The 144,179-nt window shown below is 40.2% G+C and overlaps 5 protein-coding genes and 1 pseudogene across 18 annotated transcripts in view; 4 read left to right on the top strand and 2 right to left on the bottom strand.

Annotated features, from left to right (window-relative positions):
- The window catches only part of LOC131241021 (probable terpene synthase 2), a 5,614-nt gene extending 2,342 nt beyond the window's left edge, over positions 1-3,272 (top strand). Inside the window, exons 3-5 of the mRNA XM_058239639.1 lie at positions 665-803; positions 1,325-1,573; positions 2,713-3,272. Of these exons, the coding sequence (XP_058095622.1) occupies positions 665-803; positions 1,325-1,573; positions 2,713-2,811 (487 nt within the window). The 3' untranslated portion in view covers positions 2,812-3,272. The remainder of the gene's footprint in view (positions 1-664; positions 804-1,324; positions 1,574-2,712) is intronic.
- Positions 1-26,019, top strand: part of LOC131241030 (putative pinene synthase) — a 29,424-nt gene extending 3,405 nt beyond the window's left edge. Inside the window, exon 2 of the mRNA XM_058239651.1 lies at positions 25,582-26,019. Within this exon, the coding sequence (XP_058095634.1) occupies positions 25,582-25,851 (270 nt within the window). The 3' untranslated portion in view covers positions 25,852-26,019. The remainder of the gene's footprint in view (positions 1-25,581) is intronic.
- A 110-nt stretch (positions 26,020-26,129) lies between these two features.
- On the top strand, positions 26,130-31,008 carry LOC131244242 ((-)-germacrene D synthase-like; annotated as a pseudogene).
- On the top strand, positions 29,284-30,941 carry LOC131244234 (sesquiterpene synthase 2-like). The gene is made up of 2 exons (XM_058243876.1): positions 29,284-29,532; positions 30,642-30,941. The coding sequence occupies exons 1-2, from the start codon at positions 29,284-29,286 to the stop codon at positions 30,939-30,941; spliced, it is 549 nt and encodes a 182-aa protein (XP_058099859.1).
- A 6,073-nt stretch (positions 31,009-37,081) lies between the features above and the next one.
- Positions 37,082-56,347, bottom strand: LOC131241001 (PRA1 family protein H). 4 transcript variants are annotated; one of them, XM_058239612.1, is made up of 5 exons: positions 55,837-56,347; positions 52,584-52,720; positions 38,845-38,919; positions 38,638-38,758; positions 37,082-37,129 (listed from the first exon to the last, which is right to left on the bottom strand). In XM_058239612.1, the coding sequence occupies exons 1-4, from the start codon at positions 56,274-56,276 to the stop codon at positions 38,658-38,660; spliced, it is 753 nt and encodes a 250-aa protein (XP_058095595.1). In that variant the 5' UTR covers positions 56,277-56,347; the 3' UTR covers positions 37,082-37,129; positions 38,638-38,657. The 4 variants fall into 4 exon arrangements, with proteins under 4 accessions (XP_058095595.1, XP_058095604.1, XP_058095589.1 ...); XM_058239621.1 differs by lacking the exon at positions 37,082-37,129 and adding an exon at positions 38,152-38,258; XM_058239606.1 differs by lacking the exon at positions 37,082-37,129 and having other exon boundaries at positions 38,495-38,758; positions 55,837-56,346.
- A 4,687-nt stretch (positions 56,348-61,034) lies between these two features.
- On the bottom strand, positions 61,035-117,231 carry LOC131240952 (uncharacterized). 11 transcript variants are annotated; one of them, XM_058239526.1, is made up of 21 exons: positions 116,876-117,230; positions 109,259-109,315; positions 107,783-107,810; positions 107,583-107,705; positions 104,111-104,222; positions 103,892-103,929; positions 103,717-103,770; positions 84,034-84,102; positions 83,829-83,945; positions 83,659-83,727; positions 73,578-73,657; positions 73,264-73,392; positions 72,855-73,137; positions 72,669-72,758; positions 72,397-72,561; positions 72,155-72,282; positions 71,879-72,017; positions 63,315-63,439; positions 62,025-62,212; positions 61,892-61,931; positions 61,035-61,575 (listed from the first exon to the last, which is right to left on the bottom strand). In XM_058239526.1, the coding sequence occupies exons 1-21, from the start codon at positions 116,968-116,970 to the stop codon at positions 61,386-61,388; spliced, it is 2,319 nt and encodes a 772-aa protein (XP_058095509.1). In that variant the 5' UTR covers positions 116,971-117,230; the 3' UTR covers positions 61,035-61,385. The 11 variants fall into 11 exon arrangements, 9 of the variants coding, with proteins under 9 accessions (XP_058095509.1, XP_058095500.1, XP_058095552.1 ...); XM_058239517.1 differs by having other exon boundaries at positions 61,047-61,575; positions 72,669-72,761; positions 116,876-117,229; XM_058239551.1 differs by having other exon boundaries at positions 61,486-61,575; positions 62,030-62,212; positions 72,669-72,761; positions 116,876-117,227.
- Between the last annotated feature and the right edge of the window lie 26,948 nt (positions 117,232-144,179).

The following is a 144,179-nucleotide window of genomic DNA, read 5'->3' as shown; positions in this document are numbered from 1 at the left end:
TTTCTAATTCAACAAACCTATGCATGTGGCATATCTCTGCAACGAGATCATGTCTGTGAAGCTGGGATGAATGGAATACTAGCCAAGAATCAAGGGGGCCACAATGTAACCAATGAACGGATGAGAAAGGAGAAGGCCAAAGAAACAAATTTCCCAATATCTTCCTTCATTTGTTCAATCTGGCCCATCTAATGTCCGGACTGCATTTCTATGGAATTAGCAATTCTCCTTTGCTTATGTACTCCAAAGAAGTGATATAGTCGATTATTCAGTGTATAATCTGGAAGCCTTCTATCTGAAATTTCAATACACTACCTAATGTAGGAGTATTTTTACACCGGGCTCGAGTGGATTTGCCTGTGGGATGCAGGGGCACACTCAATGCGGATGGCTAGTGTGAGATAGGGCTATCCGTGTAAAGCGAGTGGCTCGTGTGAAGTGGAACCCACATGAAATGGGGATCATGGGGGGTTTGGCCGAGGTCCTAACCCATGGGAAGTGGGGCCTATACTATGAGATAAATGGATTGATTTGCCATGCTCTATCAATTTTAATTGTCCTGCATCACTATAGACTATACACTGTGAAATGGTGTATGTTTGCATGCAATTGGTTACCATGCAAACACTACCTAGGTTTAATGACAGGGACTATTGACTTTCAGGTGGGAAGTTGAGGCCGCAGAAGGGCTCCCAGAGTACATGAAGGCTTGCTATCTTGCGCTACTGAATACCGTCAATGAAATAGAGGGTCAGATGATGCCGGATGAAAAACATTACCGTACAAACTGGATAAAAAGTGAAGTATGACATCCAACTCTAATTTATGATATTTCTTACAGAGGAACACGTACTATCCAGGTACAAGGTCAGGCCCAGATGAGTCCATGCCAGGCCTGAAATATGGGAATCATTATCCCCATTGTTTTTTATGGTGTGGTCCACTTGAACTTTGGATATGACTTGTTTTTTCGGTCATGCCCTAAAATGATCTAGCCAAATGGATGGACGGTGTGGATATAATAAATAAATCATAGCGAGCCCCACAGAACTTGATGACATCAATACACCACCAAATATCGGTCCACTTTTTGGTCATCTAATCCATCCAATGGTTCAAACTGGCCCATAAAACCATTATGCAAATCATATGTTTAAGATTTTCATATGGGGGTGATGGTTCCTTCCTAATGTATCCCCCTTCTACCTGGGGCCCCCTAGATTTCACCCGCATGTACAACTGCATGTTCCTCATATATTCTCATCATTATTTTATTTTTTTTGAATTTTCTCAAGGAGTTTTTGGTTTGATATGGCATTTTCAGATGAAGGTGCTGGTCCAGGCCTACTTGGATGAAGCAAGATGGATGAGCAGTAAATACATGCCTACATTAAAAGAGCATCTTGATGTCTCACTAGTTAGCGCCGGTTACATATTTGTCTTTGGCGTTGCTTGTGTTGGCATGGGAGAAGAGGCCACTAAAAAGGTTTTCGATTGGATGACTGCCCATCCGAAATTCGTTATGGATTTATCGGTTATAGCCCGGATCGGAGATGACATTGCAGGCCACGAGGTAATAATACATGAAAACTTGTTTTTCCTATTAACACATGTTAGAATTTTGTGTGAGTCGGGTAGTAACCCGTTTCACATTTTTCCTGGCTGGAAATATGCGTGGGGACTCCCCACTAATAAATGGATTAACAACTCATCTGAGTTAACCGATGTGACTCAAAACCTAGTTCGCGCCATGAGGCAGCATTGAAAGTATTCCCAACTCAGGTGAGTCAATGGGTTGAGTCGTGACTCAGACTCGGGGTAAAAATGATTTGGACCGAGAAGCGCGATTCTTCAATATTCCATGCCACAGGGGGTGATAATTGAAGATTTTAGGCAGCATGCGCCAACTTCATACATATGGGCTCGAGCTCATATCTCAATGCCACACATAGCATGTTTTAACATTGAGGTTTAGGGTTTCGTGCTAAATTTAGACAAGAAAACCATGGTGCATGTTGTTTAGAAGTGGAATAGTGCGAGAATATATAACATTGTTTGTAAACTATATGTGGAATTGCAGAGGACCGTGCTATGCATCGAGTATAGAAATTAAATAACTTGAATAAAAAGCGTACTTGATTGAGAAGACATAACCATATGAGATGGCTAGTATCTTCTTCACCTTACACTCTTAGAGAAGCACCATGATGAGATGAAAAGCTTCAACTGTATGTAGGCAGAGGGACCTAACCTTGTTTATATAATCTACAAGGTTGATGAGTTTGGAACCCATCGAACCTCCTCTCTCTAAGGCTCCACGTGGATTTGGTAATCCTAGTCCAACTTGAACAGTGTGTGTGACACAGTTATAATGCACTACCCCTTACAAGAATTTGAATGAATAATAATTGAGTGGGGTTCACTGATACTCCCGATCACACTATCCAACCCTTAATGCAATCTAGGTTGTTGATCAATAAAGCCCACCTTATAAAAATTTTACATTGTTATCCTTGGATCATGCATAAACTCATTACAAATGCCATACATGTAAGTAAATCCTAACCTTTGATACCACTTACAAGTTGTATCTGGAACCGTACTTTTCCATCTTGCTCTGTACTTTTTTCTGGTGTGATAAAGAAGATGATGTGAAAAAAAAAAAACATAGTAAATGATCTCACCACTCGTTTTTGTTGGTGATACTTGAAGTTCGAGCAAGAAAGGGATCATGTTGCTTCAACCGTTGAGTGCTACATGAAGGAGCATGGCGTATCAAAGAAAGAAGCATGTATCAGTCTTCAAGAATGATTACAAACGTGTGGAAGGACTTGAACGAGGCATTCCTTAGACCGACAGTTATCCCGTCGTCACTTCTTCTTCGAGGCCTCAACCTTGCACGTGTGATGGAAGACCTGTACGTACATGGAGATGGATATACTCATTCCAACAAAGAGACTAAAAAGAATGTCATGGCACTGTTTGTTGATCCCATCCCCATTCCAATGTGAAAATGGGAGTGCCACTGTCATTCATTTTCTCATTGCTTAAATAAGGCTCTACAATCACCTAAGCTGTACTCTCACCTGTTCCATGGTGCTGTTTGGTTAACTGAAAAATAAAGTCTGAAAATTAATTTAGGTGCTGAATTTTAGTATTTATTGAAAAATCTGTTTGATAATTTGTTGGAAAAAAGTACAAATATCTTATATTAAGCATATTAATACTTTTTTTTTTTCCATGAAAATCTGTTTGGCAAGCGCAAATAATAATTGTCTGAAAATTGACAATATATCACATTTGTCTCTATTGTCTTAATTTCTATCTTCCTTAAAAAATAAGACAAAACCTATTATTATCATGCAACAATCTAGTGGAATGAATGGGCCACACATATATAAATTTTTATCTGGTAGGTAGCAGGAGACAAAATTAATTATTACCATGCTAACAATCCCTTCGAATAAATTTTTATTTGATTGGTGTTCCAAGCTACCAAAATTTTCTCATCCATCGATCAACAATTGCCAAGTTGGCCATAGGCTGCTTTTTGGGTCTCATGCCTTAAAATAAGCTAGGAAAATTTATAGACCTTGTGGATAAAACATATACATCATGGTGGGGCTATAAAACACTATCAGGTACAATCCATTAGCACAAAAATGAGACATGCAAATCTCAAGTGGACCACACCACAAAAAAACTTTGGTAATTGAACACCCACAGTTAAAAACCTCTTGGGGCCACAAATTTTTGGATGAAGCTGATATTTATGTTTTCCCTTCATACATGTCTGCGTGACCAAATCGATAGGTTGGATGGCAAATAAACATTACAGTGGGCCCTATGAAAATTTCAACGGTAGGTATTTGATATCACAGCTTTTTCTCTGTTGTGTGGTTCACATGAGATTTGAATTTAACTCATTTTTTAAGATCATAGTTTAAAATAATTATGTAAAATGGATGGATGACATGGGTAAAACACATACATCATGGTGGGGCCTATGGAGCACCGTTGGCTACTGGCACATATGTGGGGGTAACACATGTGGGTGTTACCGCCGGAGCACCTGGATGATTTGTACATCCCTTTTTCCAGCCCATTTTAGTAAGTGGTCCCAAAAATTAAGTAGATCAAATCTCGGGTGGACCATACTAATGGAAATAGTTGTGATTGAACTCCCACCATTAAAAACTTACTAAAGTCCACCATAAGCATATCCATAATGTTTATTTTATATCCAACCAGTTGATAAGGTCAACCCAACGTGAATGAAGAGAAAATACAAAGATCAACTTAATCCAAAACTCGTGGCCTAAAAAAGCTTTTAAAAGGTCATTCACCACTTTTTACAGTGGTGTGGTCCACAAGATATCTGGATCTACTTCAGTTTTGGGATAATGTCCTGAAATAAGCTGAAAAAATGGATGGCGGCGTGGATATACAATACATTCATTAAGGTCGGCCTCACACGTTAAGGGTAACACCCATTCGGTGTTACTAGAGTAGCAGCTAATCCACTCCCACATCTGCAATCCATGTCATGTCACACGGATTTGCTGCTACAGCATATAGCGGGAAGTTTCTGCACTCGAAACCTAGGTGGGTCCCACTGTGAAAAAATACCACTATCCATTGATGTAGTAATAAACTCGGTAAGACCGAGGTCGAATCCACAGGGACTGATACCTGTACGTTATCTGAAACCAAGTAGAACTAGAACTAGACTAAGATGTGATCTAAACCAAATAGAATTTAAGGAATAATTGTGGAAGAATTATCTAAGATTTTAAGGAATTCAGAGGAAGGAAACTAGGGATTCAGGGGATCCACTTGTAGAGATCAGGGAGATCGTATGCCAGGATGGAAATTTACTGAACTGCCATTGATATAGGTTTCAAGAGATGAAAGGTGTATGAATTAGAATGGATTCCATCACCAAACCATGCCCAGAAGACAAAGCAAACAACAGAATTAAACTAATTACCAACCAATCAACATGCTATGAAGGACGGTACTGTCATCCTACCATGCCCATGGGACAATGATGAACAACAGGGCTTCCTGACTTCATAAATATAAAAAGAGGAAAGAAATATTCAAAGCCATTGCAAGCCCATTGTAATTTCAGTCACAACATGCCATAAAAAAACTAAAAATATTCCCATAAAATTAAATCAAGAATAATCTCTTCAATCTTAATCAAAGGGCACCAGCAACATCTCTCCCATCAGGCTACAAGCTTCACCCCTTAGCCCTAGCTAAGAGGTTTAGCCGAGCATGATATGGGTTAAATTCCAACTAAAAAGAAGAAGAATGAAAAAAACATTAAAGGAAAGAAAAAAAGAAAACCTCTTTCTTCCAATTCTCCTTCTGTTTTCTCCAGCCACGTCTAGCAGGAATCCCACCTGCTGCTTCTCTAAAAACGTGCAGCTGACCCTCCTTTCGTGCACAGCAGCTGCACTCCTCCCGTGCACAGCAGCTACACTGTACTCTCTGCCAACGTCCAGCAGCAACAGACCTCTGCTCGTTCCGGCCTCCAAACCGAGCCTTTCCACGCTGCCGTCCGTCTCAGCAAAACCACTTTCTTCCAGCAGCCTTAGCAAGAAAAAAAACTGCTGCTCTCGGAGAAAAAACTGCTGCTCTTTCTCCAGCCGTGAATAACATGAATCCCCCTCTTTCCAACCGAGCCTCCTCCCTTTTTATCTTTCTTCTCACCTCCCTTCTGTGGAGTCCTGGCAGGACTCAGCTGCGGAAGCTGGGACTCCTTGTATGTAGAGCAGGAGGTCCGTGCGAAAGGCCGGAGATCGCGGACGAGTTGGTTGCGGAGACGCACAGCCAAACTCGGAGTCTTCTCCTCTTCTTCTTCTTTGCTTTCCTTCCAAAAGGACAACGTCCTCTGGGAGCTTTCTGGCCCACCTACATGATGAACGGCTCGGATCAGCCGTCCGACCGCCCCCAAGGGCGTACAACTCGCCGTGAAAGTCGGACGGCGTCCGGTTGCGAAAACAGGGTCATGTTATTGACGCTGTGACGATGGTGGGCCCCATTTCAATATCTTCTTGGAAAATCCGATCCGTCCACTGCGTTCTACTCGAAAAATCAGGTGGGAAGCACTACTTTTGGTCCTCATTTCATGTGGCCCACGTTATCTTTCAAGTCACCGTTAATCATCCGTTTTAATAGCTGAAATCCACTCTCCATTATCTTCCGAGATTACGCCACCTAGGCGATGTTCACGCCCACCCTCTTGATACAATGGACGGTTCGGATCATCACTCCAGGTGTCGAGTGGGCCCCACTGAGGAGGACCGGTAGACGACAGGCTGGTGCGTTTTTGAAGAGGACGCGGGTCAGCGGTGGCTGACCCTTTTGTAGGAATTCGGTGCACCGCAAGAGTGCACCGTCTATGCACTCGCATGCTCCTTGTGGGGTCCATCATGATGTATATATGAAATCCGCTCTGTCCATCCATTCTGTCACATCATTTAGACCGTGAAGACCGGAGATGAAGCAGATCCAAACAACAGGTGGGCCCAGAATCATGATTCCGAGGGATGATCTATCCATTAGGCCACTTCCACCAGGATACAACGGCCGAAATTCTGCATGTACGGTTAATTTATGTTCTTCAGGCCGTGTATGAAATTTCGGGACAAACGGATGGTGAGAAACCTATGATCTTGCATTCTGGCCGACTTTTGGGCCACTTGAGCTTCAATTTCTCGATTTTTTCCGGATCTCGGCTGTGTAAAATCGTCGATCCCAATCCCCAGGAGTCCGTCCCATGCTTTAGTGTCATCAGATCGGTAAATCCATGCTTTTTAGTGTCCTTTCCCAGTCCAAGCTCATGAAGACGCCCTGCATCACAAATACAATTAAATTAGGCTATTAAACGGTGTCATGCTTGTAAATCCATACAATAAATGGGTCTGATATGCAATATTTGACCCTCAACACAACCCCCAACCAGCATTTTGCTAGTCCCGAGCAAAGTATGCGAAAAATAAGTTGAGAATTACAGGAGAATTTCTATGAACTCGAGTGATTTTGGAAAACAATCTAGATATTCAGAATTCAACAATTCATGAATGTTGGGCTTTACTCTCTCCTAGACTCAAACACACGGCAAACTTCATTCAAAGTATTAGTCCCTTAATTAGAAATAATCCTAAACATTGAGTTCCACAGATGTAAAGTGTAATCCCAACTTTCAACATTAATATTCAATTCTTTATTTCAGGATATCGTTGGTGATTAACAAGAGAATTCATAATAACCAAAGCTTGCCTCAAAGATCATCTTTTCATTCCTTTTTTTTTTTTTTTTTTTTTTAACTGAGAAAATCAAGAAGGGGAATGAAGTCCACACTTATAGGGAGCAAACCTATAGTGAAGATTCTTTGCCTAACCTTTTTCAACGGTATCTCTTCCTTTTAATTGATCTTGACGGACAATTGTTCAAGTTGGTTCCTTCTATGCTTACTGATCCCCAAATTAACCCTTCAGTTTTAAACTGAAATCTTGATGTGTAAGCGAGATGTGACATGTGAAATCATGACTCAATCAATGTTTACAACTTCTAATCATGGATTAATAATTAAACTTAACTGTGGCATCTAACGAGCAACTGCATCCAAGAGCAGTAAATCACCAACATTCCATATCCTGTGATTCTAAATCAAAGATGGTTGTCAAATCACTTTGAGTTCACCAGAAAGTCCAGAAAAAATTTAAAAATTTTCACACTTTTTGTTCAAGATGAAAAAAAAAACACTGATTAGGTAACCTAATCTCCCACCCCCAACTTAAAAGCTACATTGTCCTCAAGGTATATGTGTATGGAATGCGCATAGGACAACAAAAGTAAAGAAAAAGTGAAGGGAAGATAGAACCTGGATGATGAATCGTGAGAGACTTTCCAAGAGATCGCAGCATGGAATCCAGTCAGCACGAGAGAGAAAATAACACAAAACTAACAAAAATAAAATCCTACCTATACCACTTTCGCAGGTGCTCTCGATTGCATTTAGCGCATGCAACAAGCCTTTAAACCCCTAGGTTACCCCTAGTGGACGAGTTGTAGTCTCGTGAGGGTTTGCAGTAATGTTACCCACAAACATTGAACTTGCTAGGAAAATGAAATAAGTTGAAAAGCTGGGTTGCCTCCCAGGAGCGCTAAGTTTAACGTCTTCAGCCAGACCAAAGCAACTACCATAATCCTATGAAAGCGATAAACCTACCTATACCTCCATCAGACTAAGAGATCAGTCCTGGTAAACAGGATCAGTCAGAGGCATGGACATGTCCTCTGAATCAAATTTCTCGACAAATGGCTTTAAACGATGCCCATTTACTTTAAACTCCTTGCCATTGTCGGGATCTCTTATCTCGACGGCCCCATGAGGATAAGCGATGACAACAAAGGCCGGTCCAACGAGATCGAAGCTTACCTAAAGAGATGTAATCGAGAATTATACAAAAGGACTTTCGGAACTGGCGTGAATGATTTTCGTAGAATATGTTGATCATGAAACGCCTTCATCTGTCCTTGTAAATTCTCGAATTCTCGTATGCGTCGTTAGGATTTCTTCAAGTTCATTCAATTGAAGTTTGCGTAGCGAGCAGCTTGTCAGATTGAAATTAAGATTTTTGATCGCCCAGATGCCTTATGTTCCAGCTCCACAGGCAAGTGACAAGCTTTCCCATAGACAAGTCTAAAGGGAGACATTCCAATAGGAGTTTTGAAGGCAGTACGGTATGCCCATAAGGCATCGATCAATCGGATTGACCAATCCTTACGATCAGGGTTAACCGTTTTCTCCAAAATGTGTTTAATCTCCCTATTAGAAATCTCGGCTTGTCCACTTGTCTGTGGATGGTATGGGGTGCTCACCTTATGAGAGATACCGTATTTCTTCATTAAGCTCTCGAATGGTCTATTACAAAAGTGTGAGCCCCCATCACTAATGATGGCTCGAAGCGTTTCGAATCGAGAAAGGATGTTCTCTTTTAAGAATTTAATGACCGTGCGATGGTCATTCTTTCGACACGGAATCGCTTCAACCCATTTAGTGACATAATCCACGGCGAGCAAAATATACTGATTTCCAAACGATTGGGGGAATGGTCCCATGAAATCGATGCCCCAATCAAATGCTTCAATGATAAGGATGGGATTCAAAGGCATCATATTTCGACGGACAATGCTCCCAATTTCGACAACGCTCACAAGCTTTGCAAAACTCATGAGTGTCCCCGAACATAGTGGGCCAATAAAGCCACATCAGAATCTTGGCCGTGGTCTTTTTAGCGGAAAAGTGACCACCACAGCCTGAGAGTGACAGAAGGAGATAACATTCAGATGCTCATCGTCTGTACACATCTCCTTAGAATTTGGTCGCAATATTTAAATAAGTAAGGATCATCCGGAAAAGTTGCGCACCTCGGTGAAAAATTTCTTCTTATCTTCGCAGTCCACTGTGTCTGTATGTCACCTGCAGCAAGATATTTAGCATTATCAGCGAACCAAGGTGAATGGGAGACTCTGAACAATTGTTCATCAGGGAACATGTCATTGATATGTGTCGTTTCAAGGGAATCAAAGGTATTAAGGCGAGAAAGGTGATCGGCCACTGCGTTCTCTACTCCCTTTTATCTTTAATTTCCAAATCAAATTCTTGGAGTAGAAGGATCCATCTTATCAAGCGGGGCTTAGAATCATTCTTAGAAAGAAGATACTTCAGTGCCGCATGATCTGTATATATAATGATCTTGGATCCGATCAGGTAGGACCTAAATTTGTCCAAGGCGAATACTACGGCTAAGAGTTCCTTTTCCGTAGTCGAGTAGTTCACTTGGGCAGGATTTAGAGTCCTACTTGCGTAGTGAATGACGTAGGGCTTCTTGTCTTTTCTCGGCCTAGGACCGCCCCAAGAGCATAATCGAAGCGTCGCACATAAGCTCAAAAGGAAGGTTCCAGTCGGGTGCGCATGATAGGTGCGTGGTTAATGTGCCTTTAAGCTTGGTGAAAGCTTCCTGGCATTGCTCACTCCATAAGGAACATCCTTTTGAAGAAGATTACATAATGGACGAGAGAGGAGACTAAAGTCCTTTATGAATCGCCTGTAAAACCCTGCGTGTCCTAAGAAGGATCGCACGTCTCTAATGTTCTTGGGTGGAGGTAGGTTAGAGATAAGATCGATTTTTGCCTTATCTACCTCGATTCCCTTGGACGAGATGATATGCCCAAGGACAATTCCCTTCTGAACCATGAAATGGCACTTCTCCCAATTAAGTACCAAGTTCTTCTCTTCACATCTTTTCAGCACACATTTAAGACTTTCCAAGCACTTACTGAAAGATGGACCGTAAACAGAGAAATCGTCCATAAAGACCTCTAGATATTGCCCCACTATGTCAAAAAAAACACTAAGCATACATCGCTGAAAAGTGGCGGGGGCATTACATAGTCCGAATGGCATCCTTCGATAGGCAAAGGTGCCGTAGGGACATGTAAATGTGGTCTTTTCCTGGTCTTCGGGGCTATCTCTATCTGGTTGTAGCTGAATACCCGTCAAGAAAATAGTAATAGGAATGACCAGCTAACCTTTCCAGGATCTCGATCAATGAATGGTAAAGGGAAGTGGTCTTTCCTCGTGACGTTATTAACTTTCCGTAGTCAATGCACATTCTCCAACCAAGAGTGACTCTAGTTGGCACGAGTTCATTATTAGCATTGGCTACGATGGTGATTCCGGACTTCTTAGGGACCACTTGAGTTGGACTCACCCATTGACTATCAGATATAGGGTATATAATACCCACATCCAATAGTTTAAGAACCTCGGCCTTAACCACTTCCTTCATGTTGGGATTTAGTCTACGTTGTGGTTGCCGAGCGGTTTTTGCATTATCCTCAAGGTATATGTGATGAGTACAAATCGAGGGATCGATTCCTTTGAGGTCCGCTATCGTCCATCCCAGGGCTCCTTTATGCTCAATGAGAGTAGATATAAGCATACTCTCCTGTTCTTTCTCCAGGTGGGCAGAGATCACCACCGGGTATGTCTCATCTTGACCCAAATATGCATATTTCAAATCAGAGGGCAAAGGTTTTAGGTCAAGCTTCGGCGGCTTGAGGTTAGACGGTAGAGGCACTACATCAGTTTGTGGTAATTCTTCAAATTGTGGCCTCCATCGGTTAACTTCAAGTACCGGTGCAGTATCAAGCAAGGCGCAAGTCTCCCTGATCATGTCATCATCAAAATCATGGGAGTGGGCCAGGCACGTCTCTAGATGGTCGGAGGATAAGGTCAATGAAATTGTTTGCGGCATCTGTGATTGCAACATTCACACAACTGAAAACTGTCCTACAATACCTGCCTTTCGAGGAGTGTTGAATGAACAAGCCAATGCCGTAAATAACTATCAAAGACCTTTTACTGGACCTAACTCCAACACATACAATCCGTCAAACTTGTTCACTCCCCAAGTATAGGGTTGTGATGTAGTAATAAACTCGGTAAGACCGAGGTCGAATCCACAGGGACTAATACCTGTACGTTATCTGAAACCAACAGGGCTTGAGGTTAGACGGTAGAGGGCACTACATCACCGAGTTTATACTACATCACAACACATACTGGGGACAATGATGAACAACAGGGCTTCCTGACTTCATAAATATAAAAAGAGGAAAGAAATATTCAAAGCCATTGCAAGCCCATTGTAATTTCAGTCACAACATGCCATAAAAAAACTAAAAATATTCCCATAAAATTAAATCAAGAATAATCTCTTCAATCTTAATCAAAGGGCACCAGCAACATCTCTCCCATCAGGCTACAAGCTTCACCCCTTAGCCCTAGCTAAGAGGTTTAGCCGAGCATGATATGGGTTAAATTCCAACTAAAAAGAAGAAGAATGAAAAAAACATTAAAGGAAAGAAAAAAAAGAAAACCTCTTTCTTCCAATTCTCCTTCTGTTTTCTCCAGCCACGTCTAGCAGGAATCCCACCTGCTGCTTCTCTAAAAACGTGCAGCTGACCCTCCTTTCGTGCACAGCAGCTGCACTCCTCCCGTGCACAGCAGCTACACTGTACTCTCTGCCAACGTCCAGCAGCAACAGACCTCTGCTCGTTCCGGCCTCCAAACCGAGCCTTTCCACGCTGCCGTCCGTCTCAGCAAAACCACTTTCTTCCAGCAGCCTTAGCAAGAAAAAAAACTGCTGCTCTCGGAGAAAAAACTGCTGCTCTTTCTCCAGCCGTGAATAACATGAATCCCCCTCTTTCCAACCGAGCCTCCTCCCTTTTTATCTTTCTTCTCACCTCCCTTCTGTGGAGTCCTGGCAGGACTCAGCTGCGGAAGCTGGGACTCCTTGTATGTAGAGCAGGAGGTCCGTGCGAAAGGCCGGAGATCGCGGACGAGTTGGTTGCGGAGACGCACAGCAGCCAAACTCGGAGTCTTCTCCTCTTCTTCTTCTTTGCTTTCCTTCCAAAAGGACAACGTCCTCTGGGAGCTTTCTGGCCCACCTACATGATGAACGGCTCGGATCAGCCGTCCGACCGCCCCCAAGGGCGTACAACTCGCCGTGAAAGTCGGACGGCGTCCGGTTGCGAAAACAGGGTCATGTTATTGACGCTGTGACGATGGTGGGCCCCATTTCAATATCTTCTTGGAAAATCCGATCCGTCCACTGCGTTCTACTCGAAAAATCAGGTGGGAAGCACTACTTTTGGTCCTCATTTCATGTGGCCCACGTTATCTTTCAAGTCACCGTTAATCATCCGTTTTAACAGCTGAAATCCACTCTCCATTATCTTCCGAGATTACGCCACCTAGGCGATGTTCACGCCCACCCTCTTGATACAATGGATGGTTCGGATCATCACTTCAGGTGTCGAGTGGGCCCCACTGAGGAGGACCGGCGGACGACAGCGAAAACGCTGTTGCGTTTTTGAAGAGGACGCGGGTCAGCGGTGGCTGACCCTTTTGTAGGAATTCGGTGCACCGCAGGAGTGCACCGTCTATGCACTCGCATGCTCCTTGTGGGGTCCATCATGATGTATATATGAAATCCGCTCCGTCCATCCATTCTGTCACATCATTTAGACCGTGGAGACCGGAGATGAAGCAGATCCAAACAACAGGTGGGCCCAGAATCATGATTCCGAGGGATGATCTATCCATTAGGCCACTTCCACCAGGATACAACGGCCGAAATTCTGCATGTACGGTTAATTTATGTTCTTCAGGCCGTGTATGAAATTTCGGGACAAACGGATGGTGAGAAACCTATGATCTTGCATTCTGGCCGACTTTTGGGCCACTTGAGCTTCAATTTCTCGATTTTTTCCGGATCTCGGCTGTGTAAAATCGTCGATCCCAATCCCCAGGAGTCCGTCCCATGCTTTAGTGTCATCAGATCGGTAAATCCATGCTTTTTAGTGTCCTTTCCCAGTCCAAGCTCATGAAGACGCCCTGCATCACAAATACAATTAAATTAGGCTATTAAACGGTGTCATGCTTGTAAATCCATACAATAAATGGGTCTGATATGCAATATTTGACCCTCAACATCCATCTATTTCTTCAAGCTCATTCTATAATAGAAGACACAAGATTAGGGGATTCAGAACTCAAAGGAGCTACACGAGAGGAAACAGTGGAGATTGAACGACCACTGTTGAGACCTTTGTAGGGCCACACGAGTTTCATATCAGGCTAAGTTTTTGGGTTTTCAGTTCATCCCAGTGGGAATGACCTTATGAAGGGTTTGGATGGCATATAAACATCAAGGTGGAGGGAGATTTCAATGGTAAAAATTTCTTTCCCTATTGTTAACATCAGGGTGGACTCCGCAAAGATTTCAACAGTAAAAATTACCCAGCGTAGCTTTTGAGCTCAGAAACTTTCCAAAGATAGGCTCTAGCACACAATCTGTGCTCAAATCGAAAAATTAATTAAAATAACTTCTAATTATGATGTCGTAAAGGCATTGGTCTCATATTCCGAGCCATTATTATTTTAGCCATCTGGGCACTTTTTACATTTTTGGATGATGACATTTGTCACGCTCCGAAATTCGGGTACAGAGTGTGCACCCTTAGACTCGAGTTTCAGTTCATAATTCGTACGCAAAGTGTATTAATTTAATTCCTTAATCAATTTAATAAGAGATGATAATTATATTCAGTGTAAGTTCCACCATAATCTCAATCATACATACATAACACTTAGCACCAATCAACTATGAATATATGAATCTTGACAACCCTTAAAATAAAATAAACCTTAAAAATCATTCATTTATTATAACATCGTATTATAATTATGTTTATTCCATACTAACATTGTTTCAATGAAATAAATCTAAATAATTTCTTAAAATCTCAAAATCAATACCGATATGCATTTTACGTTAATCAAACTATGCTAGCAAGTAATCAGAAATGGTTTAATGCCACCACTTCATCTTTAGATAAGTATGGTCATATTTTACATGGATCGTGTTCAGGTATGGTGCATCCTTTCGGTACTTGCCCAACACAATATTCGAAATATCGATACTATCGGCTGATATTATCGTTATCGCACTCCTGGGAGACGATACACTTGCGATAACCCCCGGAAGATACCAAAAAACCCAAAATCCAGATATCGGCATATATATCGTTGATATCGCACGATATTTCGATGATATAATGTGATTTCCTCTCCATTATTGTTGGACATCGACGTCATCATCCAAAAAAATCAGGAAAAAAAATTAGAGGGTGGATTTCGGTACCTGTAGAAGAGATCGCCATGATCGGAAGCTTCCATTTGGTGGGCCATTTGAATTGAAGCGTCATTCCTAGGTTATCGCAAATAAAATCTCCGATTTTGGAGAGAAATCCGGAGACATCGTCGCCGATACGATGAGATTTGGGAGAAATTTTAGGGTTCCCGGCTTCTGGAACCCTTTCTGCTTAAAAACTAAAGGTTGTTCGACTCTTTTTTTTATCGAAATCGAGTACCGTGCACACCACCGAGCTATGTGTTGACGTCACCAAGTTTTGTGGGTCCTATCATGAGGTATATGTTATATCTAGACCGTTCGTCCATTTGTCGAGCTCTTCATAAGGCTTGAGCCGAAAAATAAGACAGATCCAAAGATCAACTGGACCACACTGCAAACAACAGTGGTAAATTGAACGTCTACCATTGAAACCCTTTTAGGGGTCATGGAAGTTTTGAATCAATATGATATTTATTTTTTCTCTTCATCAAGGTCTGTGTGACCTAATTAACAGATTGGATGGAAAATAAACATTATGGTGGGCCCTACGAATGTATTAATGGTGAGAATCAGTCCCCCACTGCTATTTGTGGTGTGGTCCACTTGAGCTTTGGATATGACTCATTTTTGGGTTCATGATCTAAAATGATCTCTCCAAATGCATGAACGGTGTAGATATAATAAATACATTATTGTAGGGCCATGTAACTTTGAAATGTTTGTACAACTTGAGCTCGAGGAGGTCAGCGCCGTACACTGATTTCCTACCAAAGCCTTCCGCAGGAAGTTCCTGCGCTTGAAACCTTAGTGGGGCCTACTATGATGTTTGTGAGGAATCCACTCCATCCATCTGTTTGGTGAGATCATTTTAGGACATGGAATAAAAAATGAGTAGGATCTAATACTCAAGTGTGCCAAAAATGTGAGGATTGAACATCCACACTTGAAATATTCGTGGGGCCACATAAGTTTTGAATTAGACTAATATTTGTATTTTCAATTCATCCGTGTAGGAAGAACGTTATGAACGGTATGGATGGCATGTTAACATCATTGTCGACCCAGGGAGGTTTCAACGGTAGGAATTTTCCTACCCACCTTTTCCTTTAGTGCGGCCCACTTTAGTCTTGGATCCTGTTCGTTTTTGCTCTCAAGTGCTAAAATGATCTCAAAAAATGAATGGACGAGATGGATTTCTTACAAACATCACGGTTGGCCCCACCTAGGTTTTAAGCGAAGGAATTTGGCAGGAAATCTGCGTACGATCAGCGCCCCACCCCCAGTGTGGTGGGAAGTGGATCCCCTAGTGAGCAGTGTACTTTATAAACTTTGTGGGCTCACTATAATTCATGTATTTTATCCACTCCGTCCATCCATTTTACCAGATAAATTTATGATTTGAAAGAAGAGAAAAAACTATTATTAGCTTGATCCAAAACTTTTGTGGCCCACTAATGGTCAATCACCATTGTTTCCTATGGTATGGTCTACCTAATTATTGGATCTTTTTTATTTTTTTAGATAATGTCCCGAAATGATATGGAAAAACGGATGGTCGGGGTTGATACTGAGTATAGTTGTCTTAGTTCAATCGGACAACGCATAGCTAGGACCCTATACAAAAGAAATCTATTATGTACACTTCTTTTTTGAAACTTTATGATTTAAAAGTGTGTATTAAGAGCCTTTTTAACATGCCCAAAGTTTCATTAAAAAATTCAACCAATTTCCAAATGTTTCCCCATGTTTCCCAAAAAGTGTGATAAACTATGTATACAAACGATATATCCCGTGCGATAATCGATATGTATCTGTATCCCAAGTGTGCGATACATTGTGCAATACCGATATTTCGAACACTGACACCACATCATCTGTTAATGGCTCCTCTGTTCAGTTTTTTCATCAATAAAAAGGTAAGTTGGTCAGGCTTAGTGAAATAACTCAGCATGGTTCATAATCATAGCAATTAAAATAACATAAAAATGGATGTACAATGATATCGATGCAAATAATGTATGAATACATCAGATGGGATGATCGTCCATCTGCTTAAGTTAGAGGTCGTCAACCCGCATCCACCCATTGGGTAGGCTTTCACCTTTCGGTAGGCTTGAGTATAGTCCGCATCTAGTAATGCTCTACTAGAATCGACATTTCTTCCAGGGAGGGCCCTTAGGATCGACCATGTATTATGTAAATGTAATGAATGATAGATGATATATAAATGCATATTTTTCATATTTAGCATAGTTGTCTTGATCAGAATATTCACATATGAATTTAGCATACAATTATTATAACAAAATACTCAAATCAGTATATTAATCAATCAAATAATCACAAACGATTTATTTTAATTTTAATGAATCATGAAACAAGTTGGGTTACTCACCTGAGTCTGGTAGTGTAGAATCCACAAGGTAATTAGGTTGGTTTGAATTCAGAGATCCTATCAGTTATATCAATAACATTATTATTCATCTAGTTATTTTACATGGTGGGGCCTACCTTTGATATACATCGTAAGTGGCCAAACCCTAAATGATCAAATAATTAAAATTATATGTTTATGTAAATTTAATTATTAAGATTTAGATTTTCTTTTTAAGATCCTAAAATTGAATATTAAATAATTAATTGGGGTGGCCCACCGGATGATTGGATCATCCAGATTCTTAAGATATTACCATGTTTTACCTCTACACATTAGATGGATGGTGTGAATCTAACCACACATACACCAATGGCCCATCTCAACTTTCTACGCCAAATGATACCAACACTTGCCCAAAATCTGAGATTTCTTTATTAAACACTTTAAGATCTGGTTAATGTGGCTTATCTGATGGTCAGATTGATCAGAAAATTATGGCCCTTGTATATTTTGGCCTTAGGGATCATATGATCCGTACAGATCTATCTTAGCACAATTAGATTCCATATATTCAATTTATTCATATAATATTACTAACCAGATCTGAAATCATAAAAACATCACTTTATTAAAATTGACTCTACACACCTATACAATAATCGTGTGAATGATCCACACTATCCATTGTATAGATCAAGAAGAAATTAACAACATAATAAAAAATTAAAAAGATCTAACGATTAGAACTTACCTGATCAAGCCTTTTTAGAATTTTCTCTCCCTTATTCTCCAGAGCTTCCTATTTTTCTATTAAGCAGAAACCTCTATCTTTTTTTTTTTAAAAAAAAGAAACTTCTCTTGATAAGATTGGATGAGCACATCTTCCCTAATCCTGAATTTGAAATTTTTTATAACATTTGATAAAAAAAATTATTATTACCACTCCAAGAATCGATCCGTAGACCTCTCTCTCAATTAAGAGTATCTCTACCAACTCAACTATTGACTTGCTTTTATTTTTTATTTAAAAATAAAATATTTAAATATTTATTTTAATTTTTTTAATGCACCAAAATTTACGGTTGTTACAGTATTCCCCTAAGGCGGTAGTGGAAGTGCGAGGGCCTTTTGAGAATGGGGTGTGGACCCCACTAAATCAACGATTTGGGCCACTCTTTAGCCGATTTAATCCTTTCACTTTACTCTGACAATCGTGAACCCACAGTAGTGTTATTTTAAACAAAATTTTGAAGCTGTATGTACCTCACAACTGCATAAACGTTGTATATCAATTTCAGACTATTTTCTGTTGGGATTTGGTCTATAGAATCACACAGATCTAGATCTAGGATAGCAATCCAATGACACCAAGCACACATAAGAGAACAAAAAGATTTAACGTGGAAAACCCTTACGGGAAAAAACCACGGCACAAAGCGATAGAAATTCACTATAAAAGCATAAATTACAAAGAGAGAGGACTTACCCGATTCGAACAACCTCGAATCTCACCCTTACTACACTCTTTGATAACTCTAGAACCCTTTAGAATACCTTTAGGAAGACTTGGAATACTTTAGAATAGTCCTAGGGACCCCTATTTATAGTTTAGGAAACTCCACTTACGCACCTCCTTTGGAAAAGTCTGGAAACCGCCTTAAATTTACGCAGTTTGCGCAGGATCTGCGTAACCTTGACTAGTCGAAGGAGGGCCTCGACTGGTTAAGCAACCCGCTCGACCAGTCGAGCCTGACCCTCGACTGGTCGAGCCTGACGGACACCCAAAAACTGAGCTCGCCGGACTTTGAGTCGAGTGGGCCTCGACCGGTCGAGTCATGCTCTCGACTAGTCAAGCGTCCCCCAAAAAAATTATGTCAGATTTAAGACATACTTCTTACAATAATCTTTATCATGTCTTCAATCTTCAATCGTGTAGCTTCTTGACCTCTTCTCTTATCTCTGCATCATATCATAGCTTCTCTTACACACTCCGTCCTTCTTTTCCGCCATTGCCAAGCACAGAGAAGTTGTACAGAACTGGAACTTCTCTTCAGGAACATTCTAGGTAAGCATGTCTGCCGAATCAGAATCCACGTGCCCAACCACCTTTGCTCCTGTCTTCTCAAAAGGAAAGACATAGTCCTCTCACCATCTCACCGCTATCCAATATTGTTTGCAGGGATACTTGCTTACAACATTGATAGCCTGTGAAATAACCGGTCTAATTCAGACTATGACATATACTACCAACTGCATTTGAATAAGGCTCATAAGATATCATGCTTTTCCCCATATATTTTGGGACATGTCTTGAGAAAAACTTGAGGAGAGACGCGTAGGAAACGCTCTCCGGATTTACTTGGTCCATCACATACTTGATCAATACCTACACAAGATATTCTACCTGAGATAAGCAATGCTTACTCCTTTTTCAGTCTCAATGCCGAGAACCATCCTTGTAGCCCCTCGATCCTTCATCCTGAATGTCTCACGTAACCGAGTCTTCAGTACATTGATTTCAGATATGTCATAATTGGCAATCTATATGTCATCAACATACAATACCTGACCCACCATGAAGGAATCAAACCATTGCCTAGGCGACAGGTCGTAGCACGACCTCCTGCAAACTTTTTTCTCAGCCCCTTTAACTTCGAACCGTTCTGGTTGCTTCATGTAAATTTGCTCTTCTAATTTCCCTTATAGAAGTGTAGACTCCACATCCATCCTTTCAGCTCAAGATCGTATTGGCCAACCAGCGCCAATCACGGATCTAATATACACCTGTTATATTGTCGGCGTGAATATCTTTAAGAAGCTGATCCCTTCTCTCTGAGCATAACCCTTCGCCACCAACCTCGGTCTGTATATATGTTGTATCCTCCTGACGATCCACTTGCATTCAACCACTTCCCGGCCCATTGGAAGCTCCACCAGCTCCCATGTGTCGGTCTGGTACAATGAGTCTATTACATCACCCATAATCACCTTCCACTTCTCAGTACCATGCTCACCTAGAGCCATCTGAAGATGAATCCCCTGCAATATTGGAATTGTCTATGTACCTCGCCGATATCCCGTGATTATGCCTTGTGATTCTTCACACAGGTGGCTGCTCCGCCTGCTATGTATCCCTGTCCATGTGTCATATCCTTCCTACCCTGCCCGCTTATGTGGCCATGCCCAGCATGCTACACATGTGCAGAAGTGGAATCTGCTACTGCCATTGTAGCTCCACCTTTTGAAGTGCTCTCGATCAACCTGTAAACATAATTGAGTCATTGCGCTTTCATGATTATCCGTACTCCCTTAGATACTTTAAGATCACAATGAATACCTGTGTACTTGCATCATTTTACCTCAAGTATACCAAGAGAAATCAGATTCTACTTCAAATCAGGAACGTGTCTAACATCAGTCAAGGTATGCTCCACCCCATCAAATATCCTGATGCGCACCGTACCAATAGCTACAACATTACAGGCATTGTCATTGCCCATAAATACCTGTCTACCATCACAATCCCTGTAGCTGGTGAACCAACTCCAATGAGGAGTTATGTGAAAAGATGCCCCTATGTCTAGAATCCACTCGTCCTTACGATCATTGTATGACTGTCTGATCGTAAACACAGACAAAATATTACCATCATATCCACTCGATCCATCTGACATGGCAGCATTAGCCTCCCTTTACGAAGCCTCAGAATCTTCTCTCTTAAATTTAAGATTTGTACAATCTTTCTTCACATGTCTTTCTATCCCACAGTTCCAATAATTTACTTTTCCCTTGCCCTTGGATTTGGATCTAGAACCTGAAGAACCTATACTTTGTTCAGAATTTCTACCCCTTGTAATCAGTGCATCATAAGATATCCTCATGTTAACGTTAAGCTTTCTCATAGCCTTCCCTTGAAGGGTTGAGATAACAGTGTCGACACTTAAGGTTTTATTTGTGCTGCACATAGTGTCCTTGAATGACTCATACGACACCGGAAGAGAATTCAACAACATACATGCTTGTTCTTCATCTTTCATCACTTCCTCCATATCCAGTAATTTTCAAACCAATTTATTAAAGTTGCTGATGTAAGCCTCTAGATCTCCACCCTCTGCTATCTTGAAGTTATACCACTGTCGCTTCAAGTATAGGTGATTTTCAGAGAATTTTTTCGCATAGACATCCTCTAACTTCACCTATAACTTAGCCACAGTTTTCTCCCTCATGACGTTGTAGAGAACCTCATTTATGAGATATAAACGGATCGATGATAAGGCCTTCTTATCAAGAGTATTCCTTTCATCATCAATCATGGTAGACTTTCGCTCCTCAAGAGCACCATCTTCGCCTTGCTTGATTAAGGAACTCAACATCTTAATCTTCTATAACTCAAAATTATTTTTCCCTGAGTACTTCTCAATGTCATACCTGGTACTTCCCATTATTGTTAATCCTGCATATTCGAATCTGTGCCCCAACGATTGCTTTGATACCACTTGTTTAGATTTGGTTTGCGGAATCACATAGATCTAGATCTAGGATAGCAATCCAATGACACCAAGCACACATAAGAGAACGTAAAGATTTAACGTGGAAAACCCTTGTGGGAAAAAAATCACAATACAAAATGACAGAAATTCACTATGAAAGCATAAATTACAAAGAGAGAGGACTTACTCAATTCGAACAACCTCGAATCGCACCCTTGTTACACCCTTTGATAACTCTAGAACCATTTAGAATACCTTTAGGAAGCCTTAGAATACTTTAGAATAGTCATCGGGACTTCTATTTATAGTTTATGAAACTCCACTTACACACCTCTTTTGGAAAAGTCCGGAAACCGCCTCAAATTTATGCACTCTGCGCAGGATCTGCGTAACCTCGACTAGTCGAAGGAGGGCCTTGACTGGTCAAGCAACCCGCTCGACCGGTCGAGCCTGACCCTCGACTGGTCGAGCCCGACGGACACCCAACAACCGAGCTCGTTGGACTTTGAGTCGAGCGGGCCTCGATTGGTCGAGTGGACCCTTGACCGGTCGAGCCATGCTCTCGACCAGTTGAGCGTCCCCCGAAAAAATTATATCAGATTTAAGACATACTTCTGAGAACATATTCATCGGTGTAGTCTATCCATGATGAGTTCTGCCCTCAAACTTAGCTTGATGGCCTGAAATTGAAATCTCTTTCATGTGGACGGCTTGGATCTGCTAAAAGACTATCCAATGGGCTCCACGTAGGGTCTCATATGGGGTTCAATAGGTGAGTCTCTTGGGTGGGAAAGGCAATTTGGTATTTTGTCCTTTCTTCTTTCTTGGTTTTTCTTCATGGGAAGGGACGACAACGAAGAGCTGAAGCTCTCGACAACAATCCAGTGGGCCACAATGTGGGATTGGTTCAAAAGTTGAGTCCCTTGCCATAGGAGGCCACTTGACCTTCTTAGGTGTTTTTTTTCTTTCTTTTGGAGTGGATCACGCTAAGAGTCGAAGCTTCTTTGACTATCAGTAATTGTATGGACAGACACCACACTATCCCAATGTTGTGGGGTTCCGTTCCCTTCAAAGTTGTTTCCTTTTTTTTCTTTTTTTCTTTTTTATACGTTGGGTGAATGATTGGAGATTCTAGAATGGAATTGGATTTGGTGTTTGTATGAATGGTGGAGAGTGTGGTAGTCCTGTATAAAGAGTTGAGGTTTGTTTATTTATTTTTATTTTTATTTGTAAAAGGCCAGACGGTGAGAATCACTGATACAAAATGGATCGTTGATAGACACCGATCCGCATTGACTAGCGGCAATCCATAATGTGCATCATCAATCTACATTAAATGCCCCATTATTCACAGCATTATATATATGCTTTCTAATTGTTAACCTCTTTTAATCCCATCCTTTCACCTTGTTAATCTTGTTATAGAAAGTAATCTCTTTTATCGTGGCTTCCAATGTTGCTTGTCATGACGTTGCTTTCATGATTTCTATTTTTCATTTAAATTTGTTTAATCTGAGTCTTATAGGAAGGGATGGAGAGATTGTTGTAAATCTCCAAGAACTCCATCCCTTTGAGACTACAGACACTCATGCATGAGAATTAGCGGCCATTTTACGACAGGTTCAAGCCATTCTTCAAGAATTTTGAGAGGCCCGACAATTTTACATTATAACGACACAATGACTTCATGCTTATCAAGTTTTTTAGTAACAACTTAGACAATTGCGAGAAGATATTAACCGCGTTCAAGCCATCGTAGATGCTCACTGCATGGATTACCATAATGGCCAACACTGTCCAACACCTCGCTATGCTCATACACAAATGGAGACGTTAAATCAGAAGAGATGGTCGCTTTATAGAACTGGAAGATCGTCTTCATGAAGTCAGATTTGCGCTCTAAGAAACCCGACATGTAGCACTATTTTTTATCGAATTAGTGGAAAGGTTTGAAGATCTCTTAAACAGGGGACAAGATCTATGTGAGTTTACTTGCCCGTTATGAATATGATCAAAACCGTTTTGTAAAGGGAGCAATCATTGCGGATGGTTGTGGACTTGGCTGACTGCACCTCTCGAGATGATGCCTTTCACTTTATACTTTTATAACTATCTTTTTGTATATGAAGTCACCACACTTTGTATTTTGTTCCTAGAATCGCCAATAGTAACTGTAGGTTGTCGATACACACTGTTACTATCGGCAATCCACAGTTACTATTGGTGTTCCACCATGTAACACGAACGCGCACTTGCATTTAATGTGCCCTTCGAGTATGAAACAATTAACCATAGAAAACTAAGCCCCTTCATGCAATTAATTAATGAGGATCGATTTTCAACATCACCATTTAAGGAAAAAAAAATCAAGCTTGGAGAATAAAACCACATTCATACAATGAATTAATAGGGATCAATTTTCAATGTCGCCCTTTGAGAAAAGAAAAATCAAGCTCAGAGAACAAAGCTCCCTTCATGCAATGAATTAATGAGGATCAATTTTTAGTGCCACCTTTTAAGAAATGGAAAAATCAAGTATGGAGAACCAAGCCCCTTTCATGCAATGAATTAATGAGAATTGATTTTCAATGTTAATCTTCAATAAAAGAAAAAAATCAAGATTGGAGAATGAAGCTCATTTAAGCAATGTATTAATGAGGATAAATTTTCACGGTCACCCTTTGAAAAAAGAAAAATTAAGCATGAGAACTAAGCCCCCTTCATGCGGTTAACGGTCGATTTAATGTGGAGCGATTTCTAGTGTCCTCTTTCTTGCTTATATATGCTTTGTGATCACAACCCTTCATAATCACATCCTTTTAGTTTTATAATCTTCTTGTAGAAAGTACTCTCTTGTTATGGCCTTCAAAGTTGCTCGTTGTGCCATTGCTATTATTCACTCCATCCCTTTGAAAATTCAGACACTTATCCGTAAAAAGGTAGTGTCGACCGTTTTACAATTGGTTCGAGCCATTCTTCTAAGAGGCCCGACACTTTTACATCTTAATAACAGAACTACTTCATTCTAATCAAGTTCTTGAAGAGCAGTTTAGACAAGTGCGAGAAAACCTTCACGACAACCAAATCATCATAGATGCCTTCCGCATTGCTTATCATATTGCCCAACAATCTGCCCTAAAGCTCTTTATACTCAAAGATAAATTTGAACGTCAAATTAGAAGAGAAGGTTACCTTGGATAGTTGGAATGCCGTCTTAATGATATCAAAATTCAATTTCATGAAGCCCGACAAGTAACACTATTAAATGTCAAATTAATGGAAGATGTCGAACATCTCTTAATCAAGGGACAAACACTCCTTGCAAGAATACTTGCCCACTATGAACATGAAGTGGTCCAAATAAGATGGTGCGGCCGAGGTGGTGTGGATTAGGTGCGGCCGGCCTCACCCAAGATGGTGCACCCTTACTATGGGGCCCAACTTGATGTATATATTCTACATCCATGTCATCCATTCGTTTTGCTTGATCATTTTAGATTAGGTGGACCATACCATAGGAAATAGGAAATAGTGGTGATTGACTATTAATGGGCCACAAGTTTTGGATCAAGCTAATATTTTTTTTCGTCATCCAAGTTTCTGTGACCTTACCAACAGGTTGGATGGAAAATAAACATTACAGTGGGCCTTATGAAGTTTTCAATGGTGGGAGTTTAATCTCGACTGTGTGGTCCACTTGACTATTGGATCTTCCCTATTTTTGGGTTCGTGCCCTACAATGATCTGGAAAAATGGATGGATGGAGTGGATAAAACTCATACATCACGATGGGCCCTACAGAGCCCTATCTGGACGGATTATGGTCCAGGTGCATGTGTAAATGCATGCACGTAGCACCATGTAGTGACGCAAAATTCCCAAAACAGAAAGTGTACTAACATTTTTGAGTCTGGGGATGGAATGGAAACAGAAGGTGTATGCATGGACTAAACAGGTTGAAATTCTCAAGGAAGAAGTGAGCAGGATGCTGGTAAACGCTAAGGGGTCGGTGCAAGAAATGGATCTGATCGATGATATCCAACGGCTTGCAATAGCGTATCACTTTGAAAAGGAGATCGACGAGGCATTACACCGTATGTATGATGAATATACAAATGTTCATTATGATGATTTATACGTAGTTGCCCTACGATTCCGACTGCTAAGGCAAGGCGGCTACAATGTGTCTTCCGGTACATGAATTTCCCTCCCACCCTCTCTCTCTATCCTCTCTCTTCCCTCGCTCCCTATGTGTGTAAGCTTATTTATGTAAGAAACAACACATGATGTTTATGTTGTTGATGTCTCAAATCTTTTCAGCAATAGGGTTTGAAGATGCTATCGACAGACCATTCAATGCTATCGAGAGCTATTTGATACAATCAATAGTTGCTCGATACCATCGAAAAAATTCAAAAATCTTACGATTTGTTGCTGGACACTTTAAGTGTCTTGTTCGATCTCATTGGAAGGGGTTCGATGCCATGTTTCCGCAGTCCCCCAGCAGTTCAGGACCATTCATCTTGTAGAAGATTATACCATAGATGGGATGCATAGGAAATGAAATATCCTCGAGGATATTTCATTTCCCATGCATCCCATCTATGGTATAATCTTTTACATCACATGCATGCTCTCATGCACAAACACCATCTGAGACCATTTATAGATGATGAAATGAAAATTTGAACGGTGAAGCAGATGTTTTCAATAAGTTCAAAGGTGAGGATGGAAACTTCAAAGCAACCCTTAGCAGTGATGTGAAGGGTCTTTTAAGCTTATATGAAGGTGGATACTTAAGAATACAAGGATAAGATATATTGGATGAGGCTATTGTTTTCACTAGTGGTCGCCTTAAGAGCATCGTGGCCCACCATCATGATCATCCTCTTGATGCAAAGGTACGGAGGGCCTTAGAGCTTCCCTTACACAAGCGCATTCCAAGGCTGGAGGCAAGGTACTTTATCTCGCTCTATCAAGAAGACAAGTCTCACAATGACGTGTTGCTAGAGCTTGCAATTTTGGATTTTAATCTTCTACAGTCATTGCACCAAAGAGAGTTGAGGGATCTCTCAAGGTAAGTTTCATTATCTTTCTAGTTATGTGTTTGGATGGCTTAAGTGAACTAAGATCAAAATGGAGTAGGTATTATCTTATTTGGTAATGACGTTGAATCAAGAATTACAGTTTTTTATTTTTATTTATTTGAGACTGTATGGCCGCCAATTTTCGAGGCAAACCAAAGCTTATAGATTTGAAAAGCTAGTCAAATAACTGCTTGCCTTATAAAATTATAGATAGGTATGATTATACTGTATTTCACAAAAAGAAAAAAAAAATGCCATTAGGATAATCTAAGTAAAATGAGAGGGGGACTTGAGGCCTTTGGCCCCAAGATGTTTCAATGGTGGAGTTCAATTCCCACTGTTTCATGTCTTTGGGCCCATCAGAGCTTTGGATCAGCCTCATTTTTTAGCATATGCCCTAAAATAGAATTTTTTAAAAAATAGATGGATGTGATGGATTTATTACTAACATCCTATAGCCCACGAATGTTTGAACGGTGGGTATTTAATTCCCATTATTACCTGTTAGTTTAGCCCACATGAGCTTTGAATCGACCTCGATCGTTTTCGGGATCATGTCCTGACATGAAATGGCAAAATAGATAAACCATGTGAATTTCTCACTAATATCAAGGTGGACCTCACCATATAGCATGGCTGGCGCTATGATTTTTCTATAAGCTGGAAGGGTAAAATCATCATATTATATATAGAAATATGAAGCGCAATATTGATTTTTTACAAGAAAACAGTCAATTCTATATTTTGAAAACTAAAGGCACTGAAACAAGAATAGCCCAAAAGCAAACACTTTTTTATCCCTGTAAGGAATGCATGTTTATTATTTCTTTATTCAATTTGATTATTGCAACTCAACTCAATTGAGCATCCAAACGCAGGGTGTGTGTATATATATATATATATATATATATATTAATGTGATGATGTTTGGTGTAGGTGGTGGAAAGATCTTGGACTTGCAACCAAATACCCTTTTGCAAGAGATAGATTGGTGGAGGCCTACTATTGGATTTTGGGAGTGTACTTTGAACCTCAATATAGCCGTGCTAGAGTCATACTAACAAAAATATTCAAAATTACATCGATAATCGATGACACCTACGATGCCTACGCTACATTGGATGAAGTTGAAGTATTCACTGATGCAATCTACAGGTTCGATAATGATTTTTAAAAAAGTTAGAAGAGTTCCTTGTTTGGATGTTTTCTAATTCAACACACCTATGCATGTGGCATATCTCTGCAACGAGACCATGTGTGTGAAGCTGGGATGAATGGAATATTAGCCAAGAATCACGTGGGCCACAATGTACGAAACCAATGAACGGATGAGAAAGGAGAAGGCCAAAGAAACAAATTACCCAATATCTTCCTTCATTTGTTCAATCTGGCCCACCTGATGTCTGGACTGCATTTCTATGGAACTAGCAATTCTCCTTTGCTTATGTACTCCAAAGAAGTGATATAGTCCATTATTCAGTGTATAATCTGGAAGCCTTTTATTTGAAATTTCAATACACTATCTAATGTAGGAGCATTTTCACACCAGGCTTGAGTAGAATTGCCTATAGAATGCAGGGGCACACTCAGTGCGGGTGGCTAGTGTGAGACGGGGCCATCCATGTCAAGCGACTGGCTCATGTGAAGTAGAACCCACGTGAAATGGGGATTGGGGGGTTTGGCCAAGGTCCTAAACCATGGGAAGTGGGGCCTATACTATGAGATAAATGGATTGATTTGTCATGCTCTATCAATTCAAGTTTTCAGAGCAATTGATTAATTGTCCTACATCACTATGGACTATACACTGTGAAATGATGTATGTTTGCATGCAATTGGTTACCCGCAAACACCATCGACGTTACATGACAGGGACTATTGACTTTCAGGTGGGAAGTTGAGGCCGCAGAAGGGCTCCTAGAGTACATGAAGGCTTGCTATCTTGCGCTACTGAATACCGTCAATGAAATAGAGGGTCAGATGATGCCGGATGAAAAACATTACCGTACAAACTAGATAAAAAGTGAAGTATGACATCCAACTCTAATTTATGAAATTTCTTACAGAGGAAGACTATCCAGGCACAAGGTCAGGCCCAGATGAGTCCATGCCAGGCCTGAAATATGGGAATCATTATCCCTACTGTTTTTTTATGGTGTGGTCCACTTGAACTTTGGATATGACTCATTTTTTCGCTCATGCCTAAAATGATCTAGCCAAATGGATGGACGGTGTGGATATAATAAATAAATCACAGTGAGCCCCACAGAACTTGATGACATCAATACACTACCAAATATCGGTCCACTTTTTGGTCATCTAATCCATCCAATGGTTCAAACTGGCCCATAAAACCATTATGCAAATCATATGTTTAAGATTTTCATATGGGGGTGATGGTTCCTTCCTAATGTATCCCCCTTCTACCTGGGGCCCCCTAGATTTCACCCACATGTACAACTGCATGTTCCTCGTATATTCTCATCATTATTTTATTTTTTTTTGAATTTTCTCAAGGAGTTTTTGGTTTGATATGGCATTTTCAGATGAAGGTGCTGGTCCAGGCCTACTTGGATGAAGCAAGATGGATGAACAGTAAATACATGCCTACATTAAAAGAGCATCTTGATGTCTCACTAGTTAGCGCTGGCTACATTTTTGTCTTTGGCGTTGCTTGTGTTGGCATGGGAGAAGAGGCAACTAAAAAAGTTTTCGATTGGATGACTGCCCATCCGAAATTCGTTATGGATTTATCGGTTATAGCCCGAATCGGAGATGACATTGCAAGCCACGAAGTAATAATACATGAAAACTTGTTTTTCTCATTAACACATGCTAGAATTTTGAGTGAATCCGGTAGTAACCCGTTTCACATTTTTCCTAACCGGAAATATGCGCCGGGGACTCCCCGCCGATCAATGGATCAACAACTCATCTGAGTCGGCCGCTGTGACTCAAAACTTAGTTCGCTGCCATGAGCCAGCATTGAAAGTATTCCCAACTCGGGCGAGTCAATGGGCTGAGTCGTGACTCAGACTTGGGGCAAAAATGATTTGGACTGAGAAGCGTGAGTCTTCAATATTCCATGCCACAGTGGGTGATAATTGAAGATTTTAGGCAGCACCAACTTCATACATATGGGCTCGAGCTCATATCTCAATGCCACGCATAGCGTGTTTTAACATTGAGGTTTAGGGTTTCGTTCTAAATTTAGACAAGAAAACCATGGTGCATGTGTTTAGAAGTGGAATAGTGCGAGAATAATTTTGTTTGTAAACTATATGTGGAATTGTAGAGGACCGTGCTATACATCGAGTATGGAAATTAAATAACTTGAATAAAAAGCGTACTTAATTAAGAAGACATAACCGGATGAGATGGCTAGAATCTAGAATCTTCTTCACCTTACACTCTTAGAGAAGCACCGTGATGAGATGAAAAGCTTTAACTTGTTAATATAATCTACAAGGTTGATAAGTTTGGAACCCATTGAACCTCCTCTCTAAGGCTCCACACAGATTTGGTAATCCTAGTCCAACTTGAACACTGTATGTGACACAGTTGTAATGTACTACCCCTTCATGATTTTGAATGAATCATAACTGAGTGGGGTTCACTGGTACTCACGATCACACTATCTAACCCTTAATGCAATATAGACCGTTGATCAATAAAGCCCACTTTATAAAATTCTTACATTGTTATCCTTGGATCATGCATAAACTCATTACGAATGCCATACATGTAAGTAGATCCTAACCTTTGATACCACTTATATGTTGTATCTGGAACCGTACATTTCCATCTTGCTCTGTGCTTTTTTCTGGTGTGATAAAGAAGATGATGTGAAAAAAATACAATAGTAAATGATCTCACCACTCGTTTTTGTTGGTGATACTTGAAGTTCGAGCAAGAAAGGGATCATGTTGCTTCAACCGTTGAGTGCTACATGAAGGAGCATGGCGTATCAAAGAAAGAAGCATTTATCAGTCTTCAAGAAATGATTACAAACGTGTGGAAGGACTTGAACGAGGCATTCCTTAGACCGACAGTTATCCCGTCGTCACTTCTTCTTCGAGGCCTCAACCTTGCACGTGTGATGGAAGACCTGTACGTACATGGAGATGGATATACTCATTCCAACAGAGAGACTAAAAAGAATGTCATGGCGCTGCTTGTTGATTCCATCCCCATTCCAGTGTGAAAATGGGAGTGTGCCACTGTCATTCATCTTCTCATTGCTTAAATAAGGCTGTACAATCACCGAAGGCTGTACTATGATGCTGTTTGGTTAACCGAAAAATAAAGTTTGAAAATTAATTTGAGTGCTGATTTTTAGTATTTACTGAAAAATCTATTTGGTAATTTGTTGGAAAAAAGTACAAATATCTTATATTAAGCATATTAGTAATTTTTTTCATGAAGATCTGTTTGGTAATTAAGCGCAAATAATAATTGTCTGAAAATTGACAATTTGTCTCTATTGTCTTAATTTCTATCTTCCTTAAAAAATAAGACAACCTGTTATTATCATCCAACAATCTAGTGGAATGAATGGGCCACACGGATATAAATTTTTATATATCTGGTAGGTAGAGCAGGAGACAAAATTAATTATTACCATGCTAACAATCCCTTCGAATAAATGGGTCACACATATATAAAATTTTATTTGATTGGTGTTCCAAGCTACCAAAATTTTCTCATCCATCCATCAACAATTGCCAAGTTGGCCATAGGCTGCTTTTTGGGTCTCATGCCTTAAACTAAGCTAGCAAAATTTATAGACGGTGTGGATAAAACATATACATCGTGGTGGGGCTATAAAACACTATCATGTACAATCCATGAGCACAAAAATGAGACATCCAAATCTCAAGTGGACCACACCACAAAAAACTATGGTAATTGAACACCCATAGTTAAAAACTTCCTGAGGCCACAAATATTTTGGATGAAGCTGATATTCATGTTTTCCCTTCGTACATGTCTGTGTGACCAAATCAATAGCTTGGATGGCAAATAAACATTACAGTGGGCCCTATGAAAATTTTATATGTATTGGATATCACAGCTTTTTTCCTGTTGTGTGGTTCACATGAGATTTGAATTTGACTAATTTTTTTTTGATCATAGCTTAAAATAATTATGCAAAATGGATGGACGACATGGGTAAAACACATACATCATGGTGGGGCCCACAGAGCACCATTGGCTACTGGCACATATGTGGGGGTAACACATGTGGGTGTTACCGCTGGAGCACCTTGATGATTTGTATATCCACTTTTCCAGCCCATTTTAGCAAGTGGTCCCAAATATTAATTAGATCAAATCTCAGGTGGACCATACTAATGGAAATGGTTATGATTGAACACACACAGTTAAAAACTTCCTAAAGTCCACCATAAGCATATCCATAATGTTTATTTTCTATCCAACCAGTTGGCAAGGATAACCCGACATGAATGAAGAGAAAATACAAAGATCAACTTAATTCAAAACTTGTGGCCTAAAAAAGCTTTTAAAAGGTCATTCACCACTTTTTACAGTGGTGTGGTCCACAAGATATCTGGATCTACTTAATTTTTGGATAATGCTCTGAAATAAGCTGAAAAAAATGGATGGCCGGCATGGATATACAATACATTCATTAAGGTCGGCCTCACACGTTAAGGGTAACACCCATTCGGTGTTACTAGAGTAACAGCTAATCGGCTCCCACATCCGCAATCCATGTCAAGTCACGCGGATTTCCTGCTACAGCAAATAGCGGGAAGTTTCTGCACTCGAAACCTAGGTGGGTCCCACTGTGAAAAAATACCACCATCCATCCATTTTTTCGAGCTCATTCTATAACAGAAGACACAAAATTAGGGGATTCAGGACTCAAGTGAGCTACACGATAGGAAACAGTGGAGATTGAACGACCACTGTTAAGACATTTGTAAGGCCACAGGAGTTTCATATCAGGCTAAGTTTTTTGGGTTTTCAGTTCATCCCAGTGGGAATGACCTTATGAAGGGTTTGGATGGCATATAAACATCAAGGTGGAGGGAGATTTCAACGGCAAAAATTTCTTTCCCAATTTTTTCCTTAACATCAGGGTGGACTCCGCAAAGATTTCAACAGTAAAAATTGCCCAGCATAGCTTTCGATCTCAGAAACTTTCCAAAGATAAGCTGTAGCACACAATCTGTGTTCAAATCGAAAAATTAATTAAAGTAACTTTTAATTACGATGCCATAAAAGTATTTATCTCAAATTATGAGCCATTATTATTTTAGCCATTCGGTCACTTTGTACATTTTTGGAGGACAGCCATCCCCTATGGTGGTAGCGGAAGTGGTGAAGGCCTTTTGAGAATGGGGTGTGGATCCCACTAAACCAATGATTTGGGCCACTCTTTAGCTGATTTAATCCGTTCACTTTAATTTGACAATTGCGAACCCACAGTAGTATCATTTCAAACAAAATTTTGAAGCTGTATGTAGCTCACAACTGCATAAACATTGTACGTTAATTTCAGACTATTTCCATTGGTGTGATCTATCCATAATGAGTTGTACCCTCAAACTTAGTCTAATAGCTGATATTAAAATCCCTTTAATGTGGACGGCTTGGATCTACTAAAAGACTATCCAGTGGGCCCCACGTAGGGTCTCATGTGGGGTTCAATAAGTGAGTCTCTTGGGTCGGAAAGGTAATTTGGTCTTTTATCCTTTCTTCTTTCTTCGTTTTTCTTCACAGGAAGGGACAGCAACAAAGAGCCCAAGCTCTCGACAACAATCCAATGGGCCGCAATGTGGGATTGGTTCAACAGTTGGAGCCCTTGCCACAGGAGGCCACTTGGCCTTCTTAGGTGTTTTTCTTCTTCTTCTTCTTCTTCTTCTTCTGGAGTGGACCACACCAAGAGTCAAAGCTTCTTTAACTATTAGTAATTGTATGGATAGACACCACACTATCCTAGTGGCGTGGGGTTCCGTTCCCTTCAAAGTCGTTTCTTTTTTCTTTTTCTTTTTTTTAAAAATTTTTTTAATGTTGGGCGAATGATTGGAGATTCTAGAATGGAATTGGATTTGGTGTTTGTATGAATGGTAGAGAGTGTAGTAGTCCTATATGAAAAGTTGAGGTTTATTTATTTATTTTTATTTTTTTTTTTTGTAAAAGGCTAGACAGTGAGAATCACTGATACACAATGGATTGTTGATAAAAACCGATCCGCATTGACTAGCGGCACACAATGGATCGTTGATAGACACCAATCTGCATTGACTAGCGGCACACAATGGATCATTGATAGACACAGATCCGCATTGACTAGCGGCGATCCATAATGTGTGTCCTCAATCTACATTAAATGCCCCATTATTCACCACATTATATGCTTTTTAACTATTAACCTCTTTTAATCCCATCCTTTTAGCTTGTTAATCTTGTTATAGAAAGTAATCTCTTTTATCGTGGCTTCCGATGCTGCTCGTCATGACATTACTTTCATGATTTCTATTTTTCATTTAAATTTGTTTAATCTGAGTCTTGTATGAAGGGATGGAGAGATTGTTGTAAATCTCGAAAAACTCAATCCCTTTGAGACTACAGACACTCATACGTGAGAATTAGTGGTCGTTTTACGACAGGTTTGAGCCATTCTTCAAGAATTTTGAGAGGCCCGACAATTTTACATTATAACAACATAACGATTTCATGCTCATCAAGTTTTTCAGGAACAACTTAGACTATTGCGAAAAGACATTAACCGCATTCAAGCCATCGTAGATGCTCGCCGCATGGATTACAATAATGGCCGACACTGTCCAACACCTCACTATGCTCATACACAGATGGAGATGTCAAATCAGAAGAGATGGTCGCTTTATAGAACTGGAAGATCGTCTTCATGAAGTCAGATTTGTGCTCCAAGAAACCCGACATGTAGCACTATTTTTGGTCGAATTAGTGGAAAAGTCTGAAGATCTCTTAAACAGGGGACAAGAGCTCTATGCGAGTTTACTTGCCCATTATAAATATGATCAAAATAGTTTCGTGGAGGGAGCAATCATTGCGGACGATTGTGGACTTGGCTGACTGCACCTCTCGAGATAATGTCTTTTGTTTTATACTCTTATAACTATATTTTTGTATATGTAGTCACCACACTTTGTTTTTTATGCCTTGAATCGCCGATAGTAATTATCGGTTGTCGATACACTCTACAATCCACAATTACTATTGGTGATCTACCACGTAACACGGACACACACTTGCATTTAATGTGCCCTTTTGAGTACGAAAAAATGAACCATAGAAAACTAAGCCCCTTCATGCAATTAATTAATGAGAATCAATTTTCAACATCACCATTTAAGAAAAAAAAATCAAGCCTGGAGAATGAAACCCTGTTTATGCAATGAATTAATAGGGATCAATTTTCAATGTCACCCTTTAAGAAAGGAAAAATCAAGCTCGGAGAACAAAACTCCCATCATACAATGAATTAATGAGAATCAATTTTCAGTGCCACCCTTTAAGAAATGAAAAAATCAAGCATGGAGAACCAAGCCCCTTTCATGCAATGAATTAATGGGAATTGATTTTCAATGTAAATCTTTGATAAAATAAAAAAATCAAGCTTGGAGAATGAAGCTCATTTAAGCAATGTATTAATGAGGATCAATTTTCAAGGTCACCCTTTGAAAAAAGAAAAAAATTTAAGCATGGAGAACTATGCCCCCTTCATGCAGTTAACGGTCGATTTAATGTGGTGCAATTTCCAGTGCCTTCTTTCCTACTTATATATGCTTTGTGATCACAACCCTTCATACTTACATCCTTCTAGTTTTATAATCTTCTTGCAGAAAGTATTCTCTTGTTATGGCTTTCAAAGTTGTTCGTTGTGTCATTGCTATTATTCACTCCATCCCTTTGAAAATTTAGACACTTATCTGCAAAAAGTGTCCACCGTTTTACAATTGGTTCGAGCCATTCTTCTAAGAGGCCCGACAGTTTTACATCTTGATAACAAAACGACTTCATTCTTATCAAGTGTTTTTTTTTTTTTTTTTGTTATTACACACCCATTCTTATTAAGTTCTTGAAAAGCAGTTTAGACAAGTGCGAGAAAACCTTCACGACAACCAAATCATCATAAATGCCTTCCGCATTGCTTACCATATTACCTAACAATCTGCCCTAAAGCTCTCTATACTTAGATAAATTTGAACTTCAAATCAGAAGAGAAGGTTGCCTTGGATAACTGGAATGTCGTCTTCATGATATCAAAATTCAGCTTCGCGAATCCCGACAAGTAACACTATTAAAGGTCAAATTAATGGAAGACATTGAACATCTCTTAATCAGGGACAAGCAATCTTTGCGAGAATACCTTCCCACTATGAACATGAAGAGGTCCAAACAAGATGGCGCGGCACAGAGGGTGTGAATTAGGTGCACCCGGCCTCACCCAAGATGGTGCACCCTTACTATGGGGCCCACCTTGATGTATATATTCTACATCCATGTCGTCCATTCATTTTGCCTAATCATTTCAGGTCAGGTGGACCATACCATAGGAAATAGTGGTGATTGACGCCACAAGTTTTGGATCAAGCTGATATTTTTTTCCATCATCCAAGTTTCTGTGACCTGACCAACAGGTTGGATGGCAAATAAACATCACGGTGAGCCCTATGAAGTTTTTAATGGTAGGGCGTTCAATCACCACTGTTTCCTATAGTAGGCCACCTGAGATTTGGTTCTTAACTTTCGGGCTCATGTCCTAAGATGATCTGGTGAAACGGATGGATGGCATGCATATAGAATACACACATCAAGGTGGGACCCACGGTAAGGACCACACATATTTCAACTCGAGTCTAGACTCAATCCAAACTCATCACGGATCGAATCATCGGGCCAACACAAGCTAGCGTGGTGAGCTCGAAGGCTAAGCTGAGCTGAGCTTGAAGTGGGGGGTGGAAGAAAAGCAGAACCCAGAAACCATAGTTTAATAACTAGTTGAATTGAGTCAGAAACTAGACTGAATTGACTCGGTTTGAGTTGACTCAATGAGAAACTCATTTTCATCGTTTTTATTTTTCTTTTCATTTTTTTAATGCGAGTCGAGTCTCTCCGAGGGGAAAAGGATGTGCAAGCAACGCACACCAAGAGCTTGTGTGCACACATCTCCCACCACCACCCAATAATGTTGGGGAAGAAGGGAAGTTTGAAAATGCTTGTTAGACATTTATAAAGAAATGAAAATATCCAAACTATAGTAAGTAAAACCAGAGGTCGAATTCACTGGAACTTCCCTCTTGTGCACCCAGTTTGTACATGTGGGCCCCCACAGTTGGTATATGATCCAAACCATTGATCTGATGTCCCCTCGTCCTGCATGGATTATGCCCAAAAGAAATCTCCACAATTCGTCACTTCTAACCTTTCAATTGCTGGCGCACAAATACATGGTTAGGCAATGCACAATCAAGCCACATTTCAATGGAGGAAAGACCAAAGATTCAACAGCTACGTTCTGCCAATTTGGGAGATTAGAGGGCCATGGTCTATCCATGATGGGTGCTGTCATTTAAATGGCTTGGATAACCAACCAAGCTGCACACATTAATAACTATTTATTATAAATTAATAATTGATTATTATTATTATTATTATTTTAAATGTGGGAATAAAATCATTTATTTCAACTTTTAAATGAAAATTTTGCTAAAACCCCATTATTTAAAAATAAAATCATGGAAAATTAAAAACAGCCTAGATTTTCCAAATATCAGATATCATCACGGTAACATTGTTTGATCGAATTATTACGGTAATATTGCAAGATTTACAAATTGTTGTAATAAAATGGTGAAATGCTGCAGCATGCGGAATGAGAACATGGCAAAGACCGCTGTTACCTTATATGTGAATCCCTATTGCAGTTCTGGATCCTAATTAGGATGGCCCATGGATTAAAAAAATGACAGACCTGACTACTCCTTGCTATCACTTTACATCTCCAGTCACTGTCAACAAGGACAATGGTATTAATTTGTGGGCCATCCATGGTAGGATGAACTGGATGGATGATCCTGATCCACAAATACCACTGCCCCATATACAGTGGATTGGGTCTCTGTCATATTGAGGCTGTATTATTTCCCTTCATCCACTTCAATCTTGAGAAATTATCCATTCCTCTGCTGGGCAAGTGTATAAATTCCACCCCAGTAGGGCCCACTGTGCTCACCACAAAAATCCAAGATTGGAAGAGACTGGCCACCCAATCTTTGGCCTTTTCTTTAACTGATAACATACGTTGCTGCAACTCTTTTCCACTGTCTTCTCATTGGCCCATGATCAAATGGTCAGGATCTTTCAATCTGTGAGACTAAGCACCCCCATCGACAGACTAAGCACCCCCATCGACAGCAGGGCCATCAGAACAACATTTTGGGTCCCTGAGCCACCGGCTCTACTTGAGTGGACTCAGGGACCTCAAGACAACATAGGTCCTAAGCTGCAAGAATAGATAAATCCTCCACAATTTATATCTTTTTATTGGAACTTCAGACCAAGGGTGACTAAAAATAAATAATAATAAATAAATAAATAACCACTGTGTAAGTTTAAGGTCATTTTCATCATTTTTTTTTTTAAGAATGGGAACTTGGTTTTCAATAGGTTGAAAAAAAAAAGGGACCACATTGCTCAACACCATTTAAAATAGTGTGAATTGCTAGAGGAAGCTCTGCGGTCCAGGAACAAGATCAACTTGAAATTCGCAAATGGAACTTCTTGCTCTATCATTGCATCATCTATGTATGCGTCTCAGAGATGAAACCATTTATAATAATTGTGTAAATGCCAACAAACAAAAGGAAAGATGATTCACATACTAATATCACTGGTGTGAAATTCAGGTCCTGTATTTGTTTTTCTGAAATCTTTTAGATCCATCTGCTCGGGCCAGTAGCTTAGAAGGAGTCAACTTCCGAAGTGAAGCATGCAAAATCATCACTGTTAAGGAGTAGGGACAACATTAATGTGACTAACAAGACAAGAACAGAAAAGAAATGACATGGAGGGAGGAATAGAAGAATAACCTCCATAACTGACTGCAATGGCGCAAAAGAGAGCTATCTGAACACTGCAACTGTAGAACACAACGGCAATTGCTGCTGGATGACAAGTTGGAATTAAAAAAAAAAAAAAAACATATGTTACTACAGCATTTCACTAGATATAACAGATGTTTAGAGATACTCCGAAAGTTTACATGTTAAGCAAAACACACATCTAATAGCAAGAGGTTTGCTAGCCCAACATGCACCTTCACAACGGCGCACACATGGCACATCTGAGTGTGCATAAGGTGTGGCCACTGTGCATATGACCTGGTGTAAAAATCAGGCCTGCCTACTCATCAAGTGGGCCACAGATTTACATCAAATGTGGACAGTTAGCTTTATATATATATATATATATATATATATATATATATATATATATATATATATATATATATATATATATATATTTGTTGTTTCTCTAGAGGGGTAGCCATCTGATGAGTTGACCCTAATGTTTTGTGCCCCGGGTCTTCCATGTGGTGTGGCCCACCTCCTGTCCTGCTCGGGTGTCCCATACAGGTGCCTCTAATGGCTATGTGCTAAAGTTTACAGTTTTTGTTGCCTCTGTTGAGAGGAAGTCAACATACCCATCCCAAGAACCATCCAATGCATAAATTTTCCTAATGGAAGTTATTTGAGATCAAAGTACTACCAGCAAAAATGTAATATTCTTAATTCTGCAATTAGTTTTGGAGGAATCATACAATGCTCCGGCTGAATGTTTGTGCATGCTGTTTGGGCTTTCAATACAAGTGAGGCACATGGCATAGAGATTCAAATCATTGATATGATGAGTCACAATATGAATGGCTTGTGCACAAAAAATCTGGGGAGAAGGAAAAATCCTCACGCTTCAATAGGTGGCCTAACAAATAGACAATTCATCATCATCATCATCAAAGCCTTATCCCAACTAATTGGGGCGCACAGATAGACAATTAAGAATATACATAGCTGTAAATGGGACAGGCTGGTTCATTGGGCTTTTAAGCCAGGCTTGGGCTGGATATTAGGCCTAAGGGCCAGGGCCGGGCCTACAATTTAAGCCTGTTCATTAATCTGAGCAGGCTCAAGCTTTGTCCAAGAGCCCATTGGCCAGGTCCATTAAGGGTTTCGAGCAAGGTTTAAAGTACTGTCCGAAACTGGCATGTATAGCCTGATAGTACATGCCGGCATCGCCCATGAACAAGATGGGTGTGTTGGCTCCATTTCAGCCCAAAATAGCCCAATACGGGACAATGTAACGGTACTGGTGGTGAATGATATGTTATGTAACACATCCATTTAAACCTTGGTTTCAAGGGCCTTTTAGTAATATATCATGCATGATGGGGTACACCTAATGAACAAACGGATTGTCCATGAAAGTGGGGGGCCAGGCTCAGACTGGCTATAATCATCTCAGATCAGGCTCGGGACTGTTTGTTTTGTCCCATCATGGGCCTGGTGGGGCTTGGGCCTAGGCTTTACTTTGCAGGCTAGACCAAGACAACTAGGCACAGCCCATTGACAACCCTTTACATTCAACCAAAAAATGGAGCTATACATATATTTATTTATATATGCATTGAGGAAGTAAAAAATGGAATGATCTTCCATAGCTAGGATCTACTGATCTGGGGGATTTTCAGTTTGTGGGCCAGCCAAGGTGAGGTCTATCATAATGAAAGATATATTCTATACTTGAAGCATGGTGGGGCATTGTGCAGATGATGGGCATGGATTGGATGATTCCTGGGTCAACTGGGGAGCTCATTCAACATTGGAACAGTGGTGGTCAAGGCGTGAAACAGAAAGATTCTATAGAAGGTGTCTCTGCTAGCTGGTCCATGGATGTCGAAAGAATGGAATAACAGGATGTTAAACAATATATCAAATCTCACAGAAGAAGTGCTCTTCAAGGCTAAATGATGATCGTCTCATGGGCCTCATGCTCAAATCTCTTTTCTAGGTTTAATGAGGAGAGATCGAGAGTTTTTGGGCATGTCTTAACCCAATGGAGTGGATGGTCTCTCATCATCTTCTAGTTTTCGTAATTTTCATTTGCCTTTTGGCAGTTAATTATCATTACCCTGCCAAAAAAAAGGGCAAGGTCCCTCATATCAACAGTTGATATCATTGTATGCACCACTAGTACAGACTGAAAACTTTAAAATACTATTCAAACTCTTTACTTGAGTATTGTATAATAACTCTTTAGTTTTGAAACCTTGACATGATACATGTATTACTTTAATTGTCATGGCAAGCAGGCACGTGTTATTACGCCTCCCAGCACCTAGCCAAGAGTTGCTACTGTACCCACCAACAAATCGAAATACACAACTACCAGCAACAAGAGAATGTGTACATCCAGGGTTTATACAAGCATAGTTGTAATGAATATTGTTGCAAGAAACCGTGGTGGTGGAAAACAATGCTGCCTCCAAGTCTGGGAGATATCTCCATTGAACTTATAGTGAGGAACCAAACATGCATGAACCTGCAAGTGTATATGTTGTCTTTCTGCTCAATGCTGCCTTGAGAAATGACTGTGAATTGATCCTTGAGAACACATTTGGGTCAAAACTGTCTTTTGATCTGGATGCTGTAAAACATATGACGTGCAAATGTTTGCCTCTCCATGAACATATGTTATCCAGGTGGAAAATGTCTGATCCGAAAGCTCAAATATAGACGAATGTGATTGTTCACAACGAAATAATATCATCAGCAGCCCACCCAGAAGAGAAGTCTCCATAGAAGATGGCAGTTGGCTTTCACCATTTGTGGCTAAAGTTGTTAGCAGGACTATGGCAAGAATGATGTTCGAGCTCCTTTTAAATACATCATTGAGTGTAGGTCTCATCCTCTACAACTGTGTTTAAGAGAAATTGTGTGGTTTTGGCTTCCAAGGTTCAAGGCTAATGTCCACAAGCCATCGATTTTGATGAAAGGAGAATGCTTGATGCTCGGCATCTGATACTCCAATTCTTCAACTTCATCACGGAGAGCTAGGTGTCTATACAAGTAGAGGATTCCTTATCCTGCACCTAGGCAAAAGATGCCCACTGACCCTTTGATTAGTTCATGTAAGTGGTGAACCTAGTAGAAAAAGGGTGTCAACTGCAGATGTAAGTGGATGTGTGGGTTTCACTTTTTTTTTTTTTTGAACAGTTGATGTGCGGGTTTCATCATCACTATGAACATAGATATTACCCTACACTTGTGAACGGGGATTACAAGAACTTGGAAAGGAATACCCACACGTAGGCAAGAAGCTTCATTTTTAACTCTCAGGTGTGACCTCCTCCTAATGAGGATATTTGAGGAACATAGCTTGGTGCAAGTATACTTGTGGAAGATGCTGGACAGCTAGAATCTGGGATGGAGTTCTTTCAGATTGTTTACTGGAAGGGAAAGTTAAAAGGTTGACTCTTGATGGTGTTCTGATACAATCTAGTAGTTGGATCAATAGGATCTTCATACCCGAATGCAAAAAATGGATGAAGAGTACACCCCACAAGAATGTTGGAGAAAAGAGGGAGAATCAACTTTTATTGAAATTAAACTTCTTCACTTACAAATACTTTAAACTCACAGAACTCAGAAAATTGGAATAACTCTCCCTCCTAGAAGAACCCTTTTTATAGAACCTAAAAGACACCCTAACATCCCTATGAATCTTTAATTGAGATTTTCCAACTTTAGATTGATTATAATCTAATAGATACTAAACAAAAAACAACACTTATCCACAGAGATTTGACCATATTTTAATGGCCTAAAAAATAGAAAAACTAAGGGGGTGTTTGATTTCCTATTTACTTGTGTAAATAGAGGTAAATAAATGTAAATAAATCATCATTATTTACAGTATGAAATACAGCCCGCCGCCCATGTCACATTCACACTTGATTGACTTGGCAGTGATACCGAGGTGGAAATTTTTTTGTAAAAGATGGGCCCACCGCGATGTATATGTCTGATCCATGCTATCCATCCGTTGTAACGGCTCATTTTAGTGCATGAGCCCAAAATTGAGGTACATCAAAAGCGCAAGTGGACCACATCACGAGAAACGTGGGGAGTTAAACAGCTACCATTGAAAACTTCTTGCAAGCCACAGAAGTTTTGGATCAAACTGATATTTGTGTTCTCCCTCCATCCATGTCTGTGTGACCATATTAACAGGTTGGATCACAGATACACATCACTGCTAGACCCATAGATGGTCTCCCTTTCAACGGTGGACATCTTTAACCCCCCTTTCCTGTTGTGTGGTCCAATTGAACTTATAATCTACCTAAACTTTTTAGTTCATACCCTAAAAAAATGATATGATAAAATGGATGAACGGTGTGGATTAGACACATACATCACGATGCGACCCATGGATTTCATCCATGCATGCTTGTTAGTTTTTTAAAAAGGCATCCCGAAAATGGAGGTGCAATTGCAAGGAGGATTTACTCTTTTTCAAACAGGATGAAATGATGATTATTACCTACACCCCCTAAGTTTAGCAAATAATGCCCAAAATCATCAGAGAATCAACAACCATATCAAATCAGCCCCATATCTTCCAGAAATTGTAAATGGTACTCCTTGACTTTTAGCCCCAAACAGCCCAAAATTCACCACATGGTGGGCCTTGGACCTGCATGATTCCCCCTCTGTTGAGTTAGATGCTTCATACAAATAGTAGAGGTTTGGATCCAATCTTTTCAATTTGTTGCTTGTGATCCTTGAAATAGGGCTTGTTGTTCTTCCATTTCACCAAATACAACTTGTATTGGCCTCATTGAGTGTCAATGGTCTTCATGTGCAACACTTCTTCAACTTCTTCCTTCTTTTTCTTAGAAACTGTTTGTTTATATCAGCAAAAACTTCACCATGCACATTAGGCACCTTGCCTTGGTGCTCGAAGAAACCTTCCACGTTGAAAATTGATGAGATATCTAACTCATATGGCAACATGATTTCATAAGTGTTGTCAGCCAACTTCCTCTTAACTTGGCATGGCCCAATCTTCTTAGACTTAAGCTTGTTATAAGTTCCCCTTAGAAACCTTCCTTCACAAAGATAAACCATAACCAGTTCAACTTCTTCATATATCTTTCTTCGGCGATGTTCACTTGTAACTTCTTGGTACTTGTCATAGTTCTCTTCAATCTTCTTATTCATCTATGCTTGCAAGTCATGGATGTACCTGGCAGAAGCACCAATATCTTCATCCACTTGATCTTGCACTAGTTAAGAAACTAGTTCAAGTATATGATGTAGTCCATGTGAACTTTCTCCCATTTATACTATCAAATGGGAATTTCTGTTGTATAATCTACTGAGTAATTGTAGACAAGTGCTTCTTGGGGTAGAGCCAAGTCCAAATGAGATATGTTGTTGCCTAAGGTACTCCTCAAGAGGTTACCAAGGCTCCTATAGGCCATCCATTTGAGGGTGATATGCATTAGAAAACTGAAGCTTAGTCCTCAGACACTCCATAAAGTGCGCCAAAAGTGCCCATAAACTTCAAATCATAGCCCAAAGTTATTGCTTTCAGTACCTTGTGAAGTCCCAATGTTCAGTTCTTGTTTGTGACTCTGTGTTTTGGTGTGCCTTCACATAGGTAAAGTCCTTAAAACAGTGTAAAGTGTTTCATGGAAATTAGATGAGTTGTAAAGGCTTTACCTCTCAATGGCGGGGTTTTTTAAGAGTTAATTGGTACCTACCAACTTATTACTACTACCTAAACCCCCTCAACACTTTACATGTAAAGACTTTCCTAGTACCCAAATACGACAACCTGAAAGTGTAAAGTGTTTCATAGCAATTAGGTGAGTAGTAAAGTCTTTACCTCCCAATGGCTGGATTTTTGAAAAGTTTATCAGTTCTTACCAACTTATTGCTACTACTCAATGATGCATGACAATTGACCACTTGCTCTAAAAGCTTGAATTGATAGTGGTGAGTCATTCCCTTCATCTCATAGCCCAGGCCCCACATCGCATGGGTTAGGACCTTGGCCGAACCCCCTCGTGGGCCCACTCACATGGGTTCCGCTTCACATGAGCCACCCGCCTCACACAGGACACCCACCCCGAGTGTGTCCCCACATCCCACAGGCTACCCCACTCGAGCCTAGTGTGGAAATGCCCCTGCATTAATCACCACGGTGAGGAGTCTCAAATACGAGACCTCCCGCTCTGATACCACTTTGATGCAGGACAATTGACCACTTGCTCTAAAAGCTCAAACTGATAGAGAGTGGCGAATCAATCTCTTTATCTCATAGCACAGGCCCCACATTGCATGGGTTAGGACCTCGGCCGAACCCCCTCGTGGGCCCTACTTCACATGGGTTCCGCTTCACACGAGCCACCCGCCTCACACGAGCCACCCACCCTGAGTGTGTCCCTGCATCCCACGGGCGACCCCAATCAAGCCTAGTGTGAAAATGCCCCTGCATTGCACAAACCCCCTCAACATTGTACATGTAAAGACTTTTCTAGTACCCAAATATGAGTACGACCATATGAAACTCTGTACCACTGAAGTTTATGAGATTTTACTTACATCCAAACAGCCCTTAATAGTTGGGATGGGCGTCAATACTAGGTGGGACCACGTTGGGAGGTGAGTGGCACGTTGGGAGGTGAGTGGCAACGATATAAGCCTCTCGCATGTAATCTAGGATATTCTAGTTAGTTAATGAAGGAATATCATATCTGGTTTCATTTGTGTGAGTATATCTACGTTCCGGTAATTGCCAAAGGAAACTATCTGATTCCTGCTGAGTAACTCATGAAATCCAACGTGCTCACTGGAACATCGTTGGTCCATTGCTTGAGGCTCTCGCAGGATCATAAATGTGCGCTGTTTATCGCTGCCACTTCCATTAGCATTTCCACCTCTTTTTCTGCCATCCGTTACTGGCCATTTCGTGGACATCAATTGGACAATTGAAATGAAAGAAGTTTGTGACCTAGATTCAACAAAAGATGTTTACTATTCCTTAGTATGATTCAATCAGTTTGATTTTAGGTCTACACCCCAACTGCAGTGGGCCTCACTATTGGGACTGTTTGAATTTAGTTACAGCCTACATGTACGCTACTTGTAAGATGGTTGGGTGCCTACCTAATGTCACAACCCAAGTGCTTCCTCAAAGCATCAATCATGCAACACCCATTCACAATCCCATCATGAACGAGCCAACCTATATCTCAAGTGCAAACACCAACAAGGTGTCCCATATCAGTTACGTATCGGCCGTTATGGCCGATACGTAACGGTAACGGTGGGGTCCGTTATGTGATACGGGGGCGTAACGGGCAATGCCCCGATTTTGCTACCGTTACGGACCCGTTACGGGCGTAATGGCCGTTACTGACCCGTAACGGCTAGCCTGTAACGGTCATTTTTTTTTTGCCTTTTTAAGCTCTGTTTTTTCATATTTTTTTTTTTGAAACCATTTGCTTCCAAATGCTCACTCAATCCTTCTACTACTATTTTCGACCAACCTTGGCTTGGTATTTGAGATAAAAACACATTATATTACGAACTTTCTTGAATCGAAGCTTGGTGGGCCATTTTTCAGAAATTCGTCAAAAATAGGTATTTTAACTTTTTATTGTATGTTTTGCTGTTTTAATCATATAATATGATGTGTTAATCATAGTAGAACATGTTAATGTGCATTTTACAGATTTGTGGTGTCATTTTATATTTTTTTATATTTTTTTCTATTTACGCAATAATTATAGCCCTTTTTTTAAAAATTCAAAAAATAATTTTTTGATGCATGTTTTCCTGTTTTAATCAGACAATATGATGTGTTAATCATAGTAAAACATGTTAATGTGCATTTTATAGATTTGTGGTATCATTTTATATTTTTTTCTATTTTTTCTATTTACGCAACAATTATGGCCCTTTTTAAAAAAATTCGAGGAATCATTTTTTAATATATGTTTTGCTGTTTTAATCATACAATATGATGTTTTAATCATAGTAGAACATGTTAACGTGCATTTTACAGATTTGTAGTGAAATTTTATATTTTTTTTTATTTTCGAATTAGTGACTTTATGTTTTTATTTGCTTATATTGGACAGGTTTTGGAGCTTCTTAGGGTTTAGTCAGAACATAAAGTCATCTTTATTGACATATGTCATACACTCATACTCATAGTCATATCTAATCTATATCTAATTATCTAGTATCTACCTAAACCTAAAGAAATGTCTGGGTCTGGCCAACAACAAGTGAGTAAGGATATTAGATGACAACATTGTGAGAGGGTTGGTGGTACTAGGCATCAAATGAGGTGCAAGTATTGTAATAGAATAGTGACTGATGGAATTACCCGTCTCAAACAACATGTGGCACATCGAAAGGGTTAAGTTGCGGCATGTACTAGAGTACCGAAAGAGATAATACTTTTAATACAAGCTAGTCTGGATGAGTCGAAGGGTAAACGTGCTACTGTACAAAAGAAGAAAGATGATATTTTGGATGCAACTCGACAGGAAGTGTTTGGTCCCGAATATATAGGTATTCGTGATGAAGATATTATTGATTCTGACAAAGATTCAGATCGGGAATTAACTATAGCTAGGAGAGAGAGCTTACGTCTAGCTCGTGAAGAGGAAGAACGTCGCCGCATGTTTGGCACACATGGGTCAGTGCGTGATACAGGGGGGAAGTGCAGCTGGAAGTGCAACTGCTTCTGCAAGTGGGGGTGGGGGGGTAAGTTTAGTAGGTTATGACGTGTGTTTAGGAGCCGACGACAGGCATCTTCACGTGATGCCCCTATACGTTTGGATGAAGAAGTAAATGAGCCTAAGAGACCCTTTATTGATCCAATCCTGTTTAGGAAAGAATCAACTAAGCAAAAGAAGATAAAACAAATGTGGAGTAGAACTTCCATTGAGAAATTAGGTAGAGCAGCAGCAAAGTTATTTATACATGCCAACATACCTCCTAACGCGGCCAATTCTCCATATTGGCAGGTGGTAATTGATGCAGCAGCAAAAGCAGGTGAAGGAATAAAAGCTCCCACAGCTAAGGAGAGTGGGGGGAAATGGATAGATGCAGAGTATGTGGATGTGAAAGCATACGTGGCTACCTTTAAACCTGTATGGCAAGCCAGAGGATGCACGATCATGTGTGATGGTTGGACTGGCCCAACCAGACGCAGCATGATCAACTTCATGGTGTACTGCCACTTAGGAACTATATACTGCAAGTCAATTGATGCCTCAGAGGTAACAAAAGATTCTAATTATATTACTGGACTAATGGATAAAGTTGTGGAAGAGATTGGAGAGGAGAATGTAGTGCAAATTGTGATAGATAATGAAGCATTATATAAGCTTGCAGAACATATGTTGATGGATAAGAGAAAACATCTTTTTTGGTCACCATGTGCTGCCCATTGTATTGATCTTATATTGGAAGATATTGGGAAGAAGAGAATGTTAAAGAAATGGTCGAAAGGGCAAGAGAAGTGACGACGTTTATTTACAACCATAATCAAGTAGTCGCAATAATAAGAAAGTTCACGAAAGGACGAGAGTTGTTGAGGCCTGCGGCGACTAGATTCGGAACAAATTTTATAACATTAGATAGTTCATTCCAGCATAGGGGAGAGTTGAGATGTTCGCTTCCCGAGAATGGCTCAACACAAAACATGGGAAGAAGACATCAGGGACACCGGTTGAAGTTGTGAACACCATACGGGACAACAAATATTGGAAGAGGGTCAAGTCGATCCTAAAGGTGATGGAGCCACTAATGAGGGTACTCCGTCTTGTTGAAATCGACGAAGCACCTACCATGGGCTTCCTATACGATGTCATGGATAAGGCAAAGTTGGCAATTCAACGTGATTGTAGAAGTTGAGAGTCTTATTAGAGGATGATCGACAAGAGATGGACAAGACAACTCCATCACGATCTTCATGCAGCAGGTTACTACCTAAATCCTAGGTATAGATATGCCCAATCATTTGTTGCGGATGATGAAGTTCGTGTCGGGCTAAAAAATGTGATAAAGAGATTAGAGCCTAACTTAGATTTGCAAATAAAGGCGTTGAATGAATTAAATACATTTGGAAATTACCTTGGTAGCTTTGGAGATGCTCTTGCACAGCATGCAGTATTTAGGTTGCAACTGGCCGAATGGTTGATTAATTTCGGAGAGTATGAAGGCTCTCCAAAAAATTACAGTAAAAGTTTTGAGCCAGACAACATCTTCCTCTAGCTGCGAAAGGAATTGGAGTTGTTTTGCGTTTATTCATTCAAAAAATAGGAATAGATTGCAGACTAGAACATTAGATAAACTTGTCTTCATGCACTATAATACAAAACTAAGAATGCGACGACATCATAGGAGCATTACAGCTGCCGATGACAGAGACTACTGTTTAATAAACTTGGAAAATGTTTATGATGAGGATGACCCACTTCTACCTTGGTTGGAAACAAGGGAAAAGCAAATTAAAGAAGATAGTGAAGAATTAGAAATTGATGACCTAGAAATATGCAGAGTGCAACAAGAGAGTCGTGCAGATGTGTTGGACCCAGTAAGAGGGGCAACGTTTATGCCAAGTACGGGTCAAGATCAACAAAAGAGTACGAGCAGTGGTAGCATAACCGTATCAGATGATGGTGACGATGACCCCCCTACCCCTGGTGCTGGAACTTCTGGTGTTGCTCAACGCCCTATACAGCCGTCTACAGATCGCGATGCCGATGAACATCGACGAGGTAGTACACGAGGTCGAACTTGTGAGTGTACCGAGTCACGATATAACCAGCTGGAGGAGGGTACATCTAATGGTGCACCGGGTCCGGGAGGTCCGGAACATCGGCAGGCTCATGGTCGTGGTTATTATCATGGATATTCTTATGGTCAATTGGATTATGATTATGCTGGTTATACTGAGCCTGTTCCATCACATTCATGTTGGAGTAGTCCTCCCGATCAATATCCATATGATTATAGATATCCAGATCCAAATCCAAGTTACTCATCACAACAGACGCACTCTTAATCTCAAGATTCTCAGTAGCCTGAGTATGAGCACCAGTATCAGTATGGTTATTCGACGGGCACTGGTGGATATCCTTACTCGGAGTAAGAGTCATTGCCTAGTCAGGATCAGTCATCCTCTGGTTTCGTTGATCTAGTATTTCCTTCTGGCACTGGATATTATGGATATGCAGATGCAGCACCTACACCTATAGGACAACCTCAACCTGATGATGACGATGACGATGATGTGGAGGTCGAGCAACCACAAAAAAGCAGATTTTCATTTTGGTGGTGACTTGTGATTGTAAGTATATATTTGTATTAAAGTAAGCATTTGCAGCAGACAGCTCACAGTAGTATTATTGCAAGAAGCCAAGCACACACTTGACACTGCCGAACTTGTATTTAAAATAGCTCCCCTGACAACCAATCAAGTAATCCTTAATCAAGTTGAGTATATCAGACACTACTAATTTTTTTTTAATATTCTTGACTTGAGGTTGACAAGTCATAGACAGGAATCACAGTCACGTCCACAGGTATGATCGAGAAATTCCTCAAAAATAATTGCAAACACCTAATGTAAGATATTTTCATATTACATTCATTGTAATATATCTATTATTGATAGTAGAAAGTTAGAAAATTAAATATATGAATTCTGTAGTCAAATTCAGGTTATCTGGTTCATAAATTCATCAGACAGTCCGATACAACTTCTCACCAAAGAGTGGACCGTTACACCACCATAAACATGTTCCAATTTATAAATGAATGCATATTTGGAATGCTTAAAATATTCCGGATTTAATCCATATTTTTTCATATTTTTATGGCAAAATAAAATTTTGAGCCGTTACGCCCCCGTATCGCTGTTACACCCCCGTATCCGTATCGGTTTTGGAGGTCACCGTTACGTCAACCAATACCGATACGGGATACCTTGAACACCAAGTGTTGGGCATCAATTCACTACGATGCAAGAGAGACACGAGATGTATGGAATAATGCTTTAGATATATCGCTCTGAATTCTTTTGAAGCAAAACCCAATTAACGAAGACATTTTTACTTTGTCTAGCAGTTGCATGATGCTTGAGGACTTGTCTTAAAAAATACTTTGTTTCCTTTCATTCCATATTCCCCACATGATGGCATGTGGAACCATCCTCCCAAGAATCTTGCCTCTCAAACCAAAAGACCCACTACCCCACGACTATTCATGAGGAATGGAATTGATCCTGGAGGCCAACATTCCAAATATGGAAAAAGGAGGTCTTCAGACTCCACATCCTTTCTACACATGGCCAAAAGAGCACAATTCTTTTCTTTTGCAAGGTCATTTGTGGTTAGAATCCTGTTGCAACATTAAGTGCCCAACAGAAAGCCTATACCAGAGCTAGGCACCTGGACCCCACACTTTTGACTAAGCATGCTTCGAGGAAGCAACCAGGAATTTCCTTCAAGAATAACTACAATGAAGACAGGCAATTGGTAGTCACGGCCTAAATGCGTTCAACTGTGCATCTTTCTCACAAGGGCGAAATGCAAACTCCTTGAAAAGGTTGTGAACCTCACCTCACAACAATGCCTTGATTCAGTTGTTGCATGCCCACGGTGATTGGCCCTCCAGAAATGACGATCGGTTTGCAAGTAGTGGAATTAGGAACCCTAGGGAGGATGTAAAGGGACTTGCTCAATACCTTTTATTTGTCATATGTCATAACTAGTCCTCATGGATGGAGGTGGGCACGAGACGACTCAATCCGGCTAACTCGACTCGTACGACTTGTTTAGATCCGACTCGACCCGAACCGAATGGGTGAGTCGGTCCAAACCGAGTAGGCTTCGCCCAATCTGAACTCAAACCGAGTCGAGTTCGAGTTACTTAGTAACTTAACCCGAAACTCGATCCGGTTAGACCTTACTCAATCCGAAACCGACCTCTCTAACCCTATCCGCCACACCCTACCTCGACCCGATCCCAAAATCTCTCTCCCTCCCTCATCCCCCTCATCTTCCAAGCCCGACAACCACCCACCACCATCACCCTCCTCCTCCTCTCTCTCCTCTTCACTCTCTCGGTCTCTCCCTCCCTCATCTCTCAATCCGACTCGGTGCCAACTCGACCCGACTCGGTACTTCTGATCGGATCAGACTTGGACCGGATCAGTCCAGACCAGACCGGACTCGGATTGAGTCAGGCATGCTGGACTTGATATCGGGTCGGATCGAGTTCGGGTCAGGCCTATTTCAAAACCGGATCAAGTCGAGTCAGCCCTAACTTTGTCCAACTCGACTCGATGCCTAGCTTTGCTCATGGATGCACATGCCAACATTTGGAAAACCAACATAAGTGCAAGTTGAGGGCTATTTCTCATTATGAATACTAGGAAACATCATCAGATTTTTCTTTATTTCGGATCAGCTAAACTACCTTGAATACAAAATGACCAGGAAAAAAAAAACACTACCTTGAATTCAGAATGACTAGAACCAACATTGACTAATATGCAATTATTTGCAATCTTGTAACAATATGAAGGACACAAATGATGAAACTCTACAAACAATATAACTTCCTACTCCAATCATTACAAGCCAATGCAATAACTTTTAAGGATATATATTGCAAGATATAGCTACTAAAACCTGGAAGGAACTCTGGAAAAGGAAAACAAAAGGATAACTCACCAAACTGCAACACATGAAGAAGAGCCCGGCGAACAATCGGGTACCCTTCCAATCTCCATCTGTCACTACATAATCTGAACGCCTCCCATAGAGCCAGGCCAATTATCAACCCAAAAAGAGCAATAGGAATCTGGTACCTGTCACAAATCCAATTTATTTCAGAAAACTAAGGTTGTGTTTGGATGCACAAACAAATTGAATTCTGAATATTTAGTTTGATCAACAGAAAACTCAAAAAAAAAAAAAAAGAAAAAGAAAAAGAAAAAGAAAAAAAAAAAAAAAGAGAGTAATTTCCTGCATTCGCAACAGGGAAGTAGCTATCAAAATCCAGTTATCTTTTTTTCAAGAAGAGCATTATGTGATGCTCAAGCCGAATGGCCAAACAGCACCTTTTGGGTTTTCATTCCATATGATTGGAGCAAGCCCATGGTTCACAGATCCAAACCAGTGGTTCAATGGGCCTCCCGTGGATGGATCATCCACCAAAATCCCCCTATGTTCTTTAAATCCTATTGAGAGGTGGTAAAAAAGGATGTTATGGACTTCATCTCAGAAATCTATGAGCAGGACCAACTATCTAATGAGCTCGACCCAACTTTCATTGCCCTCATTCCCAAGCTAGGAGCAAAGCTGATTAACTACTTTTAGCCTATAAGTCTAATTAGTAGCCCTTATAAAATCTTAACTGAAATGTTAGCTCTTCGATTCGGTAGGCTCGATTATTTCTGAGAATCAAGGGGCTTTCGTGATGGGAAGACGGATTTTGGATAGTGCTCTAATAGCGCATGAATGTATTGACTCTGAAAATAGAGATAGGAGGGATGAAGTTGTTCGCAAGCTAGATATCGAAAAAGCCTACGATCATGTTGATTGGGACTTCCTCAAGTACATGCTTAGAATGATGGGATGTGGTCAAAAATGGAGTTGGATGTGGGCATGTGTGTAGTTGCCTTCTTTCTCTATCCTGATTAATGGGTCATCATATGGGTACTTCAAAGCTTCTAAAAGTATTTCCGAAGGTGATCCACTATGTCCATATCTGTTTGTTGTGGTTGGGGAGACCTTGAGTAAGATGCTCCATAGAGGAGACAAAGTTTGTCTAATAAGAGGCTTTGAAGTTGCAGTCGAGGGGATCCAAATAAGCCATCTTCAATATGTAGGCGACACCATTTTGTTCTGTGAAATGAATACAGAGTCAGTCGATAATCTTTGAAAAGATAGTGTGTTTTGAAGCGGTGTCGGGGCGTAGCATTAACATCACTAAAAGTGAAATGCTTGGAATTTAGATAGGCATGGAGGAGTTGTCCGGGTTGGTGGAGATCTCTGGTTGTAAAATTGGGTCATTTCCTTTGTATTATTTGGGTTTGCCTTTGTGCGTCAGGAAGCCGGCTACAAAACTTTGGAATAAGGCGATTGAAAGAATTGAAAGGAAGTTGTCTAGTTGGAAGAGGCCATATTTATCTTTGGGGGATAGAGTAACCCTTATCAAGGCTGCTTTTTCAAATTTGCCAATTATTTTATGTCTTTATTCAGATGCCTAAAGTCAATTCTACAAAGATTGGAAAAGTTAAAATGGGACTTTCTGGTATTTGGAAGGCTATGGCTTCAGTAGATTACTGGTTCCGTGAAGGCATTTCCTTCTCCTTAGGAGACGGAAGTTGGATTTGTTTTTTGACTGATGTCGGGCTCTTATGCTATCATTCCTGGGCCTAGCTCACATTGCTTCAGATAGAGATATTATGGTGAAGGATTGCTATTCGATTTGCAGTGGTTCGGTGGTGTGGTTTTCCCCTTGTAGGAGGAATTTGTTAGATGAAGAGATTGTGGAGACAGCAGAGCTTTTTGGTCTTTTGAAGGACATTACTCCCACGACTTAGGATAAATACTCGTTGCTATTGTATGTCCATATCTCGAGCAGATTCTCAATCAGATCTTTTTACCACCTGATTTATGGTGCACCTCGCAATCATTTATTCCCTTTCCATTGTTGGTTTTATGGTGCTCCTCCTTAGGTGGCTGCTTTTGGGTGGTTAGTGGCTAAGGAAAGGGTGATTACCATTGATACTTTGCAAAAGGCGGTCTCTTATTCTCCTCAGCATATGCCTCTTGTGTATGGAAGCAGCAAAGTTGGGGGATCATCTTTTCATCCACTGCTCTTTTGTTTGTAGGGATCATTTTCTGGAGCTCTTCCACACTATTTGGTTGATGCCAAGCTCAGTATTGGAGCTCCTTTGGGCTTTGGCACGAAGGGGGGTGGGAAAAGCTAGTAACGCGATATGGAGACTGCTCATTTCGCGGCTTTTTGGATTATTTGGGGGAGTCGTTATAGGAGGTGCTTCCAAAATAGAAGCTCCTCAGTCCAAGAGGTTATTAAGGAAATTAAGTGGAATCTAATGGCTTGGGCTCCTTATGTTAAAGAAGAAAAATCTGTAACTCTTTTATCTTTTTGATGTAGTGTAGTTGTATTCATCTGGCATGCCTTTTTAATAAAATGTTGTTATCTCTCAAAAAGAAATAATAAAATCTTCATAACCAACAATTAATATAAGGGCGCATTTGGTTCGGCCAAATATCATGAATTTTCATGATATTTTGCACAAAATTAATAATGCAATATCATGATATTTGGTGCAACCAAATGCAACCAAACATAATTGCTATCAACTAAGATGAGATGAACTCATTTTAAGTGCCACCCAAAGAGGCCCTAAGGATACGAATTACGATTTTTTTTTATTTTTTATTTTTGCAAATATCATGAAAATGATATTTCGTGCAACAAACACACCCAGAATATTATCTCCAATTCATATTTACTATCAACTAACATGCATGAACTAATTTTTAAGTGCCGCCCAAACAGGCCCTAAGGAAACAACTGACAATTTCATTTTATGCAAATATCATGATATGCGATGCAACAAACACACACCAAGAATACACTCTCTAATACATAATTACAAATTCACAATAAACTAAGATGAGATGAGCTCATTTTTAAGTGCCACCCAAACAAGCCCTAAGGGTTTCGTTTTATGCAAATATCATGATATTTAATGCAACAAGCGCACCCAGAATATAATCTCTAATACATTATTACAATCAACTATGAAGAGATGAGCTCATTTTTTAAGCGCCACCCAAGCAAGCGAAACAAATTGCAATTTGGTTTTACGCAATCCAATGTGATAATGCATCCAAACACACCCTAAAAGGGAAGAAGAAAAAAACAGAGAAAGAGAAAGGGGCTGACAGAGAGCAGACGAGGAACAGGAGGGAGAGGCAGGCGTAGTTGCGGGCGTAGCGCTTGACGTTCTCGTGGGCTCTCATCCTGGCCTGAGAGGGGCTGGTAGGCCACGAATAGGAGTCGGCCTCTCCGAAGAATCCAACGGTCCAGGACGGAGTGTCCCCGGCGAAATCATCGGCTGTGAGCTTCGCAAACGGGTTGAGTGTGAGGAGGGAAGCGAGGGTGCTTAGACGGGAGAAAACCGAGCTGCTGCCGGTAATGATGAGGCTAGCTGGGCCAGGGCCCAAGGTTGATGAGGATGAAGATGATGATGATGATGCTGACGAGGAAGAATGGACGGCTGTGGTTCTCTCGTCAAGGATTTCGAGGTAGCCTTTGTCTCGAAGCCATGATTCGAAGGCTGGGTCCGGGAGGCTGAGGGATAGCGGGTTTGCCGAGAATACCATTTGAGATGGTGGATGAGGCCCATTTTCCTCTTCTATCCCATTTATTATTTTGCCAAAAAGAAAAAACAAAAGGAAAAAGAAAATCTGATACTCTGGTAGTGTGTGGTGGATGGTACGCAGGCACTTGGAGATCACTCACACAGTGCCTACGTATCATATGATTATCTAATTGGTGGACATTTTTTGGACGGTTAGGGGTCGTTTGGATGCCTGTAAAGTCAAGTTATAAAGGGATTACAGGTAATCTGTAATCAGGGGCTGTTTAGATGCAGATATTTGCCTATAAAGGCTTCACAGGCTGTAAACAAATTAAGGCTTTTATCTGTAATGAAACTAATGAAACTGGATAAAGAGTCATGTTTCTAACGAGGTAAAGTCTCTACAGCTAAAAAAGTATACACTCCTGATATGTGAGGCCCACTGCAATGTCTATGATACATTCAATTTATCCATCGTATACTTACCTAGGTGACACTAAGAAAATGGCTTGTCCATCATCAAATAGACAAGGCCGGGGAAGAATGAGATTTCCACCATTAAAATTTTCTAGATTACATTTGGGGCCCATTGTGATGGGTGGAAGATATCTAATTCATTTAGTGTGTGCATGTTTTAATGCTTTCTTAAAGCCTTAAGAAAAAAATCAAGTCTATCTTATATGATTTGCATATTTTGAAAGGTTTATTGTCCAATCTCTCTAGTATGAATACTTATTTTATTTATTGGAAACTCTTTAAGGCTGGCCAAACAGATAATTTATTTTCTTGTAAATAAATAGATTATCACTTAAAAACCAAACAGAATATCATGTAAACCGATTACACCTTAAAGTATTTTTCATGTGTAATGTGTTTATAACTAAAAAAAATTACAGACATTTAAACGACCCCTTAGATAAAAAATAATAATGATAATAAAATAAAAATCCAGAAGTTTTATTTCACAAGCCTGTGTCATGAATGGAAGGTTTGAATTGTTCAACAATTCTTATTTTGGGGGGAGGGGGAGGGGGGCACACCTCCAATTTAGCCATTTTTATTTTTAGTTGATATTGGCGCCTGTGCATCTAGAGTAATACACTTTTAAAGTATCAACTTATTCTCCTTTTATTTTTATTTTGAAAATGGTACTCGCCCGGGTCTAATAGTACTAATTGTGTGGAATCAATGGCTCTGGTCCCTAATTCCAAACGTCGAATCAAGAAAAAAAAAAAAGACGGTTGTATACAAATAAGCCCATTTCTGGCTGTTGCAATTTTGGGGGAAAATGATCATTGTATTCAAATAAACTCTTTTTGGGCAGTTGCAGCTTTGAGTAAATAGAAGGCATGGGAAAGCAAACATCTGACATAAGTGGATGATGAACTGATATTAATACTACCAAAGTAAATCCCTAACATGGTTTTCTTCCTATGTTTGTCTTTCAAAACGTCACATCTAAAAGGTAAGGCTTTCTATTGATGTAAAAATGGACCACCCATTTCCTAACATGGAATGGCTAGGATCATTGCATCTTAAGGCCTGTTTGGCCAGGCGAATTCCATGGGATTAGGAGGGATGGGATGGATTTTAAGGTAATGATGGTGGTGTCAGTGGATTGGTTTAAGATCCATGGGATTGCTATATCCTAGAACAAGTTCACTGGGTCTGCTTGGCACGCCCGGCATATCCCGGGATTTTACCTTCCAATCCGTCCAACCAAGGGATGGGATCAATTTTAAGGCAATGATGGTGATGTCAGTGGATTGTTTTAAGATCCATGGGATTGCTTATATCCTGGGACCAGTTCACCGGGTCTGTTTGGCGCGTCATGCATATCCCGGGATATCGCGATCCCATCCCTCCTAATACCGTGGGATCGGTCTGGCCAAACAGGCCCTTAGTGATTTCCAATGGTAAAAAGGTGAGCCCCACATTCACCGTTGTCCATTTTTACAATCATTGATTGTTAAGGTTGTTGGATCAATTTGAGTTTTGAGATGGATGACAACTAAAGATAGGACCCATGATGGATGGTGTAAATGAATGTTGCAGGGGTATTTTCACACCAGGCTCGAGTGGGGTGGTGCGTGGGATGCGGAGACACACTCGAAGTGGGTGACCCATATGATTTGGGGCCCACGGGAGAGGTCTCATGTTCGAGACTCTTCACCAGGGCACATTTCATACCGGGCTCAAGTGCGGTAGCCTGTGGGATGAGAGGACACACTCGGGGTGAGCGGCTCATGTGAGGTGGGTAGCCCGTATGAGACGGAACCCATGTGATTTGGGACCCACAAGGGTCGTTCGGCCAAAATCCTAACCCATGCGATGTGGGGCCTGGGCTATGAAATAAAGAAATTAATTCATCATACTCTAACAATTCGAGCTTTTAGAACAAGTGGTTAATTGTCCTGCATCAAATTGGACTCCCTCCTTAGCATTACCCAATACATATGGCTGTGGGTGATTATGTATATTTGTAAGAAATAATCTCACCTCAAAAAGGAATAGGGACACCTGTCTCTAAAAAAGAAAAAAGAAAAAAACAATTAATATGGTCAATTGAGATTGACCTTCTCATCATGATAGATGGTTGTAGAGCTCACATGACACAGGTCCAAATTAATTAGATGGCATTTTACAATATGCCCTATTGAGATTGACCTTTTTTCGCCATGGCATTTGGTTATGGCTGTATGATCAAAGTAATTATTGACATGATGTGCATATCATGATGATTAGGGCCGTTTGGATTCAAGTAATATTTATGAGAAGAGCTGTTTGGATTCAATTATCTAAACCATTAGTCTTACATCTAAACCATTAGTCTAGTGAGTCCTATTGAGAATGGGAGATGCCCAAAAAATCTCTAAGAAACCAATATTTGGAACTTTAGTTGAATGTGAACTGTTTTTTTTATTATCTTTTCCTATCTATCAAAGGTTAATATTGTTCTATCAAGGAATTTTGAGGTGGAAATACGAGTTTTTGTGGCACTTGTTCACGTTGCCAAAACTCAATTGGATACAGGTGCATTTGGTAGTAGCTTCTCTTTCAAAGTAGAAGCCATTCTACACTTTAGAATAGCTTCTGATTGGTAAGAGACTGTCAGAAGTAGGTTCCAGTGGTGTTATCAAATGCACATTCAGTTGGTGAACTCACTTTCATTTGGAAAGCCGCTATTTCCCACTCATCGTCCAAGCTTCATACAACGTCCAAGCCATTATCAATGATATCTTAAGACAAAAGATCAAATGCGGCACCGCACAAGGCCCCGAGCAAGATGCTGGTATGACTAATTGGCAGGTACTGGATCCATCAAAACAGGACAGATCAAGTTCACTTTGATGGCATGGGCCAAAGGCAATTCCAAGTATGGCAATATCAGCCGTCTCTCATGATAGACGATTTGCTTCATTGCCATCTTGAATGATCCAAAACTATTCACGGTGAGAATGCAGATGGCAAACCTCACCGTCAAAGGCAAATTAGCTAACACTATTTTAGTAGACATCTTTACTGGTTTACGAAAGGCGGTGAGGAAGCAGATGGCAAACCTCATTGTCAAAGGCGAATTAGCTCACACCATTTCAGTTAACATTGGCGTAATGGCTAGCTGAACCTCTGACCTTTTCGCCCACTGGAGCGGTTTGTTCCTAAATAAAAGACCTTTGAACAAAAATGAGAGTTTTGAGGTATATCCATCATCATTGGGGTAAACCAGACAAATGGTGTAGATTAATGAACCATGGACCCCACTCGAGATAACCAAAAAGTTGGTGTATACCGTACAAAGATGTGGGGGCCACGGCATAGAGCATAGCTAAGAAATCAAGGTGAATTGATAATCTTCGGCACCTGAACTTGCAAGTTCCAGGCCAGTGTGCAGTGGAGATGCGGGAGACCAGCTAGCCTCCCATCTCCATTGCGGCCCAGGCAAACACCTGTACTACTTTCTTTTCTTGTCTTAAAAATATCTAAGCTTTCAGCTGTGACAAGCATAGAAGATTTGCTAGATGTAGGTCCATTGTTTTCTTTTCTTTGAGCCTTCGTAAGCATGCTTGAGCCTTGCTAAGTTCACACGCATGAGCAATGTAGATGGCATACACGCCAAACATGCACACATGGCGACAATGGGTCTGAGATCAAATCCAACCATCAGAAGGCACTATTATATTGATGCCCTAGCCTAAGAATGAGATTGATCCACTGCTCAGGTGATCCACGGTTTACAAAAGAGATGTACGGCCCTGAAAAACTTGGCTGAAGTTTCCCAACCCATCCACACGTTTCCACATGCTGATTGGACCGGGTTTTTATTTTTGGGAGTAGATGCACAAGATTAGACCAACCTGATGTATGGATTAGATCTTGCATCTATGTGCCATGCTGGCACATGCATGGTGTGTACACGCGCTTTTTGCAAACTCAAGTGCACTTAGCAAAGCTCTTTTTTTTTTTTTTAAACCAATCCTTTCCTAGATTCAATTTACTTAAATCGTTTTAGCTTGTAAATGAATGCAGAAGATTTTGGGCTTGTTTGGGAGCCACCTAAAAATGAGTTCCATCTCATTTTAGGGAACTGTAATTATGTATAAAAAGATCATGATTATTGTTGGTTATCAAGATTCTTTCTAATCCTTACCTGATGGAAATATGATCTCAAATATACAATGGTGATCAACTAAAACAAGACACTCATTTTTAAGTGGCACCCAAACAGACCCTTAGGAAGCCCCAAATAACACCTGAGAAAAACTTCGATACTCTCCAGAAGAGTGTGATGGATAGCATGCAGCTTAGAAATTGCATTTGCAGTGCACAAGTAATGCAATCTTCACTTCCTATTTACAGGTGTCCCTGTTTAGATGTAAAATGAACAAAAACTTTCACTTATTTGATTTTCTGTCATCGCATTGGCGGACATTCATTGGAAGGTTAAAAATGAAATTAGCCAATGGTCACATTTCAACAAACAAGTGTCCACAAATCAGAGGTTAGGATTTTCCAACCCGTGTGATTTTAGGCTTAGCAACTGTGGGCTTCACAATTTAGTCAGTTTAATTAATGTATGCTACATGTACAATTTCTGCCTGCATGCATATCAAACATCACACTTCGCGGAGTATCAAATAACTCCCCTTCTATACCCATCTTTATTCATTTTGGAACCCTTTGTTTCTACCTCCAGCAATGGTACAAATTTGTACTTTTTTATTACCAGAAGCAGAATTAAAAGGGTGATGCTATCAATCAGGACAGAAGATATCAATTCCCTAGGCGCGTAGCAAATCCCCAGTTGGTAACTATATACATGCCTGCACATACATCAAACGGATCAGATGGGTTTTTGCTATCTGCATAGATAATGCTACAAGAATCGATGTTACTTGGGAAGTTTCCTTTTGCATATTTCTCGGAATATCAGGATACATAAATGGCCTGAATTACTATAGAAGCGCAAAATAGATAATAGATAAAAGAAAATTGAGAAAAAGAGAAAACCCCAATTAATGATACAGCAATGCTGCTGCTGCAATGAAAAGAACAAAGGAAGATTTTCTCTAATGATATGTACATTGTCAAAATAAATATGCACACAAAAACCACACAAGCACTCATTTGCAAACACACCTAAACGGGGTTGAGATCTCGAGAAACTTGGCCCTGCCATCTACACAAATCACAGCCACCAATGCAACCAATTTAGTTCTCAATTATGTATGACTATTCAACAGCCAATGAAAGACTAATCAAACATTCTCACCCAACCTTGCGATGAGGAACTTTGACAGCGGGCTTAAATTCGGACTCTCAGATGTATCCGTACTTGGTTGCTTTTTCTTGTTTGCCACTTCCGAATTTGCATTTTCTGCATCTAAATGAGGAGCAGCGCTCTTCGTAAAAATTCGTGCAGCCAGCTCCTGAAGCCCCTTTATGGAAGATTCCCTTGAGCTGCACAAGGATCCTATATATTAAGGGCCTGTCAAATTTAACTGCAGTATTACTCGAATAAAGTGGAAATAACTGAGGGCAGTCATGGGCTGGGCCTAGGCCTAGCAAACACCAAATTTTGAATAGGCCTGGCCAGAACAGTTCAAAATCAGGACCAAGACAAACCTAGGCCCAGCCTATTGACAACCCTAGAAATAACCAAATGGGGAGTTGTTTGATACACTCCCAGAGTATGGAACTTGATACACGGGCACTCAAAAACTGTACACATGGCATACATTAACTCAAATTAGACCCAACAAATTGTGGAACCCACCATGGCTAACTCAGTCCCAAAATCAGGTTGGTTGAGCAATCCCAGCCACTGATGCGTGAACACTAGTTATTTAAAATAGGCCCACTGGATTAACCATCCTATAAATGTCCACCAATCTGATAGGAAGTAATCAAATACGCATAAATTTTGGTTCATGATACATCGAAACTAGAACACAGTTTGGACAGTTTAATTTGAATTACTTGCATGCCACGTACGCAATTTCTAAGTGCCTGCATATCATCCATCACAATGCCAGTATCAAAGTCTCTCCAATGAAATTGTAGTTTCCTTGGGGGTGCGTTTGGGACAAGTTCCAGATTCCTTTGGGAACTTGTCTGGAGAACATATGGGACCCATATACAACAGCTCAGCTTCAAGTTGTCTAGAGTTCCCCCTCCCACTTCAGAACACGGTATTGACTGGCTGGAGTGCCCCTCCCAGTGCCAGAACATGGTGTTCTCTTTCTAAAGAGATTCGCATTCAGGATCTGCTGGAACCCACAATGTTCCCTGAATGGAATAGTTCTGGAAAAAAAAAACTTTCACAAAACAGGCCCTCACATTTCCTTCTGAGGGTCTAGTCTCCAAATTGCAACAAGTTCTGCAATTTGTGGGCTACTTCCTCATTATGAATACTGGGAAACATCATTAATTTTTGTCATCCTCTTGGTTAAATTGAAAGTTCGCAGAAAATTCACTGGCGAATCCAAACACAGCAGAAACTGATGCAATAATGCAAGGACAGAAATGAAAAGGTGGTTAAGTAGAACAAGTAGATGTGGACCTTCCCAATCGTTGAAGCATCCTGCTGACAAGGACTTCACAAGAGCCGGGTGTTAGGCGCTCGAGATCCATCAGTGAATCTGCCACAGCCTGTGCGATTGGTCCTTCCCATTCATCACCAGCAGCCTTACACAATACATGGCGAGAATCATTGATTAATATTACTGCGCAGAAGCTTCATAGAATACTATGACAATCCTTGGCAAATGTTTAGTGTATAGCCTCGAATAATACATGATGACGGTCATGGGTAAATATTGGCATGCAAAAACTCAGACATTTTGACTAAACACATTTAACAGGTGGTTGTTACAATTCTCAATAGTGACAATTGTTTATCTGAATACACCTTGCATTACATGCATCGTAAAGGGTGCATATCGGCATGCACAATCATCAACATAAATACTAATAATAACCTTGTTCCGACAATTTGAGGTCAGCTTCATGAATCCTATCCTCAGTAACTGAACAAGCTTCATATCCCTTCACGCAACCTGAATCCAAGTAATGTTAAGGCATCCTCCCCAATGTTGTCAAAATCCTACGATTTATTATTTGAGTCAAATCTTAAGCAAAACGATTTGAATCCCTTGTTAGATGAATCCTACGATTCTATGTTTTGAATCCCTACAATTTACGAATCAAATCCTGATTTATGATTTACATTGTACTTGTTCTCTTTTATTTTAAGCCTTAGTTGGCTTTCATTTTATATTTTTAAATTGGTGGGGGCGTTAAGCATTGTTTAGAAGAGGTCAATTGTTGTATTTTGTTCTTTATAAGAGATTACATTATTGATATTCTCTTCAATGTTTTTTATTTTTTATTTTTATTTTTATTTTTTATTTTTTTTGCATTTTCTTATGTTTTCTGACTTCTTAATTGGTCGAAACACCAAATTGATGTCTGACTTATCTGGAATGTTTTTACAGATGGTTGTCATCATTTTGACCTATATATATTGTGGTAATGATGGCTAAAAATCAAAATGTCTTTTTTTGTTGTCTATATAACTGAATGCTGCTTTTCCAATGTGATTCTACATTTAAGAAAGGTAAAAGGAACATAAATTATAAAGGATTCTCGTATGTTTTTTAAGGTAAATTTCTTGAATGAAAAAATAAAAGAAAGACAAGAATCATCTAAGCCTATCATGATATGGAGGTATCATATGGATGGGAAAGGGATGATTGATGAGTTTTTTTTTTCCTGATTTATTTATATTTTGTAGATTTTCTTCAATTTTTTAAGAAAATCATAAAAAAAATCTTAAGATTAATGATTCGATGGGATTCAACCCTTATTACGATAACGATTTTGACAACATTGACCCTCTCATCCTCTTCTTAGGCCCTCCAACTTAAATCAATGTTCCCCTCCTTACTGGGGCCGTCTCCAGTCTTTGTTGCACGTGTCTAAACCATTTCAATTTGCTATCCATCATTTTCTCTTATTGGGACTTCTCATAGGCTGCTTTGATGACCTTATTCACAATTCTATCCTTCCCAGTATCATCACACAGCCATCTAAACATCCTCATTTTTGCATCACTCAAATCTCTGGTCAGCCTTCTAACCAACCTATTGTTACACCATATAGCATAGTCGAATAGCCAATTTGTAAAAATTTCCATTGTTTCATAGGCATAATGCAGAGATCATATAACACTCCAAAGGCACATCTTTACTTAATCCACAGATCTAATTCTATTGGAAACATCTTCATCAATCACCTAAACCTTTTGAACAATAGAGCCAAATAATGGGGGTAAAAAAAGTTTGGAAAATCTCTAGACCATCGATTCTTACTAGATGCTTCTACAATTCTTCAGACCAAAGTTGCATTCTAAATAGCGCATCTTGGTTCTGTTAATTTCAAGTTTCTTGACTCTAGAACCTTCCTCCAACACCTCCAATTTTGCATTTGCAAGCCCCCCATCCCAATTCTTGTTGACCAACACCACGTCATCTGCAAACAACATACACCAAGTGACCTCATCATGCGCAGTAGTGGTTAATTCATCGATAATAAGTACAAAACAGTAAGACCTTAATGTCGACCACAGAACACTAGCAGTTACCTCATCAAGCCCCACTAACGCTAGTAGTGGGGCTTCGTGAATCAATCTCAACCTAAGACCATCCTCACTCTTGTAATGTCACCCTCATACATGTATTCAATGATGTCAATATATCCAACTGGAAATTCTTTCCTCCTCACCACCCACCATGTCATCTCCCAGGGTACACTATCACATGCTTTATCAAGATCTATAAACACCATGTATAGACTCTTCCTCTCCATAAAACCATCCACAGTGGGACCTACAATACTAATGACCAGGATCACTAAATGATGGGCACTACTTATCCAAACCCGAAAGCAAAATATACTCTTTATATCTTCAGGTTGAGAATCCTATAGTTCTTCTTTGCTGAAAGTCCATATCATAACATGGTTGCACATCTGCTGTAATTTGTCCAATGCATCATGTTCCATATATCTCAAGAAGCAAATTACATCAAAATATACAAAATCAGTTCCTTTAGATTCAGTACCAGAGTGTTACATTAAAATTCATCCAATATTTGACGCCCACTAAGGAAAGCACTTTTTTGCTACGCAATATTAGAATTTTATTGAAAAAGAAAAAGAAGAATTTAAGAGCCGATAAAAAAAGGGGAACCTCAACAAAACTAACAAAAACAAAGCAAAGACACACACTCGAAAGCCCAAAAGAGAACAACCAAACTAAGGCAAGCAAGATGTACTGCTAGACCTACATATAATATGAAACCAAACCAAAGAGATCAGCCCCTGTGACAATTATGCTACCCTAAATGATAAAGCATCATGATACAGGAAAATATGGGACATTGCCTGTTCTGTTTGTGAGAAAATATCGTAGAATCTTCTAATAGCTACCTACCAAATAGACAGGCCTGAAATACACCAACTCAAAGGTTGCCTCCTTTCAAATTTGTGTGATGGAAACAGATGATGCCCTTGTTTATCCAACCCGTATTAAGTTCCTCCAAAACAAGAACATTGTTGCTTTTCAGCACCTCTTACCATTCCTTATAAACCATGGTAATCCAATGGAGGATGGGCTTTATCACCTTTGATGGTGAAGACTGCTTCCTGATTTCATCTTTGGGGAAACCCCTTTCCAGCCATTCCACCACTTCTGACAAGATGACACCAAAGGTCTCCAACTCAGCTCTTTCTTTTTTGTTGTGTTAAAAATAAAAAATTTAAAAAAAAAAAAAAAACAAAAATTAAAAAATTTTAAAAAAAAAAGGAGTTTGCATCTTAAAGCTCTGAACCGATTCTTCATGTACATGTTTATGAAAAACTCCAGTACCCAAGAAACACGTGCAAGAAGAAGAGAGATAATTGTCCAAGAAAAGAAATGAGACACCTTTCATTCCACCATATTCCAATCACGCATCCACAATACCTATATATAGGCTAAAACAAATAGAGAAGCCCTAATAAGCTAAACAGACAAAAGAAAACCAAATTAACCAAAAGTTAATTCAATTAGAACCCTAACACACACGCACGCACGCACATGCACACACACACACCAAAAAAAAAAAACCGAGGGTATATTAGTCATTACATAGCATAAGCTAAGTGGACAAAAGAAAACCAAATTAACCAAAAGGTAATTCAATTAAAACCCAAAATGTAACAAGTGTGTGACACTGGAGTCCACACATCCCACATGGAGTTGGGGTTTTTCTGCATTAGTTCCCCCCATCTTCGAAAGAACTCAACCTCGAGTTGCAGTATCAAAAGGGAACTTCCAATTCGTAGCTTCATCAGAGTGATTCTTCTTCCTCATTGTCAGCCACTACAGGCAGGTCTTTTGTTGATAGGTTACTAAATTTGGGAAATGTCTTTGTTTCCACTGGCATTCCTGACATGATTTATCCCTTTGCCCAGTGTCTTCTTTACGAACAGTGTTTAGCTGATTTCTTATTGTTTCTTGCACATTCTGCCAGCTGGTTCTGTGCCATCTTGCCACTTCTATAAAGTCCTTGGTTGCAATGGTGATGATCCTCATCCTGTTTTCTTCTGCGGAGGATCATCCTTCGTTGGGTGGAGAGTGATGTCATTCCCATCATGCACAAGGTTATAGGTGTTTTGAACACACAATACATAACATGTCAATCATACATCTCAGGTCGGCCAAGTCAGAGGTGACAAGCTCTCATTGGGATGATGTCACAACATAATAGCTCAGTGTAAATTGTCCTAATGAATACATCACCAGTTATCAATGGGTTACTCACATTATTTCACCACTTGTCCCCACAAACTGATGAGGCTGTTGGTACTTTTGGACTCGCAGCAGCAGCTCATCAACAGCTTTCTGCAAATCATGTCTAAGGGTTTTGCTGCTCAATGATGACTTCGATTAGCTTTCTTTCATGTTCCTTGGGTCTGGAAAACACTAGTGCACAACCATTCTGCAGCAATAGCTACCTTCTCCTTATTGTGGCAATATACTTCAACATCAGCAAGAGATAAGACTCGTCTTCAACACCATCTTCTGCTCTGTATTCAGCTTACTTGATGACCTCATTTGACGATATTCCATTTTCTGACCTGTATCCATTGAGAGATTCGTCAGTAGTTAGGGCGTGTTTGGATTACCAAATACCATGGTACTGCATAGTAAAAAGGGTCATTATTACTTTTTAACCATGCTTGGATAGAATGCAAATCTCGATGAATTTCAGTCACCCATTTACAGCCTAGTCACATCAATGTAAATCAATAACTCTCATCCAAATCCAACACAAATTACCACCGTATCTCTCCGACGAGAGAATTGACAGTTGAATGGGTTTGGTGCATTCATGTACACTGAAATAAAGATGCTCCATCAAGCTCTTTCTATTAAATTGGTGATGTTTTCGATCTTAATCTCACAAACCATTTTCTACAGAGAAGGAAAGCTTCATTCTGGTTTAGCCCCTCCACCTCTTTGCCAGTGACCATACATTGGCAACTACCTTCCTCACACCTGCCTCCCTCTTCTTAATTACATTTCTACCCCTTCGGCCCATGGATGAAGAAGACGAAATGAGAGAGATCCCACCAAAGCAGCAGTAGCCATAACGAGCTCTTCATCTACTTCACGTCCAGACCATATCCAAACACGGATATAAAGCCGTTTATGTACACGGACATGCACCAAAAAAAAAAAAAAGAAGAAGAAGTTAGAAAATAGCTTTCGACATCCAAACACAATTATGATGTATACGGTCTACATCCAAAGATACGCCTACAGCCGCCACTTGTATTCATAAGTTGGTTACGACGTATCCAAACATTGTTAAAAGACAGCTCTGTCAGACTGTAATCAGTAGTTGTCGGATGTATACGGTACAATATGAGGACATACATTACTATATGACGGTATTTGGTAAACCAAACAGGCCCTTAGGTTTTTGGTCGGACACACTGCTGCAAGATGCCATTTACCTCCACTTTTCTCGCAAGAAAATTTCCCATGATCTCTCTTTGAGGTCTCTCCTGTTTCATTTGTTATCTTAAGGCCAGTAATGTGTACATCCCCATGGCTGTCTCTGTTGGTGATTGTAGGGGATCAATGGTGAAGATGATAGCGATGTACGATGCATTCCCAAGGTCTTATTGCAAGTTAATAAAATGTGCAATGTTGGAGAATGGATCAAATACCACATCAATGGGGTCATAACCGCATTGTCTTCTGTAGTCCCAATGACAATGTCCATACTTTACCCTTCCATGGAGAGTTGGGCATTGGCAACACTGTATAAAGTTCATTGTACTAGTTTCTTTGTCCAGCTGATAAGCTCTGCACTACTTGATAATGGTTCCAAGGTCTCATCCAAACTAAGCCAGTGAAAGCAAACTTCAACCAACATATTGCTTTATCTCAACTAAAATTGATGAAAGTGAAGTGCACAAATTGAACCAAATTAAGAGATTCTTGAATCTGAAAATTATGTACCTGATTTGTAGCTCAAAATATCTATTTCAAATATCACACAATAAATTTCCATAGCTCCAAAAAAAAATACCGCAGAAACCTTCCCAATAGCTTTCTATTAGTATAATAGAAAGTAGAAGAATCACTCTTCCAGACACAAGTTTACAAAAGCCACAAAGAAAGCTTACTTTGAGGAATAAAATCATTTTTCATTCCATATGTATGGTCTAGCATATATACTGTTGGTCACATACTTCCCTTGTTAAAATAGAACTTCAATGATGAAGGAAATAAATTCACTGATCGCCGATTGATCCATGATTCTTTCTGAATTTCATGGATTATCCAGATCATGATATTACTGACCAAAGTATGTCACTCGATGACTTGATTGGATTGCATGCATTCATTTACGGGCTTGATTGCACTTTCTATACTTCAACTCTTTGTTTGACACCAAGATAAGAGCTCCGTACTGAACTGATTGATGGATTGGCCCTTCCCCAAAGAGGATAAGCCCCTTCGGGGGGTGGAAGCTGGCATCTACTAGATTCTTTGTTGACGGAAGGTGCTTACTAGAAGGGCAGGTGGTGGGAACATCTTAACAACGGAACGGTCAAAGACGAAGATTTTTTTGTAATCGGAGAAGGGTAGTTATGGAGGAATATTGCGGCTTTCGGAGTTGGATCTTGGTCCTTTGAAAATTTTGTCTCTTTGTATCCTTTTTGATGCGATGTATTTTTCATTGTTTCTTGTGACGAGGGGGTCGATCGAAGAGACCCATCTAGGTCAACAAGCCAATCAGACAGCCCCCTAGGTTGGTCATTGATAGGCCTTTATGACCGTTTCATTATTGGTCCTTGGACCTACTGTACATGTGGTTTATCGGTAGCCTGGATGCATCAACAACCAATACGGAGACCATGCTTAGGAAGAAACTCTGCTAGGTCGTGTAGAATTGGAAAAGGGTACGGAATAAATGATATGGAACTTGGTAGTCTACCTGAGTGTCTGCCAAACAAGATATGGAAAGGAACTCATGGGAAATCAGAGTTGGGACCAAACATGCTCAAATTCTCTTGCTTCAGGTCTTGTAGTGATTCCAGCAATGCCAACCAATCAAATAATAGTGCAAGATAAAATGACAAAAGAGAGGCTCGCGACCAAAGAACATTCACCATCACAGTTACAAATGTGAGAATACCTTACGCAAGAAAACCAGTTTATGTATATATCTCTTGTAGTTCTAACGCAATCTCCAATATATTTGTTTTGATCTTTATGTTAGAGAATATTATGTCTAATTCCTTTCAGGACAAAGAATACGACACTTGCATGTCCACAGCTAATTTCAAAGAACTACTCAATCTGAATGATAAGAAGAGCAAGATGAAAACCTAAGGGAGTGTTTGGGCGGTGGGATTAGAAGGAATTAGGTAGGATGGGATTCAAAAACATAATTATTACCCATGGCAGTGATTGTCCCCTGTTGCCATGGGATAAGATTAATGCCTTGCTTTGTTGGTAATACGGTGGTACATTGAATGGATATACCCACCATCATTTGAAATCACTGAGAATAACACACGTGTTATATCTAAACCGTTCATTTGTTTTGTAACCTCATTTTATGGCATGGGCCTAAAAATGAGGTAGATCCAAAACTTATGTGGCCCCAAAGAAGTTTTCAACGGTAAGTATTCAATCCCCGTTGCTTTCTATGGTGGGGTCCACTTGAACTTTAGATTTACTGATTTTTTTGGCCCATGCTCTAAAATAATCTCAAAAAATGGGTGGACGGTATGGATATGGCCCACACATCATGGTGGGACCTACACAACTTGCTAACATTGAGTGAAATTGGCACGGGACCCAATGCAATTCCATCTAATCTAATTTCAAGCTTTTCCGTTCTTCCCAAACATGGAGTGGAATTGGCACAAGACCAGATGAATCCCATCCCACCTAATCCCTTCTAATCCCACTGCCCAAACACGCCCTAAAGAGACTTTAAAAAACTACTAATACTTCCACATGCATGGGTACAATGTTAACCGAGTATACCATATAGTTCCTGTGTTTCACTGTGTATAAATCAATGAACAATTGTTTATGTCAGTGGAACTATTAGACTAATGAACATACCACTGTGCATAACAGAAATAGTTATGTACCTACCAATTAACCGTATATACTGTAATGATGGCTGCAAGTAACCTCCCATTTCAGCATTATCCATCTTATATTTACATCAGATACAATGAAGGAGAAAAAAAGAAAAAATAAACAAGAGTATCATTAATGCAACACTGCCATAAAGATTAATATTTTCTATAAGAAAGTTAAATGCAACAGTTATGAAATAAATCGATGCAATACAAGAACATCAATCACTACAAACATTCTCTTGTTTCAGAATCATGACCCATTACGATAGACTTTGGCTTCATGGGCTCATAAGGAAACAAGCTAAACACTCACAAACACAAGGCTACCTCAAACATTAAAAGAAAATCCAAAAACAGCATCGTACATGGTAATACATATGAATAATCACAGCTCTGTGCATTCACCTCTTTCAACGAAGGGATGAGCAACAATGATAATGGTGGAGATGATGTTGCTGCAGACGCTCGTCCAATACTTTCATCGTCGCTTATTTGACGCATTTTGGGAATTACTCTCTGTGCATCATAGTATTCACGGGAATCTCTGAGATGGAATGGATCTCGTTGTGAGACGGGTGGCTCACGAAAAAGATATATAATATTTTGGTTTAATTAGCATATCATGGGGGATGAGAAATGAATGCAGTTATTATTACTGTGTTCAACAAGTTCAAGATGTACCTGGAGGAATCAGAGGTATTTGTTCTGTCTGTTGCTCTAGCTTCCTGCCCATCTTTGTTAAGCTTGCCCAGTGAAATTCTTTCCCGAGCATTTCCTCTTCTCAACCCCGCCTGTAACGCAGCCTTCGCCTGAAAAAGAACAGAAGAGAATGCAAACCAACAGAAATCCACTAGATACAATAAGTAAATGGTATCGTGAATACTGCGCATATGATGATATAATGAAAAGACAATAGCACCAACCTCAGCAAGGTTGGTAGCACTGTCCTCATTTGAAGCACTTGATGTTCGTTCCAGGATTCCTAATCTGGACTTTGGAGTTCGAGGGGTATCGGATTCACCATGTTGGCCACGGATAACAACAGTGCCACCAGCACTCCCTTCATCAAAAGTATATCTGCCGCTAGACTACAGAAAATTGAGATCTCACTGAGTGGATGTAGAGTAACATGCAAGATATGCATAAGAACCTTATTTAACCTAAAAGTTTCCTATCAGTTGGATGATAGTTGTACCGTGGAACTCTGGTCGTCAAACAAAGCAGATGACTGAACCTCTCTTGAAGATCGTAGAATGACAGTTCCTGAGTTGTTTACAGATAACTGCTCCTGAAATTGAGCATTTCAAGTAATTTTAGAGAAAACAAAAGGCACAGATACAGATAAAGCTTATCAGTGTGAAAAAGGGAAGAAAAGGATTACATCCTCTAGGGAATCCTCTTGTCTTTCTCCACCATGTTGATCTCTCACACCTTTCTGAGGGGAGACTTCAATTGATGACTCATGAACAGCACTTCCTGATGCAGAAGACCACTGGTTCCCTCTACTTGGAGGTTTTCTTGGAAGAAGATGACTATTTGGGACTTCAGATTTCCTATCTCCCGTGGCAACTTGAGGTGGTCTCACAGCACTGCGGACAGTCCCTGTACCCTGGGATCCACTTGTACTGAAGTCCCAGCCAGAATTTCCCAGGACCTTTCCATGACTGGGGTAAAGCGAAATCAATCAGTGAAAAGGTTTTTTTTCTTTTTTTTTGAAGCAAAATAAGCCGTTGAAAAGTTCGGACCATGGAATAGATAAAGCTAAAAACTAGTCTATGTAAATGGCCCACCTGGCTCGAGTACTTTCATCATCTCTTGTGTCTTTAGTAGCCTTAACAGTGCCAGATGCATCATCAAAGGCTTGATGACCATTTCTCAGGGTTTCCATGCCTTCACTTACAGGGAACTTCGGCCGCTCTCTATCAGGCAGATAAATAATAAGAAAGTCATGTAAAGTTTTAAGCAGAACTAAAGAGGAATTCAAAATGCATAAATCTTACTGCATCCCCAGTCTATCCTTGAAAGGAAATTATGGAAATTATGTAACTAAAGCTTGTACAACACACTGCACAAATTAAAACTGTCAGTTAACAATGTTATGCACCTTATCCTTTCCAAAAGCCTTGCACTCTTTCTTGCATTCCTGATAAAACGATGCTTTAGAAGTTCCTTGGCACTTGGCCTCTGAAATTAAGATCATTTAAGGAGAGTTCATCAGAAATGCTTCTTCCCATCATACTCAAGTACATCTGAATCTGTTTTTCATGTACGAATAAACATGCCTATTTGCATAGATTCTTTGTAGTATATAACTTCAACTGCCTCCTTGAGCACTAGCACAGACATGGAAGGTACCATACAGCATCAAGAAGCTTAAACAAATCCATGAACAGGAAATGCACCATCCATATCATTTTTATATTCAATAATGACAAATTTGCACGAGTATCATTTATCTCAGACACAGTTGATGCTCCTCTGAACTTGTGTGCAACATCACAGAATGTATGACAAGTTTGTGGCACAAGACAAGATAGAAAGTCTAATAACTCAATAACTAGTTTCACATGCTTATTTAAATGATTAAAGGATAATGTCAATGTAATGAAAACTGTCATGCATCTTCTTTCTCCTATTGGTGGTGAATGATAAGATACTCAATACGACGATTTAAAACCTTGCTTCTGATACCACCAGAGCTTCCAATTTTCTCCTTTGATGGATGCATTTACAACAAATCTTTCTGGAGTTCACCGAGCTTCCATCTAAACTCCGGTTTTAAGTGATGGAGAAGTAAAGAGGATTGGGCATGTCCATAGAAGTGGAAAATTTCAATACTCTAGCAGAGTGTGATGGATGATATGCACGGACTGAGAAACTATACATGCACCATATGAGTAGTACAAATTGAACTCACCAAAATAAGACTCCAAGTTTAGATGTATCATAAACCACAAATCACAATTATTTGGTTATAGAATTATCAGATTGGTGGAACATTTTTTGGATGGTAGAAACAAAATATAAGCAACAGTCCTATTTCAGCAAACAAGTGCCCATGAGTCAGAGGTTAGGATTGTTCAACCAATCTGATTTTGAAATTGTGACTTACTAACAGTAGATTCACATTTTAGGCACATTTAAGTTGAATGAATGTAAACCTTAAGCCCTGCTCAGAAGGAAGCACTGGTATCCAGGTTCTGACTGACGTGAACTCCACCTTCCTGGGTATATGGGTTTGACGCTTTGGCTCCTAGGCTGGTAAATGGCGGAGGAAGATCATTGCTTGCAAATATAGCACTGAAGTAGGAGGCTGGTTCTCTAAGCCCTCCTCCTTCTACATAACCTTGGCAGTCAAGAAGGCCATAACTGCCCTCAAGCTTCTAATGCTGGAAGGCTTCTCTCCTTTTCCCTCGGAGACGGAAGGCGCATCCGGCTCTGGTTGGACTGGTGCATCTCCGATAGGCCTCTTCAATCTCTTTTCCACAGATTAGCAAGGGTCGCCTCGAACCTGTCCTCGACAGTCACTAATTGTTTTTCGTATGAAGGTTCTGTGTTGTGGTGGCCGCATTGCATGAGATCTTTGTCCAAACTCGAGACAGAAGATTTTCTGGAACTTTTGAAGCTCCTTGAGGAGATTCGCCCTTCTCAGGGTGTGGAAGACTACAACTTGGTCGCTGTCTAGCTCGGGTTGCTTCTTCGAGAAGTCTCTTTTCCTGTGAATCCTGCTTTCCCCTTTTGTCTGGTCGTATGGAGACCCGCTGAAAGTAGCTGCTTTTGTTTGGCTTCTTGCAAGGGGAAAAAACCTCAAGGTGGACAACTTGCAAAAGCATGGTATGGTGCTCCTCAACACTTGCCTTCTCTGCCTGGGCAAAATGCAGAATCTATCAATCACCTCTTCCTCCCATGCCCCTTCGCTTGGGGGGGTGCGGTCCTCCATCTTGGTCGGATTTCACACTCCTCGGGTTATGCCTAGTGCAGTTGTTGGCTTGTTATTCGCCTAGCACGGTGGTGGCATTGGAAAAGATCTCAAGGCTCTCTAGCGTTTGGCCGCTTTGGCGAGACTCTCGGCTATTTGGAGAGGAAGGAAGAGTCGCTGCTTCTGGGATCTTCCTTTTATTTCTTCCAAGGTGGCGAATTTGTTCCTTTGTGATGTAGCGAACTAGTTGCTCTGTCTCCAAATTTCTAATTGTTGTATTATTTCTTCCTTTTTGGTTTGTAATGGCTTGGCTCGTTAGAGTTGACATGAAGTGTATATTTTTACACGAGTTGTATAGTTGTTAGATCTAAAGTTTGTTTTGTTGTTTAGCTTGCTAGATCCTTCGTTGTTTTGGTTTCTTTTGTCTTTTCCTTCTTTGTTTTCTTTTGTTCCATGGTTTCCTTTGGCTCCTTTTAATAGAGTTCAAACTTTAAAAAAATAAAAAATAAATAAAAATGAACGAATGTATACCACGTGTATAATTTTTGTGACTGCAGATCGAGCAGTCCTACACAGCCCCACTCATTGAGTTAGAGGTTTCACTTTTAACCAGTGTTTGAAATATCAATATTGCGTTACATACCACATTCTTGGGATACATATACGTATCGGTTATCGCATGGGATATATCGGTTGTATCGCATAACGTACCGATGTTATTGGAAACATTGGGAAATTGATCAAATTTTTCAATGAAACTTCAATGATCATTAAAAAAAGAAATCGATACACACTTATAAATCAAAATATTTAAAATAAAAAAAAAAAAAAAAACAAAAAAACAAGTGCACATAATAGGTTTTCTTTATATGGAGTCCTAATTTATGCATTGTCTAACTGAATTGATGCAAGTATATTCAATGTCTATTTATATAATTTATAAATGTAAGAAAACATGTGGAAACACAAGCAATACATTAAAAAACGAAAGATGAATCACTAGATTAGGTTACATACATGTTTGAATTTATGATTGGACACAAAGATTATAACCAATTTGCGAGAAATTGAGAAATTTTGATTTTTTTTTTCAATTTTCAGCAACTCGACCCGTCTTCTCCAAATCTCGAAATCAAAACTAAAAATCTTTGATTTTTCATACAAAATATGAAAAAATCATGGATTTATAACAATTTAACATGATTTATGGAAAAAAAAAAAAAAAGGATTGAAAATCGAAAATGCTCGCTGGATCAAACATGTGGGATATATCGTAACAATAATTTTCCAAAAAAAAAAGGACAAGAATCTCATCAAGGGAGAGGAATGAGTTCCCAAGTTTCAATACATAAAAGAAGGATGAAAGATAGGGCAAGGGTGTGGATTTCATAAAAAAGAAAGGGAAAGCATTGTGGCTTGGAGTGACCTTTTAAGGATCCAACCTACAATAGAGGAATCGCCTACCACAATGCCCGTACCAACATCCCTTCTCTAAGAGCGTGAGCAACCATCAACGCAATAAAACCCATTGTAAGAATAGCCTTTTTAAACAATATCAGCTCTGTCATCTCTCATTTATGTTTGGAAAAAAAATTTGGTTGCTGAAGACATTTTGTTGAATGTTTTCATGGCTTTGCTCTCCCTCTTCTAATTTGGATTCATGTGGCTTACAGCTTACATGTCCTAATAATTATTCCCTATTTGTTCGTGGTGGTGGCCGAAACGCTTTGTAAGATTTTATTTTATTTTATTTTAGAAGTCATGAAATATATTGAAAAAAGGGGGAAGGAAATACAAAACAAAGAAGAATAGAGAGATTGTCGAGAGAGCAACCTCAACTAGACTCCTAGAAAAAGAAAATCACAGTCCTTTAGACCCGCTACAAAGATGGCCCATTCAATCATTAACTGCTTAGCCTTACTGGCTACTACCACCTCCGAGTTTGAAATATCCCTGAAACATCTACCGTTTCTCTCTTCCCAAACCGACCACCATATCGCAATGATGGCCATTCTCCATAGGCGCATCTTATGCTTGCCCAATCTCACCCCACGCCAAGCTTGAGGGAGATGACTCACCGAGCTAGGAAAGCACCAATTTAACTTGAAGCAGGAGAGAAAATCTGACCAAATCCGAGCGATAAAAGGGCAGAAAATGAGCAGATGATCAATTGATTCTTCATTCTTCATACGGCAGAGACAAACGTTGACAATGGGCATCCCCCTTTTTCGCAAATTGTCCACCGTGAGGATCCTCTTAATCCCCACCAACCACCCAAAGGCGGCATGTTTAGGGGGGGACCGAATATTTCCAAAGATGGTAGATGTTATCAAGAGAGGCCTGCTCATTTTCTAGCAAGGCATAGAAAGATTTAATTGAAAATCTGCTGGTTTTGTCCGCCTTCCAGGAAAGTTTGTCTGGGGAATCGAAATATGGAATGCCCCTATATATACGCTCAAGCAAGCCCGCATACTCTTCAACCTCCCAATCATGAAGATTCCTCCTGCAGTTCATGATCCACTATATTTTCTTAGCCAGCGTGGAGAAGCAGTTTGCAACTGGGATGGCGGAGTTTGAGGCAAGGGGGAAAATATTCGGAAAGTTGACTTTCAAAGGCGAATCTCCCACCCAAATGTCTTCCCAAAACCGATTGTTTTCTCCTTTACCTAGAATGAAACCTAAACCTTTTAGGACCTCCTTTTTCAGAGAAGAGATCCCTTTCCAAAGGGCTGAAGCCCTATAGCGAGAAGAGTCCTTGGTCCACCATCCACCAAAGGACTTGCTGTATTTCCCTTTGATAATCTTATTCCACAGAATGTCCCCCTCAATGCCAAATCTGCAGATCCATTTCCCTAGGAGAGCCCTATTCATCCTCTTAAGATCTTTGATCCCCGCTCCGCCTTGATGGAAATGCTTGCATGCCTGATGCCATTGAACAAGGTGGAACTTCTTTTTCTCTTCCTTGTCGTGCCAAAGAAAATCCCGCCTTGAACTTTCAAGGATAGCCAAAACTGGGGCTAGACATCTGAAAAGGGACATGAAATATAACGGGAGGTTTGAAAGAGTTGCCTTGATAAGAGTTAAGCGGCCACCCAAGGAAAGATATCTACATTTCCATTTGGCCAGGTAGGTTTCAAACCTAGTAAGATGAAGGATAAAGGGCAAGCATCAGGCCTTACAAGGGGATTTGGGATGGATAAGTCATAATTTCAAGTCTCACATCTTCAGTATGCAGATGATGCTATCCTTTTTTGTGAAGCAGATGAGGTTAAAGTTGAATATTTAAGAAGGATCATTTCTTGCTTTGAAGTCGTCTTAAGGCTAAAGGTGAATATTTTCAAAAGCAAATTGCTAGGTGTTTGGATTGCAAGGATTTTGCGTTATCGTGTGGGATCTTCCCATCAACTTGTCTTGGCCTTTCGCTTTTCATTGGAAAGAGGAGAAGTTTGCAAGGATTTTTGGTTAACGTGTGGGGTCTTCCCATCAATTTATCTTGGCCTTTCACTTTTCATTGGACAGACAGCTCTGTATATATGGGATATGATTGTAGAAAGATTTGGAAGGAAGCTCTCGAGTTGGAAAAGAAGGCATCTCTCACTGTGGGTGGTCATTTGACATTGATCAAGGTGACAATGTCCAATTAGCAGATATATTTCATGTCCATCTTCAAATGTCCAAAGGCTAGATTGGAGAGGCTAAGGCAGGATTTTTTGTGGAAAGGAGCCAAAGAAAACAAAAATTCCATTTGATGAAGTGGGAAGAGGTGTGTTCTCCTTTTTGAGGATGGAATCTAGAAGCCATGAATTCCACATTGCCTGGAAAGTGGTTGTCGAGATTCGAGACAGAAGAAAGTAATTTGTGGAGGGATGTCATAGCCAAGAAGTATGGGGTTCAGGAAGGAGTGTTGTGGACTAGGGATTCATCCATATATAGAGCCTTTCCAATATAGAAGGTTGTAGTCAAATTGAGAGATTAGTTTGGAGAATGGTTGGCTTTTTAGTGGGCAACGGTGAAAAAATTCAATTTTGGGAGGACATTTGGCTAAGTGAGACAACGCTTCAAGTTGACTTCCCTAGACTAGCAAGACTCTTTAGAAGCAAATATTTTGATAGCTTGTTGCTTCTCTTTACTAGGAGATGAGGTGATTTGGACTTCCCCTGTCAAAGGAATATTTTGGACTTAGAAGTGGATGATTTTATTAGATTGATGGGGCAGTTGCGAAGTGTCCACCCATTAAAGGGGAAATTAGTTCAATGGTGAGGATCAAAGACAACTCAACCCATTTTTCAGTGAAATCTTTATATAGGAATCTGAAAGGTTCTTCATCTAGAGCCTAGTTGTGTCATACTGCTTCTGTATGGCATTATGGAGCTCCCCCGAAAGTTGCAGCCTCAGCTTGGTTAGTAGGGAGGAACAAGCTCTTGACAATAGATAATCCAAGGAGAAGGATGATGGTACTCCCAAACATTTGCATGATATGTCAGCAGGTATTTGGGCAATTTGAGGAGAAAGGAAGAATCATTGTTTTAGAAATTGTAATAAGTCGGCTTTGGAGGTCTTCTGTAAGGCAAAAGCGGAAGTCATGGACTAGGCTATAGCTTTAAAGGTTTTTAGTGAGAGCTCCTTTTTCCCCCTTTGTGGTCTGAATTGTAAATAACTTTGGGCTTCAGCCTATTTTTAATAAAATCGCTACCGCTTAAAAGAGAATTTTATATATATATATATATATATTCCCAGGTCTTATGGCAATTAAGGCCCTAGCAATTGAGTTGGTTCTACAAATCAGTAGCTACCAAAAAGTCTTGAACCCAAGCTTCAGAGCAGAAGCCAATGAGTGGACAACCAATCATGAAAGCCAAAATTTCAATGAACTTGGATAATAACAATACCAAGGAGGTAGACCCCTAAAGACGTTGTTTTTTACGAGATAAGTGGTAGTAATAACAGCCATCAAATTTCTTTCACCAACCAAGGAGGACAAGGATGCCAACCCACAATCCTTTTCGGAAGTTTCTACTTGCAGAAGAGAGAAGTTTCCCGATTGGAGGAAATCAGAGAAGGCGAGAAACCAAGGAAGTTGAGCCTTATCCATGGTTGACTGCACCAAGATGCTCTTCCCATTGAAGATTTTCCTCTTTCCTAGCAAACCATATGGACCACAGAGCAGATCGTGCACACATACCCCACAAAAGATGCCCAATTGAGCCCCAGGCAGCAAGCAGTTATAGACTCTTGGAACACTCGCTGTAAACCAAATTTAGACGGCATTTCACACCAAACAGTCCTAGCATTAGGTGGTTCAGTCTATTCGCTGGCAAAACACAGCGAGCACCTATTCAGCTCACCATTCCACATCCCTTTTGATGAAACATGAGGATCTTCCCTAAACATGCAGTCCACATGAAAGCTCTAACTTTAAGCAGTTCAAACCCTCTGAAATGCTGAAGTTTTGCCGTCCACGCCACATGATAACGAAGAGGACATGGATTTAACCTATAGTTGCATGAAGTGCAAAGCGGAGCGGCATAGATTCGGGTGTGAGAGCAGGGAAGTGTCTATTTCATTTCAAAATGTTAGGAAGTATAAATGGCTAGGAAGCGAGAGGTGAAGCAGTTCCAAAGTGCAATTCGAAGCAGAAGCAACACATTATAAGGATCGTCCAATTAAGATTTAACCATGAACAATCTCATCCATATCAGCAGCCCAAAACTGTTATCTTCCGCATCAAAAGGAACGTAGACATTTTTTAGTATGGTAAGGATTGGGTAGAGGGGATTAAGGGAGGCAGCTCATCACTTCACAAACAACACAATACATTCATTATCCATTTTAAATGTCTCCAATTAACGTAGCCTCCATCAATATACTTTCGTTACTTAGTTCTTCTACTGCTTGATCAAGGAAGCACAGCAGTTTTATTCTGAATTTCAAGACCCTTCTAGGGATGAAGGTCACAATAGTTCAAGAAGACTGAAAAGAATGCAATAAACACAAACAAGGGATCAGGATGCTCCGAAAAAAGGACAAAAGATAAAGAAGGAACCAGGTAATAGTGAGAGTAGGGAATGAAGGATGATAACCACCGTGCAAAAGCAATAAGGTGAAGAGATACACATTTCTGCAACCACTGACTGTGGATCAGATCGCATATGCATATGCAATATGGCAAGTATGCCATGGCATACTTTAATATGTGACCAATATGCAATTGCATATGCGAGTATGCAATTGCATAATGCATATGCGATTGCATACTTCACAACACTCAATTTATTTTTTATTTTTTTCAATTTAGTGAACTTTTGTCTATAATTAGGCACTCATATCCCCACCATTTTCACTATTCAAGCTCTCTCTCTCTCTCTCTCTCTCTCTCTCTCTCTCTCTCTCTCTCTAATCTCTCTGCAAGTATTTCATGTTTATTTTTTATATTTTGTAAGTTGTGCTTGTTTTTTGTAAATTAAGTTGTAAGTTGTAAGTTGTGCATAGTTTCAAGTTATCCATTTATCAATAAAATTTCTATGTTCAAAGTTTTTAATAATTAATTCTCTCTTAATGTAGTTTGTTGATTGTTTTGTTACAATTTATGTAAATATAATATGAGTGATTAAATACATAACTTAATGAAACACTCAAACTACAATGAAATAAGTAAAATAACCCAATCCAATCATGTGTACTAATTAGGCAAATTTTTCATTTTTTTAAGAATTTCTTTCAATTTTATCCTTTTTTTCAAAAAAAAAAAAAAAAATTCAATATGTGTGTGCGTGCGCACGCGATGGCATATGCGATTATGCGATTTGACAACATTGCTCAGAATGATACAATGAGCTACTCCAATGTATGAGTTCAAGAGCTCAACAATGTGGGACTGAAACTAACCTATCCAAATAATGTTTATATAAATATGTGTGGTTTAGCAAAGCCCTTCCTCTTATTCCTTGAAAGATACAAAGTTAATGATGATGAGTCATGCACAGAACTCCCAGCACTGGTGTCATGCTGATACATTTCTATACAAAGTTAATGATGATAAGTCATGCACAGAACTCCCGGCACTGGTTCATACCAATACATTTCACCTTTTCTTTAGACCTTCAATCTGCTACACATTCTATCTGAACTTAATATGCCTTTGAAAAATAATTCATAAGTCATGCTTCAAGGGAGATGGCCAATCCCCTCATCTCTAAGCACCCAACCCCACCTCCCATTTAGTATGTTCATTGAGATGACCAATAACACCTCCACATGAGCCTGCCATGCACCATATTGCCCTTATAATCCTGTCCCCACTTACAGGAACTCAACAAATCTAGTAGTTTCTCTGAACTAGCTTCAGTCCAAAAAAATCTTGAACCCAAGGTCAAGGGTACATTCACACAACACTCTAGAGAACCCAACTGTACCGTCACGCACATGTATGACCAACAGTACCAGGCACCCTGTGCAATCAAGGAAACCCGGCAACACTAAGTGAATTTTGATACATAAAAAGGTTAAAATTCACATGCACAGAAGATGCCAGTGTGAATAGGTAGTCACTAAGTCTGCCTACAAACACAGTGCTTGATAGGACTATAAAACCTGTTGAAATCACATACAATGGTCCAAGTGCTGTTTCTATTAACACAAACACACAGAAAGCTAGGCAATCTACAAGATGACCTCCAGGTGCATAAGTCACCATCCTCACTAACCAATGGTGAAATAAATGTCTCCATTAAAATAACATAAAGTTATGCAGAACGTAGAAAATGATGAGCTCAGAACAATTTTAAGAACACATTGTTAACAAATTCCCCATCAAGCTGACACAACTAACCCCCATGCCATAAGCCAAGGGTCACTAATAATTTGATATACTCTGTGCTGTAAGAAACAGCCATGCAGCCTGCTTAAGTTTCATGGCTGGCTCAAGGAAGAGCCTTGGTCCAACCACCTCTCATTAACAAGCCATAAGGTTGAGTAAATGACAATAGGCACCAAGTAGCAGCTACTCACTTCATAATGATACATTACCATAAACCCATACAAAAATAGAAATAAATATGCGAAATACGCAACTGATAAGCATAGTCACTATAGGATGAATACAAGGTCCATAATCAGGTGGTCTTTTTCATTTTGCATGGCACAAACTATAAACTAAAAATGCTTATATTTTCCATATTCCCATCCCTATTATTTAACTAAGAATTTTCAAAAACAAACCTTAAAGGGAAGGAAAGAATGGACTTAAAAGTTAAAAACTGATTGATACCTCAGCTGGGACTTTTTTTAAACATAAGGAAACAAATTCTTTCATAGGGCGGGAAAAATGCTCATCCAGCTGCACAACAGAAACAGAATGTTTTAAGATTTGGTAAAATGTTATAGTGCTTGATAACAGGATTAAGTATTGTTTGGAGCACCATCAAAGACAAACTAAACCTGTGGTGGATTTTCTCGAGGAATGATGAAAAGAACCCTCAGTGGGTGGAGATCTGCCAAAGGGGGCTCCCCTTTTGCCATCTCAATTGCAGTGATCCCTAAGGACCAAATATCTGCCTGCATCAAGCGAAAGTTCTGAATGTTAACAAACTAGCTCAAAGTTCAAGAAAGCATGAATTGTCCAAGAAACTAATCTAATAGCTACCTTCTCATTGTATCCATCTGAATTCTGAATTACCTCTGGTGCCATCCAAAATGGGGTTCCTACAAATGTCTGAAATAGTGTGCACTAGTAAATAAATAGTGCATTGAGAAGAACATAAAATTACATTGTTTTAGCCCCTTCACATAAGAAAGTTTATCACTAAATTTTAAATAATAATAATAATAAGAATAAGAATAAGAATGCTATTCACTCCACAAAACTTGGAGGTAACGATGACAACCTTCTTAAGATCACTAATACTTGAGCATAGCCCAGGAAGTGTTAAATAGATGTAATAGCAGCATGACTTCACGATCTTAACATGTTATTCCTTATTGACAAATATGTTTTACAATCTTTTTACAAATGTAACATCACCATACCTTACTTTTCACCCAAAGGAAAACTACTCCCAGAGGTTCTGGCTTGTAACTAAATGTTTTGTTATTTTGCTCTTTCCAATCTCCCACAAATCGAAAGCAAGGACCACCTCCACAGCCTCTATCTATACTATATATAGTGCGAATAATGTTTGGCCAATTTTACCTCTGCAATTAGTTTGCCTATGGCAGAAAACTTTGAATGTTTAAAGGACATGGAAAGACATTTTAAATGAAGTTGGGGTATTTTGGAAATTGGAAAATGTGGCTTCTGTCCAATGTACGGTTCAGATTTCCCCACAAAAACCTGCAAATGGCTTAGATTTTACCTACAAAAAGCAAGTAGTTAGGGAAATGGGACAATTTTTCCTCGCAATTAGTTTTATTAGTAGTTAAAACTATGAAGGGCATGGGAAGGGCTTACCAAAAGAAAGGGCATTTTTGTTCTTTCAATTTCTTCATGCAAGTAGGTCACACCCACCTCTCCTCCTCTTTGCTTGTAGCCAGCATGAAATTGTGTTAGTAAGCCCATGCGACAAAGGCTGTGGAGCACACCGTGATGACTATGTGGTAGAGTTGTACACGAACCGAGTTAGCTCGGTTAGCTCGCTCAACTCGACTCGACTCAAAAAAGCTCAATTCGACTCGATTTGAAACTGAGTTTGAGCTGATTTTTTTAGCTCGAAAAAATTTCGAGCCGAGTTCGAGCTTGCCCGAGCTCGACTCGACTCGGATCGAACCTATTTTGTCTCCTTCTGTCCCAAAATGAGGTATAGGATGACTTTATTGAAAAATGGCGATTCTCATTAAGACTCCAACTCTATCTTTCCTTTCCACGAGGGTAGGGTCTCATTCTCTAGCTCTGTTAATGGGCTAATTAACTTAGGTGGCTTCTCCACTCTCTAGTCCCTTCCAAAAACTAGGCACCAAATCGCTTGGCTTTCACAAGGCTATGTTTGTATAGCATGGATTGCATGCCGACAGTGTAAAAGAAGACGGGTTTTCCTTTGATTTGACAAATTTTGTTGTTTGGAAAGCAAAAAAGGGATGGATTGTTGATAGGAAAATGATGGATTCAATATGAGGAATAAAAAATAAGGATCGGCTGGTATTAGACGCAGTAGGCAGCATCATTGTGGCCCGGAGTACTAGTATTTGGTCTCGAGAGGACTGGTGGTGCGGTTCTTTCTCTATCTATGTGGTCATGTAGGATGCAGTTTCAAGTTTTAGATGGTCGTTTACTGCTATATATGCTATATGTCAGCCAGAGAGGTCTATCTTATGGGAGGAATTGAATTCTAGTAGGGCTAGGTGGCCGTATTTGTGGTGCTTAGGACACAATTTCAACGCGATTAGACTTCTCATATGAGAAGTCTAACAATGGTTGGGTTACCAAAAGTAGACCTAGACACAAACTGAGCTAGCTTGGCTACTCGCTCAACTCGACTCGGAAAAGCTGAACTCGACTCGACTTGAAACTGGGTTCAAGCTGAGCCGAGCTGTTTTATTGAGCTCGAAAAAAATTCGAGTTGAATCCAAGCTGGCCCGAGCTTGGCTCAGATCGGCTCGGCTCAGCCCAAATCAACTCGGTTCGGTTTGGAACCACCCAAATCACCACCAAGCCCATCACCATTGCCTCTCCCCTATTGTTTCCGAGATGCAATAAAAGAAAAAGGAAATGGTGTAATCCTAATCATAATGTGATTTCATTGTCTTTTGACATGGATGATTCAATGCTCTTTTGCTATCTTTGATTCCTTGTGAGTTTGGCGTGCTCTGGTTTGTTTTTTGAGTTATTGTGCTTTTGTGTTGCGTTCAAACTCTAGTTGCACAAGGAAGATTCCTTGTTTGGTATAATGTGAAAGTTTTTAAGCATTTTATTGCAGAAAGTTACTGCGTCCAAGATTCAAAGATAGCCCCAAATTTGCTTTGGATGAGGAATAGAAAGAGGTTGACCACACGATGTAGCCACTTTCATCTGCGACATGGGTCTCCTGCAGCCGTAGGATTCGATTCCTAGGACCTTGCTCACTGAAGCAACATTGGTGGCGCAATCTATAGATTTTATAAGAGTTGTCTGATTGCGAATTGCAAGATTGGAAAAGAAACCGTTGGATTGCCTTGATGAAGTTAAAAGATTGAATGGAAGGAGCACCAAAAAAAAAACCCAAACTCTGGTGTCATCATTTACTACATCACACCCACCAACATCATGCAACAACCCCATCTCCGCCCATCTTCCATTCATTCTGGCAGCCCAAGTTGTTGCAACCTCATCTTCTCCAACATCTTCACCAAATCCATCACCTGCAACCTCTGAATCACCAAACCCCAGTTGTATTGTACCCACGATCTGGCCCCAAGCCCATGTCATCTTCATCATCCCGCACCAAACCCACAATCCCTACATCATTGTTGTCCTCAACACTAAATCCATTCACATCTCAGATCATCTTCAAGTTGTGGGGCCCACCTTGTTTCACCTCCCCTCTATTGTTTTCAAACTCAGCTCGAAAGCTTGAACTCGACTCGAGCTGCTAACCGAACCGAGCCGAGATGGCCATTACGGCTCGAGGATCGATCCGGGCCGAACTCAAGCTGAGATGGCCGAACTCAAGCTAAGGTAAGCTACTAGCCAAACCGAACCGAGCTGTGCCAAGCTCAACTCGGTTCAGCTCAGTGTCCAGCTCTAACCAAAAGTATGCAGGAATTCTCTAAGTGAATTTCTTTAAATAATTTGGTTGATCTTCCATTGGGTGGTGGCAAATTTACATGGTTCATTGATGAATACATTCGAGCACTATTCAAAGTATGCCAGGGGAGGAGGGGAGCTTTGGCCCCAATTTCAGCATCTCTATGGTTGGATGAATATTATATGGGGCCCGGATCAAGTACATAACCGTGTTGGAAGACCCCACATGCATGTTTATGTATATTTGAAGGCCCCAGGGAAAATGCATGTGGGCTGCATATAGGAGCTTATTGGACACATCTAGACCGTTGGATTCATTGGATACACTTATCAGATTGTTGGATCTAGCATGTGGACACTGGATCATCTTGATCGTTGGATCATCTTGATCGTGGGCTATTGGACACAATGGAGACATTGGGATGGTTTTGTTTGGTTATTTTTTTATTTATTTTGGGTATTTTAGTTTATTTTATAATTTAGTTGAAATAGGGTGTTTTAGAACATTTTTTATGCAATAAGGGTATTTTTGTAAAAACACCCCAATTAGTCTATTAAAAAATGGGCATGTGAAGCCCTAGGGATTATTATGCATTGAAATAAAACTTCTCTTTTTTACTTTGAGCAAAAAAAATCTCCTGTGATTGGAGTTGGGGTGAAGCCATGTAGTGATTCCAATTCAACTCTTATTTTATTCTTTCAAGGTATTTGCTTCACCTTTATCTTCTTCTATCTCTCCCTACTTCTCTATTTCTCCCTATTTCTTTCTTCTTGTTTTCCCCAAAACCCATCCCCATCATCTCTAAAACCACCTAAACCTAATCCCTAGCCCCCAAATTTAACCCTAACCTACCAAAACCCTAACTAGGATAAATGATTCCCTTTGAATCAAGATTAATCCCTATGCTAGATGGAAGTTCTATCTTCCATAATGTCTTACAATATCTCGTTGCGGGATTAATGTTTGGTTCGAACTTGAGCATATTTAATACTTGAATTCTTCAAATTTGTGATAGATTAGCTTTATTTTGTGCTTTGATTTCTCTAATTAATCCGTTATTTGATTTTATTGCTTCATCTTAAGTTAGACCATCAGTCCCGCATCATCCAATGGGCTAGAGAATGTTATCAAGTCGAGCCTTAACATATTTTTCCTATCTCCCAAGTGGATGGATAAGTTTACTATGGTGCATCAATCTTGTCTCTCTAGGCCAACTTCATATCAAAATCCTATTCTCCTAGATGTGGAGGACGATAACTAGGCCCGAAAGGCCGAAACCTTTTACATTTGAGATTATGTGGTTGGAATAGAAGGATTCAAGGATGTGATTAAGCAGTGGTGGAAGTCTTGTCAGGTTCGGGGGTTTGTTGGATTTATTCTAAGCCAAAAGCTGAAATTTTTGAAAAGTATAATGACCTATTGGAAGCAGGAGCAGCTTCATAATCAAGAAGCTAAGATTTTTTTCTTTCTTTCATTTTTATTTTTATTTTTGAAATGCATCAGGAAGCTAAGACTAACATAGTCTAAATAATATTCAAGCCTTGGAAGTCAACAAAGAGGGTGGTTCGCTATTGAAGGAGGAGAAATTCTCCAGGGTTAACTGGTTGGTAAAGTATTCTAATCACCTCAATGAAGAAGAAATTAAATGGAGGCGGTGATCGAGGGCAATATGACACTCTCGGTTCTTCCATAACATCGCAAGTACAAGGGCTAGAAACAATAGGATTGCAAACTTAATAGTAGACAACCAAAGGGTGTAGGAGAAAGATCAAGAGTGTAACTCTACTATTCAGTTCTACAACAACTTGCTCTCTGCTGAAGGATGGAAGCGCCATAGATTGGACAACTAAAAATATTCCCCTATATCTCCTATCTGGATGCATCAGGTCTTGAATCTCCGGTGTTGGTGGAAGAAATTAAGCACGCAATCAATTCCTTGGGAAGAGGTAAAGCCCCGGGCCTTGATAACTTTCCAATTGCTTTATTTTCAAGAGTTTTGTGAAGTAGTCAAAAGAGACTTGGTGAACTTCATTTTGGAATTCTTTCAAAGGGGTTGTTTGTATGTCAAACTTTGAGCTACTTTTTTCTTTTTTTCTTTTTTGTAAAAGATAAAGATAATTTATTCGAAGGCTCCAAAAACACACAGGGAACTATAAGAAAGGCGCTAAAAGCGTCAAAAGCGCACAACCTAGTTTACAAGCAAAGCCCCAATGACTATTTAAAATTTAAATGTAAAAAAAAAAAAACACAACTCTCTACAAAGATATTAGAATTATCAGCCCGATCTTTGACATTTGCCTTAGCTTACCCAATAATCTTCACAAATGTCCCACTCTTATCCATGAAACAACGATCATTTCACTCTCCCCCATATGGACCAAATGTCGGTGACTAAGGAAAGCCTCCAAAGCTTCTTCCAATCTTTACCTCTCCTAATATCACCGCCATGCAAAGCTAGCAACAAGCCTTCAAGGCATTACCCACGACACCTTCAAAACCACCAAGAAGTACATCCAAATGGATCTTGCAAGTAGGCAATGAATAAACAAGTGGTTTACCGACTCCGCATCGCTAAGGCACATGGAGCACATTGGTAATGTACATTGCCCTCTTTTGGAGATTGTCAAGAGTGCATGTGCAATTCCTATTTAATAACCAAGTGAATGTCGCAACCTTTGGGGGCACTTCGTAACTCCAAACAAACGCCAAAGGAACCTTGCCCAAGACTGAACCCTCTTGAGTGAGGAACACAAGGCCAAATAGAGACTATGCCTGAGACTTGACACCAAAGAAATATTCTCCCTAAGGGGCAAAAACCATGAAGCCTTTCCGATAACCTTAAGACCTTGACCATCATAACCTTAAGAACTTGACCATCTCCTCTTCTGCAAGAGGGAGACCACATAGTTTCCTTCCTGATTTTGGAGAAGCTTCTGGCCACCGTTGCAAGACCTGCCAGCTTAGGGAACTTAGCACAAAGAGAACTCTCTCCCATCCAAATGTCATCACAAAAGCAGACCTTCTCCCCATAGCCCATTGCAAATCTCACGTCCTCCATGAATTTGTGTCCCCACCCCTTCAACCGCCTTCCAAATCCCAAAAGCCCCTATAAAGAGATGAGCCTTTGATCCCCCAAACCCCCACCCCGTGGAACCTATGCAACCATTTTCCCAACAATGCTCTATTGATTTCCTCCATTATCCTAACCCCTAACCCCCTCCCAGATCGGCTTGCACACCTCCCATTTTAATAGATGAAACTTTTTATTTTCTATTGTTCCTTACCACAAGAAATCTCTCAACTTGTCTGGGCACTCCATTGCTACTATCGGACACTTAAATAAAGACATGAAGTAAATTGGCGCGTTTGACATAGCTACTTTAATCGAGGTTAATCTTACACCCAGAGACAAGTAGTGGCTCTTCCAGGTTGACAACTTCTTTTGACTTTCTCTATTACCTTGTTCCAAATGAGCTTTAGCAACTTTCCAATACAAATGGGAAGGTTAAGGTAAGTTGAAGGGAAGGAACCTATTCACACCCAAAAACCCCAGCCAAGCAACCCAACTCCTTGGATGTTTGAATTCCCAACAATTCGCTTTTCAAGATGTTAACTCTCAATCCTGACACCACCTCATAACATTTAATATTTTTTCTTAACTTATCCACTATCTTCCTCCACATCAATATGTGTGTGTGTATCATTGGCAACTTGCAAATGCGAGATCATAGGCCCTCCCTTAACCACCTCGAACCATGGAAGAGACCAACCTCTTGAGCCTTATCCGACATCTTGTTAAAAGTTTTTGCCACCACAATGAAAAGAAAAGGAGTAAGCGGATCCCCCTGTCTAAGACCCCTAGAAGCATTGAACAAACCTTTTGGAGAACCATTTGCTAAAATTGAGAATTTTGCTGATTTGACATAGTTTGTAATCCAATTTCTCCATCGAACCCCGCACCCCACCCTTTTTTTATAACAATAAGGTGTCTCTGCCCCTTATTAAGGTAAGACTATTCCTTGTGGATGCACGCAATCATCTGCAAACCACGTGCATCGAGTAAAACATGGGGAGGGGAATCGAACTCGCGTCTATGGGGAGCAAACTGAGCTCCACCCTTTCCAACATATAATCCAAGAAATCTCAGTCCAACTGATCATAAGCCTTTTCGATGTCCAACTTACAAACAACCTATTTCTTCCCTTCCCTATGGTGACCATCAATGTACTCATGCACCACCAACGCACAATCCACAATCTATCTTCCTTTGATAAAGGCATTTTGCGCTTTAGAAATAATATTAGACATAAACCCCCTGAATTTGGTAGCCAAGATCTTCTTTAGAATCTTATAGGAGCTCCCTATTAGACTTATTGGCCTAAAGTCCTGCAAACCCTCTACACCTTCCTTATTAGGGATAATAGCTATAAAAGAATATTCCAATTTTGAAGCTAGACGACCCCCTTCGAAGAATTCCACAATAAAACCCCTTTTATAGCCATCATCCCAAAAATTGGAGGAGATAATTTGAAAGATTTTAGACCTATTAGTCTTCTTGGTAGTCCTTGCAAGATCTTAGATAAAATTCTCGCTTCTAGATTCATGGTGGTCCTAGCAAAGGTCATCTCCAAAAACTAAGGTGCATTTGTAGCGGGCAGGCAAATTCTAAATAGTGCACTCATGGCTCGTGAATGCATCCATTCTCGGTATCGAAAAGGTCAAAAGGGGGTTATTTGTATGCTTGATATGGAAAATTCTTATGATCGTGTTGAATGGGACTTCTTCAACTACGTGCTGGACATATTAGGCTTCGGGAAGAAACGGAGGGAGTGGATGAGGGAATACGTTTAATCGGCATCTTTCTCAATCCCTGTTAACAAGTCTCCTAAAGGCTTTTCTAAGGCTTCAGGGGGTCTAAGGCAGGGCGATCCTCTTTCCCCGTTCTTGCTCCTATAGCGGCAGAGGCTCCTCATAAAATGCTAGAAAAAGGTCGGGAGGTGGGTCTAACCCGTGGCTTTGAGCTAGCAAACTTGACTATCTATATATCTCATCTTCAATTCACTAACGATACCATTCTATTTTACGAAGCAAATGACGCGAAAGTCCAAAACACTCAAAAATATTATAAAATGCTCTGAAGCAGTCTCAAGTGTTAAAGTGAATCTTCACAAAAGTGAGATGTCAGGAATTCAGACGATGAAGGAGGAGGTGGACAGGCTTGCAATCGTTTTTTGTTGCGAGGTCAATTCCTTCCCGTCAATGTACCATGGCCACCCTCTTTGCATCGAGAAGTCGGCCAAGCAGCTCTGGGACAAGGTTTTAGAGAGGACGGAGAGGAAGTTATCAAGATGTAAAAGTCATCATTTATCTTTAAGTAATTACACTTATCAAGGTTGCCCTTTCAAATCTTCCCATTTATTTCATGTCTCTTTTTCAGTGCCCGAGTCGGTTTTGGATAAGTTGGAGATACTTCGACAGGACTACCTTTGGAGATATGCAAAGGAAAACACAAATTCCATCTTATCAATTAGGAAGAGGTACACAAAACCAATGGCTGAAAGGGGTATGGGGCTTAGAGATTTGGATGGTAAGAATTTGCCCTTCTTGGGAAGTGGTCGTAGAGATTTGTTTCAGAAGAAGGGAAGCTTTGGAGAGAGAAGATCACCAAGAAATACACAGTCCAAAAAGGGGATGGTGGACAAGCAACTCCTTGCGCTATCGAATGTTGGCTCTTTAAAGGGCCGTGTCCTGGGTAACGATGAAATTGAACAACGGGGCCTTCTCTTCGAGTGACAGGAATCAGATCTAGTTTTGGAAGGATAGGTGGTGTGGGGATACACCACTTCATGTTCCTTTTTCAAGATTAGCCAATCTATCTCCGGCTAGAGACACTACAGTAGCTCACTATGCATCTAAGTTGGGAGGTGCCATGATTTGGTCCCGTCTATGCCAGAGGGACCTTTCGGAGAAAGAAACGGATGACCGTAAGCCTTTGAGTCAGTTGCAACCTTATTATCTAATCTGGGTGAGAAGGATTGTCATGTGGAAAAATGATTGCTTAGGCCGGTTCTCGATGAAATCTTTCTATAAGATGACCCAGAAACCGATCTCTCAAGTGCAAAAGGCCACTACATCGTTCTCTCAGTCCTACGTTGCTCATCCAAAGGTTGCGGCATCTGTTTGGCTTATGGGAAGAAAAGGTGCTCACCATCGATGATCTCCAAAAATGATCGGTGTCGCTCGCCAACATATGCTCTATGCGCTTGGAAGATGCCAAATCAATTAACCACCTCTTCATTCATTATGTGTTTGCTCAGGAGGTGTGGGTGATCTTCCTTTGGCTCGTTCAATGTCGCGTGGGTTATATTGAAATCCATAAAAGACTTTCTTTGGGCTTGGCATGGGGTGGGAGTAGGAAAAGAAGGCGTAGCCTGTGTGGCATTTAGTTTTAATGGCATCGCTTTAGGCCATTTGGGGGGAAAGGAACAACCATTGCTTCCACAACCTCTAGGTTTCAGTTAGCAAGGTTGTGAGGAGAATCAAGGTAGATGTAGTGGGTTAGGCATCCGATTTAAAATATGTGGATGTTTGTAAAGTTTTTGCCCTTTTAGGTTGGTAATTCTTGGCGCCTTCCTTTGCATTGGCGAGGTTATCAATCAAATGTCGTTACCTTTTTTTTTGGATGGGGGGGGGGGGGGGGGGGGGGGTTTGGTTTTTTATTTTTATTTTGAGACGTCACAATTTTATTAAAGAAAATGGCCAAAACGACCAAGGAACTTACAACACAACCCAAGAGTCAAGAGAAAGAGGTTGATCATCCAATAAACAAAAGCCCACTTGATTACATCCATCTTGGCCCCTACTAAACACCCCCTCTGCACTCTTATTAAGGTTGTGGAAATAGCAACCTTTCCTCTCGCACCATAAAGCCCATAAGCCGGCCAGAAAAGCCAACCTTCGAACTTTCCTTTCTCTCTTTCCTAGCTATCCCTCATGTCACACAAGCATAAGGCCATCCATCGACTTCGGCATTAGCCAAGCAATCGCAAAGATGTCAAGAAACTACCCCCAAAAAGCTCTAACAAAGGGACAATGGATAAAAAGATGATCCACCATCTCTTCCTCCCTCATACACATGATGCAAACAGTAAGCACCTTATTCCACCCTGCCAACCAAGCTAGCACCGCAACCTGAGGGGCCCCATATGACCATAAGAAGGAAGTGTGCGCTCTTGCTTTATTTGAAGAATTACTACTTAGCAAGCCATAAAAGGAATGGACAGAAAATTGCCCCGACTTATCCATAGCCCACACGATTGAATCCTTTGGTCGACAAGGAAGGAGAAACACCTTGAAGCACCTTGAGCAAATTGATTAACTAAATCACCTCTTCATCCAACAGGTACCTCCGGCAAGGGGGGAAACACACATATTCACCCCTCTAAGGCGAGAAGCAACAAGCGACAATGATATCCACCTTCGGGGACAACCTAGACAACCTTGGGTAGTCCTCATGAAAAGTCTTGCTTCCCACCCACACATCATCCCAAGACCTAATTCTCTCCCCGTCTCCCAAGGAGGATCCAATTCCCTCTTTAAATCTATCACCCAACCTAGAAATAGCCTTCCGCACCGACGTATCCATGTAAAGGAATGTTTCATCCAATAACCCCCACCCTTTTCCAACCCATACTTCTTAGAAATGACCTTCTTCTAAAACCCCAAGCCAAGCCTCCTAAGCCACTTGCCTAAAAGTGCATCATTCATCACTCCCATCTTTCTAATGTCGGCGCCTTCTTCCCCATATGGTTTACAAACCTCCTCCCACTTCATTAAGGGCCATTTGCTTTTCTCTTCTACCCTTGCCAAAGGAAATTGCACAAATTCTCTCTAACTTCTAAACAACACCACTAGGGCATTTGAAGAGGGAGAGAAAATACACCGGAACATTTGATAACGTCGATCTAATCAAAGTCAACCTAACCCCTAAGATAAATGATGTTACTTCCAAGAAGAAAGTTTTCTTTCTACCTTCTCAATCACCATTTCTAAGGGATAAGTTTTCTTTCTACCTTCTCAATCACCATTTCTGAGAGGTGCTTCACAAATCACAGGCTTGCCTATACACAATAGGAGACTCAGGCAAGCAGATGGGAAAGACCCCGCCTTACAACCAAAAACCATTGCCAGCTCCTTCACCTCTTCCTTCGAGGTGTCAATCCCCAACATCTCACTTTTAAAAATATTGACGTTAAGACCCGACACTAACACAAAGCACCGAGTGATCTTACTCAACTCATCCACTTTGGTAGCTTCCGCATCACAGAAAGAAGTGTGTTGCCTGCATACTGCAGATGGGATATCTGAAAGCCACCCTTGTCCAACTTAAACCCACTAATCAAACCTACCTCCATTCATATATCCAACATTTTGCAAAGAGTATCCACTATCACCACAAAAAGAAAAGGCGGTAAAGGATGCCCTTGCCTAAGGCCCTGCAAAGACTTAAAGAAACCTTTAGGCGATCCATTAATCAAAACTAAGGATCCGGTCGACTTAAAACACTCAGGGATCCAAGACCTCCATTTTCCCCGCAACCAAAACAGCCCAGCATATAGTCCAAAAAAACCCCACTCAATATGATCGTACGCCTTCTCGATATCAAGTTTGCAAACCACCCTTTAACCTTTACCTTGTGTTGTAATCAACGCATTCATGGGCTATAAGACCGCTATCCTTAATCTGTCTACCTTCAACGAAAGCACCCTGAGCTTTGGGAATAATCAACACAAGAACCACTTGAAACCTAGCGGCCAAAATCTTCACAAGAATCTTTTAGGGAGCACCCATAAAGCTAATGGGTCTAAAGTCCCGTAAGGTCTAAAGTCCCGCAAACTTTCAACACCCTCTTTCTTGTGATCTAAAGCAATTAAGGGCGCTACCAGTTCCCCCATAAATCTATTGCTCACGAAGAACTCCGCTATTAAGCCCACATCCTCCTCTACCAAAGACTAGAAAATTTGGAAGAATGCTAAAGGAAAACCATCCAACCCTAGCACTTTGTCTCTTCTAAATGCATCCACCACCTCTTTAAGTTCCTCCTCTATCACCGGCTTCTTAGGGGAAATATGTCTCTTCAACCAAACTAAATAGGTAGGGAAGATTGACCAACGTCGACCTCTTCCAATTTTTCCCAGTAAGGAGATCCTTATAGAAATGGGCAATAGCATTACATACTTCCAATTTCTCCTCCAATATTGACCCCATCCACCGCTATGCTTTGGATCTTATTTGTTCTCGCCCTAACACTTGCTAGCCTGTGAAAGAAGTTGGTATTTTTATCCCCCTCCTCAAGCCATGTGGCTCTTCAACGTTGCTTCCACTAATTTCTTCCTCCAGCTAATTTTCGTATTCTAACACTAGATCATCTCTTCAGGCTCTTTCCTCATATGAAAGGGTCAACCCTTCTTCCTTAACGTCCAGTGCTTGAATTTCCTTGAGAATAGCTCCCATCTCTTCTTCATGACTGCATGGAACCTCCTTTTTCCATCAGTTTAACTTGCCTTTTAGCATCTTCAGCTCTTAAACAAAACAAAGCCAGACAACCATCCACAAAGGACCACCACTACCTAACCAGATTAGCAAAGCCACGCACCTATAAACAAGCTAACTCGAACCGGAATGGTGTTGGGCCCCAATCATCCTCCACCTCCACCATGATTGAGCAATGGTCTAAAATCGGCTTTAAAAGATCGCACTGCCTTACCACAAAAACCTATCAATCCAATTCAAGGACACAAGAAATCTATCCAACTTTGATCTGATATTGGATGCTTGACCATTGGACCAAGTAAACTTGACATCCCCCAGCAGCAAATCAACAAGCCTATTCATTTGAACCCAACTTGAAAGTCCTTCGTACTACAAGTTAACCTCTTGTAGATTTTTCATAGGTAAACCTAATAAAGTTGAAGTCGCCTCCGACACACCTAGGCAACCCCCCATCTCCTAGGCAGTGCATCCAACTCCTCCCATGGCTTATCACACTTGAATCGTTTGGATCGTAGACTGCAGAAAAGACCCAACGGAACCCTGATGCCGCCTCTTTAAGAAGGATGGATATGGAGAATTGCCTCAAACAATAGTCCTCAAATTACACTCCGGGGTCCCAAATTACTGCCACACCGCCAATTGAACCAACCGCACCGAGCACAACCCAATATTTGCATCTCCCTCCCCACACAGCATCAGCAACCTGTTCATTGAACAAATATTGTCTCTTTTAAAGCCACCAACTAGGCCTTCAACCTTTTATAAGCATCCATAATTTAGGCTCTTTTCAAAGGGCAACCCAACCCTCTAACTTTCCAACTCACAATCTTCATTAGACAACTTCTCTAGCCTTTCTCCCCTCATCCTCGCTCCTTAAGTAAGCTCCTACTTCGTAATTAACCGAATAAACCAAACCTTTTAACTCTATGCTACTTTTTTTAATTCTTTAGATGATCTTTGTTGCTAGATTCCTACCCTTTCTATTTGCCCCTCTTCTACAAACTTGGACAGTTCAATGAAGTCATCCTCACTGTCTCCAAATGTGACCCCACTAACCTTCCTACATGCCACATAGCTTCCCTCATCCAACCCATCCTTTTAGCCATGGAGGTGTGCCCTCCTCGGGCTCCCCCCTTACGGACTGGTGGAACAATCCTAAAATAGACTGTCGGAGACATAATCGTATCAGGTATTATGTTTACACGAGGAAACTTGAATTGGGGCAATCTCCATAGCAGCTCCTTTCAGATCGTCCACCTGAGAGAACGCCATCAACTCCCCCATCCTTTCAACTTTCTCCGTGCCCAATAACATACCTCCTTGGTCGACCGACTCCACCGAGAACTCCTCCATAGGCTAAACAAGCCGGATCAACAACCCCCTATAGCAACTCCTTCCATATCGTCTACTCGAGAGAACGCCATCAACTCCCCCGTCCTTTCGACTTACACCATTCCCAATAACATACCAACCTGGTCGGCAGACTCCATTGAGAACTCCTCCATAGGCTAAACAAGCTAAATCAACAGCCCCCTTACCTTCTCAACGGCAGCGCAATACCCTATGGGAGGAGGTTCCTTACCTCCACGGACACCCAACAAAACTAAGCCCCAAGCCTCCGCCATCTAAAGAGAGCGATTGTTGTAAGTCTCCCTTGCCTCCACATCCATATGAGAGAGGGAGTTATTGGGGCAACCTCACGAATGTTAAAGCTTCGAACCCCACATGCCATGACTTAGAGAAGTCACACGTGCCCATGAGTGTGCAGTGATCACAAGGGAGGGAATCATTGCACGAGTCATTGATGTGTCCCCCTTCCAGTCATGAGATGATTCATGTGGGGTCCTTCCCTCCAGACCAATACCACCTGTCTCCACGAGAATCTACATGCTCCCACACTAGTCCCATGATTCCCATCCCATCAAGCGAGGGACGACACCTGTCCTTTTAATAGCCATATCATTCCCACCCTGACCTGGCCCCTGACACCCATGTTGCTAACTCCCTCATGTTGCGAACAGCCAAAGGAGCAGTCATCCCTTTCATGAAAAGGGAAACACCACCAGTCGCTTTCAGACACGCATTTGCATCACATCCCATTCTCTTCACGATGACAGGGACACCTGTCCCACTGATATTTACACCCCCATGGCTAAAAGGATGTTCTCAATGAAAAAGGTTGAGAACCCTTTTACCAAGCTCTTTGGCCCACCCCCAACGCTTCTCTTTCCCTCGAACTCAAGCTTACGCACCCCCTCCCCTAGCTTCCATACAATGTTCAAAGTTCGGTATCAATACATTCATCGATGAAAGGATATGGAAACATGTATCGGTATTGCTGATATTATCATTGGGAATCAAGAAAATATCATTGTGTAAGGGGAACATTGGGGAGACATGGAAAAAATGTGGGTTTTTTTAGTGAAACTTCAAGAGATGTTAAAAGACACAAATTTACACATTTATGAATCAAAACATTGCAAAAACATAAAAAAACAACTATACAAAATAAGTTTCCATTTTATAGGGGCCTGACCATATGTTATCGAAAAAATCAGTACAAAATAAATATGTAAAATTTGTAGCCAATCTTCTTGAATATATATGTGTGTTTACAATCCAATCAATAGACTGGTCAACACTCATTAATATATAAAACTTCACATTAATTAACAATGACGATCACATTTTCCAATATTAAAATGAAAAATATAGGATTTCCTATTTTCTTTCCATTTTCACTTAAATGTTAATTTTTTCTCCACAAATCCATGTGAATGCACAAGAATCATGCATAAATATGGATTTCCATTGCAATTCATGCTCAATTTTGAAAAAAAATGAAGTTTCTAAACATGTTTCACTGCCATCGAGTTTTGGACCATCTTCATTTTGCGATGAGATTTGTCCACAATCTAAACTTTCATTCAATAAAAACCAAGAGTGATCGAAATCACTTAAGAAACAAATTTCAAAAAAAAAGTAAATATTTTTGAAATTTTTATGAATTCTCAATCAATGTTCACCTATTTACGAATGTTTCTCTGGTATCGGGAATATTATCACTAACATTGGGGATATTATCAATGATATAGTCGATACCAGGGAACTTTTATAAGGGATTCTTTTCATAGAATCACTATAATCGCTAAGTATTGTGGATATTTTTATAATATCGATGATATTTGGATATTTGTATACTTCCAGTGGTTTTGGTATCACTAAACTGGTGATACTATTAATATCGTTGATACTTGGAACACTGCCAACATTATAGTATTGGTATCCTTACACGTATCTCTGGCTCGGGATATGGAAACATGCATTGATATTGCCAATATTATCAACTATTACCGGAAATCTATCATTGAGGGAGACACTGGGGAAACATGGGGAAAATGGTGGAATTTCTTGATGAAAACTCAGGAGGTGCTAAAATACACATATTTGCATATTTAGGTATCAAAAATTGCAAAAAAAAAAAAAAAAAAAAAAAAAAAAAAGAGGGCATATATAATAAGTTTTCCTTTAATGGGGGCCTAAAAGCATGTAATGCTAACTTAAGGAAGTATTGGGGAAACATAGGGAAAATGGTGAAATTTCTCAATGATACTATAACATATGCTAAAATACACATATTTGCATATTCAGGAATCAAATAATAGCCAAAAAGATGCATACATAATAAGTTTCCCTTTAATGGGGGCATAAAATCACATATCGCTAACTCAAGAAAACATTGGGTAAACATGGGGAAAATTGTCGATCCATCCAACCATCCATCCATGATGCACATACAAACATACATGCATGATGCATCCAACGTTCCATGCATGCATGCATACATAGATAGTGTTTTAAATAGTAGTAGTGTGATGCGTAGCACTCAGCCCTCTATAGCGTGTAGCATAAGCTACACAATACTTCTATTTTTTAATTTAAAATTCGGACAAATATAATAAATAGTGGAAAAGGGGGGAAATTTTTTATTAAAAAATAATGCCTAAAAGATGATTCATTTTATCAATTATAAGCATGTTCAAACAAGTAATTAGTTATCATTTATCAAAAGCCAATCCACATATATAAGCCAAATTAAATAATTATCACATCAACAACTTTATAAGCAAACCACTTTACTTAATAATGTCGAACTGAAACCACAAGTCACAATTATGAAAAGAAATAAAAATCTCACAAGTATCAAGTACAATACAAGTGCCACATTCCTCAACATTAGATACAAAGAAAACATGAAAAATATATATATACAAGAATAAAATAGTAAAAAAAATGCATTGTAGCTTACGCTATGCGCTACATAGTTGTAGCATACGCTATGACCCCTATAGACACTATAGGGGAATTATCCTATTTAGGATGCTACGTAGCGCTACAGGCACACTACCGGCGCTATTTGAAACACTGTACATACATACAATTACACATACATATATGCACAAATGCATAATCCATCCATCCATCCATCCATTCATGCATACATACACACCTTGTTTTTCCTTTTTTTTTACACACGCACACACTCACGCTATAGTGGAATTTCACCACCTATGGATACTCGAACCCTTGACCGGGTGTTGCATACATACATACCTACATGCATACATCCATCCAACCAACGAACCATCCAACCATCCATCCATGCATATATACATACAAACATCCACCCATGATTTAACCATCCATCCATCCATCCATGCATGAATACATATACACTAATACATGCATGCATTTCATCATAAAACCATGCACCCACAAAAAGGAATTTGAAATAGAAATATTTTTTAATAAACAAATTTTTGTCAATATCAATACATTGGCAATATTATCAATAATATTGTTGGTACATTGCTGATACAAGCGACAACTAGAATTTATAAAGTCAAAAACATCGCGATACATTGGCGATATTTTACAATATATCGGTGATATACCTGATAACTAAAATTTCTGATAGTAGTAGTGTTATCAGTATCGCCAAGCTGGCATACCGATAATATTAATATCGGCAATATTATTCGATAATATCATCGATACTTGAAACAATGCGTGTCGCACACCTACTCTCTCTTCAACTCCTCTGCCATCCACCACCACGCTTTCAGCCTTAGTACTTTCAGTCCGTGCGCTAGCAATATTCTGGAAGAATTTTAAATTTGTCCCGTTCTAGCCAAGTTGCCATCAATTTTGCCTCCATTTGATCTCTTCTTCCCCCAAACAATTCGAGTAGTCTTGAGATAGCTTCAACCAAAGGTTTTTTTTATTTCAACCTTCGAAACCTCCATTTCTTCCACCTTTAAATCCAGGGTATGAATCTTCACTAAAAGATCCCCTAGCTCACTTTCCTAGCTTCCCAACACCTCCCTTTTCCACAACACGATCTTGGCTTTCAACAGCTTTAGGGCGTGTTTGGATTACCAAACACCATGGTACTGTATAGTAAAAAGGGTCATTTTTACGTTTTAACAATACTTGGTTAGAATGCAAATCTCGATGAACTTCAGTCACCCATTTACAGTCTAGTCACATCAATATAAATCGATGACTCTCATTCAAATCTAATGCAAATTACCACTGTATCTCTATGACAAGAGAATTGACCGTTGAATGGGTCTGGTGCATTCATGTACATTGAAATAGAGATGCTCCATCAAGCTCTTCCTATTAAACTAGTGATGCTTTCGATTTTAATCTCACAGACCATTTTCTACGGAGAATGAGAGAGTTCCATTCTGGTTTAGCCCCTCCACCTCCTTGCCGTTGATCATAAACTGGCAACTACCTTCTTCACACCTTCCTCCCTCTTCTTAATTACATTTCTACCCCTTCGGCCGTAGCCATAACAAGCTCTTCATCTACTTCACATCCGGACCATATTGAAACATGGATATAAAGTCGTTTCTGTACACGGACATGCGCTGAGAAAAAAAGAGAGAGAGTAAAAAATACCGTTCGACATCCAAACACAGTTATGACGTATACGGTCTACATCCAAACATACGTCTACAACCGCCACTCATATTCATAGGTCGGTTATGACGTATCCAAACATTTTTAAAAGACAGCTCTATCAGACCGTAATCAATAGTTATCGGACATATACGGTACAGTATAAGGATATACATTACTATACAACGGTATTTGGTAAACCAAGCAGGCCCTTAGCTAAAAGTTTTGTTGCCATCCGGGGGGGGGGTCCATGGTGCCTCAAATGTGGAGGTTCATTCATGACAGTTATTTCTCACTTGTACATATAAGAGGCTTGTACATAGTTTAAGAACGTAGGGAAATCTAGAGTCTTGTAGCCTTGTTTATAGAATTCTAGAGATGGCTAGAACATGGTAGAGCATGTAAAGATAAATGAAGGTTCCAGAGTTCTCTAGTGAGTTTTGTAGAGAGGAGAAGTGTAAAAGAGCCTAAAATGTTTCTAAATTGTTTCTTGGTTGTTGGATGATGTATAGAGTCTAGACTCAGTTCCTCGTCGCTATATAGGAGAGTAGCCCTCATTTGGTAATTAGTACTCACCTCCTCAGAGTTGTGATCTTCTCTCGTAGTACAATATGCTTACCATTCACTCTCTTGTGTTCTCTTGCATTCTTACTAAGTCCTTAGGTTTTCGTTGTTAGTGGACCAAGTGGGAAATAGGCTGACTTGAGTAGTTTTGGGGCGTTGCGCAAGTGCCACACAAACAAGAGAGTTAAGAAGTTAGCAAGTCCATGGCAAGGGCATCAAACCCATGGGGCATAAAACAAATTTCAGAAGATAGCATTAATCCAGCTCTCTCTCTCCCTGTTTTATTTTTTTTTTTGGAGCAATGAGGCTTACGGAAGCATGCACAAGATCAGTGTTGATTAGAAAAGCTAGTGCCACAGAAAACAAGGAATGAATTGCACATATCAAAGTAGCAGAATGACTAAAGGAATTGCCATCAGCTGAAGGCATTCAAACTGAATGGCTATTTGATTTTAAAAATAAAAATTAAAAAATAAATAAATAAAATATTAACCCTTCTATAAATGCATTGATCAAGAAATGACCTTTCTTCTAGAAATTGTCCGTGTCAATTGACCAGCAACGCCAAAATCTGCAACCTATTAAACAATTGGGAAAAAACCAAGAGTATGCCTGAAATGAGTGATTTCATGCACTTAATGATCACCAATATCATAGACCAGTTATATTACGAGCCCACTAGGCAAAATATTAGCATACCTTGACATCTCCTGTCTCTGTCAGCAAAATGTTTGCCGCTGCCAAAAATGTTATCAGAGCACTTGTCATTTCATGAAATAATTTGGATGCAGGAAAGGCAAAGTTCACCCAAAAAGGTGAGTAGAGATTGTGTAGTAAACTACAGCATTGCCTTTTTATCATGCAAACACATGAATAAAAGAAATGCAAAGTGGAAATTCAAATGATCTAGAGTCAGACCTTTGATATCTCTATGAATCTTTCCTTCGTTGTGGAGGTATTCAATCGCATGTAGCAAGTCACGTAAAATGCATGCTATAGACATTTCATCTAGTGGAGGACCTGTTTGTAACTACAAGGGAGTAATATAAGTTAGCAGTCAAGAATTGTATAATAAAATCAATTAAATCCACTTTTCTATGGTTGACAAGTTTCCATGAGGATGCATCCATGAGCAGGAATTATTTATGCATGCAGAAAAACTAAAGAATTTCCCCACATGTGGTTCATCCCACTTCTGCTCTCTGAAAATCATGGTCAATCAGTTTTCGATGGGGCCATAGGGGCAGCATGTGAAAGGAAATTCCCACATGAGATCAATTCTTCAAATATTAGAGGTTTCGACAATCCTGCATGAGATAGTCTCTCATGAAGAAAATTTTGTGGAACATTAGATTTCTCGGCAATAATGAATGCAGAAGAGCTGTCAAAGACTTGCTTGGAAGAACAAGGATCACATGTGATACTGCAGGAATCAAAGTCAGTTGCCGATAGAAATGTAGAGGATTTGTGGGACATAACCAGCAAGTGCTTCTCCTTTATTTCAGCTTGAGGAAATTGAAGGGGATAACTTCCATGGGAAACGCTGATAAAATTGTTGCGGATGACATAGGGGAGTTCTCCATTTCTTTCAGGTGCTGCAGTGAGGAAGATTGTTTCTACTGAACATTGTCTGCTCTTTACAGCCCGATAGGAACGTCAAAGGTAAGAGCTATTGGCAATGTTTGGAAGGTGGAATCTCCATTGGTGCATAGGGCCCCCTTCAAAACTATTCAGTTTGCGTATTAGAAGTTGAGTGGTAAAAAGACATCTTCCATAGGAAGGTTCATTGATTTCACTTCTCAAAAAGCCTCATCAACCTTCCTCTTGGCAGCAGTATATACAGTTGGAGCAATAATCCGTATCAGAACATTCGTGTGTCATTTGTATAGGTCCCAATTTCTCTGGATTGGTTAGCTCAGCTCATTATATGCGGGTTATTGAGTCAATCCTTCCTGGGCTCGCGTTTGATCATGCACAGATTTGTTTGGAATCGCTAGGCATCTCGGCAGGTCCTTCCCCTTTTAATTTTCAAAAGCAGTGGTTGAAGCAGGAGGGATTCTCAGAGTTGATGGATGGGTGGTGGTAGCGGAATGAGTGTCCAGTGGAAGGTTGGGCTAGTCTCAAGTTGATGAAGAAGCTTCAATATGTTAAAGCTAAGCTAAAAGCCTGGAATAAAGGAATGTTTCGGCAAAATCATTTAAAGATGATTGGGGATAGGAAGGAGGAGAAGTACATCTTGGATGAGACAGAAACTGAGCAAAGAGAAGGCCTGAAATTTGAATACCTTCCAATCCTCAAGAGGGAGGTGGCGTGGAAATAAAATTCAAGAGTGGTCTGGTCAAAGGAAGGGATTTCCAATATCAGTTTCATAAAATTGCTAATTGTAGATACCGACAAAATTATATCCATAAGATTCACACAAATGGAATTTCTAAAGATGATCAGTCTCTAATTAAAGAGATGATTGTCAATTTCTTCTCTTGCTTGTATCCTAAGGAACAGGTTCTCTGACCGAAGATTGATGGGCTTTCTTTCAAGCAAGTTTCTGCAGATAACTCAGACTGAGAATGGTTGGAGCAAGAATTTGAGGAAGACGTCAACTTGGTTCTGAAAGGTGTGGCTAGAGACAAGGCACTGTGGCTGGACCATTTCTCCATGGCTCTGTACGATATTGTTGAGAAATCATAGAGAAGACCTTATATGCGCTATCAAGGAGTTCCAAGACATGGCTATTATGAATGATGTGTGGATTGTTGATCCTTCCCTCGCGACTCTTCCCCTCCAAGTATAATTTGCAAGTGTACAAAGGGTCCAAGGTTGTGGATTGTTACGAAGTTATCAGAGTAACAAAATTATAATTCAGAGGGATCTCAGGGAAAAGGAAATGGAATATTTTAGTAGGCTTATGGAATGCTTTAAACTTCCGAGATCAACGTCCGAGGAAGACAGGAGGGTGTGAACTTGGACTAAGAGCAGCAAATTCTGTTTGAAATATTTCTCCAGTTCTAGGACGGAGAGAGGTGTGCATCCTTCTCGGTCGGCTAAGGTGTATAACTCATCAATCCCTCGGAGAGTGCAAGCATTCGTGGATTGCTATGGCTAAAAATGCTCACATAAGACAACCTAAAGAAGAGAAACATCTCGATCCGAACATGTACATCATGTGTAGGAAAGTAGATGAGTCTCTTAATCATCTCTCCCTGCATTGAGACATCGCATGGAATGTGTGGCATCATTACCTAATTGCCATTGCACGGGTTCTCAATAAGTCCTTTCTGGCGTTGTTTGTGGGGTAGGACAAAGGTCCTTGAACACCTAAGGCCATGTTTGGAAACCATGGAATCCATGCCAAACAATAGAAAAGAAAAATGTTTCTTCTTTGATGTGACAATGTGTTGTTTGGATGACAAAGGAAAAGGTAAATTGCACAAAGTAATAATTATACTTTTCCAAAATTTGAATTTTTGGCACAAGAACCTTGGTGACCTTTGTGAGAGGACTATGAGATCTCTAGTTCCCAACTCTAAAATGGAATCCATGTTTTGATAGTGCCCATGGAAATCATCGATTTTTTTATTTTTATTTTTTTTCCTTTCTTTTCCCTTGGATTCCACATATCCCCACATGCCATAGGAGGAAAATGTTGAGGGAATTGCTCCCCTATTCAATATTGTGGGGAATTTGCAAAGCGAAATATGAGAATATTCAAAAGGGAGATCAGTTCCTTGGTGTCCCACTTAAAAGAAAGATTCAGTCCATGGAGTTAGAGTGGTCTTCACTTACTCCTAACTGTATGGGAATGAATAGTCATGGGGATTGCTCTTCTTTAGGCATGAGTTCTCTCGTTGTTTTGAATTTTTTTTTTTTTTTTTTAAGATGATACGAGCATGCAAAGAGCCATCAAGGCAATGGATATGAATCACCAATACAAAGAAACAATCTAGAAAACCCTTCCTTAGTCATCTTCCAAGACAACCAAAGTCACCCACACTTTCATGAAGTTTCATGAAATCGCATGTTTTACCAGTAAGACGTAAGATCTTCTAAACTTAGAGTATCGCACCTCAAGGAAATGCCTAAAACAACAGGCAAAGCTTAATAAAGGTGCTCCAGAGTGGCAGTGTGAATCATCAAAATGCGGACTTTTCACGAATTTTGTAGGTCAGCCAGTTAATTTTCTAGTATTTTAGCCTTGCAAAACTCAATGCATGCATGAAAAAAGTTTTGTCAATTCACTCATGCATCATTTACAACTTTATTTACAACAGTGGAAGAAAGATTTGCTAAACAGAGATTCAAAAGGATCAGCAGTAAAAACCATTTACAACTTCAACCATATGCAAAAATCACTAGTGGAGTTAGAAGCAAACCAAATGACATGGTAACCTACTAGGTCAGCGACAGAGCCACCAGCCATGTATTCCATTACTATCCATAGTTTCGTTTCGTGAAGATAGGAGCCATAGTAATCTGTAATATATGGAGATCGGCATTGGGACAGTACCGAGATTTCCTGTCAAAAAAAAAAAATAGTCCGAATGAAACAACCATATAATCATTGTTGCCATGAGCAGGTTATGCATCTGATACCTTTTGAATATCTTCAATTTCATCCTCTCTGAAAAAACAAAACCAAAGCATGTATTAGAAGTGGCCCAGAAAATTAAACTAAACAAAAAAAGATACAACAGTAATACTTGAGATAAGTTTACCATATGTAAAGAACTAGCAAAACCAAGATTCTGAAAAAACAATTCCAAACACATATCTCACAGCAAAATTCACGAATTTCAGGTGCAAGCTCGAAATATACATTTCTCTAGTAATCTAGTTTAGGAAGAGAAACTAAACCTTTTGACTTCCATTTCAAGATTAAATAGTAATCATATTGAGCACTGAACAGAAGGCAACCTATGATATACCCATATGCAGAGAGCGACACAGACTATAGTTGCACTGAATCATGAAGTGGTAGTGAATTCAGGTGAGTGGGGAGGCACCTGTTTTCAGAATGTTAGGAAGTACAAACAGCCAGGAAGCAGGAGCAGCACTTGGATAGAAGGTTCCTGCACCTTAGTATCCAGACATGGATATGGGGAGGCAGATATGACTCACCACTTCTAAAATCCAGGAAACAAGTAGGCATCAGATTCATAAAATGCTGCCCATGTTTAGAAATATTGGGAGAGAGATACAACTCCCCATTTCCAAAGTCCAGAACATGAAAGTGGGTGTCTGATTCATAAAAAGCTACTCAAATTCAGTTATATGGGGAGTACAACTCTCCATTTATAAAATCCAGGACTGGAAGTGGATGTCCAATTCATAAAATGCTACTCTCCCTTCCTCCGTGTGACCTTGTCTGATTCATAAATCTGAACATGACAAAAAGATTCATTCAAAGAAGAATACTCCAGATCTCCTTGATAATGAAAGAGAGACTCCAGAGTTTTGAAACTGCCTCCAGTTTCCCCATAAAACAACCGTCTAAGTTGAGCTTCAAATGGCTGTGAGGAGGCAGCCACAATGGCTTAGGTTTATTCTTCTATTTCCAACAATGGCCTTCTAACCCTTCAAGCGGTAGATTGCGAACAAGCAATGAAACCCTTCACAAAAGCCCAATGAGAAATAAACTTAGAATTGAAGGCCTCCTTGACTCTATAGCTCCTCTCCTTCCAAATGGCCCATATAAGTGCAAAATGCATCATCTTCAATATGTTGGCCCTCTTTCAGAATGAGCCTACCTCCCACCTAGTCTTTCCATTTAGCACCCATTAAATTCCAAAAAGTCAAAACTAGTGATTCGACATTCCAAGAATTTACAAAGAATTGTTTCATAAAAGCTTAAGCAAATGGGCATTTCCACTGTGAAAGCATCATCACTATATAGTATATACTTGGTATACACATGAGCATCTTCTATTCTTTACAAAGCTACATAACCAATGGCAATAAGTGCAAATCAATTAAGGAATACCTATTAACAGATATAATAGAACCAAGCAGTTTGACACGGGAAGCATATTCTAAGAGACTGAAAAAGGAGATTGAACAAGCTATACTCACGCTTCTTCTAAATCAATAACTTTTATAGCAACATCTTTGTTCAGCTCCTTGTCGAACCTGCAATACAGGATGCCATGAGAAAACTAATGACTAATAAGTGTCTCGAGGTATTGACTACATTTTCTTTGTGAATGAAAAGCTTTATTAAATAAGAATGAGGGAAAAAAAAAAAATCAACAAGGCAAAATCTAAGATATATATATATATATATATATATATATATATATATATATATAATCTTCTAATATATGAGGTAGTCAATCTTAATTATTCAAATAAGAAAAGGGGCAGAAGACTACGATTTTGTGGGGTGTTATGATGTGGAATGTGATGCTTAGACGAAACCTTCATGAGGGAGAATTTGAGTCCTATTCTGCACTACTTTCTCCCCTGCACAAGGGCCAGTTCTATCCTTCGTCTGAACACAGAAAAAGTTGTAATGATCGGCGAAGGGCAAATTTTCCACCAAATCCTTTTTTTCACACAACTTCTGATGGTAGCATGAGGGATCTCTTTAGCTAGGGCATGGAAGGTTCAGGTCCTCCTAGAGTTCAGGCTTTTGTTTGGAGAGCCGTGAACAACAAGATTTAACAGTCAATAATCTTCAGAAGAGGGGCCTTGCTATTGCCAACAGTTGCATCATGTGCAAGGACAGTTAAGAAGGGGGCAATCATCTCTTCATTGTGCAATGGCAAGGACTATTTGGAAATATTGCTACTATCTTTTTGGGGTTCAAGGTTGTCTCAATGGAGTCATTCTGGATATTTTCACAGGTAGGTATGACGGGACTTTCGCCGAACAACACAATTCTACTTTGAAGTTCATGCCAGCCATGTGTGGAGATTGGAGAAAGGAGGAGAGAACAAAGCATTTTTTTAGGTAAAAAGGCACCTGCTGAAAATTTATGCTTCATAATTCTGTGCATGGAGAACTATTGGGCTTTGCCAGGTCCAGAGTTTGGAGGGTTATCCTTCTCCACTGTTATGAGATATTGGAACTCTTTAATTCATGCTGCCAGCTAGCCATTTCTTCTTGCCTTAGAGAGGGTTGTCCTTGTTTGTTCGTTTTTTCTTTTGTTTTCTAGGAGTGAGGACGATCTCTCACCATTTTTGCTCAAACCCTTTTTTCTTCCTGGGTATTAATAAAATTGAAGTTTCCATTCAAAAAATGTTTAAAGAAAGGGATGAAAAAGGAATATTTTTTTATGGATGAGAAGATACCCGCAGTGTTTTAAATAGCGGTAGCCTGATGCGTAGCGCTCAGCCCTCTATAGCATGTAGCGTAAATACGTAGCGTGTAGCGTAAGCTAAACGATACTTCTATTTTTTAATTTAAAAATAAGACAAATATAATAAATATTGAAAAAAAAGGAAAAGAAAAATATAAAAATGCCTAAAAGATGATTCATTTTATCAATTATAAGCATGTTCAAATGATTTGTTAGTTATCATTTATCAAAAGCCAATCCACATATATAAGCCAAATCAAATAATTATCACATCAATTTTCTAAGCAAACCACTTTAATTAATAATGTCTAATTGAAACCATAAGTCACAATTAAGAAAAGAAATAAAAATCACATAGATCAAAAGTATTAGTACAATACAAGTGTCACATTCCTTAACATTAGATACAAAGAAAATATGAAAAAAGTAATTTTTTTAAAAAAAATAGTAAAAAAATACATTGTAGCTTACGCTACGTATGCTACGCACTACGTAGCTGTGACATACGCTACGACCCCTGTAGCATACGCTACAGGGGATTTACTCTATTTAGGATGCTACGTAGCGCTACAGACACGCTACGCTACGTAGTGTACGCTACGGGCGCTATTTGAAACAGTGGATACCCGTCCTTGCAATGCACCTTGTAATGACTAGAGGGATCTTCCTTCTAAGAGACAAGAGGATCAGGAGGTCATAGGCCTTGGTAGCAGACAGCGAGTTCACAGTTAAGCTGCTGTGCATTACTAAGGGGAAGAGGAAACAGGGAAGCCACAATGGCTTGGCTTTGGTCGAATTCTTACCCTTCTAGGCTTTCTATTGGGTAGCAGGTTTGGATATAGTTCTAACAGCTAATCAACTTCACTGCAGGAAGAAGAAAATTACTAATTCTTGCATTATGTGTTTGTCGAATGACCAATCATTGTCAGCATCATCTAAGCCTTATCCCAACTAATTGTGGGGTGACCATTCAAAAAGAAAATGCATGTGGAATGCAGAAATGGTGGATCACTTTTTGTCCACTACTAATTTGCCCATGCCATGTCGATGAAATTTTGCAAGGTATTTTGGGTGTGAGGATTATGACAAAGTACATAGCTACTTTGATGGAGGTGTGGAGGGAGTGTGAATAACATCTAAAAGTCATATTCTGCAAGATCTTAGAATCGGAGTGACATTGTTATCAATCTAGATAGAGTGCATAATAAGAGTGCTCTAGAATAAGGAGAATGACAATGAAATAAGGCACCAAGGAGAGTTATTATTTGGGCCATTATTGCATCAATAAATCTAGTTGATTTGGTCAAGTGGTTGTTGAGTCAAAGTGGGTAGGCCCAAATACCAATAGAGAGTGCCAGAAAAAGGAATGATGGAACTAATTCTGGTAGCTGTTTGCATAAGGCCCGAGTGTAGGCCATGTGGTAGAATTAGCGGCATCATTAATGATTGGCCTGGAATTTTATTATTTTTAAGAACTTTTTCACTCCCAGCTGATCCCAAACCTTTTCAGCCCCAGCCCCAGTAGAAATTTTTCGTTTAACCATTTCAAACTGATCCGAATGATGCCACCGATCCCATCAGGCCCATGGAAACTAAGTTGCATTGTTCTTTTCAGGGCAGAATCCTTGCCATGTGATCAATCTAGAAAGAACAAAATAATGCAGTTTTTAGGAAGACATTGAAAAGATATTAACACTCCCTGTTGGAAAGTCATTGCTTCAGCCATCATCCAAAATTCAAAAGGAGTTTACATCAATTGGCAGAGTTAATTTGGTCAGGCAAATGTTAGGGGGAGATCAGTAAGGAAGCCCACTGAGACAGATTGCCACAAAATGTAATGAGCCCACGAAAAAAAAAAAACAGAGGGAGAGCTGAACTGCTGAGATAGCCACTTAGCTACTCCCCTAAAAAGAGAAGATTACAACCCTTTAGCTTATCGACAGCAAAGGCCCACTCAACTATAAGGTGAATCACCCTATTGACAATAACCTCTAACAACTTCGAAATGTTATTAAAACACCTCCCATTTCTTTCTTCCCACACAGCCCACCAGACGGCCAAACGAGACTTTCTCCAAAACTTTGTCATTTGCTTTCCACACCTTATACCATGCCAGGCCTGCAGTAAACCACAAACAGAAATTGGAAAGGTCTAGTGAATCTGAAAGCGGGACAGAATTTCAGTCCAGATCCGATATGTGAACACACTATGAAGAAAGAGATGGTCCACCATTTCTTCATTTGCCATACAACATAAGCAAGTATTTGTAAATTGTAATGCACAAGCCCCTTTTTCTCAGATTGTCAACTGTCAGAACCTTTTTTTTACCAACCAACCAACCAAAAGTTGCTATCTTTGGGGGAACTTGATATTTCCAAACATAATACGACGAATCCTCTTCGACAGATGGAGGATTCTTTGTAATATGACTGTATAGAGACTTTAACGAGAAAATTCCTGATTTGTCCAGACACCAAACTAATCTATCTTCAGAGAACTGGTCCGTTTTGCTGCTGTGGATACGATTAAGAAGCGATGCATATTCGTCGATCTCTCGGACACAAAGGTGTCTTTTACACACCAGATTCCACACCACTACTCGCCCAAGAAACGCATAGCAGGCATCCACTGTGATGGACTAATTTTGTGCCAGACGAAAGATACGCGGGAAAGCAACACAGAGAGCTTCCTCGCCCACCCAAATGTCTTCCCAAAAATGAGTGTGTTTGCCATTTCCAATTCTGATTCCCGCACCTTTAAGAAACTCCACCTTGATGGACAAGATTCCTTTCCAAAGGACCGAAGCATTGTATTTGGAGGAATTCTTTGTCCACCAGCCCCCCTCTGAACACCTGTACTTGCTTTTGACCAGCTTGTTCCATAGAATTCCATTTTCGGTTCCTAACCTCCAAGTCCATTTGCCTAATAGGGCCCGATTCATGCTTTTGAGATCTTTTACACCTGCCCCTCCTTCTTGGATATGCTTACAGACTTCCTTCCAATTGACCAGGTGGAATTTTTTCTTGTCTTCCTTTACATGCCATAGAAAATCCCATCTAATTCTTCTATCCCATCTAATTCTTTCTACAGTGGCCAAAGTTGGCGCTGGACATTTGAAGAGAGACATGAGAGGAAGATTAGACACCGCTGCCTTGATGAGAGTGAGCCGACCACCCAAGGATAGATATCTGCATTTCCATCTAGCAAGATAGGAATCAAATCTATTGATGACCTTGTCCCATAAAGCTATCGGGGGCTTTCCGATACACAGCAGTAAGCCCACAAAAGTGTTTGGAAAACTGGCCGTCGAACATTGGAAAAAATCGACATAGTTCTTAATCTCGTCTTCCTCCATATTCACCCCGAACATTTTAATCTTAGCCATGTTAACTTTCAAACCCGAGACTGCTGCAAAGCACCTAATGATAGTCTACAAATTGCTCACTTTATCCTGATCTACTTCGGTAAACAGAAGTGTGTCGTCCGTGGACTGAATATGAGATATCGAAGTATCCATCCCTTCCACTCTGAACCCACTAATGAGACCTTCTGTTTGGCCCTTACTCAACATTCTGGAGAAAGCTCCCCTACTATTAGGAAAAGGAAAGGGGACAACGGGTCTCCTTGGTGCAGACCCCTAGAACTACGAAAGAAACCTCTTGTGGGTCTCCTTCCGTGTTATGGTCGATAGAAACTCCTGTAACGCCATCATGTGGGCTTCGTTCAGCATTGCATGGTCGTGGAGACATGCTTTCTGCTTATCCAAAATCAAAACTATATTGGCCAAGAGGAGGGTTGTTTTCTCTAAGGGCCTGTTTGGATACATGGAAAGGAAAGGAACTATTGTTTCCCATGAAACTCACTTTCCACTGTTTGTCAAGCCTTTCTTTGTGAGAATTTGTAGGAAACATCATTTTTCACTTTCTATCTTTGCTGGAAAGATTCCATAACACCTCGCTTCCCCCGAATATTGCTACATTATGATATCATAGCATTTCCAGTTCATAGATACCATAAAGCATCAAATTTCGTACGGAAGAGGCTAGGCACCACACCAACATCCTCCCAAAATCTAATGAAAGAGCCATTGTCAGCCACATAAGAAATGCCCTTCCTCATCCCAAATTTCCATAACCATTTTCCCAACAAAGCATTGTTCAAAATGTCAAAATTTTTAATATTTTCTCCCCCTTCGAGGTGGTATCAGAGCTAAAGGTTAATATTGCCAAAAGTGAGATGTTATCGGTTCATATGATCTAAAGAAGAGGTTAACCGGATGGAAATGGTGTTTGGATGTAAGACAGGATCTTTTTCATGTACTTACCTTGGCCTTCCTCTTTATATAAGGAAACCAGCAAAGCACTTACAGGATAAAGTAGTTGAAAAAATTGACTGCAAGTTGGCAAGATGAAAGTGTTAGCATCTGTCTCTGGGAGGACAAATAACTCTCATAAAAGAAGCATTGTCAAACACGCCTTTATATTTCATGTCTCTTTTGGTGCCCAAAGTCAGTCTTTTACATATTGGAGTGGCTGAGACGAGATTTCTTATGGGAGGGCTCAAATGGAAAAAAGTTTTATTTGTCGATATGGGAAGAGGTGCATAGGCCCTATGGGGAGGGAGGAGTTGGTATAAGGGATATAGAGATGTGAATCTCGCATTAAAAGGGAAGTGGTTATGGGGGTTTGGGTCAGAAGGGAGAGCTTTAAGGAGGGAAGTCATAGCGGCGGGTGTCAGGCCAGCGGTTGGTAGGTTAGAGAATACTCTCATTACAAAACTTCAGGAATCTGGAAGACGGTCTCCAACTTAAAGGGAAAGTTTAGCAAAGGAATATGCTTTGATGTAGGCAATAAGGAAAGGACTTGATTTTGGGCGGATATATGGATAGGGGAAACTCCTCTGAAAGTTGAATTCCATCGATTGGCGAATCTAACCACCGATCAAGATGTTAAGATTGCTAAATGCTACTCTCGGTGTAGTGGAGCAGTGGTGTGGTCTCTTCCATGCTATAGGAACATGCTTGATGAGGAAGTTGAAGAGTTCATGAAGCTACAGCGGTATCTTCTAAGTTGCTCACCAATGAAGGAGGCTTGCAACAGAATGATGAGGAAAAAGGAAAAGTTTGGTCGGTCAATTCTCAATCTAATCCCTCTATAAAGTGCTTCTATCTTCATCAACAAGTGAGAGAATTGTTTAGACGACTAAGCTTTGGTCCCATGGGCTCTGCCAAAAATCGGTCTTCGGGAGGCGAGTGGGAAGAAGGAAAGGCCTTAAAATAGACAATCTACAAAAAGGTCAATGGCCATTCCCAACATATGTATCATGTGTGTGAGTAACGTGGAGACAGTCGACCATCTCTTTGTGCTTTGCTTGTTCACCCAGAAAACTTGGGATAGCTTTTTTGTCTCGTCCAAGGTCTCATGGGTGTTGCCGGTTTCAATAGGTGACCTGCTAATGGCATGGCACAGGTGGAGAAGAGGAATATATCTTGGAGACAGGCTTTGTTGACTAGTCGATGGGCAATTTAGGGGGAAAGAAACAACAAGCACTTTCAAAATATCTGTCGTTCAAAAGGGTCGTGGCTAACAAAGTGAAGCTTTTTTGTAGTTGAATGGGTCTCCTCTTTGTGCTAGGATTGTAATTTTATTGCCTTTCCCAAAAAAAAAAAAAAAAAGAGGTTTGTGATTCCTCCCATTGAAGTAAGTGGAATTTGTTCTCATTTCGTTGCCATAGGGAGTTTCTCTCTGACTTTTCTAACCTTTGTAATACACTCGTTGGACACTAGAACATTGATATAAAGTATGTTGGCATGTCAGCCAGTGACGCCCAAGTGAGAGTGATGAAGCCCCCCAGCAATAAGCATTTGCTTTTCCAAGTTGGTAATTTCCTTTGCAAAATTGAACCCCATAAATGTTTTGCCGGCTTTCAAGTGCACATGGAAAGCCGAGATAAGTAGCTGGCCATGACACAAGATAAGACCATCAACAAGTCCTACCAAGAAGATCCACTTCAAACACAATTTCAAAGCCTACAAACTCGTTGGATCCATTTCAGACGGTTTCAAACAATCATGTTGCAATAAATGCACCAGAAGTAGAGTGTTCCACATAAATGATAATTGCTTCAAACGCCAGACTTCTTATTTTCTTTTTGAAGCATTTTTAGTTTCTACATACTGGATGTGCCAAACTTTTCAGGAAAAAGGGGGGATTGCCATTCTCAAGAAGCATGTATGTTTCAAAAATCAGCGTAGATCTGGGAAATGGTATATTCTCTTGCATAAAGCATCAAATGGATCTTTAACCTCTGGTTGGTTATTGAATGTGTTTACAACAAAAGCGCAAATACAGCAATGACAAAAAAGGGAGAGAACGCAATTGAGTACTTACCCTTTAAAGACCTCACCGAAGGACCCTCTTCCAATCAGCTCAAGAGAGTTAAACCGAGATTTGATGGCATCCGCCATAGCCACCGCGTCTGACATGTTGCCTTTCCGCAATCAAGATCCAAAGCACGCTAGAAAGGCAAACAATCGTGTAAAATCTTCTCGGAACCGTCAGCAATCTGTGCAGTCATTATCCTCGCCATCATCACAACCGGATATCTTCAACATCGTCGCCAGATATCAGAAGACAGAGAATCTCATCCGTTCAAAAGATCCAGCGGCCGGAGCAGCATTTTCATATACCAGATAAATCCATCTTCTATTATATGTAGAATACAGGTATTACTTGGACTGAAAGGGAAGAAAGTGAAGCTGTGATGTAGACCCACTCTGTCAGGTACAACCAAACAACAATAACAACAACGACATGTTTGATGAAATGTCTCAGAGAAGATGAAAGGAGAGAGTGAGAGAGAGAGAGAGAGAGAGAGAGAGAGAGAGAGGAAGTTACGATGGGGAAAGGAGGGTTTGGAATTTGGAGAGAGGGATGGAATGTGTTTTTTTTATCTGAGATTTGGAAGAATCTGAAAGGGGAAGCGGGGCCCACCTGATGGTAGCTAAGAGAGCCGATCCAGCGGCTGTCAAGCGGCGATGGAAGCAACAGCAACAGCGGCAGCAGCAGCCATGGATCCCCCTCCCTTCCTTTTTGTAGTCATGAAATGGGCTTTTTGTTTCCAGAGGGGGTTGAATGAGTGGAGGAATTATATTGTCCTCGGCCCATGTACAGTTGGCGAATTTCTCCTGGAATTCGGTGCGCTTTCGGGGCGCATGGTTTGATGATCTGGGCCGTTGATCTGATAGCCATGCTGCGGATGGAGACTGGATCAAAAATCTACCACATTGGAAGATGTCAGCCCTTTGATTTGTGACATGTGAATACACGGTTGACAATAACACTATCGAGGCCAGGGATCCAAGGGCTGGCGGGGGCAATGTTTCCTACGGATACAGTAACAAACCACCGAAAAAGGCGCGTGACATCCAGTCCGTCCATCATTTCCATCATTTGAGCAAGTTAATGCGAGCCACGAATAAGACGGTCCAAAACTCACGTGGGCCATACAAGGGCAAAAGAGGAGATTGGGACGCTAACAATGGGACCTTCGTGGGGCCCACCAAAGTTTTGGATCAGACGACAATATGTTTTTCGGTCGATCTTAGTGAGGCGGACTTTGCCAATTGGGTTACATGGTTGAAAGGTTTCCATGGTGGCATTCCATCCCCATTGTTTTCTGTGGTGGGGCCCATTTGAGTTTTGGAAGGCTTAGATCCTTCTCGGGTCCTAATATGAGCTGGAATAAATTATGGACGGACTGGATGTCACAACGTAACGATGGGCCCACAGAGATCTTTGTTGCACGGGCTCTGTGCAAACAGCTGCAGTTGGAAATTCGCGTCGTCAAAACGCACATTTTTTTCTGCCGGGAACTTCCGGCCAGAAAATGAAAAAAAATCAGCCGTGAGCGACCCGATGAAAATGCTAACTGCAATTTCTTGTACTAGCCTCTCAAGCGGGCGAACATGGCACGCCTGAGCAAGATCCAGGCCGTTCATCAATCGTATCTCCCTGGGCATAGTTACTGACCCTCAAAAGACTCGTTTGCACGATGCGGATTGGGTGGGGACTGACCTCCGTGTTCGCAGAACTGTGTGTGGCCCACCTTGATGTGTGCATTTGTAACGTCCTGAAAATCAGGGGTTGTGCATACACTCAACTCCTGAGTTCCCGGGGTCACTTATAACCGGTTTCGTTAATATATGCTTAAATTAAGTTTAAATGCGCAACCTGGAATTTTCTGAAACATGAAGCACAATCACACAAGTCTATTGAAAAGGAAGAGATCTAGTATATATAAAGGTTCAAAATATAAATGGGTCGTACAAGGCGTTGCCCAACCAAAAACCATAAAAGAATAATACGTCTAAAAGAATAAAGTTGAGCCCACGGGTCAGCAATCCAAATCCTGCCTATCAAGTCGATGAAAAACCGTCCATCAGCTGGAAGTAAGACAGCTCCTCCTCCTCGTCTAAGCTCGTGCCGCTAGGCTCCTCAAACTCTTCGTCACCTGCAACTACGGGAGAGTCTGTTTGGTGTTTTAAAACATCATCCCAGAGTGGGAGTAAGTGATCAACTCAATGGGTGTTATTATCTTAAGTCGTAACAAACATCAATTATATTCTGAATTTAATGAAAGGCAATCATTCAGGAACACCTAACTAATCTTTTTAATGCATATACATGATAGATGATATGATGTATGCCCTCACCTCAACACTCCCTCGAGCGACTCCGTCTAACGATCGCGTATGACCAACACTCCCTCAGAGCGACCTCGACTGCCGAGTCGTCAACCTAGCTAGTGCGATGCGATGATAATGTTAGTCAAGTTCTTAATTAATTTCGTTCATCCAACAGGTTAGGAAAACTGATACACCACAAGTATCAATGCCATGAACTGGTTGCGAGGCCAAGGCCCCCCAATGTGTGAGACCGAGACCCCGCAATTCTTGATCCCGTCGGGTTCCCCATCCCCAACTTCAAGCACATGGGGTGTGCCGAGAGAAAGGGATTGCTCGCGGTCACTACGGGGAAGCGCGTCACCCCAGCTTAGGCCGACAACTCGGACACAGTGTCTCATTCCACCGTGCCTGGCTCACGAGACGATGGATCGATTTCAATTTGGTTATCGATGGGCTGCAACAGTTGTAGGGTGTTACAGGTTCCATAAGTATGTAAGCAAACAAGGTTGGTCAGCCAATAGTCTAGACTGCACGAGTCTAGGCAAGTACGTGGCGAAACGGCATCGGGTGCAAGCGAGCTATGTATCCTAACTACTGTCGCCCACACGCACTCGCCCAAATCCATCGGTTAGCCTCGAGACCTACCAACAGGGCCGCCTTCGCTCTCCTCGTATTCCTGACCAACCCAAGGGTTGGGTGGTGACTCATAACATGTCAACTATCAATGAATCATCTAGCATACACAACATCGTGTTCTCATACTTCTCAACATCCAATTCAAATTCTCCTAGTAAACAAAGCTAGCAATATCATGAACAAGGTGTGTGTATGGGTGTGTGTTGTGTGGGTTGGTGAGGAAGTTAAGCACTTCCTACATCCCTTAGAACCAAAATGCACAGGAATCAAAGAATCTTACATGCTATAAGACAAATTGTATAAGAGATCAAGCAAGATAAAAACATGTAATCATCTATGGTAGCTGAATCATGTGAGAAGCATAAACAATATCACATGAGAACTAAACAAGCAAACAATCCCATACAATCCTCAAGCAAACATTCAAATCCTAGGGTTCCTCTAGATTCTTCAAATATAGCATCCAAGCAATCAAAATCATTAGACTCGTAATATATTTGGTGCTAGGCCACCTAAGGATAATAGTCCACACCTACGGATCGTTGAAGACTTGGAAAACGACCTATGAATAAGGAATTTGGGGTCGATCAGCCGGAATCCCTAAAGTAACCACTTGCATGCTAAAACTCCAAACCAATCCCTTCTCAACACACGGGTTTCAAGAAAATGGATGAAGGATCTTACCTATATGATCAACGGAACAATTCGTGTGATTGTGGTGTAGGAATTTCCTTGGAGAAGGAGTAGAGAGTTGCAAGGTTGAGCTTCCTTGGGCCCACCATCAACAACACCATCCTTCACTCTCTTCTTCCTCTCTCTTTCTCATTCTTCTTCTCCCCTTTCTATCTTCTCTCCCTTCTAGGGCAAAATCGTATGGGGAGAGGGGGTGTCCAAATGAGGCCATTTTATAATGCCAGATTTGGTGGAAATAGCCCCAAGTGTTGGGTTTTTACTATACTAGACCTGTGGGAGGGTCTTTCTAAGCTCTAGGGCCCACCATGGGGGTGTACATATTGATATACACCGTAGGATAGTTAGCCCTAATGATGATCTACGTATGAATATGATCGGCCCACCATTTGGATGCGCTGATCGACAGATATAATTAGAAGTCTGTTCAACGGTCATCGATGGTCGATCGGGGCCACGACTATACGAATATGAGTAAGGAAATATCCTTACTCCACGTGTAAAGTTTGGTCACCAACCGACGGTCCGAAATCCTCTTTGTATAGGAGTGGATGACTCAATTCACTTAAGTTTCAACTCTTTTCTCTAGGGTATTTGCGCTTCTCATGCACTCGTCCTTCGGCTCAAGTTGAGTGGTTCTGAACACTACCCAGGTCTGACTCCCGCGATGGACGTCGAGCCCAGTAAGACGAACATTACTCTATAATTTTGGAACTAATGGCCCACCAACGAGCGGTCCAGAGCTTGTTCGGAAAATCGAGGCGTTTCTGGAATGAATTAGGTATTGAGATTTCTCGTAGGCAATGTTCAGGGTTTGAATTAACTATATTTATAGGGTGACCTATTTATAACTACTGGAAGTGAAGATTTGGTCATGATCACTCTAAACCGTCAGTTTTAAGCTAAAAAGAGTAATGGGGTTCATTTGGTCTATTAGCCAAGATCTAGGCCTTATCTGACTCAGTTTCGGTTAGATCTTTAATTTAGTTATGATTGTCTTGATTTATTAGCGATGGGTCGGTTAGATTTGGGCCTCATGTGATTGAATCATGGGGTTAAACTTGATGTTCAGGTGATCGGGCGGATTCGTTGGCTTCATACGGTTAATTAAACGGACTTGTGCGGTTCTTTACTGGTTCCATCCGTGTTTAAACTATCATTGAGTGCTAATAGTCATTAAGTGATATTATAAGTTAATTAATAATTAAAAAAATTTCAAGGATTTTTGGAAATCCAAAATAGTGAAAATACAGGATGTTACAATCTACCCCCTTAAAAATAATTTCATCCCCGAAATTGCCCAAGGGTAATAAGTAAATATTTTATTATTTTATGTACTTAAGTTTTATTGATTTCAAGTTTATATGCCTGGTAAGGTGCATACTATCCATACTAATTTAGCTCATTTTTGTCTACCCCCTTGAAACTTTTTTTTTTCACCATGATGGTTTACTACAATTTATTTATCTATTTATTTTTAAAAAAATATTTGGATTCATGATGACGATTTCTTTCTATCAAGAGTAAAAATATTTATTTTCAATGTTAGACCAATACGGAAAGACGGTTGTAGTGGGCTTGAACCCGATACGTCGATCATCTACCTGACCAGGGCAGAAGGCTCATCGTATCCATTCTTCATCCTGGTGGATCTTGGTCTTCTACTCGGTCAAAGCAGTAAGTCCATTGGTAGTCGCCTAGGATTGAGAAATAGGTCGAACCGCGAATGATTCGCAGGTGTATACTTCCGCAATTCCGTAGTTCGATCAATCTAAATGTTTAGCCATCATTGGAAAGTTTAAATCTCTTATTTATGAGGTTGTCCATTAGGTCTTGGTTTACGAGAGTCCTCGTTTTAATTTATATCCAAATTGAGGGTGAATAAATCTCTCGATATGCCTATGGTCAAAGATCATCATAACAAGTTTATAAAGGCACAAAATTTTGTATGAATTACCGTTTCAATCCTATGACTAGTAGGTTAATCGCAAAATACACATTGGTTTCATAAATTTCAAGAATGATGGAATAATCGAGGTTCTAAGGTATTTGGGAGATGTTGAGTGGGATGAATCTGGAGATGAGTTTAAGAAAATGGATTTGAGGGATGGAAGTTGAGAGGTGATTAGGAATGAGTTGAAAAATTGATATTGAGAAAAGCTTGGAAAAGGTTTGAGAGAATGAGGATTGAGATGGGTTAGAGTGAAGAAGAAGATAGTGGGTTGAGGGATTGGGTTTTAAGATTGGAAGTAGAAGAGTTTTCTCTGGGGTTTAGAAGGGATGGTGGAGGGTAATGGGAGTAGTAAATATAGGTTTTATGGACTGTAGCTAGTTCTAAGTAGCAAGGGAAATGGGCCCCACTCGTGTGTACATTGAAAGAGAGGAGGGGACCTATCTTGTAACGTTTCTTATACTTTTAGTAACTGGATTATTTTAAAATTTTTTTACTATAATTTACCATCAAGTTTTAAGTCATCCTACCAAATTTTATATCATTTGGAGTTGTAAATAAATTATAAAATTTATAGAAGTAACCACTATCTAAAACTAATGATTTTTGCAAAGTTGTCAATTCACTCCAAATATAACCATATTATAATTTTTATTTTATTTTTACTTTATTTGTATATGAAAATAAACTTGTTAATCTTCAATTTGACTTTTGAATCACCTAAATTAGATTGTAACGAAGGAGATATAAATTTTTAAAGTTGACCCAAATTTGCAGGAATTTCCGACGCCGGCGGCTCCGGGGCTCTGGACAGCGGGCGCTATGGCGCCGGGGCTCTGGAGGGTTGCCTTGTGATGGCCACATCTCACACACCGAAATGAATTATGTGACATGCCATATATGAATTTGGGGTAGGAGAAGCCGATCTACGCAATGAGACTAGTGGTTTCACAAGATTCCTCCCGGTTAGTGGTCAAAACCTGATTTTTCTATAGTCTCACTATTTTTGGTAAATTCTCATTCACCCCTACTTATTTATCCCTGAATGGGCCGGAACTATTAATTCTGGTCCGGTATTAGCCCATTTGGTCTAGTACGATGGGTTTGTTCGCCTAATCTTTCAATTTTTGGCTCGCTCCTAACAATGTACTGGGGGGATTAAGGAACAGAGCGATGACAGGTGAAGATTTTAACGAGACAGATGGGAGAGAGGAAATTTAGATTTAGGCCCGTTTGGCTAGTGGCATTAAGCTGTACTAAATGAGATTTCAATGCTAATCGCAACTCACGATTGGGAATGACATATCTGGAATAAGTGTGGGATGTGATCTAAAATTAATTTCATAGGCTTTGCAAAATGAGCCTTGTGTTGGAAGGCGTGATATAGAATTTTCAAATCCTATGATGATGAATTTTCAAGTGTAATTTGAAAAGGAAATCTCAGAATTTACCTTTAATTGAACACATTCTAAATAATGTATTGTAAAACATGGGATATACTCTATTGAGAGACAATACCTTAAACATGCATATATGGTTACTCTTACCATTTCATTCACCATAATCTCACCTATTTCAGTTGGCTTAGCGATTCCTTGGGGATTAAATGGACTGGAATAACTAAATTTCCTAGTTAGTCGAATCGAGTCTTGCCGTCAAGTTTTCAAATTCTTGTCCGAGAACGGGCCAAGGCACTGTAGGACTCTCGGATCTCCTTCTCTAGCGTCACTATTCCCTCTCTCGCTACCAATTCCTAACTCCTTGGAAGTCCTACCCTCCGTTTACAATTGTTGGTTCAAGGTATGGGGTGGTTCCTAGCGTTCTAAGTCCCTGTTGTGTTTTCTATTGCGTATCCTCTCAAGTCAGCAAACGCGTTAGTGAGTTCATGACCCATGACCCAATGGATTTCAAACTATTGCTCTGATACTATCTTGTAACGCCCTGAAAATCGAGAGTCATGTATACACTCGACTTTCGAGTTCCCGGGGTCACTTATAACCGGTTTCGTTAATATGCGCTTAAATCAAGTTTAAATGCACAGCATGGAATTTCCTAGAACATGAAGCATAACCACACAAGTCTACTGAAAAGGAAGAGATCTATTATATATACAGGTCCAAAACATAAATGGGCCGCACAAGGCGTTGCCCAACCAAAAACTGCAAAAGAATAACACGTCCAAAAGAATAAAGCTGAGCCTACTGGTCAGCGATCCAAATCCTGCCTATCAAGCCGATGGAGAACCGCTCATAAGCTAGGAGTAAGACAGCTCCTCCTCGTCTAAGCTCGTGCCGCTAGGCTCCTCATACTCCTCGTCACCTACAACTACGGGAGAGTCTGGTTGGCGTTTTAAAACACCGTCTTAGAGTGGGAGTGAGTGATCAACTCAGTGGATGCTATTAGTCTTAAGTCGTAACAAACATCAATTATATTATGAATTTAATAAAAGACAATCATTCAGAAACACCTAACTAATCTTGTTAATGCATATGCATGATAGATGATATGATGCATGCCCTCGTCTCAACACTCCCTCGAGCGACTTCGTCCAACCATCGTGTATAACCAACACTCCCTCAGAGTGACCTCGACTGTCGAGTCGCCAACCTAGCTAGTGCAATGCGATGATAATGTTAGCTAAATTCTTAATTAATTTCATCCATAAAGTAGGTTAGGGAAACTGATACACCACATGTATCAATGCCTTAAACTGGTTGAGAGACCAGTGCCCTCCAATATGTGAGGCTGAGACCCCGCGATCCTTGATCCCGTCGGGTTCCCCATCCCCAACTTCAAGCACATGGGAAGTGCCGAGAGAAAGGGATCGCTCGCGGTCACTACGGGGAGGCGCGTCACCCCAGCGTAGGCCGACAGCTCGGACACAGTGTCTCATCCCACCATGCTCGGCTCACGAGACTGTGGATCGATTTCAATTTGGTTATCGGTGGGCTGCAACGGTTGTAAGGTGTTACAGGTTCCATACATATGTAAGCAAACAATGTTGGTCAGCCAGTAGACTAGGCCGCACGAGTCCAGGCAAGTATGTGACGGAACGACATCGGGTGCAAGCGACCCATGTAGCCTAACTACTGTCGCTCATACGCACTCATCCAAATCCATGGGTTAGCCTCGAGACGGTCCTACAAACGGGGTCGCCTTTGCTCTCCTCATATTCCTGACCAACCCAAGGGTGGGTTGGTGACTCATAACATGTCAACTATCAATGAATCATCTAGCATACACAACATTATGTTCTCATACTTCTCAACATACAATTCAGATTCTCCTAGCAAACAAAGCTAGCAATATCATGAACAAGGTGTGTGTGTGTGTGTTGTGTTTGTTGATGAGGAACTTAAGCACTTCCTACATCCCTTAGAACCAAAATGCACAAGAATTAAAGAATCTTACATGCTATAAGACGCATCGTATGAGAGATCAAGCAAGATAAAAACATGTAATCATCCATGGTAGCCGAATTATGTGAGAAGACGAACAATATCACATGAGAACTAAAAAGCAAACAATCCCATACAATCCTCAAGCAAACATTTAAATCCTAGGGTTCCTCTAGATTCTCCAAATATAGCATCCAAGCAATCAAAATCATTAGACTCGTAATAGAATTGGTGCTAGGCCACCTAAGGATAATAGTCCGCACCTATGGATCGTTGAAGACTTGGAAAACGACTTATGAATGAGAAATATGGGGTCGATCGGCTGGAATTCCTAAAGCAACTACTTGTATGTTAGAACTCAAAGTCAATCCCTTCTCAACACACGAGTTTCAAAAAAATGGATGAGGGATCTTACCTAGATGTCAACAGAACGATTCTTGTGATTGTGGTGTAGGGATTTTATTGAAAAAGAGATAGAGAGTTGCAAGGTTGAGCTTCCTTGGGCCCCACTGTCAACAACACCCTCCTTCACTCTCTTCTTCCTCTCTCTTTCTCCTCCTTCTCTTCTCCCCTTTCCCTCTTCTCTCTTCTAGGACAAAATCATTTGAGGGAGAGGGGGTGCCCAAATGAGGTCCTTTTATAATGCCAGATTTGGTGAAAATGGCCCAAAGTGTTGGGTTTTTACTATACTAGACCTATGGGAGGGTCTTTCTAAGCTCTAGGGCCCACTATGGGGTGTACACATTGATATACACCGTAGGATAGTTAGCCCTAATGATGATCTACGTATGAACATGATCGGTCCGCCATTTGGATGTGCCGATCGACAGATATGATTAGAAGTCTGTTCAATGGTCACCAATGGTCGATCGGGGCCACGACTATACGGATATGAGCAAAGAAATATCCTTACTTCACGTGTGAAGTTTGGTCACAAACCGATGGTCCGAAATCTTCAACTTTGCATAAGAGTGGATGACTCAATTTACTTAAGTTTCAGCTCTTTTTTTTAGGGTATTTGCGCTTCTCATGCACTCGTCCTTCGGCTCAAGTTGAGCGGATACTACCCAGGTCCGACTCCCGTGATGGAGACGTCGAGCCCAGTAAGACGAACATTACTCTATGATTTTGGAACTAATGGCCCACCAACGAGCGGTCTAGAGCATGTTCGGAAAATTGGGGCGTTTCTGGAATGAATTAGGTATTGAGATTTCTCGTGGGCAATGATCAGGGTTTGGATTAACTATATTTATAGGGTGACCTATTTATAACTAGTGGAAGTGGAGATTTGGTCATGATCACTCTAAACCGTCGGTTTTAGGCTAAAAGAGTAATGGGGTTCATTTGGTCTATTAGCCAAGATCCGGGCCTTGTCTGACTCGGCTTCGGTTGGATCTTTAATTTAGTTATGATTGTCTTGATTTATTAGCAATGGGTAGGTTAGATTTGGGCCTTATGTGAGTGAATCATGGGGTTAAACTTGATGTTCAGGTGATCGGGCAGATTCGTTGGCTTCATACGGTTGATTAAACGGACTTGTGCGGTTCTTTACTGGTTCCACCCGTGTTTAAACTATCATTAAGTGCTAATGGTCATTAAGTAATATTATAAGTTAATTAATAATAAAAAAATTTGAAAGATTTTTGGAAATCCAAAACAGTGAAAATACAGGATGTTACAGCATTTTATCCACGCTGTCCATCTTTTTTGGGAAGCGGATTGGTTGGTGTACTACACACCAGCTATATAGCTGATGTAGGTATGTGTCGTGCGAAGACGGGAGACGGATTGGCTAATCCCCCTAACACTAGCAAATGGCCGGTGGTCGGTGCTTTGTGGGCCCCAGCATGATGTATGTACTTCATCCATGCTGTCCATCTATTTTTATAGATCATTTTATGTTATGAGAGAAAAAAATGAAATATATAGAAATCTCAATTGGACCACATTATAGGAAAAAGTGTTGAATGAACGTTGACCATTAAAAACATTTTGGGGGCCATAAAAGTTTTGGATCAAGCTGATATTTATTTTTTCCCTTAATCCGCGTCTTTATGACCTAATAAACAGATTGGATGTCAAATAAACAGTAAATCGGGCCTTAGGAGGATTTTAATGGTGGATATCCAATCATTATTGTTTTCCTGTCGTGTGATCCACCTGAGAATTATATCCCTATTGTTTTTTGCACCATTACATAAAATGATCTTTAAAAATGTATGAACGGAATGGATGAAACAAATACATCATAGTGGGTCCCACATAACACCGACTACCAGCCATGGGGCTGGTGTCAGGGGGAGTAGCCAATCTGTCTCCGCGAAGATGACCTCTGACGCTCCTCGACCTCCGAGTTGTACGAACGGTTCAAAGGAGATTAAAGTTATGTGGACCCCACAGTGTTGTATTTATTATATCTAGATCGTTGATCCATTTTTCGAGATCATTTTAAAGAATTATCTGAAAAATGAATCATATTTAAAGATCAACTGAACCACACCACAAATACCAACAGGGATAATAATTTTCACTGATAAAAAATTCGCAGGGCCACCCTTACGTTTATTTTCCATCCAATCTGTTCGTAGGGTCACAAAGACCTGGATGAAGAGGAAAATTTTTTTCATCTTGAACCAATACTTCTGTGACCCCAAAAGGGTATCAATGGTAGACGTTTAATCCCACTGCTTTTTTCAGTGTGGTCTACTTGATAGTTATATCTGTCTCATTTTTAGTCTCAAGCCTTATGAAGAGCTCACCAAATGGATGGACGGTTTGGATATAGCACATACCTCATAATGAGACCCATGGAACTTGCTAACGTCAGTACACCAGCTATATAGTTGGTGCATCCTACACTAAGGGGTCGTTTGGCACCTTGGATTGGAGGGGATTGGAGAGGATTAGAGGGGGTTTCAAATCCCCATGGTTGTTTGGTAGCATAAAGCAACTGGGGATTGCCAATCCAGGGGGTTTCCAATCCCCTCTTTCAGGGGGTTTGTAATCCAAGGTGAGAGCTTGGATTACACCTAAAATCATTTGAATAGTTGCAGGTATAAATGTATGTCACTGTACACTATCATTCTACTGGGCACATGGCCCACTAACGATGATCAGCACTGTCCAAACATTGTTCATGTAGATCAGCACCGTCCAAATATTATCCAGCACTGTCCAAACATTGTCCATATCAATCAACGATTAAAAATCATTGGTTAGTCACTCAAACATGATCTTGTGCTTGCAGTCCATCTGAGACTTGGAATTTCATCACTTTTAAGCAAAACATATATTTTAGCGGGCTTATCACAACCATAGTGTCAAAAATTATATATCTCACTAATTAGAGATATTAAAGTTGATTTAGTAATTAAATTCAAACCCCTGTGAATATACCATGTATAGGTATTTTTGAATTAAAGTTGATTCACACTCAAGGGTACCAAACACACCGAGAGGATTGCCAATCCAGGGAGTTTCCAATCCTGGGGGTTGCGAATCCAGGGGATTCCAAATCCACGCTCCCAAACAGGCCCTAAGCAATCCGCTTCCTCTATTTTGCTAGCTTATTTTAGACCATGAGCTCGTAACCGGTGCATCCAAAACTCTAAGTGGACCGCATCACAGGACCAATATTGATGTCCACTACCGTTCAAACATTCCTAAGGTCCACGGTCATGTCTCGTCTTTCAACCTGTTTATAAGGTCATAAGGTCATATAAATCTAAGTGAGGGGAAAGCATAAATCCAGCAAGATTTAAAACTTATGCAGTTATCAGAGAGTTTTGAGTGGCAGGCATGCATTCAATCCCCATTGATTCGTATGGTGTGATTGGCTTGATCTTTGAATATGTTTCAATTTCAGGACTATAGTTTAATGTAAGTTTAAAAATGGATGTACAGTATTGATAAAACGCATGCATCCGGGTAGGTCCCATATCGACCTCCCACTAAGAAAGTCGGTAGTTTCAGGGTCATCACCGGAGGCAGATTGCATGGTGTGCCCACACCGCTACTTTTTAGGTGTGCTGACGTCATTAAATTATGTTGGCCCCCTCATTATAAACCCATAATACACTTGTTAAATCCAAACCATCCATCCATTTGAGTAGAGCATTCTAGGGCATGAGTCTTAAAATGATGCAGATCCAAAGCTCAATTAGACCACACCATAAAAATCAGTGGGGACGATGATGCCCATCCATGAAACTTTGTTAGGGCCTACCATGATGGTTATTAACCACCCAACCTGTTCACAAGGTCAAACAGACACTGATGAAGAGAAAACACAAAAATCAGTAGCGCTCTCACCAAACGAATGTAATATGTGGACATAACTACTACATTATAGTGAGCCCCACAATGATATATTTATTATATCCATGCCGTTCATCCATTTTTTGAGATCATTTTAGAGCATAAGGAAAAAAATGAATTATATTCAAAGCTCAAGTGGATCACACAAAAAATAGCAGCAAAGATAATGATTTTCACCGTTAAAAATTTTGTATGGTCCACCATAATGTTTATTTGCCATCCAATCTGTTAATAAGGTCAAAAATACATGGATGAAGAGGGAAAAAAAATTCGTATTGATACGAAACTTCTATGACCCCCAAGAGGGTTTCAGTGGCAGACGTTCAATCCCCTATAGTTTTTTGAAGTGTGGTCCACTTGATCTTTATATCTGTCTTAATTTTCGTCTCAAGACTTAAGACGATCTTGAAAAATGGATGGACGGTTTGGATATAACACATACCTCATGATGGGACTGATAGAACTTGCTGACGTCAATACATCACCAGTTTAGCTGGCGTGTGGTACACCAGCCAATCCGCTACCCATCAACGGACAGTGGAAGTCGGTGGTGCGTGGCACATCACGCAATCCGCTTCCGTCACCACGCAATCTGTGTCCGGTGTGCATGTTAGTGGGCCACATACATAAGAAAGACTACGGAATTAAAATGACTCACGTTTTATGTACATGTGGCCTACCACGAATGGAGATTATCTGTTTCATTATCCACATATTCTGTACAAAATGGGTCGCACCTGATGAACGGTTTGGAGATGATGAACGACATTGACGATCACATCCTGAGTGAGTATAAAAGGTAATTATTCACCATTAAGGCGACCGTTGATTATATGCAGCATGGTTCATCACAACCTGTGACTGTGGAGACTCGTACGCTCCATCGTACACAAGGCATGTACGATGTTTAAGCAAGCAAAAAAAGGAACACTGTTCATCCAATCATATCCATCTGATTTAACCGTCGATTTTTGGTTGTGGTCCCCACGGTACCGAGGTCCATTCTGAAAAAACCCTGTGAGCCCCCGGGAACGGATTGGCTACTCCCCGTGACACCAGCCATTGGCTGGTGGTCGGTGCTCTGTGGGGCCCACCATGATGTATGTGTATCATCCATGCCGTCCATCTATTTTTATATATCATTTTATGATACGATAAAAAAATGAATTATATCTCAATCTCAAGTGGACCATATTACAGGAGACTGTTGAATGAATTTTGACCATTAAAAACGTTTTGGGGGCTATAAAAGTTTTGGATCAAGCTGATATTTATTTTTTCCCTTCATCTGGGTTTTTATTACCAAATCCACAGATTGGATGTCAAATAAACAGTACAGTGGGCCTTAGGAGGATTTTCATTGTGAATATCCATTCATTATTTTTGTCCTTTGGTGTGGCCCATATAACCTTTACATCCCCATCATTCTTTACATCATACACTAAAATGATCTGTAAAAATGGATGAACGGAATGGATGAAGCATATACATCATGGTGGAGCCCACAGAGCACCGACCCCCAACCACAATGCCATTTTGCCAGCTCATTTTATGTGCGTGAGCCCAAATTTGAGGGGGAGGATTGTATGTGCCTGGGTACAGAGATATACCTACGCCTGGGGGCAGTGGGGCGACAGAGAAATTTAAGAAACAGGCATATCCAAAACTCATGCAGGCCATACACATAAAAACAGCAGGGATTTATTATTATTTTTTTTTGTTAGCTTGTTAGTGCAACCACTGTCAGTTCACACTTCAGAGTTAGCCACCCCCACTGGGAATCCATAACAAGATCTCAGGGTCGAAACCTGGTATCTATCACTTAGTTTACCACTTGAGCCATGGATCGGGGTGTGCAGGGATTGAGCACTTGGGGTGAGAAAAGTTTTGTATCATAATGATATATCTCCCTACTTTTTATCTAGTGTTAATAACTATATAAATGATTTGGATGGCATATAAACAGCTCCACGGAGGTTTCAGACAATAGACATCTTTTCCTCACTTTTTGTTTGTGGTGGCCTACCTAGTTTTGGATCTACCTGATTTTAAGAATCTCATTCTACTGTGGTCTTTAAAAACGGATGGATGGGAAGAAGTATATGGACACATGAGATCTGCCATCCAATGTCAACATATCTATCTCGAATAGACCACACTACAGTAAACAGTAGTGATTAAATGCCTAATATTAAAAACTTGGGGACAGGAACGCTTGGATTAGCATGATATTTGTGTCTACCCTTAATTCAAGTCTTGGACGCAAATACTTAAGTGGCAGAGTGAGTGAAAGATACCTTCTTTCAATACTTGACGTCTTAGTATCAATCCCTAGTAGGGGTGGCTAACAGTGTGGTGTCAACTGACAGTGGGGGTGTACTAAATGGAGACTGGGTGGAGATACGTAATTTCAACACTTGAGGTCTTGGTATCAATCCCTAGTGGTGTGTGTACTGACATAGGTGTGTACTAATAAGCTAATCAAAAAAAAAAAAAAAAGTATTGGGTACAAATAAAAATTAGAGTGGGTCCCACTAAGCTTTTAGTGGTGGATGTTCAATCACCACTGTTTTCTATGGTGTGGTCCACCTGAGATTTGGATCTACCTTGTTTTTTGACTCATGCTTTGGAATGAGCTGGAAAATAGATGGATAGTGGATAAAACACAAACATCATGATGGGGCTCACATATCTTTTCCACCACCCACATATGCATAAGAGGGGTCACTATTGATTTGAACGGTTCTGAATTAATGTGTATGTGTCTTGTGTACCATGGATACAATGTGGCCGTTTTGTGAACAAACGTAGTGAAGCTAATCGCACAAGGAGTACAGAGTCGGGGTGGCAATGGTTCCAGCGGCCCAGCCCAGCTAGGTTGACCCCGCGGTTAAGGGCCAGAGCTTGGGCACCCCAACTTAGACCAGGTCCTGAACCTAGGCCGGATGCTCAGGATGGGCTGGGCCCAGGCTAGTTGTGAATGGTCCAGTTCAATCATTAAGTGGGACCTGTTTCATTGGAAGCGGATTGGCTGGTGTACCACACACGTGTGTGTACGCAGCGTGCGAATAGGAGCCCGTGTCCACGACTCCTGAAATGCACCAACGGTTGAAAGGAAATTAATTTTACGTGGGGCCCACAATGATGTATTTATTATATCCATACCGTCCATCTATTTTACAAGATCATTTTAGAGCATAATCACAAAAATAAGTCATATCCAAATATCAAGTGGATCACACCACAAATAGCGGTGGCGACAATGATTCCAACTGTTAAAACATTCTTAGGGCCCACCATAATGTTTATTTTCCATCCAATCTATTCATAAGGTAACAAAAACCCAGATGAAGAGAAAAAACAGATATCAGATTGATCCAAAACTTCTGTGACCACCAAGAATATTTCAATGGTAGACATTCAATCTCCCACTGCTTTCTGCAGTGTGGTCCACTTAATCTTCGAATCTGTCTTACTTTTGGGCTCAAGCCTTACAACTATCTCACAAAATGGACGGACGGTTTAGATGTAACACATACCTCATGGTGGGGTTCTCTTAACGACAACACACCACCGAGTAGGAGGTGTGTGGTACACCCGCCGATCGCTTCCCGTTTCAATGGCCTGGTCTATCTGACTTGATTGGTGAGTACGGGAATCTTCATATACATCCAATCGGTCCAATTCTGTAACATGTGCCATCTTGTCATACATACTCTCACTCCTCACTAGAAACACTGGCATTATTTCATTTGCCCGCTTTAATTGGGGCCATGCCCATCAACGAACAGTATGCACCCAAATGGCACATGTGAACAAGATCCGAGCATCCCATCAGGTGGGCCACCATATTTAGATATTCTGGCTCGAAAATATTTTCCCTGATAGGCAATAACAACGACCATCTTTATTTATTCCTCTTCTAGACGGTTCATAATTAGCAAAATGGCATACCATGACAAGAACTGTTTGCATTTAATTCTATAAAAAAACATTGAAAAATCAATTAAAAGAGACACAAATGCCAAAAATTCGAGAATGAAATGTTTGGGTGGAATATGGTTTGGACTTCAAAACAGACTATAAAAATGGCTATATGTGTATATACATGTTTCTATAAATTACAAGAAAAAAAAGTTAAATAGTTAAACCGGAAGTTTTAAATAAAAGATAAGGTCTCAAGTCCAACCAATACTGTCCATGTGGCTTCTAACCTTTGATGTGTGTGCAACACAGAACCCATCCAATAGATAGTCCCATCATGAGGATCAAGTAGATAATTTATAATTTAATCGGCCACCTTTGTATTTTTATATCAATCAATTGTTAGGCATTGTTTTCTATGGTACGGTCCACTGGAAAAGTAGATGGGTCTAATTTATGTGGCAAGCAATCCTCATGGTCGGGCTAACCTATTGGACCCATGACTTGATCGGTTGGAAGTGATTGGTTAGGTAGACTATGACATGTGGTTCGATGGGCTTGAGTAGATATGTACTCCAATTAAAATTATCCAAATTTCTATATGTATTAGAAATAACGTGATATGGTGTTCTTTGCCCTTTCAAGTCTTTCTTTTTCAAGTAATCCTCATATAAAGTTAATTCTTTTTACTTTTTTCTTTTCTTTCACTCCACACTCAATTACTTAAATGGGTCAATAGAAAAATGTGTTTTTCTATCTACCTTCCAAATTATAAGGAATTCTAAACATTTTATTAATCATGTGTTTTTTTTTTAATACTGAGTTGACAAGGAGCTTTGTCTCTGGATGGGTTAAGCAAGAAACCTTAAATAATTTGGATTTTTTTTACATGAATGAGCTTGTGTAAAATCTGGTTGGTTATTAGTTATCACCAAACTTGGTGATTTTAATGTGTTTTTACTGATGGTGCCTTTAGATCTTCATTGATTTGGGAGCAGGTTGGGCTTGATCTGATCATGCTCAGGCGTGTCTAATAACAAGATGTCCTCGTTGTGGTTGATGTCGATGCACTCAACGTCTCCAAATCTATAGTTAATCAATTGATCATGTATCACCAAACAAGGATTTGGGTCAAGCAACCGAAATAACAATACGGTTCACTAGTTTATATTAAAAGAGCTCATTGATTGGGAAAAAAGAACGGACAACAAACAAGGATGAACACACTTAAAGAAGCCCAACCAGAAATTAAATTCTAATATCAAACCACCCAACAGAAAAATGGTACATGGGGCAGCACAAGCATTTAAAAATTGCATACGCAGCGCCCGTTTGGATACCACCGATTTACTTTTTCTACTTACAGCGATAGATGGGTCTAATTTATGTGGCAAGCAATCCTCATGGTCGGGCTAACCTATTGGACCCATGACTTGATCGGTTGGAAGTGATTGGTTAGGTAGACTATGACATGTGGTTCGATGGGCTTGAGTAGATATGTACTCCAATTAAAATTATCCAAAATTCTTTATGTATTAGAACTAACGTGAGATGGTGTTCTTTGGCCTTTCAAGTCTTTCTTTTTCAAGTAATCCTCGTATAAAGTTAATTCTTTTTACTTTTTTCTTTTCTTTCACTCCACACTCAGTTACTTAAATGGGTCATTAGAAAAATGTATTTTTCTATCTACCTTCCAAATTATAAGGAATTCTAAACATTTTATTAATCATGTGTTTTTTTTTTTAATACTGAGTTGACAAGGAGCTTTGTCTATGGATGGGTTAAGCAAGAAACCTTAAATAATTTGGATTTTTTTTACATGAATGAGCTTGTGTAAAATCTGGTTGGTTATTAGTTATCACCAAACTTGGTGATTTTAATGTGTTTTTACTGATGGTGCCTTTAGATCTTCATTGCTTTGGGAGCAGGTTGTGCTTGATCTGATCATGCTCAGGCGTGTCTAATAACAAGATGTCCTCGTTGTGGTTGATGTCAATGCACTCAACGTCTCCAAATCTATAGTTAATCAATTGATCATGTATCACAAAACAAGGATTTGGGTCAAGCAACCGAAATAATAATTCGGTTCACTAGTTTATATTAAGACATAATGCATACTTCGGGCAATCATGATGGAAATTGTGCACATGACTTAACATTTATTCAAGTTAGACCATTCAAATTACGGGACCACTAATCATTGTCTAAAAGCCATATTGAGTGAAGGTCTTAGCCACTGTTTAACAGCCATTCATTTGTTGAAATCAAGCCCAAAATAACCCATCAAATTAGAGCGTCATACTGGTCTATTGAATTAGGCGAACTTGGGATTATAAAAATCAGATAAATTGAGTTGGTTGCATGCCTACAAAAATCTTAAATACGAATATGTTTACGGGTAATCAGATTATAAGGGGTGTTTAGTTGATTATATATGCCTGTAATCAAATTATAGGTTGTAAGCCAGTTATAAATTTAGTTGTAATATAAAACATGAGAAAAAGTCATGTTTCTTATTATAGGTAAAGGGATTTCAAGTAATGGTTATAAATTTTGAAAGAATTCAAAGCATGAAGAGTTGTGGATCATCTTATAATGACTGCAAAGACCCAAAACGAAAGTAAAAGATGAAAAAGAAAAAGAAAAAAAGAAAAAAAACATTTTTTTCTCTCTCTCCTTGTTATCGTTGTTAGGGTTGAAACTTCTCATATGTTGGGATGTTATCAAGCTTTAGAGTTGTGTTTGAATTACTGGGCCTCTTTATGTGGCCTACCAAATGATCTGTTTATCATAAAAAATAGCCTTGTGCTTTTATTGCGTAATGTCTTAGATTTTCACTGTTTTGGATTTTCAAAAAAACCTTTGAAAATTTTTAATATAATTAACCTACATTGTCACTTATTGACCCTTGATGCTCAAGGTGAGCCTACACGCGGGTGGTACCGATAAAGAAACGCACAAATCCGATTAATCAACCGTAGGAAGTCAATGAATCCACCAAATCACTTAAACTTTGAGTTTAGCCTTGTAATTTGTTTATCTAAGGCTCAAATCTAACTGAGCTACCATTGACTAATCAAGACAACTACAATTAAATAAAAACCTACCAAAAGCCAAGACAATTAGGGTTCATAATTTAATTAACAAACTAAATCAATTCAGTTACCCCTTTAGCCTAAGAAACAATGGTTTATGGTGATTATGTTTGAATCATTATTTCTCCTAGCTGCGAATAAGCCACACTATGAACTTAGCTAATCCAAGCTCTAATGCTTGCGCACATGAAATCTTGATACATAATTCATTCCAGAAATACCTTAATTATCCCAATAAGTTTTAAACCGCTCGTTAGTGGGTCATTAAACCCGAGATTATAGAAAGACATTTGTTTTAGTGGGCTTAACGTCCATCGCAAGACATCGAGCCGAGGTCGCATCTTGAATTGCTCAACTTGGACCCACAAGCCAAGTGCATGAAATCTATGAATGCCTTAAGTGAAAATCTGAAACTTAAGTGAAACTAGTCATTTTGTTCTTTCACGAAGTTGTGACTTTTGGACCGTCAATTCATGGCCAAAGTCGGAGTACCGATTAACGATATTTCTCTACACATATCTGTATAGTCATGGCTCCGATCGACCATTGGTGATTGTCAAACAAACTTCTAATCATACCCCTCGATCGACGCATCCATATGGCAGATTGATTATGTATGTGCATAGATCATCACTAGGGTTAACTATCCAACGGTGAGTGTCGACTCCTACACCCCGCAGTGGCCCCCAAATGGTAAAAAATACTCCCCCAGGGTTAGTATAGTAAAAACTCAGCCCTTAAGGCCATTTACACCAAATCTGGCATTATATAAAGCCTTCATTTGGGCATCCCCTTCTCCCATACGAATTTCATGGCATAGAGCAATAGAAAAATGGAGAAAGGGAGAAGAGAACAAAGAAGAGAGAGCTTGAGGTGTGAGTGTTGGTGCACATTCACCCTCTCATCCTCTCTCTAGTCGCCTCATCGTAACCGGAGCTGTCGTCGAAGCTTTCCCGACAACGATTGGGGTTAAGTGTTGAATCTCACTTGTAATCTAGGGTTCAATAGTTGTTTATCCCTATTCTCATAAGCTTGTATGCTCGTTTAAGCCTTTCGACGATCTTTCACTAACACCCTAACCCTACAAGCACTAGAAGTCGAGCGAATTGTCACAAGGTATGGATTATTATCTTTAGGTTATCATTTATTGACCTTCGAGGGTCTCAGTTAATGATTTTGTTGTTTATAAATAGGTCGGTGTACATTAATATGTTCACATTTTAATTTGATTGCAACATGTGTGATTACTTGTTTATAGATGGCTCACGTGTTTGATAAAATGCCTAAGTGATTGAACGTATTGTTCTATTGATGCTCATATGTTTGATGGAATACCTGATGAATGTGTGATTTTATTAATGCTCACATGGTTGATGAAATGCCTAAGTGATGGTGATATGTTAATGATGCTCATATGTTCGATAAAATATCGTTGTGATTGCTTGATGAATTGTTAGTCCTTACGATGTTTAAAATTGCTCAGGATATTGGGTCAGTCGGTAAATCACCCAAACCAATTGACGGCTCGAGTTAGGTCGGCCACCGTAGGCTTATTCGATCGACCTAGGTTGAACACGGACAACCGACAGTAGCTGGACTACACGGGATGCTTGCACCCAATGCCGGCTGCACCAGGGTTCTCCCAAGTCAATCAAATTAATTCACTAGCCAACTGATCATGTATGTTAATAATGTATGATACGACCAAATAGAATATAGGATACTCCGTTCTCAATGGATGTGTCCATTCATAACCGTTAGTGCGATACGATCCCACTAAGACGCATGAGTCTACATGGTGGTATGGGACACCGTGTTCGAGCTGTTGGCCTACGCTGAGGTGACAAGCCTCCCCATAGTGACCAGTGAGCAGCTAAGACTCATGAGCAGGGTATGGCGGTATGAGATACTGTGTCTGAGTTGTCGGCCTATACTGAGGTGACGAGCCTCCCCATAATGACCACTGAGTACTGATGGAGGTGATAGACCATTATTCAAATGGCCCCCGTCAAATTACCCCGTCGATGGTTGCGTGTCAAAGTACCGTTCAATGACTCGGGCATGAATGGAATTAGGTGACGCACTGTAATGCCCTGGCTACTGTTAATCCGAGCTGTAGTCCGATCGTGGGTTGGGGTGAGCCGTTTGATCTGGACCCCCTTCGAAAATAGCACTCCAGTCGGTCAGAGCAACGTGCTGGCCAGCGGTATAAGTCTCACATCAGAATGGTAGTTTGGTTTTATGTGACAAGCCTGCACCTCATAACTGAGTGATCATACTCGGTATTTGGGTGACGACCCATACCGAGTTGATCCTCATACCTTTGCGTATCATGTCGTAACTTTGAAATTGTTGATTGGTGAGATAAATGGGTGATACCTAAAGTTAGATTAAGGGACACTGGTAAGGAGTCGCTACATGCAATAACGAGCCACGTAATCCGCATAAGGACTCGTGATATGACGTCAGTATCCTAGCTTCGTCAATATACTGGATGAATGAAACTTAATAATTACTTGGCTAACATACGTATCAATCGCATTGCATTAGACAGGTTGTGGCAATTTGACGTTAAAGTAACGTGATGAGAGAGTGTTGACATATGCGAAATAGGCGTTGAAGTCGCTTGGGAGAGAGTGTTGTTTAGAAAGAGCATGCATCATGTTATATCTTCATATGCGCATTTAACAAGAGTATTTATGAATTATTTGATTTATTGTTTTATCATACTTGCGTTGATTGGGTTGATAATAAGTTTAACTTATAACTACTGGAACCACTGAGTTAGCTACTCGCTCCCACCTGAGAAGTGTTTTAAAACACCAGCTAAGCATATCATTGATGCAGGTACTAGTGTGTAACGTCTCAAATTTTTGATACGGAGTGTAATTCATTGATGGGGCCCACCTAAGCATCAAATTTACCCCTCTCTAGATTCATGAGAGTATTCATAACAAGATAGATGGAGTGGATCTCTTCGAACATCATAGTGGCCCCCACATGGTTCTAGTGTACATCAGTGGGTGTGCTCCCGCTGTACATTGAAATTGGGCCTGAGTCAAACCAGGTTTGACCGACAAAACCCGAAGAGGAAGTATCCTCTCCTTCTTTTCCGCCCGAACCCGTTTAGAACGGGAGGTTGTTGTGCATTGATCAGTGGGTCACCATGATCACCCCTTTCAATCATTCGAGTCGTCTATCACGTTCATAGCATAGCTCTAACAAAAACCATATCAGTCCTGTACACTGGCCTACACGCACGTGCACACGATTTTCAGCCCAAACCGAACTCGTATGCGGCTGTTTTCCAAAAGCGGAAGGTGTCGTTTCGTTGCCAAGCTGACAATCCATATGGGGGTTATCCATGCCATCCCAACCCTTCATACAGAAAATCTTAGCTTCTCATTCTTTGTTTATAGGGATTGTTGAGTTGTACATAACAAACATAGTTCTAAGAGCTTCTTCTGTTAAGGCTGTTAGAGGAGCGGGATTGAATGTCAATCTAGACCGTTTACCTCTCATCCAACGATTTAAGAGAGCTAGGGTTTTCTATAAGAGAGAAAGGATTAAAAAACAATGGAGTTTCTTCCGTTTCTTACAGCAGTTCGAGAAAATCGGCTGGAATGAAGAAGCTTTGAACCCACCAGAAAAATGACATTGGAGCTTCGATTTCCTTGGTCCACAAGCTCCATGGAGCTCCTCCTAACTGTCCAAAAGCAACATTTCAAAGAAACAAAGCTTCGTTTGCAATCCGCCAGTAAAGCCGAGCTTCTTCTTCCTATCCAAGCTGCATCGAGTCGCCTCGATTCGAGGTGAGATTTGGTCGAGTTGGAGCTACTCTTGGTGGCCATAGTTGAAAGAAAGGAAGAGAGAGAGTGGAAGAAGAAGAAAAGAATAATAAAGAAAAACCAGGAAGAGCAGAAGTGAGAGCTTGGTCGACTTGTTGTAACATTGTCGAGTCGAATGGGGTTGACTCGGTTGGGGCTGAGTTGAGCAAGTTTCAGGACTTGGTTGAGTTCAAATCCGTGGCTGGGTGTGTCTGCAGAGAAGGAGAATAAGGAGAAATAAAAGGTGGAAGTAAGGAAGATGAGAGAAACCAAGTTTGTGACTCGCTAGATAATCGGGTTCGACTCAAGGCCGAGTTAGGGTCTGATTTTGAGTATAGACATTGCTAGTTGAGCTGAGAGAGAAGAAAGATAGAAATGAAAAGGAGAGAAGAAGAGAAGATAAGAGAAGAAAGATAGGAAGTTAGGATGTGTTGACTCAGTTGAGTTAACTCGCTGGATTAGTGAGTTGGGGTCGAGTTTGAGATTGGGGATGTCAGGCTTGGGTTAGAAAACCCCTGGCGTGGATCGATCGTGCAACAAGAGTTGTTGGAGCGTCTAAAGTTCAACTGAGTTAGGTTCGAGCACCATCGGGTCAATTGTATTGATTCCATTAAAACTTGGGTTCAATGTTGATATGTGAAATGTGATTTCTCTATAGAGCTAAATTCTAATTAGGATTTATTTCTCTTTATTTAAATTTTTTAACTTAGGAATTAAAAATCCCCTAAAACATAACCCTAGATTTCGTTGGGAAAGCCAGTGCACATTGGTTTCATGATCAAATCATTATGTTGATCTTAATCATGCAATTTTTTATAAATTAGGTTAAGACTCTATCCTAAGGTACTTGCATTTGTCCTATCGACATTAGAACACCATCCAAATTAAGAGGTGAGGATTCACCCTTCAAGCTTACTTTCATTATAATAGATAATTTAGTCCTCTTTTAAATTAATTGCTCAATAATGTTTATGACTAGTTTACATGTATGATCGAGTTATGAATTGTTGACCTTTATTCTAAGATGACTCACTTTTATATGTACACATTCCTTGGTTTGTTTTGCATGTGCATGTAAGTACATTTCTTGATTTATAAAGATTAATGATCTAAATCCTATAGAGTTATGATTTATTTGAATTATTTTCTCTAATTTAATTTTGATGAATACTTACATGTGTATTTGTTTGATAATGTGTATTAAATTAATTGTGATTTAGTTTGACATTTGTTTGGTGTTAATGGATTGTATTAAAAATCTAATATCATATATTGATGGATATTATATTAGGAATTCTTATAACTAGTGGCCGGTTGTGAATAAAATAAATGTTACGTGGTTGTAGACTTACCACTTCGTGGTTTATTTGTGTCAATGTGATTTTTGGATTGTATTATTTCGTTGTGTCCTTGAAGGACTTGATAACAATGTGGCCTATTGGGAGGACTCTTGTTGTTGGAAGTATATCTAGACTTGTGATGGTAATGTCTACGTGTCGAATCATGAGTAGCCACTAGTTGTAAAGATTCTTGTAAATGGAATGTCTTGGATTCTTTATTTTATAAATATAATTTATAATCATCTGAATGTGTTAGAATCTTATTTGTTTAAGTCTCATGAGTCAGGGATGGTGGAATGAGACACTATGCCCAAGTTGTTGGCCCGTACTGGGTTGCGCCCCCCATAGCGACCTTTGAGCTTCTCTGATATTCTGTTTGTAAATTGGACTAATAACGGTTAGGTTAATCATGCATACAATGCACGTGGGCATTATCGGGGTGCCTGGTCAACTGTTTGAAAGACCAGTGTACTGTTCGAACAGCCTTTTTTGCATTTTGAATGGGTTGATTGTTTTAAAGACCCGATATCTTATATGAATGGGCTAACTGTTTGAAAGGTCTGTTCATTTACTCAATTGGATGTGCATTCATGCATTCATTCATTGATCAAGATTAAGTTGGCGATTAAATATTATATGTGAAGTGGATTATATCTTCTTATGTTATACATTAAATTGTAGTTTGGATGTTATAACCATTTGTGTTATATTTGTGGGGAATAGATTGTATCTCTACATGTTATACTTTGAATTCTGGGTGGATATGTAGTTGGTGTTGTACTTGTGAATTGTGAAATGTAACTTAGATTCTATAGTTCCTTCGATTGTACTTCTAGATTGTGTTTTCTTCTTATGTACAGGTGGTATTATCGTATATGTCAATTAAGAAACATAAATTGTAGATTTTTATATTTTACTTATGAAGTTTACGTTGGATATCGTATTATAAGTTATTTGAATTCCATTCTTGACTATTGTGATGCTTAGTAATCTTGGAGGGTATACCTCAATGGGATAGCCATTGACGCTATCGAACCGTATTCAGTTGCTGCGGGTTATGTAGATGACGTGCATGTTAACATTAACGTGGAGCATGAAGAGTTGGATGATCTTGCGATCTTCATTCTACATTTCCTACTTTTGTCAAGATATTTCATTTTTATATTTGAGTTATTCATTTGTATAAGCCCTATGGGCAACCATTTGTATAAGTTGAGATATACTTAGATACTTCCTTTATGCGTGGTTTGTTTACTTCTGTTGCGATCGCTCACTTATACTTATAAAGAGAAAAAAATATTACTATGAAATGTGGGCTATCCTTGTAGGTTAACTCTCGGGATTTCAGAAAACGAGTACAAAACTCAAGTTACAAAATCCGAGGCGTTACATAGTGAGACCTTAGACAGGTAGGCTTATATCGGGTTTTGCCAACGCCATTATGTTTTGGAGAATTGGGCGTAAATTGAAAGCTTTATACTTTAACCGTCCTAGGTATGTATATTGTGGATTGTGGTTTGTATAATCTCCATTTTGGACGATCACCACTATTGAAATTGTATTTTTGACTGTTACCCATATAATTATGAATCTTTTATTATATCTACCTCGCTTTGGATCCGTTAAGAGAATTGCGTTACTATGATTATCTGTGTGCGAAATGAATGTGAATCTGAACGAGGTCACATGTGCATTCCCATTGGGTTAACGCCCGAGAACTCAGGATCGAGGTCTTTGTACTCGGGTGCCGATTTTCGGGGCGTTACATATTGACTTAGGCTTATCAAATGATCCATATTATATAAAAACATTATATGTAATTTGATTAT

The sequence above is a fragment of the Magnolia sinica genome, chromosome 1 (genome assembly GCF_029962835.1).
Source record: "Magnolia sinica isolate HGM2019 chromosome 1, MsV1, whole genome shotgun sequence".
In the NCBI taxonomy this organism is placed as follows: domain Eukaryota; kingdom Viridiplantae; phylum Streptophyta; class Magnoliopsida; order Magnoliales; family Magnoliaceae; genus Magnolia; species Magnolia sinica.
The sequence above is the reverse complement of the archived record's forward strand: the minus strand, read 5'-3'. Positions and strand labels throughout refer to the sequence as shown.

Excerpts from the sequence above, each read along its gene's own strand:
- LOC131240952 (XM_058239517.1), bottom strand. The coding sequence starts at position 116,970 with ATGTCAGACGCGGTGGCTATGGCGGATGCCATCAAATCTCGGTTTAAC. Across the intron at positions 103,771-103,891 it reads CAGAGACAGGAGATGTCAAG|GTTGCAGATTTTGGCGTTGC; the intron begins GTATGCTAATAT and ends ATTGTTTAATAG. Across the intron at positions 72,762-72,854 it reads AAGAGGATTCCCTAGAGGAT|GAGCAGTTATCTGTAAACAA; the intron begins GTAATCCTTTTC and ends GCTCAATTTCAG.
- LOC131241001 (XM_058239612.1), bottom strand. The coding sequence starts at position 56,276 with ATGGTATTCTCGGCAAACCCGCTATCCCTCAGCCTCCCGGACCCAGCC. Across the intron at positions 52,721-55,836 it reads CTGTTCCTCGTCTGCTCTCT|GTACCAGATTCCTATTGCTC; the intron begins GTCAGCCCCTTT and ends GATTTGTGACAG. Across the intron at positions 38,759-38,844 it reads CATTGCAGTCAGTTATGGAG|TGATGATTTTGCATGCTTCA; the intron begins GTTATTCTTCTA and ends ACTCCTTAACAG.
- LOC131244234 (XM_058243876.1), top strand. The coding sequence starts at position 29,284 with ATGAAGGTGCTGGTCCAGGCCTACTTGGATGAAGCAAGATGGATGAAC. Across the intron at positions 29,533-30,641 it reads ATGACATTGCAAGCCACGAA|TTCGAGCAAGAAAGGGATCA; the intron begins GTAATAATACAT and ends TGATACTTGAAG.